The sequence below is a fragment of the Musa acuminata genome, chromosome BXJ3-3 (genome assembly GCF_036884655.1).
Source record: "Musa acuminata AAA Group cultivar baxijiao chromosome BXJ3-3, Cavendish_Baxijiao_AAA, whole genome shotgun sequence".
In the NCBI taxonomy this organism is placed as follows: domain Eukaryota; kingdom Viridiplantae; phylum Streptophyta; class Magnoliopsida; order Zingiberales; family Musaceae; genus Musa; species Musa acuminata.
Window position 1 is genome coordinate 11,087,746 of NC_088351.1, and position 139,235 is coordinate 11,226,980.

The 139,235-nt window shown below is 42.0% G+C and overlaps 15 protein-coding genes and 2 pseudogenes across 22 annotated transcripts; 9 read left to right on the top strand and 8 right to left on the bottom strand.

Annotated features, from left to right (window-relative positions):
- Positions 1-377: 377 nt before the first annotated feature.
- On the top strand, positions 378-11,537 carry LOC135633773 (signal peptide peptidase-like 1). 2 transcript variants are annotated; one of them, XM_065143667.1, is made up of 4 exons: positions 378-536; positions 921-1,878; positions 10,998-11,198; positions 11,300-11,537. In XM_065143667.1, the coding sequence occupies exons 2-4, from the start codon at positions 1,078-1,080 to the stop codon at positions 11,414-11,416; spliced, it is 1,119 nt and encodes a 372-aa protein (XP_064999739.1). In that variant the 5' UTR covers positions 378-536; positions 921-1,077; the 3' UTR covers positions 11,417-11,537. The 2 variants fall into 2 exon arrangements, with proteins under 2 accessions (XP_064999739.1, XP_064999740.1); XM_065143668.1 differs by having other exon boundaries at positions 388-1,878.
- Positions 11,538-12,750: 1,213 nt separating this feature from the next.
- LOC103978261 (uncharacterized) lies at positions 12,751-17,543 on the top strand. Its single transcript, XM_009393990.3, has 6 exons — positions 12,751-13,425; positions 14,733-14,983; positions 15,076-15,451; positions 15,578-15,709; positions 15,796-15,971; positions 17,186-17,543. The coding sequence occupies exons 1-6, from the start codon at positions 12,844-12,846 to the stop codon at positions 17,307-17,309; spliced, it is 1,641 nt and encodes a 546-aa protein (XP_009392265.2). The 5' UTR covers positions 12,751-12,843; the 3' UTR covers positions 17,310-17,543.
- A 645-nt stretch (positions 17,544-18,188) lies between these two features.
- LOC103978260 (5-amino-6-(5-phospho-D-ribitylamino)uracil phosphatase, chloroplastic) lies at positions 18,189-20,306 on the bottom strand. 2 transcript variants are annotated; one of them, XM_018824150.2, is made up of 3 exons: positions 20,149-20,306; positions 18,698-19,967; positions 18,189-18,559 (listed from the first exon to the last, which is right to left on the bottom strand). In XM_018824150.2, coding segments are annotated over exons 2-3 (1,161 nt in total). In that variant the 5' UTR covers positions 19,858-19,967; positions 20,149-20,306; the 3' UTR covers positions 18,189-18,558. The 2 variants fall into 2 exon arrangements, with proteins under 2 accessions (XP_018679695.2, XP_009392264.2); XM_009393989.3 differs by having other exon boundaries at positions 18,189-19,967.
- A 2,410-nt stretch (positions 20,307-22,716) lies between these two features.
- Positions 22,717-31,566, top strand: LOC103978279 (protein REPRESSOR OF VERNALIZATION 1). The gene is made up of 9 exons (XM_018823228.2): positions 22,717-22,855; positions 24,221-24,906; positions 24,988-25,050; positions 27,505-28,239; positions 28,668-28,802; positions 30,079-30,162; positions 30,311-30,370; positions 30,605-30,694; positions 31,002-31,566. The coding sequence occupies exons 2-9, from the start codon at positions 24,526-24,528 to the stop codon at positions 31,074-31,076; spliced, it is 1,623 nt and encodes a 540-aa protein (XP_018678773.2). The 5' UTR covers positions 22,717-22,855; positions 24,221-24,525; the 3' UTR covers positions 31,077-31,566.
- Positions 31,567-35,380: 3,814 nt separating this feature from the next.
- LOC135632252 (remorin-like) lies at positions 35,381-37,091 on the top strand. Its single transcript, XM_065140668.1, has 5 exons — positions 35,381-35,537; positions 35,647-35,691; positions 35,779-35,866; positions 36,415-36,496; positions 36,674-37,091. Exons 1-5 carry the CDS (start codon positions 35,462-35,464, stop codon positions 36,875-36,877), a joined length of 495 nt encoding a protein of 164 aa, XP_064996740.1. The 5' UTR covers positions 35,381-35,461; the 3' UTR covers positions 36,878-37,091.
- Positions 36,318-55,784, bottom strand: LOC135587057 (acetyl-coenzyme A carboxylase carboxyl transferase subunit alpha, chloroplastic-like). Of its 2 annotated transcripts, XM_065140666.1 has the most exons (11): positions 55,670-55,784; positions 55,482-55,601; positions 55,011-55,411; positions 52,668-52,742; positions 51,133-51,240; positions 50,879-51,039; positions 49,362-49,476; positions 49,114-49,268; positions 48,339-48,390; positions 48,175-48,257; positions 36,318-37,030 (listed from the first exon to the last, which is right to left on the bottom strand). In XM_065140666.1, exons 3-10 carry the CDS (start codon positions 55,017-55,019, stop codon positions 48,198-48,200), a joined length of 735 nt encoding a protein of 244 aa, XP_064996738.1. In that variant the 5' UTR covers positions 55,020-55,411; positions 55,482-55,601; positions 55,670-55,784; the 3' UTR covers positions 36,318-37,030; positions 48,175-48,197. The 2 variants fall into 2 exon arrangements, with proteins under 2 accessions (XP_064996738.1, XP_064996739.1); XM_065140667.1 differs by lacking the exons at positions 55,011-55,411; positions 55,482-55,601; positions 55,670-55,784 and adding an exon at positions 53,641-54,279.
- On the bottom strand, positions 42,522-43,105 carry LOC135585720 (acetyl-coenzyme A carboxylase carboxyl transferase subunit alpha, chloroplastic-like; annotated as a pseudogene).
- A 7,430-nt stretch (positions 55,785-63,214) lies between the features above and the next one.
- On the bottom strand, positions 63,215-69,379 carry LOC103978258 (DEAD-box ATP-dependent RNA helicase 48). 2 transcript variants are annotated; one of them, XM_018822823.2, is made up of 11 exons: positions 68,331-69,379; positions 67,648-67,754; positions 66,978-67,033; positions 66,669-66,893; positions 66,288-66,494; positions 66,104-66,190; positions 65,733-65,828; positions 65,452-65,667; positions 64,779-64,961; positions 63,905-64,131; positions 63,215-63,636 (listed from the first exon to the last, which is right to left on the bottom strand). In XM_018822823.2, exons 1-11 carry the CDS (start codon positions 69,284-69,286, stop codon positions 63,633-63,635), a joined length of 2,364 nt encoding a protein of 787 aa, XP_018678368.2. In that variant the 5' UTR covers positions 69,287-69,379; the 3' UTR covers positions 63,215-63,632. The 2 variants fall into 2 exon arrangements, with proteins under 2 accessions (XP_018678368.2, XP_064999643.1); XM_065143571.1 differs by having other exon boundaries at positions 63,821-64,131.
- Positions 69,380-73,625: 4,246 nt separating this feature from the next.
- On the bottom strand, positions 73,626-76,584 carry LOC135633727 (catalase isozyme A-like). 2 transcript variants are annotated; one of them, XM_065143574.1, is made up of 8 exons: positions 76,403-76,584; positions 75,797-75,893; positions 75,333-75,610; positions 74,487-75,263; positions 74,302-74,391; positions 74,098-74,165; positions 73,933-74,026; positions 73,626-73,839 (listed from the first exon to the last, which is right to left on the bottom strand). In XM_065143574.1, the coding sequence occupies exons 1-8, from the start codon at positions 76,415-76,417 to the stop codon at positions 73,780-73,782; spliced, it is 1,479 nt and encodes a 492-aa protein (XP_064999646.1). In that variant the 5' UTR covers positions 76,418-76,584; the 3' UTR covers positions 73,626-73,779. The 2 variants fall into 2 exon arrangements, with proteins under 2 accessions (XP_064999646.1, XP_064999645.1); XM_065143573.1 differs by having other exon boundaries at positions 73,933-74,165; positions 76,403-76,583.
- A 20,134-nt stretch (positions 76,585-96,718) lies between these two features.
- Positions 96,719-99,357, bottom strand: LOC135633934 (molybdate transporter 1-like; annotated as a pseudogene).
- Positions 99,358-99,946: 589 nt separating this feature from the next.
- On the top strand, positions 99,947-101,875 carry LOC103978255 (glucan endo-1,3-beta-glucosidase). Its single transcript, XM_009393981.3, has 4 exons — positions 99,947-100,079; positions 100,157-101,136; positions 101,208-101,502; positions 101,578-101,875. Exons 1-4 carry the CDS (start codon positions 100,025-100,027, stop codon positions 101,604-101,606), a joined length of 1,359 nt encoding a protein of 452 aa, XP_009392256.2. The 5' UTR covers positions 99,947-100,024; the 3' UTR covers positions 101,607-101,875.
- Positions 101,876-102,330: 455 nt separating this feature from the next.
- LOC103978256 (uncharacterized) lies at positions 102,331-107,923 on the top strand. Of its 2 annotated transcripts, XM_009393982.3 has the most exons (5): positions 102,347-102,508; positions 102,744-102,797; positions 103,955-104,058; positions 105,146-105,184; positions 107,342-107,923. In XM_009393982.3, exons 1-5 carry the CDS (start codon positions 102,433-102,435, stop codon positions 107,477-107,479), a joined length of 411 nt encoding a protein of 136 aa, XP_009392257.1. In that variant the 5' UTR covers positions 102,347-102,432; the 3' UTR covers positions 107,480-107,923. The 2 variants fall into 2 exon arrangements, with proteins under 2 accessions (XP_009392258.1, XP_009392257.1); XM_009393983.3 differs by lacking the exon at positions 105,146-105,184 and having other exon boundaries at positions 102,331-102,508.
- Positions 107,924-108,812: 889 nt separating this feature from the next.
- On the top strand, positions 108,813-110,428 carry LOC103978254 (CBS domain-containing protein CBSX5-like). The gene is made up of 2 exons (XM_009393980.3): positions 108,813-109,243; positions 109,329-110,428. Exons 1-2 carry the CDS (start codon positions 108,909-108,911, stop codon positions 110,188-110,190), a joined length of 1,197 nt encoding a protein of 398 aa, XP_009392255.1. The 5' UTR covers positions 108,813-108,908; the 3' UTR covers positions 110,191-110,428.
- A 4,264-nt stretch (positions 110,429-114,692) lies between these two features.
- LOC135633018 (stem-specific protein TSJT1-like) lies at positions 114,693-116,159 on the top strand. The gene is made up of 4 exons (XM_065142027.1): positions 114,693-115,013; positions 115,235-115,478; positions 115,576-115,696; positions 115,778-116,159. Exons 1-4 carry the CDS (start codon positions 114,775-114,777, stop codon positions 115,969-115,971), a joined length of 798 nt encoding a protein of 265 aa, XP_064998099.1. The 5' UTR covers positions 114,693-114,774; the 3' UTR covers positions 115,972-116,159.
- Positions 116,160-116,977: 818 nt separating this feature from the next.
- LOC135632315 (putative serine/threonine-protein kinase) lies at positions 116,978-125,078 on the top strand. 2 transcript variants are annotated; one of them, XM_065140781.1, is made up of 8 exons: positions 116,978-117,150; positions 118,256-118,392; positions 120,198-120,323; positions 121,928-122,043; positions 122,591-122,801; positions 122,876-123,113; positions 123,982-124,129; positions 124,498-125,078. In XM_065140781.1, exons 3-8 carry the CDS (start codon positions 120,251-120,253, stop codon positions 124,846-124,848), a joined length of 1,137 nt encoding a protein of 378 aa, XP_064996853.1. In that variant the 5' UTR covers positions 116,978-117,150; positions 118,256-118,392; positions 120,198-120,250; the 3' UTR covers positions 124,849-125,078. The 2 variants fall into 2 exon arrangements, with proteins under 2 accessions (XP_064996853.1, XP_064996854.1); XM_065140782.1 differs by lacking the exon at positions 118,256-118,392.
- Positions 125,079-125,262: 184 nt separating this feature from the next.
- Positions 125,263-128,510, bottom strand: LOC103978250 (clathrin light chain 2). Its single transcript, XM_009393976.3, has 3 exons — positions 127,964-128,510; positions 125,978-126,131; positions 125,263-125,879 (listed from the first exon to the last, which is right to left on the bottom strand). Exons 1-3 carry the CDS (start codon positions 128,422-128,424, stop codon positions 125,460-125,462), a joined length of 1,035 nt encoding a protein of 344 aa, XP_009392251.2. The 5' UTR covers positions 128,425-128,510; the 3' UTR covers positions 125,263-125,459.
- Positions 128,511-129,317: 807 nt separating this feature from the next.
- Positions 129,318-131,081, bottom strand: LOC135632433 (protochlorophyllide reductase-like). Its single transcript, XM_065141008.1, has 5 exons — positions 130,931-131,081; positions 130,772-130,858; positions 130,152-130,683; positions 129,708-130,066; positions 129,318-129,624 (listed from the first exon to the last, which is right to left on the bottom strand). The coding sequence occupies exons 1-5, from the start codon at positions 130,979-130,981 to the stop codon at positions 129,469-129,471; spliced, it is 1,185 nt and encodes a 394-aa protein (XP_064997080.1). The 5' UTR covers positions 130,982-131,081; the 3' UTR covers positions 129,318-129,468.
- Positions 131,082-139,235: the final 8,154 nt, after the last annotated feature.

A 139,235-nucleotide genomic window follows, 5' to 3' on the forward strand; every position in this document is an offset into this window, starting at 1 on the left:
ATACTTATAGTTAGGTGAATTGAGGTTGGAATATTTTTATACTTATAGTTAGTTGAAAATTATAATATTATAGATGATATAGTTAGTAAAATTATAATATTATATTTTTTATCATGATAATATTATAATTACTCATTTATAATATTTTAAATAGGTTTTACAGTATTTTGATTATCGTGATCAAAATACTATAATAAATAAAAAATTGAGGAACGAGTATTTTTTAATTAAAAATATTATTTGAAAAAAAATAAAATAGGAGGTACCGATAAGGAAAATATCTAAGATAAGAATATTTTCTAAAAATCATTCAATATTTTTTAATAGATCATTTTAATTTTATATTTTATATAAAAGGAAACGGCGGATTAAAGAGTCTGCGGTGGGTGGTGATAACGGCAGCTCATCGCCTCGGAACCCAAGTCAACCCCATTGCGGTGCTTGGTCGTGGGAACAGTTTCGGGAGTCTCCGCCTCGCGAGTCCCCTTCCGTGGCGGAAAGCCTTCAAAACCTGATCGATCGGAAGTCCGGATCAGGTTCTCTCGAAAACTCACTCGATGCCCTAAAATTCCCTCATATTCACAAACCCTAATCCAAAATCTGATCTCTGGCCCTCTTCTCCGCGACACCTCTTGGTTCGTCTTCTCCTCGTGGCAGAGGCAACGGATTTCTTCTTGCACAGCTAAATATCCGTGGATCCTTCTTCTTGTCCATCTAAAACATGCTCTCTGTGTCTTGTTTCTTCTATTCTTTGGATATGATTTCTCATCTCGGACTTCGTCTTGAACATTAGTTTAATACCGTCTTAATCTTCGTCGCTTCTTCGATTCTCACGTAATTTAAAGGCCGAATATGTAAACTTTTCAATTTGATGTGACGATGTATGTAACTTAGGAGCGATAACCTTTTGATCTATCCAGGACATTCAGCTGTATCCACCAAGAAATTTTGGAGTATTCATATTGAAAAACATGAGACAAAGATCTGTACTTCTGATTACTGATTCATGGAAGTCCCATTGATGTGTCTATAGTGTGACAGCAGATAAAGACGGGATCTTGTGTTACTATTACTAAAATGGAGTCCCTGTGGAAGCTTGCTTACTTACTTGAACCGGCGTCCCTCACTCTCATTGCAACTGCGATCTTTGTGACTTTTGCATCAGCCTCCAGAGCTCTGGATCATGGCAAGGAAATGGCAAGGAACCTGGATTTTTCAGAGTCGTCGATCACATTAGACCGATCTCAAGCACTTATGATCCCCCTTGCTAGCTCTTGTAGCCTCTTATTGATGTTCTATCTCTTTTCATCAGTATCCCAGTTTATAACTGCCTTCACGGCTGTTGCTTCGGCATCTGCTCTCTATTTCTGTCTCTCCCCGTACATGGCCTACCTCAGATCGCAGTTTGGTTTAATGGACCCTCTTGTTTCTAGGTGCTGTCCCAAGCCGCTCACACGCAGCCAAGGAATTTTATTGCTGCTTTGTACAGGAACTGTGGCAGCTTGGCTAGTTACTGGAAATTGGATTCTGAACAATATCCTGGGGATTTGCATATGTATAGCTTTTGTCAGCCATGTGCGACTACCTAATATCAAGATATGTGCACTGCTTCTTGTTTGCTTGTTTTTGTATGATATTTTCTGGGTCTTCTTCTCGGAGAGGTTTTTTGGAGCAAATGTTATGGTCTCAGTTGCAACACGAAAGGCATCTAACCCTGTTCACAAAGTGGCAACTAGCTTGAGCCTTCCAGGATTACATCTAATTACAAAGAAGCTGGAGCTTCCTGTTAAGCTTGTGTTCCCAAGAAATTTGATTGGTGGGCAGGTAATTACTGGGAGCGGTCATGGAGAGTACATGATGCTCGGACTAGGCGATATGGTATGTTACATTTTGCACTTGACATTGTTATGACATTTATAAGTTAGCTTATTTTGTTATGAATGATAAGTGTTTAGAGTGCCCTGTGTAATTCAAATATTTTCAGTAATGGTAGCCAAGTAGTCACTTTATTATCTTTCTATTTTTGAAATGATATTCTAGACGTGGTAAACATTTTTGTGGTCATGATCTTCTCACTTTTCATAATGTATGCCAAATGTGATGATCTTTGGCACTGTTCTTATGAATTTGAAACTAGAAAGAGTTTGATAATGCTGAATGTTGAGGCGATCTGATGTCATATTAGAATAGATTTAATCTTCCATTAGAGTTGTTTGGCTTCAAAATCAGGTATTGGAGAACTGCTGCACTGGACAGCAATGTTTAGCATTTGGGGATTGGTAGATGAAGTAGCAGAATACTCGAGATAATGGACTGGACCATCTTCAGTCTTGTAATAATTGGAAGTTAAAATTATGGCTCAACTTCCTTGGGATGAGAACTATGATACATTGATATCTTCTTTTAAGAAAATGGTACCGATGACTGTGGATTGAGAATCAAATACTTGAACTAAAGGACTTGATATGAAAAGACTTAAGTGCAAAAGGTATCATAAGGCACCTAATTGGTTTAGTTGAAGGTCTAGGACTTGGTGTTAGTCGTGTTCTCATTTTATATTCCATATTTAGTTTTCTTTTAAGTTGGTTTCTATTAGTTGTTACAAATTCAGCTTAAGACATTCTAGAGTCAATCTCATCTTGACTTACGCTTAGTTTTGGTTTGGATTTATATTCAATTTAGAGTCCATTTATAGTTGAACCACCCGTCCTACTTAGGGTGCACAAGATTAGCTAATTACTGCATTGGAATAGGCATTTGGTTGGATTAGAAAAAGTCTTTGTTATAAATTTTAGGGTTGAGGTCCATTTTAGTCCTTCTGATTTTGACCTTGGATCACTAAGTTCTTGTGATTTACTCATGTTTAAAATAATCCCTATATTTTTAAAAAATTAGCATATAAGCTCCCCTCGTCAAGTCTATGTTAATAAACGTTAGAGTATGTTTACGTGGCATGTTGACTCATAATAAACTATTAATATGATGACATGTGTAATTTAAGTTTTTTAAAAAAATCCATTTTAGCCCTTGTGATTTTGGTCATGAATCACTTAAGCTCTTATGGTTTTACTCGTGTCTAAAATAACCTTTATATTTTCAAAAACATAGCATATAAGCCCCTTCTATCAAGTCTGAGTTAATAAACGTTGGAGTCTGCTTACGTGGCATGTTGACTCACAATAAACCATTAATATGATAACACGTGTAATTTAAATTAAAAAAATTGAGACTACCATCAATGGCGGGAGGAGGCATTGTCATGGAAATGACCGCCACCAGCAGCATCAAGCTATTATAACCTAGCAGGGCGTTGTATGCACATGGCCTCTCTCACGCTGATGATAAGCTCAGGAGCTTTCGGTCCTACCTCAGGTGGATGTGCATCGACGGGTCTGATGCTAGGCATACAATAGTCTCTTGGTCCCTCTTACTCCTCTTGGGCGTCTTCGTCTCCATTGCCTCCCACTTCGTCCTCTCCTGCACCTTTAATCGTCACGCCTACGACGTGAGGTCCAGCTCTCCTTCACCTCTACCTTCGGCCTTTGCAACCTCTGCCTCTCCACCTTTGTTCGTCACTACGACCTTTGCCACTTCCTCTTCGTCGTCAAGATAGATCTTTTTTTAAAAACTTAAATTACACATATCATTATATTAATGATTTATTGTGAGTCAGCAAGTTACGTAAGCAGACTCTAATGTCTATTAACTCAGACTTGATGGGAGGAGCTTATATGCTATGTTTTTAAAAATGTATGGGTTATTTAAGACACAAACAAAACCATAAGGAATTAAGTGGCCCATGACCAAAAGCATAGGGGCTAAAATGGATCTTTTTTTTAAATTTAAATTACACATATCATTATATTAATAGTTTATTATGAGTCAACATGCCACATAAGCAGACTCTAAAGTCTGTTAACTCAGACTTAACAGAGGGGGGGTTTAAAATGTATGAGTTATTTTAGATACGAGTAAATCATAAGAGCTTAAGTGGTCCATAGTCAAAACCACATGGGCTAAAATAAACCTTAACCCTAAATTTTATTATAGTCTAGATATAAAAATATTTCACTCAATTCTTTCCTTCAGTTATTGTTGGTTAGGCAATGATATAAAATAACTGAGTCTTTGTTTAGATTTATGTTTAGACTCATGGTCTTGTATGATACTAAGATAGTTCTTGTATGTACCTTTTCGATTAAAGAAGGTATACTAATTGATGTTGAAGCTTCTTTCTTTACCTTCTATATTCTTTTTCCTAATCTATTTTCTCTCTGTTGCAGACATTACTAATCCTCATTGATATTTTCAATTTATTATCATTTGCCTACTCTATACTTGGATTTTGATGACATTGACTTGTTATTTTATTCCTGATGACAAATTTACAGACTTCTCTTTTCTAGATCTGTAATACCATACTAATACGAGTCCTTATAATGCAGCATGCATTTCCTTGTTGATCCTTTTCTATGTTGTCGTGTATAACTTGAGCCATACTTTTCTTCTAATGTGCCTTAGCTAGAGAGTGGTGGTGGATGTTATATGATCACTGTGCAATTCTAGTGGGTTTCTGTTATGTGCATGGTTCTTGTTGCTTTCAGTCCCACATGGTAAATGTATTTATGCATTCTACTCCTTTTTTGCTTTGACTTCCAGTTAAAATTTCTGGGCATGTTTTTGAGTGTTTTTATTTTTTAAAGTTTGGGCACAAAAATTGGCCTTGATCACTAAATTGCTGCTCTATATTCATAGAGATGGAGATTTTCTTCCACCTTTCTTCCACCACACTCTATATGTGGCCTGATCTTGATTCTGTTTTTCGATGGTGTAGCACCCACTTTGGTTCAGATCCCACACAATCCTTTTTTTTTAAGACAAAGACATGTAGCTCTACCAGTATTCTAAATGAGACAAATGGCACAGGGAAGATCACTTTGTTGGTCTTTCTTTACTGTGTACAACTTGCCTTTTGAGAAATTTTACATAGCTCCACCATGTAGGAACACAGGATACACGAAGAGGAACTATTGGGTATTGATAAGAGAGATTTTGTTTTTAAATTTCTTCATTTAACTCCAAGAATGAGCTGATAGCCAATCTTTCTCTTGCTATAAGAAAAGATCATATTTGTTTAAGCTCAAGTTTGTAATGCCTTACTTTCATAGCTTATGAAGAACCAAAATTATGTTAGGACTCTAGCTAGGAGAGTCCTAATTGAGAGGGGCATTCATGTAAAATCTACTTAAGCCGACTCTTATTAAAGAGGTGAAGAGGTCGGCTAGGGTTTGGAGGTTATTTCTTAAAGAAGAATTAGGAGTTGTAAAGGAATAGGAGTCTTGAGTAGGAGTCCAATTAGGAGTCTTGAGTATGAGTCTTAATTGAGTAGGAGTCATATTAGGATTTAGGGTTTAGAAACCCTATAAATACCCATGTATTTATCCTCTTTTGATAAGCAATAGATGAATCTTTTCTATAGCCTTTATGCAGCAACTTAGAGGGAGGAACCCCTATAGAGTTCCAAGGAGGCCGATCGCCTAAAGAGATCAATCCCAAATTTAGAATCTACAAGGGTTCTAACACTTGGTATCAGAGTAGCATTCTTGGCGTCTCGCTGTCCTTCCACAGCCATCCATCAACCCTCCACAGTCGCTCAAAGCAATTCCCACAATTGCTTAAAAAATCGTCGTTAAATTCCGCCGTCATCTCCACCATCGCGGATCATCCTTTGATCTCCCCGTGAATTGCAACAGGTTCTGGTTTCCTACCTTACTACTACTGCAATTTAGTTATCTTTATTCAAAAATCGAAAAAAACATTGTTCCAAAATTGTTGCATAAACTTTTCATCGCAAAGTTTTTATCTCTACGACAAAAGATACATTGCAGAATTCCAACCGCATAGCACAGTCTGTTTGATCTTGCTACTGCGTTTTTTCTATCCAAATCTCTATGAAATTTTTATGACAACTTTGACACTTCCTAACAGCAGATTTTCCTTTGGTTTTGTCAAAAAATTCTCAATATAAACCATTGATCTTTTATGGTTAAACTGTTATACTTGAAAATCTGCACTGTAAAATTTCAACCGCATAGCACAGTTTGTTTAATCTTGCTACTATGTTTTTTTTGTCCAAATCTCTACGAAATTTTTATGATAGCTTTAACACTTCCTAACAGTGGATTTCCCTTTCGTTTCGACGAAAAGTTTTTAATGTAAACCACTGATCTTTTACGTCCAATCTGTTATACTTGAAAATTTACAAAAAATTTCAGCCTCATATTGTTGTCTTAACCGGTATATTTGCAATCATTTTTGAACGAAATTTCTTATACACTTCATAAATCATCTTGGCTTTCATCTAATATTGATCTATTGAGGAATTCATCTTTAAAAACGATTTTGTGTTGCTGCAAATTTTCGTCGCAAACTGTTGAAATTTTTCGACGAGAATTCTGTTATCGCAACTTGCACCAATTTCCTTGTTGCTATATTGCCAAATTTTTTTTGATTAAATTGGACATCCTTGCTGTCATATAAATTGAGATTTTGCTGTTGATTCCCTCCTCAAATCTCTAAGTTTTTTGTGGAAATTTCGTCGAGAAACCGTTGTTTCTTCGACGATAATTATGCTCTTACAAGACAGCACATATTTGCAGCAACTTCCACTGATTTCCATCAAACCTTTGCTGCCATCTACCACAGATCCAAAACTTTTATCCACAGCCCTAAAGCTCCACCAAACCACACCCTCAAACTGCACCCAAAACAGCCACAAAACAAGCCTAAATCGCAGCCTACATCCACCGATCCACCAACCCTTTCGACCATCACTTCTCTCAACCTATACATGCCTTTAACCCGACAACAAAAGAGAGATCTTAACATCATATATTTGGAGGCATATACTATGGCATCTGAGGAGGCAATTAATGCTAAATTCGAAGCCTTCGAGGCGTAAATGGAGGTTAAGATTCAGACGCTCTTTGTCGAACTCAGATTGGGCCGACCACTAAGCCCGAAGAAATCACATCAAAGAGAGAGCTTTGCCCAATCGCACCAAGCCTGAAGAGATGACTTCTAAGGGAGGGGAGGCTCTATGACCGACCCCAACTATCCACGCATGAGGGTGGACTTCCCTAAATAGGAAGAAGGAGACTCGATTGGTTAGATCTCGCGCGCGGAGCCATATTTTCGGTACCACAAAACCACTTATGCATCTATGGTGAAAATTGCAGCTATACATCTTGAAGGAGATGCCATACAATGGTTTGATTGGTTTAAACACACTCATGGAGTCCTCTTATGGCGACAATTCAATGAAGGACTGCTGATCCGCTTTGGACCAACTGATTACGAGAACATTGATGGACAACTAGCAAAGATCCGACAAACCTCCACCATTCAAGAGTACCAAACCAGGTTTAAAAGGTTATATAATCAAACTCGTGATTGGTCTTAAAAACAGCTATTGGGGACCTTCATTGAGGGCTTGAAGCCAGAGATCCGGGGAGAAGTTAAAGCGTGACAATCGTACACGCTTATGACGACCATCTCTTTCGCACGACATCAAGAGGAGCGATTAAACCATGAAGCTCGGAGGACTAGGGTCGCTCCTCGACCAACAATACTGAAGCCCTCAGCCCCCCCTATTGTTGACCGAGTCCCTGCACCAAAGAGGTTGACAAGAGAAGAGCTTCGAGAGTGATATGCGAAGGGGCTATGTTGGTACTGCGACGAGCCATGGAGCCGTGAGCATCGCTGTAGTAAAGGGAGACTTCTTATGATTGAACCAGTAGAAGAAGAGGTCATTGAACATCCAGAAGAGAGCCTTGAACATGAAGAAGAAGATACAGAAGAAGAGCCACAACCGATCGAAGTTACGGTACATGCACTAGCCAGCTACTCAAACCCGCAAATGATGAAAGTTGGAGGTCTTCTCAAACAACAATCGATCACTGTTCTCATCAACACGGGCAGTACTAATAACTTCATAAATAATAAGGTTGCTATCGTGATGGCCTTACCTATCGAGAATTGTAGTAGGTTTGACGTTAAGGTCGCCGACGGATGGATTTTGAAGTATGATCGTAGGTGCCTGCGAGTGAAACTATTGCTGCAGGACCAAGAGATAATTGCATATTTCTTCCTCCTCCCTCTTGATGATCATGAGGCTATACTCAGAATTAAATGGTTGACGATATTAGGTGATGTTTTTTTGAATTATATGCAACTAATTATGAAATTTTACAGTAAGGAGAAACAAGTGATACTGCATGGGAAACGTGGGGGCGACGTAACGACGATTTGCACACAACAAATGGAGAAGATTTTGCTTAAAGCATGCAGTGGCTTTTTGGTACAACTTGAGTAGCAAACTAAGGGAGAGGTAAGAGAATTTAAAGATCCAAACCTACTTCCTTTGCTTGCTGAATTTTCATATATATTTGACGAACCGCACAACCTACCTCTTTACCCGTTGGCATGATCATTATATAACGATTCTTCCAGGCAAACCTCCAGCAAATACTCGGCCATATCAGTATCTACATATCCAGAAGGATGAAATAGAAAGGATTGTAAAAGAGATGCTTGAAACAGGAGTTATTCGGTCAAGTTGCAGCCTCTACTCTTCACCGGTGCTACTTGTACGCAAGGACGAAACAAGGCGAATATGTGTTGATTACCGAGCTCTCAATGGCATAACCATTAAGGATAAATACCCTATTCCAGTAGTAGATGAATTGCTAGATGAAAGGGAGCACAAATCTTCACAAAGCTGGACCTTCGATCCGGGTATCATCAAATACGAGTGTGCGAAAAAGACAAACTGCCTTTCGAACACACAACGACCACTACGAATTTTTGCTTTCTTCAACAAAAGATGGAATATCTTGGGCATATCATATCAGAGGAAGGTGTGATGGTGGACCCCTCCAAAATAGAAGTAATGCAGAACTGGTCGACCCCGAGGAACATAAAATTGCTACATGACTTTCTGGGTTTAACAGGCTACTATCGCAAGTTCTTGAAAAACTATGGAAAGATCAGTGCACCACTTACTTCCTTTTTGAAAAATAATGTCTTCCAATGGTCGGACAAAGCCTCCACTGCCTTCGACAAACTTAAGGCAGCCATGACGACGACGCCGAAGCTAGCACTACTAGATTTCAGCCGACCCTTCATTATTGAGGCCGACGCATCTGGAGTCGGAATTGGAGACATTCTTATGCAAGATGGTCGACCACTCGCATACACTAACAAGGCATTAACTCCCTCCCATCAAGATATGTCAATATATGATAAGGAGATACTCGCCATTGTGCACGCAGCAACGAGGTGGAGACCCTATTGATCGGTCGACAATTTCAAATTAAAACCGACCATAGAAGCCTTAAGTACTTTTTGGAGCAAAAGATATCATCCCTTGAGCTGCAAAAATGGGTAATAGAACTTCTTGAATTGATTATGAAATAACATTACAAAAAGGGAAAAGAGAATGTTATTGCAGATGCGCTTTCGCGGCTACCCGAGCAAGCTGAATTTTCGATCGTTTCACTTCCGACCAGTGACTTCCTTGAGGATATTAAGATGGAATGGTAGGAAGATTCGGAGACCAGTAAGATCATAAAAAAATTGAAGGAAGCACCAAGCCCCGTGGCTCATTACAGTTGGGACTCAAAAGAATTGCGCTATAAGAGACGCATTGTGCTTGTGTCAAATTCTACTTGCATCTTCACGAGCAGATTTTGGACAAAGTTATTCCAGATGCAGGGCACTAAATTGAAAAGGAGTACGGCGTATCACCCACAAACCGACGACCAGACGGAAGTGGTGAACAGGTGCTTGGAGATAGCCCAAAGCCATCCACCAAATATAACTACCCAAGGAGAACTCTCGACCCAATCAAGTGTCATTATTGATCGATGAATCATGACTCGACGACGACGACCCACTATTGAAGTGCTAATACAATGGGCGAACTTACCAGCAGAAGGTGCCACTTGGGAGAACTATGACGACTTGAAGATCAAATTTCCAGAATTCATGGATCGTCAGCCTCGAGGACAAGGCTGATTTGAAGAGGACGGGTCTGTTAGGACTCTAGCTAGGAGAGTCCTAATTGAGAGAGGTATTTATGTAAAATCTACCTAAGTCGACCCCTATTAAAGAGGTGAAGAGGCCGGCTAGGGTTTGGAGATTATTTCTTAAAAAAGAATTAGAAGTTGTAAAGGAATAAGAGTCTTGAGTAAGAGTCATATTAGGAGTCTTGAATAGGAGTCCTATTAGGAGTTAGGTTTTAGAAACCCTATAAATAGCCATGTATTCATCTTCTTTTGATAAGCAATAGATGAATCTTTTCTGCAGCCTTTGAGCAGCAACTTAGAGAGAGGAACCCCTATAGAGTTCCACGGAGGCCGATCCCCTAAAGAGATCAACTCCAAGTTTAGAATCTGCAAGGGTTCTAACAAATTCCGTTTTCTTTTGTCTAAAACAGATAAACATGTTCAATCACTTTGCTGTTCAAATACTGTGCATGTCATAATCATTACCATCTGTGGAACATTTGTATGCTTATAAAATAATTTTTTGTCACATTGCTAACCTTGTATTATTTAGATCTTGCAGTTCTTCATGTTGAATAAGGTAACTCATATTTGGCTTTAATAAGATGACACCTTGTTTTGGGATCATGTTATCCTTAAGAAATTGAAGATTGTTTTTCATTTTATTACCAAAATCTGCATGTATGAGTGTCTTAAATTATAGGGTTTCAGGATTTCATTTTTGCCCATGGCATTACAATATTTAGCTGTAGACCCTCTAATTTTCATTTGCATGAGAAATGACAGTTGAATTGGCATTGCTTAATACTGTTGAAGACAGTGAGCCATTCCACAGCTCCTCGAAAATGTGCTAGTGAACCATATCTGTAAAAACTGATGATTATGATGCCCATTACAAAACCAATCACAGTGTGTTTGCTGATTCTGTAGGCTATCCCTGGTATGCTTCTAGCTTTGGTTCTCTGTTTTGACCATAGGAAGACTAGAGATATGGCTACTCCATTAGAAAAATCTCGGTCAAGCGGGGACAAATACTTATGGTGTTCACTCTCTGGATATGCAATTGGGTTGGTTAGTGCCTTGTCTGCTGGGATATTAACTCAGTCGCCTCAACCTGCTCTACTTTATCTGGTAAGATGAAACATCATACGGCATCTCACTTTAAGCTTTCTAAATTTTGATCAAGTAAAAGAAATTGTAAATTACTTTCTCACAAAGTGATGTTACTGCAGGTACCATCGACTCTGGGGCCTGTTATTTTCCTTTCTTGGAGAAGAAATGAGCTGAGGGAGTTGTGGGATGGAGCTTGCCCAGTCTCCAGTGAAAAGGCTCACTCGATGGAGGTCTAAATGCTGTCAGGCCCCGACTGTATTGCCAATCTTTTGTAATTTGATTTATGGCAACACAAATGTGATGCTTCTACTTGAGAGATATTTATGAAATTCCAGTATATATCTGCCAAATTAATCATTCGAGTTGTTGAATCATTCATTCTATATTCTTGATGGAGTTATCCAGCAACAGAGGCATTAAGGGAATGCTGGGTTCTTGTTGTAACAGCTGCAAGATAGGAGAGAAGATGAAAGCAGAGAAGAAATCATTGTAAATGGATTATTTTGCTACATAAATCATAAATATACTTGCAGTACATGAGGGAGGTGTCCGTGTATTATTTGCTACAATGACTTGCAAGTAGTGCATTCACAACAATCAAACACCACTTTTTAGTTCACAAAAAGTTCGGTTTTATACTAATAAAATAATTTCCTTGATGGTAGAAATAAGAATATCAAATATAGAGGAGAGAGAAATTTAAAACAAAAAGAAATAATACTCTATCATTGCCTAAATAATTCTTCTCAAGTTTTTCATAAATTCTTGGGCAATTTCCCTAGAAAATATTGAAGTATTTGTCAATCGATGCCTTTTTTTTTTTTTTTTTTTCAAATAATATCTCTAATTTTAAAAATAATCAAATCGTCATTCAAAAACTTTTTCATCTGTTACCGTGTTTTAGACTAATGTAGTGTTTTGATTCTTACAATAAAATAACTATAAATTAGTCCAATGAATCAAAATATACTAAATATTATTTGATGCATAATATTATGATTCACATAGGTATTTACAATATTTTATAAACAACATCACCTAAATAAAAATCAAGAATTAGTTTGTTATGACTACCACAATGAAAACATCATAAATGATTTAAATAAATTTATAATTTCAATTAAACAAATTATAAATTTAAAAATATTATATTGTAATAGTCTATGAGCAGATAATAAAACATCACTTATAGTATTTTTTTTAATAGCATCAACAGTATTTTATTACCTCAATAAAAATACTGAAAATGTCAATGAAAAATACTATAGACGAGCTAAATAAAAACAGCATAACCATTAGAAAATACTAAAAATATGAATTTTTTTTAAAAAAAAACAGCCCTAAAATATTGATAATTTTCAACATAATTCATCAATTCACATAACAGAAAACAAAAAAAACAAAAACAAAAACAAAATAGTAAGATAAAAAGGTTAGCCCATGTGGTGCGACGATCCCCGGAGCGTGGTTGGGCGACAGGTGCGCATGAGCCGTCCATCTGATGGTTCCTTATGGTCGATCAGATCAACGGCTCTGATCCGATGTATCATATAATCTACCGTCATGATCAAGGGTGTTCCCGCCAAATGGTCCTGAAAAACCCTAAACCGAGCCCTCCTTTTCTCGCCGCCCACCGGAAACGCTAACCTTCGCTGCCGGAGAGATGGAAACCGCCGTCAACTCGAGGACCGCCAACGGGGTCGCCACCGGCGGCGCAGGCAACCTCGTCCTCATCCTCGACTATGGCTCGCAGTACACGCACCTCATCACCCGTCGAATCCGGCAGCTCTCCGTCCTCTCCCTGTGTATCTCCGGCACCTCCACCCTCGACGCCATCGCCAAGCTGAAGCCCCGCGTCGTCATCCTCTCCGGCGGTCCCCACTCCGTCCACGCCGCGGGCGCGCCGTCGTTCCCGGACGGCTTCATCGAGTACGCCGAGGAGCACGGCGTGTTCGTGCTCGGAATATGCTACGGGATGCAGTTGATCGTCCAGAAGCTCGGGGGCGTGGTCGCTGTCGGGGAGAAACAGGAGTACGGGAAGATGGAAATAGCGGTGCCCGAGGGCGAGTGGGGATTTTATGGTCCGGAGGCCATCGGTGGGCATCAGACCGTGTGGATGAGCCATGGAGACGAGGCAGTGAAGTTGCCGGAGGGATTCACGGTGGTCGCGAGGAGCCTGCAAGGATCGGTGGCGGCAATTGAGAATCGCTCAAGAAGGTTTTACGGTCTTCAGTACCATCCCGAGGTGATTTTGGAATCCCTTCTCTGGTTTCCTTCTGTCTGTACATATATTGTGTAGATCGTCAGAGGCTTTTCATGGTATCAGTGAGTTATTTTTACTTCAGCATAATGAGGAGAAGGAACTGTGTCTTCTTATAGTACACAATTCCACTATACTTGAAATTTAGAAGAACTTGTTACTGAGTAGCATTTGTTGTGAAGAATTTGCTATGATCATTAACAGATACTTGTCTTAAAAATTAATTCATGTTGCGGAACAAGTAGAATAACATTATGATTTTCTTTTGAGTTCGTACCTCAGCAACGCGTAGTGTAAGTCGAGCTATGCATGTTTCGATGTATATCGATTCCTCTCCATTTCAGCATGGTCTGGCATCTAATAAGATCTGACTCCTTATGGCAACTCTAGGCGAGTTATCATAATTTTGATAGATGTTGCTGTCGATAGGCACCACAAGAACTATAATTTGCATATGGTTTTAATTATTTCTCTTTGTGCAATTACATATGAGGAAATCATACTACTGCATGTTTTGTTCTGTTATCTGAGTAGTGTAATGTGTTCTTAGTAGTAAAGGTCTCCTTCCTTAAAGTACTCACTGTTTTGGCCTCTTGGGATAGTATGATGCATCTCCTCTCATCGGTTTGAAGAGTTATTTTGATTGAATTGAAGTACAGAAACAAATAAAATGAGGCAAGAAAAATGAGAATCTGTTCGTGTTGTCAATTCTAATAACTGAAATATTAACCTTTTCGCTTTGTAGTTGCTCCCCTCCTATAGCTGTTTGGTGCAACTTCCTATGTCTTTTCAGATGTAATTTTTAGCAGAGACCATGTGAATCGTCGTTTCTGTATCAAGCTGATATGGCTTTTCATGTTTCACTTAAGAATCTTAGTGTCTTCAGTAAAAATACTAAATTTTGTTAGGAGAAAACTGCATCCTGTTACATGTAAGCAATATCTTTCTTTTCTTATATTACTACGCACGACATCTTTTGCAAGTTATCCTATATCGTAATTTTGAAAGCTAGAGTCTGTACCAGGACTGGTCGACACAAAAATGATTAATTGTGTTGATTCATGAGGCAAACATATCTTTAAAGACACAGATATATGTTGAACATGGTGTTTGCTTATTTATTTCTAGTATTCTTTTGTGTAATTTTTGGTCTTCCTCATGATTTTTTGAATGCTTAGTGTACGTTCTGCAATTGGTCAAGAATCATGTGTACAATCTTGGTACCATACAAAGTTGATTGTAGTGCAGTGTGTAGCTACACCGCTTGATTTTCTCTTCCAATCCATCAATAGGTAACTCATTCAACACAAGGAATGGAGACACTGCAACATTTTCTTTTGGATGTTTGTGGGGTGACTGCTGACTGGAAGATGCAAGATGTACTCGAAGAGGAAATTAAGGTCATCAAAGGCTTGGTAGGGCCTGATGAGCATGTGATTTGTGCACTATCTGGAGGAGTTGATTCCACTGTTGCGGCCACTCTTGTTCACAAAGCAATTGGAGATAGGCTTCACTGCGTATTTGTTGACAATGGCTTATTGAGGTTGCCTGTCTTTCTTAGTATTAAGACATTATAGAAAATATATATTCTATCACAGTCATCTGACTGAATATTATGAACTTTCCATGCTCTAGGTATAAGGAAAGAGAGCGAGTCATGTCAACCTTTCAAAGTGATCTGCATTTACCAGTTACCTGTATAGATGCATCCGAGCAGTTTCTTAGTAAGTTAAAAGGTGTAAAAGATCCTGAGATGAAAAGAAAAATTATTGGACGAGAGTTCATAAGCATTTTTGATGACTTTGCTCAAGAACTAGAGGAAAAGTTGGGAAAAAGGCCAACATTCTTGGTCCAGGGAACTCTCTATCCGGATGTTATTGAATCCTGTCCACCTCCTGGAAGTGGAATGACTCACTCTCATACAATCAAGAGCCATCATAATGTTGGAGGACTTCCAAAGGAAATGAAGCTAAAGCTTATTGAACCACTTAAACTCTTGTTTAAAGATGAGGTATAGCTTCGAGCATCATCATATGTTCATTGTAGACTTTTATGTCATTCTTTTCTAGCGCCTTTTATCATTTATCGTCGATTATGCTACACTGCTTTTAATAATTTGACACTTTTGCTCGAAAAGGTACGAAAAATGGGGAACATTTTGAATGTTCCTGAATCATTTTTGAAGAGGCACCCATTCCCTGGACCCGGACTTGCTGTTCGGGTACTAGGAGATGTAACAGAAGGAAATGCATTGGAGATTCTTCGTCAGGTTTGCTTGTTATTTTATTTTAGTTCTTTATCTAATCATTGTGCTGGCAACATTGCTTTCACTTTGGACATTATTTTTATTATTAGGTGGATGAGATTTTCATTCAGTCCATCAAAGAGGCTGGTCTTTATGATTCCATCTGGCAAGCTTTTGCTGTTTTTCTACCAGTGCAATCGGTTGGTGTCCAGGGTGACCAAAGAACCCATTCTCATGTGGTTGTTCTTAGAGCAATTACCAGTGAAGATGGAATGACGGCAGACTGGTCAGTGACATTCCCCTTGTCAGAGTTTTACAACCTTTTTTAGTTTCGCATTCATTCATCAAACATAAAATGACGCCTTTAATTAAAGTGTGCTTGGCCCAATGGTGACCTCGTCCAAAAAGTGTACTGTTGCTAACTGTATGCTTCCAGTTTTATGCCCTTGAACTTAACTTACCTACTGAAACTTACAACGAGAACTGTACAAATATGTACATCCAACCTCCATATAGTGATTCACACTAACTACCAAAAGCTGCTAACACCATGTACCAACTCACTTCCAACCAATCGCTACCATACGAAACACTCAACACGCCAGCTGCTTAACTACTAACTTTTGGACAACAACTACCAAATGAAACACTACAACACACTAACTTCTTAACTACTGTTGTTTAAACTAGACAGGCAATCCCTGAGATTCCAATAATTTCTAATTATCCATAGTATCCTTAATCTCCTTTCCAATTAAAAATTGAAGTCACACTACTTCTTTGATCTTCTGTACAACTGGTTTTGCAGAAGAATTCTGCTCCTGAATTAAATCTGAAATTTATCTCTAACTAGATGCAGTATGCAGTGCCTGCAAACAACCCTTTCCTCGAATTTTGGACTAAAGAAGAGCCGGAGTACTTCCTATTCTAGATCACAGACGTTCTAACTGACACTTCTTTCAAAACATTAAAACCGTTGTCCAGATCCTACCTGTAATTTGACATCCAAAGAAAATATGTTTTATCTCCATGTTCATGACAGAAAAGATATCTCTAATCTCTAGCTTCCTTTTGCTGGTATCTTTATTTGGATTCGGTAATGGTATGATCATCAGAATTCAAAGTGCAGCAACTGCTGACTGTATGTCCTTAACTATTTCAAACACAAAATCTGCAGGAAAAAAGTGATTAGTTATTATGGTTCTTCACTCAGTATTGGTGTTCAGAAAGCTATATGTGATTGCAGTTCCACAATCAAGATGATAAACTTCTTAGGAGAAATGTGCAATTTAAAGTGCATAATGCTAAGAATCCATAGGCTGAATTTTTCTACCTTATATTCGTCCTCTTTTATTTTCATGCTTACATTCGCATTATTAGATTCTAGACTTGGATGGATGTTTTTTTCGGTTCATGAATTACCTTCGCTGTGCTATGAATTTCGTAACCCCTTCTCCTTGCGTGCAAATCTCCCTTCTCCCTGCATGCAAATCTCTTCAGGTACTATTTTGACCACAAGTTCCTCGTCGATGTGGTCCGCAAGATCTGCAATAATGTCCGTGGCGTGAACCGGGTCTGTCAGGATATTACATCAAAACCACCAGCGACCGTGGAATGGGAATAAATATGTTGATTTGGCAGCTTGCTAGAGCACAAAATACGTTGCTGTTTATGACGACTGGCCGACTGGCCTTAATCAAATTATCTTTATGATTCTCTATGTCCGGCGCTAAGGAGGAAGGTCCAGGGCATATGATTCCATATATTTACTTATCAAGTTATGAAAACAAAACTCGAAAAGGCAAACAAATTGCTGATCGTTTTATAAAATTGCTTGATGTGAAGTGGTGTTTTGTTATCTTCTCTGTGTATGATATTTTCTTGTTTTTGGGTCCGAGTTTGAAAGGCATTGTGCTATTGATACTCCCACCATTCCACCCTACTGAAAACTCATCGCCTCTGCACCAAAATTATCCGAGTTTGGCCGTTTCAACGACGAAACACCTCTCTACTTTGGGAGTATTTTGACCTTTATAAGCAATTTCCATCAATTCAAGAAGCAATCTTCCGAGTTCAATGCACCTGTTTGTTGGCTACGTTTTGTCACAGGAATGACACAATCCACACTTCGTCAAACCTACCGATTCTGCCTTCTGCCGTGTCCACAAAAACAACGTAAAAATATTATATTAATATTAGTATGACATCGACCCGAGTTTGGACGAAGAAGTTCTACCACGCCTTGTGGCGAAAAAAATTCCGATTCTTTTCGCCAATCCGATTCTGCCTTCTGCCGTGTCCACAAAAATAAATATCACACTCTATGAATCATTCAAAAACAACGTAAAAATACCATATTAATATTAGTATGACATCGACCTGAGTTTGGACGAAGAAGTTCTACCGCGCCTTGTGGCGAAAAAAATTCCATTCTTCCAAAGACAGCAACTTGTAACTTAGAAGCAATGAACAGGCAGAAGAAGGGGAAATGACACTAATGGAATGAGAGAGAGAATATATATATATATATATATATAATCTTCCTTGATCAGTTAGTTACAAATTTAAAGGACAAATACTTGTTGCTTGCAGCAACTATGGTTCCTCATCCAACAACTACTTGTTGTGTCAAACATAGACAGAATCGACAACTATGGTATCAACATTAGCTATGCTATCAAAGGGTGCACATCTGTTCTCGATAATGTCATCTAAAGATTTAGCATCCAACATGCTCTCGAAACAAATGGATACATCGTTTCGAAAGAAACTAAGTGTTGCGAGTTATGCTATATATTTCAGCACATGATGAGCCCGATGAAGACCACGCAGCAACTGATTCATCCTCCTTATTTGCTTTAGTTTGTACAATGTCTGAAGGATGCAGAATTCAATGTGATAACTATTTACAAAGCTAAGAGCTAAGAACCCAAATTTCCTGCTTAAATCATGAATTATATATTGACTGCAGGGATGGGAAAACAATAAGCTGTGCGTCGGAATACATCTTACCAGAACAGATCATCAACACCCACTGAGCACGACGGAGATGGGTCATCCTCCTCCTCTTCCATTTCCACCTCTGGTTCTCCTGATTCAAACTCGGGAGAATCAATATCGGCGAGGTTCTTCAAGTCGACCACCGATAGCTCATCCAGCTGCCTCACCACGAGGTCAGCTGCACGGAGTTCATATACCGGGTGTTTGCTTGCCACCGCCACGCACTTCATTCGGGCATCATGTGCTGCCTCCACCGTCGAATTCGAATTCCCGAACACGATGCACCGCTGCGGTATGAAATTGAGGAGCTGTGCAGCATACAGAAACATCTCTGGATCAGGTTTTCCTCTGAACACATCTTCTGCTGCCACTATCACATCCAAGAAGCTCTGGACGCCAACACCCTCGACTGCCTCTTGGAGGACCTTCCGCGGTCGCGTGGATGCCACAGCAAGTGGAATCTTGTGGTTTGCAAGAGTGGTCATAAGCTCCTGAGATCCAGATCGAAGCTGATAGTACCCACCATTTTTTAGGCTCCGATATATTTCCTCCTTCCGAGAGGCCAATCGTCTGAGCTCCGTCGGGTCTCGCGACCAGCAGAGCACCTCGGAGATTGCTTGCTCATTCTTCATTCCCTCGATTCTCTTCAGAACGAAGGCAAACGGTGGCGAACGTCCCTCTTCTCGAGATAACACCAGCCAGGCCTGCCTTTGCAACTCGGAGTCATCTTCAACGATCACCCCTTCCATTTCAAAGATCACGGCAAACCACCCGCAACCCATTCTTTCTTGACGGAGCAGTGGGTTGTGAATCATGGGATCGTCGGCCTTGTTCGCAGGAGGCCACAATCTACCAGGACTCACGCCTGCTGTATCGCTCGTGTAACCGAGATCACGAGCGATCCTCCGCCAGTCCTCTTTCGAGGGGTTCTTTTCCTTTGTCAGCTCCATCGCCATCGACTTGACAGTCGAATCCACGAAACCATTGTATCTCTGCCTGGGGGTCACAACGGAAGTGGAAGGGCCGATCGGCAACCGCTGCCCCATAAACTCCGTGACGAGCAGCCGGCAGGAGCCAGTTCGTCGCTTAAAGTTGTCATCTTTACAACAGGGCCTTTGGTAGAGCAGGTGGTGACCGACGAGGGACGTGCTTGCGCCAATGGTATCGACCATAGTGGCAAATTGGATTCAGCAAATCTGATAAAAAATCTCTGTTTTCCCCCCAAATAATCCACAGAAGCCAACCAATTTGGGGCTAAAGCCAATCCTAATCCAAATCCAACCTGCAAGAACATTGCTTTATGCTTTAAATCCTTCGATCCTCGTTAAATTCCTAATCTTGCTCTCTCTCTCTCTCTCTCTTTTCTCGAGAAACCATCAAAAATCAATTTGGGACAACAAGAACAAGAAACACAAAAATAAACGAGGGATCACCCCCACAAACATCAAACGGCGAGAAAGAACCTCGATTGTTCCGATCGAATAAATTGATTCTGATGGATCGCGAGCGTTGGGAGATCAGCACGGAGAAGAGACGTACAGAAGCAGGGATTGGGGTTTCCCTGGCGTCCACCGCGCCGGTTATTATTCGTCTGCTGCCCGCGTCGCAGAGGCCACCGGCTGCGTCGGTCGTGTCGGCTAAATCAAACCGACACGCGTCCTGAGAGGAGAGGTGAAAGCGGCTTCCCTATCTTATCAACCTGTGGCGCAGCAAGCTTTTGCCAGTCTGTGGTGTTCTTCGCATCGTTCATACAAAATACTCCGAAATAAAACCAAATAATACAATCTAATAAATTAGTATCAAGCAAAACATAAATTTAATTTTCTGTTCATCGATAATGGTTCTAATAAAGTAATTGATGTATTGGTTCAAACCAGTCTCAAATCTCATCAGTCATATTCGCAGGAAGACAACAAGAGTGAGTACTCGTGTCTGAGGAACACACCCTCTTCTTGGCCTGCTTTGGTCGCCAGATTCAACTGATGGTCTCACTTCAGCGTCCGTGCTCGAATCATGGCCACCAGAACACACCCTCTTCCACCAGATTCATTGAGCTCCCGTCATTGCATAGTTCAGCAACCCTTGTCTGCGTTCCAAGACGCACGAGATCCTCTGCATGAGCTCGCGTCATTGCATAGTTCAGCAACCCTTGTCTGCGCCCCAAGAAGCATGAGAACCAGAGGATCTTGGAGGCGGCTCGAGGCGCACCTGCTGCAAGCTGACCATATCGTCCTCCTCCACGGCGACTTGCGTAGCGTGTCAGCTTTGGCTGCTCAATGGAAGCAGAGCTGCGATGACCGCCATTCATCAGCATGCATGTGTTTTCACAATGGCAGATTCCAAGCTTGCAATTCAGATAGAGCTGACAATATAAGTCAAAATCACCAAAAATTGATACCTAAAGCTCACTGCAAATAGAGCATATAATTCAGGTGTTTCGATCGTAATGCCTTTTAGAATGGTGACACACATACTTCAAACTCAGTTTCAAGTGTATCAGCGGGATGATAGATAATAGTAATCCAAGAATGAAAGACATAAGCACTCGTTTTAATTGGCGGCACTTTTACCTCCTCCTCCTCCTCCTCCTCCTCCTTCTTCATGCATACCCCCATCAATTGTCTACGTTTGCATCATATAGACTGACGTGATCAATATTTTGGGTCAACTATACTTGACACACATAAACCGAAGAAAAAAATTTTCAAATATTTTTCTTCACATATTTAATAAAATATTTTTTTCTTAAGTTGGATCTTGCACTTGCTCGAGTGTTGGAATGACCTGTTTTGAGATAATGCTCTTGATGTGAGAGACTCAAAGCAATCGTTTTTTTTTTTATGTTCAACCCAACGAAGATTTGATTCTCAAAACTTGTCGAGGTTTAGTAAATAGATCATATGGAATTGAGTCGATGACATGGATGGATGATCACTTCTAATACTAACATATATTAAGAAAATTTATTACTTTTGACTCAACCACCGATGAACAATATCGATCAGCACCAATGGTGACAATAAGTATTGATGGCAATGATGAATAATATGGGTTGCGAGAATAGAAAAAAAAAGAAGATAAATTCGATAATATTAAGGTTATAAATCATAAAATAAATTTTATTTTTATTTTTAAGTGATTATCAATAGAAAAAAAGGGATTTTAAATAGTAAACTTCCTTTTATTTGGATTTTTTTTCCAAAAAATCTCTTATTTTTTTATTTTTTTCAATTAGTACTCTCTTTTTATTTATTCTTGCAAAGAGACTCTTATTCCCTAAAAGATAAAATTGCCCTTAGCCTTCGTCTTCTTGCTCAGTATCCTATAAATCTCCGTTGCTATAACCTTTGCCACTAACATCTACAAAATCTACCTCTACATCACCTCCTCCTTGTTGGCATCAAGCCTCTTACTCCTATCGTTATTTGTTGTAATGGCAACTGTTCACCTAAGGGTCAATAGATCGTTGATCTCGTCCAAGCAACATGATCTCTCTCTCGAATCTACTTTAGTCAATCGTCTTAAATATTAACACAACTATCGCACCATGACCCTCACAATCTCGTCATCACAAACCCTCACAATCATTGTACTCCAATATCGATGAGGATGACAACGTGAGAGCAAGGATAATGATAAAAGAGAGAACATGCGAACAAGGATGGTGATGAGGGTAAAGGGCATGTGAGTAAAGACGATGACGAGGAAAAGGGCATGCGAGCGATGACGACAATGAAGACATATAAATAAAGACATCGACAATGATGTGTAGGTAAGGATAATAACAAGGACGAGAGTGTGCAGACAAGAATAATGGCATAAAGGTGACCACGATTGATAATTGATAATTCAGAGACCAAATATAAATTTATCTTTTTAGGAAATAATAAATGCTATACGAGAATAAATAAAAAAGGGGTACTAATAGGGAAAAAAAGGTATTTTTAAAAAAATTGTGCCCTTTTAATTTTTGGTTTTAAAGCACACCTTTAAATCAGTTGCATGGGCTATACTAGTAGCTTCCCGAACAAGTTTGAACTCGTTCCTACTCTTCTCACGCCTCCCACAGCGCCAACGACGAGGCCCCCGTGAAATCCGATTTGTGCTCCGAGCCTGGGGAGCCATGGGGCGCGACCCAAGGAATCTCCTCCTTCGAAGCACCAACTGAAGGTTCTCCCGCAAACCCTTATCCCCTCCCTGCTCCCTCCGGTCCCATCTCATCGCTTTTTCTTCACCATCCTTTCTTTCTCTCTCCGTCGATCATCCTGAATTGGTTGAGCTCCGACTTCGCCACTGTCCCGGATGAGATCTCCACCGACTCCCACGATCTAGTCGAGTCCCCACCGGAGTTCGAGTAGCTCCATCGACGATTCACCGGAGGGTCTCTTTGCTTTTTGCGCAAGGAAGGCATCGATCTCACCGTCTATTCTACCCTCATTACCTAAAGCAGTGGAGGTGAGATCTATGGAGATCGCCGTGAAGAAGGGCAGCAGAGCAAGAGGATGAAGTGAAGGCGAAGGCGGTCGATGGTGGATCGACCGCAATTGACTATGCTCTGTTGAAAAGAATAAAAGATAACAGAATTATTGAAAAAAATTTATCGAAGAAACTTGAATGCTTAACGTCTCCTATTTATACCGATTAAGAGAGAGAATTTTCTTCAACAAAATAGATGATTTCTCTCAATAGAATAAAGAAATTTCCTCATATAGTTAAGAAGATATTATCTAGCCTCGCAAGATGGTGTTCCTGTCAAGAATACCAATCTTGAATCGATGCAAAGCAAACAGTTTATGAGCGAGAGATTTCGTGAATAGGGCAAGAGCAGATCGCTGCTACTGTTGCTATTGCTACGACTACGATGGCGACGATGATGACTATAGTAGAGGAAGAAACTACAGCGATGTTGCGATAATGTTATAGTAGAGAAGGAAGCTGCAAAGGTGTAGCAACGAAGGCATCACGTGTCACACAACGGGAGTTCGACGGGGAAGAATATGGTGAATGGTAAGCATCGAAGAATATGGTGAATGGTAAGCGATGCTTCGATGGCTGTGGAGCTTCGTGGAAAGAATAGAAGATAAAAAGAGTTATTGAAGAAGTTGAAGAACTTGAATATACTACTCATTCCTCTCCTATTTATACAGATTAGGAGAGAATATTTTTCTCAACAGAATAGAGGATTTCCTTCAACAGAGTTGAAAGATTTGTTGAAAAAATCTTATCTGCGAACGAGAACCCTCGCTTAGATTAATCGAGTTTAAAACAACCGCGCGCGATCTCGAACACAATACGTTTCCTTCTCCCTTACGCCTCTTTTCTTTGCTTTCGAACAGAAGAAGATATTAGAACTCTAATGATTGCGATTGTTTTATATCCGTGACATTTTTTATATCTTCATTTCTATGATTCTCGAATTTACGATCAAAGCATCAGATAATATTAGTGATGATGATAATAATAACAATATTCGTATGCATTTGTCTTCCTTATATTGACCTTATTCCCTTTCTGGAGTCTTCTTCTTTGATATAGTAGTGGCAGTGGCAGTGGCAATTGCGTGAAACCTCTTCACCGACTCTGCACCGTCGGAGCCCACGTTTACAGGTACACATCGATAAGTAGCCCGCTTTTTCACCCTCATAAGACCGTCTCAGACCCACCATTACCATGTGAGAGTTGCAATCTCTTGTCTAGTAAGAATTCGGGTACGATGGAACAAACTCTTGGCAGTTTTGTTATTTTCGTAACGAGAGGCTCCTTTTCCATAAACGAGTTCCCTCCATACGTCGCACGCTCCCGCCCAGATTTCACGTTGCCGTGCGGTGGTGGTCATCGGGATGGGGAAGCGCCGGGTCGCGTATGTCTCCGACGACGATGACGAGGATCCGAGGCGCCGAAACGATGCGGACAACGACCGCAACGGCGACGGTGACTGGAAGGACAAGTGGAAGAAGAAGCTTCGAGTCGACGAGGAGGACGCGGAGGAGGGGGAGATCGTTAGCGAGTCCAAGAAGGGCGGTGACGGTGGGGGCGGAGGGCGTGGAGGAGGAGAGGAGGAGGCCCGCGTCGAAGAGCTGGAGGAGGAGGAGGAGGAGGTGGCGATGGAGCCACAGGGGGACGCTAAACCCATCGGCGACGTATTTAGGGTTTCCGGGAAGGGGCGGAGCAAGAAGATGCACTATTCATCTTTTGAGTTCGACGGAAACGTCTTCGAGCTCGTAAGATATTCGAAACCAGTATTCCAAGAGTTTAGTTGCTCCTAATTGCAATTTTTGATGTTTTATTTGATATTGATGCAGGAGGATCCTGTTTTGCTAACACCAGAGGATTACAAGACGAAGCCGTATGTCGCCATCATTAAGGTGATTTACACAATTCAAATACCGATTTTCTTTTTTCCTAAATATATGAAGAACTTGAGTGAAGTTACATGCTGAAACGCAAACTCAACACATGAGAAATTGAGAACTTAGTTCATGCACTCTCCTGCATGAAGGGCTCTGATGAAAAATCTGTGTGTGTTGCTTTTGCATGATTTATAATTTTTTTCCTGTAGAAGTTTGGTATCTTCCTTTACTGATAACGCATTCAAAAAGTTATAATTTGCAACTGCTGTAAATGCATGAGGAACTTTTAATATCTTTTTTCTAAGTGCTACATTCTGGAGCTTTGCTTTTCCTTCCTGTTAGCTAGTTTCTTGACCTCCTTTTTTCTTTTTCCTTGTACAAACATCGAAAATGAACTGGTTGGGCACCATCACATTATACAATGCCCCAGACGCTCAAATATGGACTTGAGCTTGAGACCCATTATTTGTTAAAAAAAAAAATGGTTGGGCACCAAGCTGCATAATTTTTTAGAAGGGTACATTATTTTTTTGCTTGTAAATTGCTTGGTATCTGATACAATAGGCTAAGCGTTTTAGTGATACTGTGAAAATTTTGATGATAGAAGCACTCATCCTCAATCGTTAGATCATTTTCAGCATCGCAAAAAGGCTGTTAGTCGCTAGACGGCTGGCCAAGGAGGAGCCATGGTCGGCCAAGTTAGGGATCCAACTACCTCCATAAGGCGCAACCTACAGAATCAGACAGCGAAGGAGGGACTTCGAATACCATGTTAGTGACTACCATGGTTAACGCCTCCATGGAGATCAAGGTGAGAGAAAGAAGAAGTTGGGGAGGGGGCTGGTGTACGGATTGTTATCATGCAACTTCTTGATGACGGGAGGTGCTCATCCTCTGTTGTCTGATTGTCATCGACACGTACAAGGCCTTAAGCTAGTCATAATATGGCCTCTAAGGGAGATCAATGGCTGGTTAAGCCAAGCACATGTTCATCCTTATAGTTTGTATCATGGGAAGCCTATTTTTCTTAGGCAACCAAGTGGAGGGGTCTGAGAAGCTACATGAGCTCCTCTATCACCTGTCAGCTTGTATTCATTTGATGAGTCTTTATCAATGTTTGATTAGTCAACTGATGGGCTTCAGCCTGGGTTAAGATTGGGCTATGAAATTCACCTAAAGTCACCAAGGAGGACTTCTGATCAACTTAGAAGGAGATGGAAGGCGAGGTTAAGGTTTCGAAGAATCCCTTTCCAAAAAGGAGATGGTGAACTTGTGGTGCCCATGGCAAGGGGAGTTCAGTCCTTAGGTGTGCTGCTTGCCCCTTTTGGTCAGCTCCTAGCTCCTGTTGATAAGGGCCAGGTAGATGTAGTGCAGCAGCCCCAGTGGGGACTATGTTGGTATATTTTATTTCCTTAAATTGTAGTTGGATTACATGGAAGTTTAGCTTTAGATGTCTACGAATACGATGATTGCAACTATACGTCTCTTTCGTCTCTTGACTTTGTCTCTTTCATCCCCTACCTCATTCCTCTCTTTCTTTAGAGGATACCCTTTTACTTGAAAAAAAAGAAGGTACTGGATAGTAGGTGATAAACCTATCAGTTGGGAAATGATAATTTGTGTGGTTACAGATTGCCATAACTTGATTATTTTTGTTCTTATAAGCACGACTCTTAGATTATTGTTGTGTAACTTAATTAGACTAATATGCCTATCACATTCCCAATTTGCAGCTTTTGTATCTTATATAATTCTGTAAAGATGGAACAAATGTTAATAAGGATCACATGGTGATACATTATAAAGTATGCCAATATCATCATATTACAGTTCCTTATTGTAATTATGTTGATGCCTGAAAAGGAGTGTCAAATGGATGCTTGAATACCAAAAAATTACTTTTTAATTTGTGAAATATGATTTACGTAATTTTGATTTTAGGGCAGTGTTGTGCTATTTGTTACTTGTTTTGAGGCATGTAATTGCTGTCATATTCTAGCTTGTGGTCAATGTTGTATTGCTGAACTGTTTCTTGAGGTCATTTATAATTAATATTTCTATAATCGTGATGTCTGATTGGTTATGCTACCTATCTGAATATGACTCTTTTCTTTTGTATATAAATCCATATATTATAATTACACATGTATGCATCTGTTTCCCCCTAATAGCATCAGCTTGCATCTGTGTTTCTGTGGCACAGTAAACCCAAGAAATTCGTGGTCAAGGTCATGGAATGTTACATGTGCAATCTTTATTCTTTCTTCTATCTTGCAGTCTTACTAAGAGGACATCACACAGGAAAATTTCTCAGCAGTTAGCTTGCTTACCATGGTGGGGGATATTATCTCCATATGGGAAGCTGAAGCTCCCTTCCCAGTTTTGTGTCACTCACTAATTTTGAACTCCCTCCTCCCGTAATGTGAAGCTAATGAAGTGGGCTTCTTTTCTTTCAAAAACAAAAAACAGGACATTGCACAAGATGTAGATGGCAACGTATGGGTCACCGGCCAGTGGTTTTACCGTCCTGAAGAGGCAGTGAAAAAAGGAGGTGGACATTGGGAAGCACATGATCACAGGGAACTCTTTTACAGTTTCCATCTTGATGAGGTGCCAGCGGAATCTGTGATGCACAAATGTGTCGTTCATTTTGTTCCTTTGAACAAGAAGTGGCCACTTCGTCAACAATTTCCAGGTTTTATAGTGCAAAATGTCTATGACACTGTTGAGAAAAAGCTCTGGAAGTTGACTACCAAAGACTATGAGGGCACTAAACAACATGAGATAGATCTCCTTGTTCAGAAGACACGAGAGTGCCTAGGGGAGCTATCAGATGTTGAGCTTGAAGAAACTTCTGCTTCCGCACCTGTTCCACTTGATCATTCTGATCAGTCAGCAAATAGGCGGATTTTCAGAAGAAAGGGCATGGACCCCATTGATGTCTCAAGATCTGATGATGCAACAAAAACTGAGAATCGGATAAGAGCAGAAACACCAGGTAGTTGTACAAGTCACGGTTCAGAGTGCAAAACCATTTTAGCAAAATGCAAAGCATTGACTGGTAATTCATACCGTGACAAGTGGTTGGATAAACTTCTACAAGGAATTAAAGTGGCATATTTTTCAAAAAATTCTGGGTTGGCTGTCATGAATGGTAATGGTGGATCAGGAACTACTATGGGATCCAACAAAAATAGCTCTGACGTAAGTGTTACTAGATTTTGCCAGTCATACTCTATGGAAACAGTTAGATTAATTTTAAATTTCTAATTAGCAGTTGGATCTGTTATGCTAGTTTTGTATAACAACTCATGAATTTATCGTAGGTACAGAAACTAGGTGTTGGTTGCAAAGATTGGATACAAACATGGTGCTTATTTGTAGTCTGACATGCACTAACATGAGAGACTTCAGTTGTCCGTAATTTGCAGATATTATAATCTTCTATTTATTTTGTTGTAATTAATGCTTGGAGCACAGCATTCTTTTATCATTATAATGTAGCCTGGATCAATGATTTTTTCTTTTTAAACTTAGAGTTGTTTATACACCATAAATTTATCAAACTATGAACCTAACATTTCAAAATTTCTGATTTGGAATTTTCCTCATATCCATTTATTGTTCTATAGACTGGAGAAAGCATTTCTTGGCCAGATTCAGCTGTCCAGGCTATAACTGCACTCGAGAGAGTTACATATGAAGCCCTTTGTTCTGACTTCCAGAAATATAATCAGAAAATGAGACAATTAGATTTTAATCTCAAGGTATAGAAAATTTTCATCTTGTTTTGCTTTAATTTTTACCATAGTCTTGGTGTTACACAAACACTAAAGAACAGTTATGTGGCTGATATGCTATGCATAATAGCATAAACATTGTTTATGCTTTTTATCACGTTTGGCCCGCATTAGAAACATCTCTTCAAATATGTTTTGTGGCACTGTCTAATACCATACTTATGTTGCTACTTTCTTGAAGCTATTCCATTGTCAGATAAGTTTGGACCGGGATCGACTGGCTTGAGCAATCATATATGAGGTTTAAGTTGCAAATGAGATGAAAGAAACAATTTAAAGTAAAATTTAGAAAAAAATTAAAAATAATGAGAATTACTCGCCTCATCTGCATTGTTGGAGAGGCACTCAAGGGCTCATCTCACCAAAAGGAAAAGAATAAAACTTGGATCATCATACCAATTGGCCTGCCAATTAGTCTTGAGGCTATGAAGCGTATCATATCCACCAGATACTGTGGAGTATCTTGGAATGCTTTGGTAAATTCCAATTTGAATTAGCCAATTTTTAAAGCCTTCTTTCTATGTTCCTTGCGATGTAGAGTCTATATATATACATATATGTGTCTACGTGTATTCATATCTTGTACTTGAGCTATTGTGATTCAGCCATAAATGTGTGATTTCGTTACCCTTTTTTCTCAAGAATTTTCTGACTAGCCTTTACAAAGAGCGGTCACTAAATTGATCTTCAGAAAATTCCGGATGTGTTACAGAATCTGTTTTCCTTGGTATCTCTTGCTTAATAATGTTTTTTAAGGTTTGCAGCTAAAAACCAGCCAAGAGGCAGAATTATTTGAGCTTCAGTTTCTGTTAATGGGAGCTTGGAGGAGAAAAGAGAAGACATTCATCTTATAGAGTTACTTGGGTTAAGCATAGTAATAGCTATTTTTTAGATGCATATATCATCTGTCAGATGCGTATTGTCTAGTTGATGTAGTTATTTTGAACATCAAGTGTTTTTGGAAAGGTCTACCAGAGCTTGGACTTACACGTATGGATAGGCAGGGCAAGAGTGGTTTTTTCTCAAACGGGCCACACCCTGCCACTCCAAAAATGAACGACAGATTTGTCCCTATCATTATGCTGGTATTACTTTCATGTTAATGATCCACAAATTTATCCACCCTGCATGGCATTGGCATTTTTCTGCTATGCAATTCCCTATCCTTCTTTTTAGTATGATTTCAGAAACCGTAACTTTTGTGCTTAAAATATAGTTTATACATGCTCTTCTAATTCTGCAGAACAGCACTGTTTTAGCTAGACGTTTGCTGAACAAAGAGTTGGACCCAACGGAAATCTTGTTCATGTCTCCCAATGAGCTAAAGGTTTTTTTTTTTTTTTTTTGTCTTTTCCAAACAGTTGTTTCTAAATAATTTTTGTTGTAAATGTTTCATGTGATGCATACTGCTTTTGGTCGTTAATGTTGTGCATGTATGTAATGTCTGTTTATTGAATGCTGCTTGAGCATTTCAGGATGGTTTGACTGCAGAAAAAAAGGCACCAACGAGACCTGAAGCGTCAAAACACTTGCAGGTAAAACTTTCTTATAATTTTCTTCTTCTTTGGCATACAAAATTATTCGAGAGAGACTCAGGATATGAAATTAATCCACATTAAAAGATTAGACAACTAGTGTGACAAAAGATTTCCAGTTCAAGTGAAGTTTTAGGCACAGTTGGATGTATAAAAATTATCCTCGGGCCATTAGTTCGTAAAGAACTGATCGTCTCACCTTTTAAGCTGTTTTTACTTTGTTCGGCCTCTCAGATGACTGATGCTCGATGTTCGCGGTGCACCGAGAAAAAAGTAGGTGTTGTGGACATTATACACGCTGGTGGCCATGGGGACCGATATCTGGTCAGTGACCGTATACTAGTTATTCGTTGGTTTTTTCCTTCACTTTTGCTCTATGCTTTTTTTGCTTCTGACGGGATGAAACAAAAGTGGATCTGGCAATCTTTTTGATCCAAAATGAAGCTTACATTCTTGAATTATTTGCTTTTTAGATGCAAATTTAGGGTCAATTTTCAGTTGATTTCTGTATTCATTATCGATTTAAGAATGCATATACATATACATATTTATTTTTCGCCGGGGACCTGTAATTAGATCCAAAAGCACCATTCTTTTGTTGCTTTAATCTCCCTATTTTAAAATGAATCAGCTGGAGTGCACTGCCTGCGGTTACACAAGGTATGCATCCCGAGACGTCATCTCATCTCCGACGATCGACGGCTGACGATCTCGATGCCCCAAGCGTTGCTGGAAATGTGGGTGCTGCTCCTTGAGCCCACCCCGCGAGAATCTGAGAAGCTGGCCACCGTTCTCTTTCAGAATTCAACTGCAGCTTACGTGCCCGTTCTTGGAACCCACGGATCAAGGGCCGAAGATGGCTGGTTCCGCCTCTGCAGGTAACCGAACATGACTAGACTCTAGGCACTCCGGTAGGTATCGCCTCTGCAGTTGGCTTTTTTTTTTTTCTTTTTTTTTTTTGTAGGGTAAAAGTCATATCGACAGTTTCTTCCCTTAGAATGGATCACTTTTTTTGTAAATGACCGTATGCGGGTGCCGTGGCACCTATGAAATCTTCTTCATAGTGATTTCTACGGTTGGTCAAAGGTCAACCGAGTTTACTTCCAACGTAATTAAGGGAGTCTATGATAGCTCAGTACATGGGCTTAGTTAACATGGGAAGGGAAGGTCGACTAATTGTGTCGCTTTTTAGCGGGTAATATACTTATATTATATTATTCTTCGACAAGAAAGCAACGTTCTCTACTAAAGCTTGGATCTGATGACGAGTTTTCGGGACGGAATTCTGGCGACAAGGAATTCTGGCGACAAGTCTAGGATTCTCGACGATGGCTTGGAGAGCCCCTTCCTCACCCGCCCAAGTAAGTAAGCTTTCAGGAAGACGATGACAATTTCCTCATGGCGTCCTCGGGAATATCCAAGAGCTAGCGAGAAGGCCGTATGGCCACCTCGGCTGTGCCCTGCCCGAGGCGAGCTGCAGAACGCCACTGCGGAGCAAGGATCGGAGGCCTCTCCGTAACCAGTCGACAACCGTGGCTGCTGTGCTGACGTCTTCCTCTATCGCCGATGGCAAGACGGTGGTGGGTATACATCTAACATATGAAACCATTGTTCTCGTCATCATCATGTGGTGGCTAATTAAGAAAGAAGCACTTGAAGCCGCTGGCGGTAGGCAGAGCTCAGTAGCGAGAAACCATGGACGAGGAGATTAGTTCTCCCGAGTTTCCCTTGTCATTTCACCTCACCTCACCTCGTCAATCAAATCCCTTCAATCCTCGTCAGTCGAAATAATGCACGAAAGGCGCACATCCCCCTGAACATAGTGTTGTGTCAAATCTCTTGGAGTCAACTATATGCCGATGCTAAGATTCGTTGACAGGAATCAACGTTGGATCCAAAAATTTGCTTCCAGTCTCCTCAACACAGCGGGCGATCAATCTATAACACCATCATTTCTTAGGTTATTAACTATAAAACGTGTAGCACAGTTCAATTTTCTTCCAACAATGTAATAAGCATCATAATTAAAATTCTCATTTAATATTGTGGTTGGATCCTAAGCAGCACTTTCACGGATGATCACAAGAAAGAGTACAGGTCTGTGTCCTACGGATTCTAGTATAAAATCTTTTTTTTTTTTTTCAGATTTTCTAAGACTAACAAGGTTATATATTTTTTTGGCTAATTACGTATTATTCTCTATACTTGGATCATATTAGCATCGTAATCTTTGTACTTAAAAATTTTATATTAGAATATCTTAGTTTTAAAAATAAAATAAATAATCATATTTGTCCTAACGTCGTCACCTCAATTAATGAAAGATACAACACATAATACCGTATATGGATTAATATAAAAATGATGGATAAAAAAATTGAAACAATTGGGGGTGTTGAAATTACTTTTTTTACGATAAAATTTCTGAAAACAAAAGAGATATTAAAATTATCTTTTTGTTTATTACTTTTGTATCGACGTATTATGTTTTCAATCGATGCAACTGACAAATAAGATTATTTATTTTATTTTTCAGATTTATAGATATTCAAATATAAATTTTTTAAGTACAAAAATTATAATGTTGATAGGAACAAAGTATATGGGATAATATGTAATTAACTTTAGTTTTATACAAATTGATGAGATAGATGTAAAACATGAAGAGGCTTAGCATAATTGGCTTGCAAAACCATGAAACCAGAATCACCTTATGAGCTGTTCAGAATTTTGATCAATAATAAACGAATCCCAAACCTAATCTTTGCAAACGCCAATATTATGTTGATTATTGTGTGTTGCAAGCAAAACGTGGGAAAAGAAAAGGTATCTTCCAACAAGCGAGAGAGAAAGAATAGAATTCTTTTGCATGGAAAACAGAAAAAGTCAAGAAAGAATCCATTTTTCACTGCAAGGAAAACCAATTTTTTAATGAAATCAAAACAATATAATTAGCAAATCGAATTTTAGACAAAATTAAGAGTCAATAACATTTAAAATATAGGTTTTCAACCATGCAAATTCATAAAATCTAAACCCAAAAGGATCTAAAGAAAAAAACACATCAGATAAATAGATTATGATGGGAAATCTTGAACCCATTTACTTAGGACGACAAATTTGGCTCAACAATGTAAAAACCGATTATACATACTTGGTTTCTACATTCCTAAAAATCATATCCGCCATTCAAATGATCTTTATATAATTGTAAGATCTCAAACTTTTGTTTCTTGATAGATTATTATTGCGAAATGGAAACAAAAAAAAAAAGGAGAAAAATATGGTGCACTCTTTCGATGGCAACGCGGCTTTAAGAGGATATTGGCCCACAATTATCAGTGAGGAGATGCCTCCGTCAATTATTAGCAATAATGTGGACCAGTTTGGAAGGAACAAAGAACAAAGATAATAAGATATATCTGATCCCACTACTAACCTTTAGATATGATTCTATCAATATTACAAAGCAAAAAAAGTTAAAAGTGGTGATGTACTTACTAATCACTAAGCACTATTATGCTAATCATCAAGTTGAATTATTGCATATTTCAAACAAAATAAAAAAAACTATGTTAAGGAAGAAAAAAAAAGGTAATGAACAAAAGATGTTATTGTCATTATTTAAATTATAGGAGAATCCATTATTATATAGTTCAGAAATTAGTTTTATGGAATAAATTGAATCCATGATTAGTTCCATGAAATTATGATTTTGTGCACCATCAAAGAAAATTAATGTACTAAAAGGAGCAGTATATTATCTCAAATCCATTCTGCCGAAGAGTAACTGAGATGCCTTATCCAATAAATTAAATATTAATATGGTGATAAATCAAACCAATTGTTGAGTTAGAAACGAGCTTAAAATGTAATCCGATAATTTTTTATATTTGACGATATGGTATATATATCACCACTCATTTATTTCAGGTTAGAGAGAATAAAATCTCATCTAATAAACGCCAATGCCTTAAATGTTTGTTTAGCGATGATATACTAAGGGTTTGAAATTTCATCCGTAATTTTTTTTTCAAGATTTCATCAATTTTAAATAATAAAAATATTTATTTTTAATGGTAAATAAAATTTTATTCTCTTCAATTACCTTTGAGAGAACAAAAAAAAAAAAAAAAAAAAAAGGTAGGGGGAGAACATTTATGGTAGGCCAAAGTTATCATAAACAGTACTTTTAACTCAACCTTAAAAGGAGCAACAGAGATTTGATTTATGTATTGATTAGAAACCATCCGAGATCATATCATTCCGAAAGCAAATGATTGGTCTTCGCATAAAAATGACAGCAGTGGTTGAGATGTTAGTCAAGCATCATATTCTTGGCAAAGGAGTAGGCAATATGAACCTTTTTCTTTTCTTATTACTATTGTTCTTCTTCTCCTTATTCTTGTAAGCCTGAAAGTGACCTCCACAAGCCCTAATGTAGTATCTGACAGCAAACAATGCAGCATTAAATTAATCATCCTCTCCAGTTCATGGAGAACTGGATTCCTTCGGCTCTTGCATCTCGACCGTTCCTTGATCCTCATCCTGCATCACGATCGTTGAGGTGTGCGACGTTATAGATTCTTTGGACGGGTGAGATATTAGTTTCGCCGGTAGCTGACGCACGGCACGTGCATCACACTGATGTGTTATCCACCACGAAGGAATCGGATTACGCCGACAACCCCCGCGAGGACACCTTACAGCTGTTGAACATATTCCTCGAGCAGCTGTCTTCGTGCCCTTTTGATGGCCGGAACGGCAATACCCGTCTTTTAATTAGAAGCAGAGCGGGACCCACAAATGATACCTTGTTTTTCGCCAATAGCGGGGCAGGTAAGTTTTGACGTAAGAGAACAATTGCAAGGAGCGACGCCGGCATCTGACACCACCAAAAGAACGGACGGATGGGCGTCAACAGAGCACGGACGGCAGGATATGATCCTGCAGACGAGCTTCTGTGGACACTCCTGCGGAAGAATCGCCGCCTCCTTTGATCCCACAGCCACTGCATATATAATACGACCACCTTCCTCTGCAATCTCGGGTGCAGTTTGTGACACGAATCAGAGAGAGAGAGAGTGAGAGATGAAAAACGAGGTACAGTTGACTCTGGCGGCGGCGGAGAAGGTGGAGAGTTCGACGGAGGTGGCCCTCGTGGAGAGTAAGAACTCTGCTTTAGTCGTTGTGGTATTCTTGTCTGTGTAATTGGGTCTTGCAATGGTCCTCTTCTTATGACTTTTCACTGTTCTTCGTGGCTTGGCGGAGTTCAGAGTCTCCTTCACACCAGAAAAGCTCGAGGAAGCCTTCGGATAGAGGTGAGAATCGAATGACACGTTAAAAATGCAGTTCCTTTTGTCTACATATAATGAATGATGAGAAGAAGCTTGTGGTTGCATCTCAAGATCTTGAACTGGCACGGGTTGAGTCTGAAAAGAATCTGTCCTTCATCAAGGCATGGGAGGACAGCGAAAAGACCAAAGCTGATAACAAGTAAGATACCGGTCCTACACAGAATGCCTTCCTCTTCTACTTGTTCGTTGGATATCTTATTTCTTACATCTCTCGGGAGATTTGCTTCCTTCTCGTAGGGTTAAGTTTGGGAAAGTACATTAAATGGGCAGTTGTATACCAGCAACCGAGACATGCATCCATCATATATATATATATGTATTCACCCTAGACGCTTCACTTATGTGAGAAAGATGCTAACTGAAGAAACCCAATTAGCAGTTGCGCTGCAAGTCCACCATAAAACATGGAACCAATCATCTAGCTTTAAACAACAGTTCGGAACATATTCAATTCACACACAAAATCTACATGAATGCTCTGCAGTCCATCTAAGTTTTCTGATGGCTATTCTCATGTTCTATGGCTTGGCTTGCTTGTTTCTGAAATAACACATACATGTAAATATCATCATAGTCAAAAGCTGGGTCACTTAAAAAAAAGGTCACCTGCTGTTATTATAGACTCTTCGAAAGTCTCTCCGTCTTATCTATCTTTGGTTAATCGACATCATTGGAATGTCGAAACAGAGCTCAAAAGAAGAAGTCATCTATCACTTCATGGGAGAACTCGAAGAAGGCATCTCTGCAATCACAGCTGCAAAAGATCGAGGTACATCTCCTTTCCTTGGTGTTTTGAGTATTTGACTCGGTACTCGCCCTGCATCTCCAACTCGGGATCGCTTCAACTCGAGCAAGTGTTGAGCACCAGCTATGCTGTTACTCTTCGTCTTCCCGATACTGACAAGCTTAAGTTGCCTGTGACAATTGATTCAAAATGTGTGAGCAGCAAAATCTTGAGAACAAGAAGGCAGAAACGAAGGAGAAAATAAAGAACAAGATCGCCATGGTCCACAAAGCAGCAGAAGAGAAGCGAGCGATGGTGGAGGCGAAGCGTGGGGAAGAGCTCCTCAAGGTGGAAGAAGCCGCTGCCAAGTATCGTGCCACGGGCAAGCCTCCGAAGAAGAAGGGCTTCGGCTGCTTCGGCGCTTGACGAGTCTGAGAGAAGGATGGAGAAGACTCCCTGAACCAGAAGCATCTGTTCCCTGTTCCTGTGTTCTCTTGCTTGTGTTTGCTTCGCAGAGAAAGCATTCAGGTGTGTTGTGACCCAGCGTGTTTGTGTGACCGAGTTTAATGTTCCCTCCACCTGTATTCTTGAAACATCTGTTAGCTTTGATTGCAATCAAGTAGATGCGTGTTGTCAAGCACTTTTACAACCCATTTCTAACCAAATATGCAACGCGTCTACATGAAGCAGTATCAATCAGACGCAAAGCATGAGAAACTTCATTTAGAGAAGATGGAAGTCCACACATGAACTGTTAACCGACAAGTGTAATCATTCCAGTTCTATACTAACGGGATATTAAAACTCACTCAAAACACATACGACAACAACAATAAAATACATATTTCATCCGAGCTTAGAACTCTCCACTTTTTCATCCGAGCTTAGAACTGACGGTGCTGTCAAAAGGCATGTAATTTGAAAATTAAAAAAAACAAAACAAAATAAATGACAATAAAAGCGCAAAATCAGACCTTTTATTGTTCCTGCAAAATTATTCTATCAATCCCTCAAGCATCAAACATTAAAGAACACTGATGACACCAACAAGAGAAACAGATGCCCACCACTATTTTGATGAACTAATAAGAAAGAAAGAATAAATCTCTTGAATTACCTGAAACATGTGCTAGATGGCATTATACACAAGTCTAGCATGAATAACTGCCTCAACTTCAACTGTTACCGGCACCAACTGTTACTTGTATGGGCAATCCCAAAGTATCTTCGACCTTTTCTTTCAGGTCCATCAAGCGGATGACAACAGCAATTTCATCCTTATCTCCCTTCTCAATTTCTTTACCTTTTCTCCGTCTGAACCATTTGCGATCTCTCCCTTCAGTTCCTCTATCTTCCATGCTAAACTTGCTTTCTCTACTGCCTTCTCTATTTCCTTCCGTACCACTGCATTTGCTTTTGTTAACTCCACCTCTGTTGGGGATGGAGGAGCAAGGAAACGATAAAAATAGAATATTATGATGTAATTAAAAAAAATCTTTTCGATCAAGAAAACTGAACCGACATAGTATTTAAAACAAGAGGATTGACATAAAACACTTACAAGATATTCCCAAGTGTTTTTGATTTTGTCTTGCTTCATAAACTATGGTCTTATTTATTGGACTTAGTTGTAACTATCTTATTCCACCATGTCATTCATGATTGAGTAAGTTATAGGAACTACCCTATAACTTCTAGATCATGGGTCACCTCTTGAAACATGCCTAAAACTACCTAGAACATAGTAACTACCTAGATAGCTACCATGAATCAATTTTCAACACTCCCCCTTGATTCATAGTTACATACACCGATTTTTGACATGAAATAAATATGCTTTTGAACTAGAAGTAACTTGGTGAGGATATCCACAACTTGTTCATCTGTTCCACAATATTTTATTGCTATGACTCCACTTGCTACAAGATCCCGGATGAAATGATAGCGTATCTCTATATGCTTCGTTCTTCCATAAAATATTAGATTCTTTGTCATTGTAATTGTGGCTTTGTTGTCACAAAATATTTCTATTGCTTCTTTTTGTTCTCGATGAATATCTTCAAGAAGTCTTCTAAGTCATATTGCTTGATAAGCTACTGATGTTGCGACTACATATTCTGCTTCTGATGTCGATAACGTAGTTGTTTACTTTTTTTGAACCCCAAGATATAACTCCTGATCCGAGGCTAAAAATATTACATGAAGTAATCTTTCTATTATCTAAAACTCCTGCCCAATCACTATCCGTGAAACCAAATAATTTATATTTAAAATTATGAGAATACCAAATATCATAATATGTAGTTCCAACAATATAACGTAGAATTCTTTTAATAGCTCGAGATGATGTTTGCTTGGGCTATGCACAAACCTGGATACTACACCAATAGAGAAGGTAATATCTAGTCGAGTATGAGTTAGATAAATCAAACCTCCAACTAAACTTCTGTAATGCCTTGCATTTGTCAAACATCTATCATCTTCAAGTTTCAATTTCTCATTTACATTTATGGGTGTTGCTGTAGCTTTGCAATTAATCTTATTAGATTTTTTGAATAGATCGATTGTATACTTTCTTTGTGAAATAAAAGTTACATCTGATCCTTGCTTCACTTCCAACCTAAGAAAATAATATAGTAAATCTAGATATGATATTTCAAATTTATTCATCATACACTTTTTAAATTCTGCCACAAAAGAGTTAGATGAACCCATATAATATCATCAATATAAAGGCAAACCATTAGAATATTTTGTTCACCTTCTTTCTTTATACAAAGAGTATGATCATTATTGATTCTCTTAAATCTATTTTGAAGAAAATAATAATTAATTTTATTATACCATGCCTTTGGAGCTTGTTTAAGCTCATAAAGAGCTTTCCTTAGCTTATACACATTTTCTTCATGTCCTTTAACCAAAAAACCTTCGGGTTGAGTAATAAAAACCTCTTCGTGTAAATCTCTATTTAAAAACATAGATTTCACATAAAATTAATAAACAAACCAACTCAAGTGAGCAGCTAAAGCCAAGAAAATTCTTACGGTTTCGAATCTAGCAATTGGAGAAAAAATATCATCAAAATCAATACCTTATTGCTGTGAATATCCTTTTGCTACAAGTCGAGCCTTATGCTTTTGGATACTTCCATCTGCATTAAACTTTATTTTGAACACCCATTTTAATCTAATAGCTTTCTTTTCTTTCGGAAGATCCATTAGATCCAAAGTTTCATTCTTTATAATTGACTTAATTTCCTCCTTCATTGCTTTTCGTCATTCCTCTTTTTCAACTGCTTCATAAAAAATTATAGGATCTAAAATAAACAAAGCAAATGTTGAGTCATAAATTTCTGTTAGTGATCTGAAATTTCTTAGAGGGGTTTCATCTGAGGAATCAAAATTTGAACTGTTACTAGGTGAGATTGACGATGAACTTGTTAAAGCAAGATCTGTCATTTGATTCTGTGGAGTGTCTAGTTTTGCTGGAATTTAAATTTGTGTTCCACCTTTATTGATCTCCCAATTCTAACTTGCCCTTTCATCAAACACAATATTTCTATTAATAATAACTTTGCCACTAACAGGATTATATAATCAATATGCTTTGAATTGTAAGAAATAACCAATTAAGATGCATTTTTCAGATTTTTCATCAAGCTTGTGATGATTTTATGAATTCACCAAAGCATACGCAATACAACTAAAAATTCTTAGATGGCTTACACTTGGTTTCATACCATATCAAGCCTCAAAAAGAGTTTGATTCATAACAGCATTTGTTGGTGAAATATTCAACAAATAAACTGCTGTTGCAACTGCTTCTACCCAAAACTGATTTAGAAGATGTTTTCCTTCAAACAATTTTTTTGTTATTTCAACGACAGTACGATTTTTACGTTCAGCTATACCATTTTGCTACGGTGTATATGGTGTTGTCAATTCTCTATGAATATCATTTTCTTCACAAAAAAAACTAAACTCATTAGATAAAAATTCACCATATCTATCTGTCCGAAGTGTCTTTATGTATCTACTACTTTACCTTTCTATAAGTGCCTCGAATTTTTGAAAATTATCAAATGTTTCAGATTTCAATTTCATAAAATATACCCAACTCATACGACTATAAACATCAGTAAACAATAGAAAATATTGACTTCCACCAAATGATTTTGTATTCATAGGTTCACATAAGTCAGCATTATCAATTCAAAACAATTAGATGCTCTCCATGCTTTTCCAACAGAAAATAATTTTTTACTTTGTTTGACATAAATGCATCCTTCACATACATCAAGTGTATTAATTTTAGACAATCTTAAAAACATTCTTTTTTTATTTAACAACCTTAAACCCTTAATGTTAAGGTGTCCATATCTTAAATGCCATAAATTAGACTCATTCTTTTAAGTTGTAATAAGAGCATACTTTTCAATATTTGAAACATCAACTGAAAACATCTTATTTTACGTCATACAAACATTTACCGTAATTAAACCAAATTTTTTATCTTTAATAGTGCATGAACCATCATCAAATATAACTGAATATCCATCATCTATCAATTGTCCAACATTCAATAAGTTATGCGATAAAGTAGGAACAAAGAAAACATTATCAAGGTATTTTACCTTCTCTTGATTTATCTTCACCTCAATTGTTCATTTTCCTTCCACTTGGATTTGCTTTTTATCTCCAAGTCAAACTTTTAACTTATGAGTTTCATCAATATTTCTAAACATTGATCTTATGCCTAACATATGATTAGAACATCCACTATCTAGAAACCAAATATCATTTGAGATATCATTAACTTGTGAATAAGTCATAAACAACTTACTATTTCCTTCATTTTCCTCTACATAGCTTGCTTGTTTTTTTCTTTTCTAGCGATCTGCCTTCATGTGATCAAACTTTTTACAATAATGACATTGAATCCACTCTTGTAAATTTTTTATCATAATTTTATTGTCTTTGTTCATCATGTCTATCAAAGTGTCATCTTCCTTTTCCTACTGATTTTTTTTCTTATTTTGAAATAGAAGGCTCCCCCTTAACCTGAAATGTTTTTTCTTCACATTTCTCAAATGACCTGTTCAATCTTGCTTCATGTGCTTGCAAGGAACCCATTAGTTCATCAAATAAAAATATAGATAAATCTTTTGACTCCTCAATTGCGGCAACAATATGATCAAATTTCGGAGTTAAACTTCTCAAAACTTTTGCAACAATTATATGATCAGGAAGATATTCACTATAAGATTTCATTTGACTAACAATTTCAATCACTCGAGAAAGAAAATCTTGCATTGATTCATTGCTTTTCATGAACAAAATTTCAAACTCACGACGAAGGGTTTGAAGTGTTACCGTAATCACCCTTGATGAGCCTTGAAATTTATTTTGAAATATCAACCAAGATTGCTTTGAGGTTGTCGTTGCTGCAATTCTTGAGAAGATTGTCTCATATACAGTTTATTGAATAAAGAACAATGTCTTTGATTCCTTCTTTCTATTCCCCCTCAGTCTGATTTCTTTATCTGGATCTGCGTATCCATTTTCTATTAAGTCCCAAAGATCTTAAGACTTGAACAGAGTCTTCATCTTAATACTCCAAAATTTATAGCATTTGCCCGAGAAGATGAGAATAAGGGGTTACGATATGGAATTGCCATTGAAAGCCATAATACCCAGTTCAGATTGAAACTAAGCTTTGATACCATAAATGTTGATGATGGAGGAGCAAGAAAACGATAAAAACATAATACTACGATGCAATTAAAAAGAATCTTTTCGATCAAGAAAATCGATGTAGTAATTAAAACAAGAGGATTGACATAGAACACTTCCAAGATATTCCCAAGTGTTTTCTGATTCTGTCTTGCTTTATGAACTATGGTCCTATTTATAGGACCTAGTGCTAACTACCTCACTCCACCATGTCACTCATGATTGAGTAAGTTATAGGAACTATCCTATAACTTCTAGATCATGAGTCACTTATTGAAACATGCCTAAAACTACCTAGAACATAGTAACTACCTAGATAACTATCATGAATCAATTCTCAACAACCTCTAACCCTGGTAGAGCTGTTGGCACTGTTTTGTTACTATCACCACCACCTCTAGATTCACATATTTTAACATCTCCTTCAGCTCATTCTTGGCCTTCTGCGCTTCCTCAATCTGATCTTCATCCAACCGCTCTCCCTTTATCGCCTCACGTGCTTTTCTCAACACCTCCATCTTCACCTTCAGCTGCTCTTGGAGTTTTCTCATCCATCGCTTTCTTCAGTCTCTCGCCCTTCCCACTTTTCTCTTGCAACCTATTAATCTCTTATAATATATCAAGCTTCTGCTTTAGTCCCATGAAAGATCTTGCGCGGTATAAATTATGTTTAAATTCCTGAACTAGTCTCTCTATTTTATCCTTTAAAGCCGGACTAACTATTTCATTAGGTGTATCAGGAGATTTGGATACTTCCAATTTAAGAGTTTTCAGCTTCTCTTGTAGACCTATAGAAATAAAAGCATTTGACATTTCCTTCCACTTCTTGCCTTAGTTTCTCTATTATCTCAATAGAGATGGTTGAGACTGGGGACCTGCCTTTTGCTTCTTGTGTAGTTTTCTTCAGGTTTTCAATTTTCATCTCTATGTTATTGATAAAAAGCAAATATAAGTGGAAGGAAAAGAAGCAATTGAGATGAAGACAAATCAAGGGAAGGTAAAATGCCTTGATAATATTTCTTTGTTCCTACTTTATCGCATAACTTGGTGAGTGTTGGACAATTGATAGATGATGGATATTCAGTTATATTTGATGATGATTCATGCACTATTAAAGATAAAAAATTTGATTTAATTATGATAAATATTTACATGATGCAAAATAAGATGTTTCCACTTGATGTTTCAAATATTGAAGAAGAATGCTTGCAACTCAAAAGAATGAGTCTAATTTATGACATTTAAGATATAGACACCTTAACATTAAAGGTTTAAAGTTGTTAAATAAAAAAGGAATGGTTTTCAGATTGTCTAAAATTAATATACTTGATGTATATGAAGGATGCATTTATGACAAACAAAGTAAAAAACTATTTCCTGTTGGAGAAGCATAGAGAGCATCTAATTGTTTTGAATTAATAATGCTGACTTATGTGAACCTATAAATACAAAATTATTTGGTGGAAGTCAACATTTTCTATTGTTTACTGATGATTATAGTCACATGAGTTGGGTATATTTTCTAAAACTGAAATCTGAAACATTTGATAATTTTTGAAAATTCAAGGCACTTGTAGAAAGACAAAGTGGTAGATACATAAAGACACTTCGGACAGATAAAGATGGTGAATTTTTATCTAATGAATTTAGTTTTTTTTGTGAAGAAAATGGTATTCATAGAGAATTGACAACATCATATACACTAGAGCAAAATGATGTAGCTAAGCGTAAAAATCGGACTATCGTTGAAATAGTAAGAAATTTGCTTAAGGGAAAATACCTTCCAAATCAGTTTTAGGTAGAAGTAGTTATAACAGTAGTTTATTTGTTGAATATTTCACCAACAAATGCTGTTATGAATCAAACTCCTTTTAAGGCTTGGTATGGTATGAAACCAAGTATAAGCCATCTAAGAATTTTTAATTGTATTGCGTATTCTTTGGTGAATTCACAAAATCATCATAAGCTTGATGAAAAATCTGAAAAATACATCTTAATTAGTTATTCCTTACAATAAAAAACATATCGATTATATAATCCTGTTAGTGGCAAAGTTATTATTAACAGAAATATTATGTTTGATGAAAGGGCAAGTTGGAATTGGAAGACCAATAAATGTGGAACATAAATTCAGATTCCAACAGAACTAGACACTCAACATAATCAAATGACAGATTCTGCTCCAACAAGTTCATCGTCAACCTCACCCAGTAACAGTCCTAATTTTGATTCCTCAGATAAAACCCCTCCAAGAAATTTCATATCACTAACAGAAATTTATGACTCAATATTTTCTTTGTTTATTTCAGATTCTATAACATTTGAGGAAGCAGTTGAAAAAGAGAAATGACGAAAAGCAATGAAGAAGAAAATCAAGTCAATTGTGAAGAATGAAACTTAGGAGCTAATGGATCTACCGAAAGAAAAGAAAGCTATTAGATTAAAATGAGTGTTCAAAACAAAGTTTAATGCACATAGAAATATCTAAAAGCATAAGGCTTGTAGCAAAAGGATATTCCCAACAACAAGATATTGATTTTGATGATACTTTTCTCTGGTTGCTAGATTTGAAACCGTGAGAAATTTTTTGGCTTTAGCTAAGTGAGTTGGTATGTTTATCAATTTGATGTGAAATCTATGTTGTTAAATAGAGATTTACACGAAGAGGTTTTTGTTATTCAACCCGAAGGTTTTTTTTGTTAAAAGACATGAAAAAATGATGTATAAGCAAAGGAAAGCTCTTTATGGGCTTAAACAAGCTCCAAGGGCATGGTCCAGTAAAATTGATTATTATTTTCTTCAAAATAGATTTAAGATGAGTAATAATAAACCTACTCTTTATATAAAGAAGGAAGGTGAATAAAATATTCTAATGATTTGCCTCTATGTTAATGATATTATATATATTGATTCATCAAACTCTTTTATGGTAGAATTTAAAAAGTATATGATGAATAAGTTTGAAATGTCAGATCTAGGTATACTACATTATTTTCTTAGGTTGGAAGTTAAGCAAGGATCAGATGTAATTTTTATTTCACAAAGAAAGTATACAATAGATCTACTCAAAAAATCTAATATGATTAATTGTAAAGCTGCAGCAACAACCATAAATGTAAAATAGAAATTGAAACTTGAAGATGGTACATGTATGACAAATGCAAGATATTACAGAAGTTTGGTTGGAGGTTTGATTTATCTAACTCATACTCGACCAGATATTACCTTCTCTGTTGGTGTAGTATCCATGTTTATGTATAACCCAAGCAAACATCATCTCAGAGCTGTTAAAAGAATTCTATATTATATTGCTAGAACTATATATTATGGTATTTGGTATTCTCCTAATTTTAAATGTAAATTATTTGGTTTTACTGATAGTGATTGAGCAGGAGCTTTAGATGATAGAAAGAGTATTTTATGCAACATTTTTAGCCTCGAATCAGGAGCTATATCTTGGGGTTCAAAAAAGCAAGCAACAACTACGCTATCGACATTAGAAGCAGAATATGTAGCCGCAATATCAATAGCTTATCAAGCAATATGGCTTAGAAGACTTCTTGAAGATCTTCATCAAGAACAAAAAGAAGCAACAGAAATATTTTGTGACAACAAAGCCACAATTGCAATGATGAAGAATTCAACATTTTATGAAAGAACGAAGTATATAGGGATACACTATCATTTCATCCGGGATCTTGTAGCAAGTGGAGTCATAGCAATAAAGTATTGTAGAACAGATGAACAAGTTATGAATATCCTCACCAAGTCGCTTCCAGTTCAAAAACATATTTATTTTATGTCTCAAATCGATGTATATAACTATGAATTAAGGGGGAGTGTTGAGAATTGATTCATGGTAATTATCTAGGTAGTTACTATGTTTTAGGTAGTTTTAGACATGTTTCAAGAAGTGGCCCATGATCTAGAAGTTATAGGGTAGTTTCTATTATAACTTACTCAATCATGGATGACATGGTGGAGTGAGGTAGTTATCACTAGATTTCATAAATAGGACCATAGTTCATGAAGCAAGATAGAGTCAGAAAACACTTGAGAATATTTTGTATGTGTTCTATGTTAATCCTCTTGTTTTAAATACTAAATCGATTTTTTTGATCGAAAAGATTTTTTTTAATTACATCGTAGTATTATGTTTTTATCGTTTCCTTCCTCCTCCATCCCCGATATACGTCAACTGTAACTTGAGAAACATCATCTCTGGTTCCACATGTTCACCTTCCACAAATCCCCCAAGTACCCAGAACTTCATATGTCGCATGTTAAGTAAACTATCCTTGTCCATTCTACCAAGCTCCTGAATTACACAATAAACTCACAATCTTTACAGTATAAATGAAACATCAAAGTTAAATTTTAAATTATAAAATATTTTAAAACAGACCAAAATGCAGCACTAAGGTTCTTCTGTTCTCAAAAGATGCTAACATAATTATTAACTACACTTTCTTCCAAGAAACTGAATGTTATAAAACATATTGAGGAAAAAGAGTTTTACACTATCTACAACAATCGGATGTCTTCTGATCAGGAGATGGTAACCCCTACTTCTCAAATTAAAGATTTCAAGGTAAGGGGATTTCACTACAAATTTGTTACATTTAATTCCATATTACATTTGATTGAACAAGGTAAACTATTTCATAAAGCTTATATTGGTGGATTCTGTATATGATGTAAGGTCATACATAATAATTAATAATATATCAAGTGCTACAAAAAGAATGCAATTGATTTTTTTTTTTTTAAACAAGAGCTTCTTTTAATGATAACTACGTTCTATCCTCCAACTAAGAATAGCTTCTAGATGAGATTTCAGCATATCTTAAAGTTTTTGAATTTACAGGATATCACATTAAATGAGATTAATAATTGCAGCCATGCAAGAGAAATTGGTACAAGAAAAAGTATGGGAATAATGAATAACTGCAGCCATAGAGTAGAATTTTGCACAAACACGGTAAGGGAATAAAGAATATTTAATCATCAAGAAAAAGATGAACAAAATGAAGATAGTGTTTCCAATTATTTCATCAAGTAGGCCGTTTATTGACACCACATTACACATGCAAAAAATTGTAAACTACATATACCTCCATGGCTTTCATGACTGTAAATTTTCTGTTAGGAAGTCCAAGTTGGATCAATATGTGCACCACTTAGTAGTTCCTTGATAGAACCATAGTGGATTCTAAGCTTGGGGTTGATCTCTTTAAGGGATCGATCTCCTTAGAATTCTATAGGGGTTTCTTCCTCCAAGTTGTTGTTCAAAGGCTAGGCTGCTAAAAGGATTCATCTATTTCTTATCAAAAGATGATGAATACATGACTATTTATAGATAGGGCTTCTAAACTCTAACTCTTAATAGGACTCCTACTCAAGACTCCTATTTCTAACCAACTCCTAATAAGACTCCTACTCTAAGAAGAAACCTCCCAACTAACCCTAACCCTAGCCGGTCTCGTCACCTCTTTAATAAGGGTCGGCTAGATAGATTTTATATGAATGTTCCTTTCAATAAAATTCAATTAGGACTCTCCTAACTAGAGTCCTAACATTCCTGAGATAAATGATGACATCACATAAATCGAGATGTATGAACAAGTGCTAGCACAAGGTACATGGATTAACTGAATAAGGATAGCTTATCAAGTAAAGAACAATAGCAAAAACCAAAAAAGAAAAACAAGACCAAATTTACCAGAAGAGAAGTTAATTCACATAACTAATGGATACATGTAGAATAGAACATTTTGTATAACACATAAGCACATAATTCCAGAAACAAAGAGTTATAACCTTTAAATGGTCAGTATGCATGTGGTTCTGGAAAAAAAAACGGAGGAACTATAAGAAAATGCATATCATAAAGATCCTCTGTTACATAGTCTTCGTGTGTCCGAGATGATTATGGTTATTTATGCTAAAAAAAGAAGCACACTCATTCACATAAGAAAAAGGCTGCCTTACTGGAATGATCCCATCAGCTATCTTTAAATTACACAGTTTGGTGGCTGTGTAATGGTGGCTGTGTTTTTTAGTTTCTCTGCTGCCTGACAAGTGATACAAATTATTAAACCATAAGAAAATATCTGCCGTTTAAAAAGGTTATGTAGCTCTCACAGAGCGTGTACCTTTGGAGCTTCTTGAGAGGTCTTCCACAAAATTGCAGCACATGCTTCTGGGCTGCACAAAACAGACCATATATAATAGGCATTACATGATACAGAAAACAAATCTTGTTAATAGCATACATAGTGACAGTCACATCATGCTTACTTAATATTGTGTTTGATAGCAAAAGAATAGAAACAAAACAGAAACTCTAAAGTGCCACTATCAGTTGGGCAAACAGCTGAAAGGCCAATAACTTTGTAAGAAATATCTATTAAGGAGATATTATCACATTTAACAATTAAATTATATATCAATTCCATACAACTGCGAACATTTTATGTGTCACGACCCAGGCCTAACGAGCTAATTGACTCGTCCCTTAAGAGCTTGATGTCCTTGTCAAGGACCAGCATAGCCCAATTTAAACCCTCATATGATGCATATAAGACGTAGTCATAACTCCATTCATGGGTAGTCTTTTTCTACTCGATCCTGTCAACTTCGTTGATCTAAACCAGTGACCAAAATACTTAAACTGAAGTTAATAATAATATACCCATCAAAACCTTATAAGTCAGTCTTAGTTTTAGTCCACTTCCGATGTGAGATTAATCATGATCTAGTGCATTTCTTAGATTATATACTCTTTTTTGCTTTGCATACCATGTGGAATCATCAAATAGCCAGACCTAGTTAATTTTTACAGTATCTTCTTTGGTTGTGCTGGAGACAAGAAGTGTAACTGCTAGTATATAAATCTCCTCATGCAATTAAAAAGAAACTTAAGATCACCTGGCAACATAAAAGACAGAATTCTCCAACATGTATAACTTATTTGCACAGCCAATAGCAAGAGCTCCACCAGATCCACCTTCACCAATCACAACGGTAACATTTGGAATCTTTACGCCAAACATGGCCCTTAAATTGAAGGCAATTGCTTTTCCCTAAATTATTAAACAAGTTATGAAAATATATATTAACTACAAACATGAACAGGATACCTGACAATCTAGTTTAGAAGAAACATAGAGTGATACCTGACCAAGTTCTTCAGATCTAAGATCAGAAAATGCCCCAGGTGTGTCAATAAATGTGATGATGGGAAATCCATGGTGGTCCGCATACTTCATCATGTGCAAGGTTTTCCAGTAGCTACACAGTGGCATATAAGCTTGTGAGCTAATCAATTTCATCACAATAATGGATCCATTGAAGCCAAATATATTTTTATCAATTGAATATTTAATATTAGTAAACTATATACTCTAGACATAATTCTTTTTATAATTTATCTCAAATCATAAGATGATATCATGCAATTTGTGGTATTGGCTGATTCCGATACGACGTCCCTAAATATCTATATCATCCAAGAGGAACCCTATTTTGACCAAATTTTTGGCCTTATCCTTCAAAATAATGTGAAAACTGTCTTAAACTCCAGTGAAGTTATTCAATTTCGATGATACCAAGAAAAAGGAAAAAAAAAAAAATGAAGGAAGGAGAAGGGGTGGGAAAGGAGAAGAAGAAATTTGAAATGGAGGAAAAACAAAAAAAATGTGACAATGACCGGAAAAGAGGCATTGTTACCATTGTGTTTGCTATCTATTGCAATTATTAAATTTGTCCAAATACCACTATTGTTGTTACAGTATTTAATGTATATTGTATAAGATAGAGAGAAAAGAATGTTAAGGAAAGGGAAACATAGTAAATAAATTCATAAATTGGAGAAGGATGTATCATGCTCTTTTTAAATGAAGTTTTTTATATATTTGCCTTTACACAACTCCATGGTAATTTGTTAAGCACTGTAACAACAGCGAGACTAATTGCTTTTCTTAAAGCTACAAGTATATAAATTTTAGAGCTTTTCTGACATATATAATAGTTATGCACTACTTTCAAATTGTCTTCAAATAAATATGTATTTTTTAAATGAATTACCCTTTTCTTTTTATTGCTATCTTTTATATTATATTTTAATCTTTCATAATTTAGTTTTATATGTTTGTTTAAGTTCAATATTTTATGAAATATGAAAGTAAAGAAATGTTTGACCATGTAATGTTTGTCTTTACAATTTTATTTTAAATATTTCCTATTTTAGCTAGTTTGTGAATTCTTATTTTTTATTTATAGAGTTATTTTCTCAGGCAATCCCAATCACATTGATCTGGTGATTCTGATCCATACAATTTTGTACTGATTTTTAAAACCATGCATTGTGAAACTAATCAGTACATAGTATGATAGTAAATAGGCGTACACTGTGTTAAGTTGTTGGCCTACATATAATAATTCATAATTCACCACATTTTCAAAGAAAACAAATAAACACACATTAGCATACTGCAAGCCTGTCAAAAAAACATATCAACCACAGTTATATTTACTTATTACATATGTAGAGTCAGTATTCTTGTGTTAAATTCCTGATCTATAAACATTATGAAATCACTGCATTGTCCAAGATATCAAAAATCATGCATAACCAGATATTCAAGACTCTCAGTAAGAAAAAATATCAAGAACATTCATATTTATTCATTACCCATGTGGAGTCAGCATTCCAAAGTTACGCTGAATATGTTCCTTAGTGTTCCTGCCTTTCTGGTGACCAATTAACATATAGCTTTTTCCATCTATACTTTCTATACCTAGAACAATAGCAGGATCATCATAAACTGCACAGCCTCCATGGAGCTCAACCCACTGCAAGATATGAACAGTAACCATGAGGCAAAGTTGATGTGCAAACAACGGCAGAAAAAGGTAATGATTAGAGAATATATTGCAACAGAATACCTTGTCGGTGATGTTCAAAACATGGTCGAGGAATGTTGGTCTGTTGGGATGACAAGCAATATGCAATAGTTGAATTGGAGTTAATTGTGTGTACAGATCTTTCACTGCCTGAAAGTTTCCAATATAAGAAATAGAAACTAATTGAATAAAAATCTTTGTTTTATTCTATACAAGAGAGTATACATATTCCAATAAAATGTCAATAGAATGAATAGCACTTTTGACATGTGAAAATGGAATACTTTCACTAATATCAACATCACAACCATAAATTACCAAGGACAGCATGCTAAATATCATTGGGTAAAAAAAGATTATTGAGCTTCACATATGTTTTGCTAGTTTAAACTTGAAATCAGGACCTGGTGCTTGACCCAAACAAACTAACTTAATTAACTTCACAAGAGAAATAAAGACTTCAAGATATCTACTGAAACAACTTAATTTGCCAGATCTAGCATATTTTTCTCTTCTCTGATTTCACATTTGAGCCGACCAGTACTCTACTTAGCACCAGGCATCTGCTTGTAATTACAAATTGCAAATGGATGTTAATGTGACAAGCAAACTCTTTCAAGACTGAAATCCTTGAGGCTTCCAGGTTGTAGCATCAAATCACAGTATTTGGTGATAAAGGTCTGAGTAGATTGATGCAAGAAATTTGTTTTCTTTATTTATCATTTCTCAAAGAACACAGATGCATATAACTTGTCAAATTACTGCAATTTGTCAGATAAGGATGCATCACATTCCCTTAACAAATATTAAAGAGTGAAACACATCAAACACAGAATATAGTCTGACACCAATCTGTGTGAAAAAGTTAAAATAAAATAAATGATTTTATCTGTAAAGTATGTTATATATATTGGCCAAAGGGACACAGGTGAACAAATACATGGCCCAAGATCAAGATGAAGTAGTGATTCATGAGAAATACAAAATTTCAGAAGATTGAAGAATCACAATCAACCAATGCAGGAAGCATGTATAAATGTTGATAATCTCATGAATATACAACAGACTGAAATGGCTCCAACTTGTTTCAAGGATGCCTTTCGATTCAAACTGTACTAGTTAAAAACTCACGTGTTAAAATCAAACAGATGCAAGTAAACTGGATAGAGAAATTAGCATGTTCTACACATCACAGGAAATTTTATTTGTGAAATTCATCAATAAAGTAATCCTCTAGAAAGGTTTATACTTAAGATTAACAGTCTTCAGACGTGTTTGTTAAGAATCCAGATGAAGTAGCAGAAGACCTTATACATGGGCTGAATATGTAAACAATATTAATCATGACATATCTCCCATGATATGGTAAATTATCGAGCTCTTATGGTTTCACATCTTTCGATTATCCAATTATTATTTATAAAACTCATGTTAATCTACCACCAGATCATGTACTCTGTACTAAATGTAGCACATAAAGATTTCAAACCCTAATTAATCTTGTTTTTTTCCTGTATGCAAACAGGTTGTTATTTCATACTGAGGATGTGGTATTAAAAAGGTATTCAAAATTTAACCTTCTGGTACTTGCTTTCCAATAGATTAATTTGATCAGTGAAGTCCATAATAATCTCATCAGCCACTTTATGCACCTGTATAGCAACGAAAGAATAATAATTAGGCACGATGTGATAACACAGCACCTAAAATCATTGCAAGATAGCTAAAAAAGTAGCTAGCATGAATAATAAAAGTAAGTAAATGTCCAGAAAGAAAACATGATCATGAATACTGCCAAAAAACCAAATATAACTCAAGCGTTCATAAGAGAATGCTTGCAGTATTATTTAGGAAGGACGGCCCTTTTAAGTAAAGGATAATAGGATGGATATTATACACTGTGAATTTAAACAACTGTAACTATCATTTTCAGATAAATGAGTAGCAGGACAAAGTTCATCATGCAAAGAAGGAATAAAATATTATACTTGAACAAGAATTGATAATAGAATTTAGTGATTCACAGAGTAAGGCTACCCAAGTATAACATAGAGCTAATTTAAAAGCATCGATAAGAAGGGTCACTAAATGAGAGTAATGACTTTTCTTGCAGCTGTCACCTCATAATTTAACTCAAATTTATAACCAGAATTAATTAACATTAGAACAGCAAAAACAGACCATTAATGCAAGCTATCACTCTTCTGCCTAACATCAATTCTTAAAGAAAGGATAATATCCACTTCGAGGAAATCAGGAAGTTTGAAGATGCAAGATTCGTTCTTGAAGAAGGATAAAATTGCAGTAAAAAAACACCAAATTGGTGACAAAATGTAAGCTATCAGGCGTCCCAGTCGAGCAGACAAAATGATATAATCACCAGAGACTGAGATCTCCGGCCCAGAAATCAACAAAATCTATCATACCTCACGAATTCACTACGCTAATCAAAGCCAAAGCGAGAAACCATAGGCGACATTGCAAAATCTTGGAACGACTCTCATGCACAAAGAGATCTTCCTCAAAAAATCCGTAAACTACAACACTTACCTGGTATTTTCGATCCACCAGCTTGTCACTGCTGATCCAAAGAGCAAGAGGACTAAAGGCTCAGAGATATACGGTTAGGTTCCGGGAGCTGATATCTCGGACTTGTTCGAGGGAGGAAACAATGGCATCCATTAAACAAAGCTCAGGTGAGTAGTCAGGGCGATGGGTAGGAAGGGGAAGCGGGCGTGATGCGAGTTCGGGCGAAAGCCACGAAGCGAAGAGAGGATCCCAGGCGGGACGCTTCCCGGGACCCACAGGTTCGGCCTTTCCCCCACTTGCTTCATGATTCGTGCCACTGGTACGCCTTCGAAACTGGGCCCGCAACGTGGACGGTCGAGATGTGAGAATTGACGTAGCTGGGTGGTCAGGATTGGTTAGAACCGTGCTTCATGGTGCTTTCCAAATGTTCGCAAATGATGTTTTGCCTGTGCACACTCGGATTGCAACAGTACCACCGTATGTGAAGATTTACGCACCAGTGTCGTTGCGTAACGCATTTGATGAAATATGTGTTCAGGGGAAATATGACTGCTCGATGTAACGGGCCACGCCCAGTCCGTTGACATCGCAGCATATCACTGCCGATTCGGAAGGCAGTGTTACGGTATCTCGTTATAATCGTTTTGAAGCCTTCCTCAGTTTCGAATGCGAAGGAAACGGGTTTGCGATTCAAAGTATTAGAATAAAATATATAATCCTACTATGCGAAAAAAAATTTATGTAAATCAAATAAAATTAAATCTAACAATATATTACGATCCATACCTTTCTTCCAGATATCAATATGCAAGAAGAACTAGATCATTCTCCTCTCTTCCTAGATCGTCTAGATTGATAGATTAAGAAATTAAAAAATATATAATCCTACTATACGAAAAAATTTTATGTCAGAATTGAAATCAAATAAAATTAAATCTAATAATATATTACGATACGTACCTTTCTTATTATTCAGAAGAATATAAATCTTATGTGATCTACAAACGATTCGTTTCATCGTCGGATCTGAAATATCAATCTGCAAGAAGAACTATATCATTCTCCTCTCTTCCTAGACCACCTAGATTGATAAATTAAGAAATTAAAGAAGCAAGAGATTGAGAGATCACCCATTTTTAACCCCTAGGGGATTATAGAGATTGGATTAGAGAGATTGAGAGAAAAACTTTAATCTCTCAATGCTCCCCATTAGTCAGGGTCTCAATGCTCCCATCAATGGTATCATCACCTAAGGAATCCTATTTTAAGTGTATTTTTTTCTATTAATCATTAACTGTTATCATAATCCAATCATATCTATAATATATCTTACTTAATTAGATAAATTAAATAAATACACGACGTACAACAGAGATTACGTACGCAGTTACCTTCAACATCAAGGAGGCAGGCCGGAGAGATCCCGTCCTCCGCCGCCGATCAACACCGTAGAGATAGCCAAGAGGTTCATCAGCGCCGCCAGCAGAATTAGGAAACAGACTATCCCGACCCGTACCTTCGCGCAGACTGCCGAATCCCTTTGTCCATTCTCCTGACGCGGATCATCGCCCACATCTGTTATGGCCATCTCCTCCAGACTGCCCAGAAGCCTCTTCGATCCGCCGCTCACGTCCGCCGATTTCCTCACCTCCAGTAGAGCCCCTCGCAGCCGATCCAGCATCTCCTCCTGCTCCTCCGCTGCCTTATTCACGGCAATCCCGACGGATTCTTGTGATCCGTGCTCCTCTGGTTTAGGTGATGAAAGCAGAAGAGGAAGCGAGATCGGACTCTTCTGCGCAGAGGAAGCAGAAAAATCAAGGGGGTATGAGATGTTCGAACAAAACTTAGGGTTCCAGTCTCACCTCCGGTGGATCTACGACGGTGATACTCTCCTCCGGCGAGGACTCGAGCAGATCGTGGAATTCGGAGAGGATATCCTCCGGAACCGCGGAGAAATCGCAGCTCAAGCGCTTCGCGACGATCTACGGATAGAGGGTTAAGAAACGCGATGGATGGAGCAAAGGGAAGGATGGGGGTTTTACGGGAGAACCTTAGGGCGGTACTTCGAAGGAGGAGGGGTTTCCTTGGGTCGCCCCCCATGACTCGCCGGGCTCGGAGCACGTCTCGGGGTTTGGAGCACGGAGTGCTTCATTGCTGGCGTCGGCGGGCGCGAAATGTGACATGGGGGAGCGGTATTTATAGCCCCTTACTACAAGGCTCCAGTAGCGTGAGTTGTGCTACGTCGGCCCAACTCAAGCCCACTTCACCCAACCCCACTGGTAGCTATTGGGTTTCTAATAATAAATTAATTTTATTATTTTATAATTTATATAATAAAATAATAATAATAGCTTAGATTACAAATATTTATGTTGAGATATCCGAATTGGTCATTGTATTATCACATAAGTAATATATTTCAAGTTCGAATCTACGGTATGTAAATATTTTCAGCTGGAAAGCTTCTTAGTGGAAAAGTCCATTTGATCAAATCAGGGTATACAACATCCAATCGAATCCATGTACTGGAATCTGTCCCATAGCATCATGTTGTTCTTCCATCTTCCCATGCATGCATGCATGCTTTACTATACACACATTGATGTTGCCTTTATTGATCCATTCAATAACTACATCAATCATGATCTAACAGTTATAGAGTAGTTTCAATAACTATCTCAATCACGATCTAGTAGTTATAGGGTAGTTTTAATAACTACCTCAATCACGAGTGACATGGGGAGTGAGATAGTTAAGTGTATACACTTAGAAATATTTTGTAAGTATCGAAATGATTCCTTTTAATTACATTGTAGTATTCTGTTTTATCGTTTTCTTACTCCTCCATCCCCAACATTTGTGGTATCAGAGCTTAGTCTAACTGGGCATTATGACTTTCAATAGCAATTCCATGTCTCAATCCCTTATTCTCATCTTCTCAAGTAAATGCTATGAATTTTAAAGTATCAAGATGAAGACTCTATTCAAGTCTCAAGATCCTTGGGACTTAATACAGAATAGATATGTGAATCCGGATGATGAAATCAGAGTGAGGAAAAATAGAAAGGACTCAAAAGGTATTATTCTTCATTCAATAAGTTGTACATGAGATAATCTTATCGAGAATTGCATCAACGACAACCTCAAAGCAAGCTTGGTTGATACTTTAAAATAAATTTCAAGGCTCATCAAGGATGATTACGGTAAAACTTCAAACATTTCGTCGTGAGTTTGAAATTTTGTTAATGAAAAGCAATGAATCGGTACAAGATTTTATTTCTCGAGTGACTGGAATTGTTAGTCAAATGAAATATTATGGTGAACATCTTCATGATCATATAATTGTTGTAAAAATTTTGAGAAGTTTAACTCCGAAATTTGATCATATTATTACGACAATTGATTAGACAAAAAATTTATCTACATATTTATTTAATGAACTAATGGGTTCCTTGCAAGCACATGAAGCAAAGTTGAACAAGTCACTTGAAAAAGGTGAAAAAATAAAGCATTTCAAATTAAGGGGGAGTCTTTTACTTCAAAAGAAGATAAAAAATTAACAGGAAGAGGACGTGGCAAAGGAGGATTTCATGGTAGAGGAAATGAAAGAAGAAGAGGAAGAGGATACTTTGATGGGAATGATGAACAAAGGCAATCAAATTATGATAAAAAAAATTACAAGAGTAGAATTCAATGTCACTATTATAAAAAGTTCGGTCACATGAAGACAGATTGCTGGAAAAGAGAAAAGCAAACAAGCTATGTGGAGGAAAATGAAGAAAATAGTAAGTTGTTTGACTTATTCACAAGTTCATGATATCTCAGATGATATTTGGTTTCTTGATAGTGGATGTTCTGTTAGAATCAAGAGTCGGCACTAAGAGGGAGAGGGGGGGGGGGTCTGAATTAGTGCAGCAGTAAGATAATGACGGTTTAAAAACTTTTGTACGATAAAATCGTTTCCGACATAAAATCGTTTTCGAAAACTTAACTTGAAAGCGAGTTCGTAAAGGAGTACATCAAAAGTAATGAGGAAGTAAAGCACATATGGGGGTTTGCAGTAAGGTAAATAGTAATAAGTAAATGTAAACAAGAGTTTTAGAGTGGTTCGGTCTACGTGACCTGCATCCACTTTCGGTTTCCTCCGACGAGGTCACCGACATCTACTATAGGCCTTCCTTCAATAGGCGAAAGCCAATCACCTTTTACAACTCAATTCTCCTTTTACCGGGTTTAGGAGATAACCCTTACACCCCCACTCACTCCTCTCTCAATCTATTCTAACACTTAGAACTTTGAGAGGAGCTCATACAAGATTGCAGCAGCGTTTCTATACTTTTTTACTCTAAATACTTGTGTACTTTAACTAGGGATGGGAGGGGTATTTATATGCTTCAAGTTGATTCAAACTTGGAGCCTAAAACTTTCCTATCCCGGGTTCCTCGGGCACGGGCGGTACCATCGCCTACGTTAGGCGATACCACCGCCTAGTGTCAGTCTGACTAACACTGCCTTAGGCGGTACCACCACCCAAGTCTGGCAGTACCACCGCCTAGGGTGCAGTGCTGGACGGTACCACTACCCAGACTGGCGGTACCACCGTCTGGCACCCTGTCAAGGGCAGTACAACTACCCAGACTAGTGGTACCACCACCTGACACAGTCTCGAAGATTGTGCCATGATGGTATGATTTCTTGGGACACTGTTTGGGTTTCTTATTGGGCCCAACATAATTCTTACATGGGCCTAGCTGGCCCCTAATTGGGTTAGCCCAAATCCAAGCTCAATTACGTGCTAACTACAAAATCCTAGGACATTTGCTAAGCTAAACAAGTCCCTATGTCTATTCTTTCGGTGATCTTCCGATGAACTTCTGATGGACTCCCGGCAAGCTCCTGAACTTCACGATGATCTTCTTGGCAAGTTCCGATGAGATTTTCTGGCAAGCTCCAGGACTTCTCGGATGGTTCCCGCAGAACTTCCAACAAAACGTCCGGAATTCCGATGAACTCTCGAACTCCCAATGTGATCGCGTCCTTGACTCCAAGACTTCATTTTGCTCCAGGCCTTACCATCGTAGTTAATCCTGCACATGTAAAACATACTTTAATCTAGACAATTAATACTAAGCATTAATCAAGTTACCCGACATGTTATTGGTCCCTTGACGCTTCGTCCGATTCTTCGACACATCGTCCTCTCTTGTGGCCTATTGCCCAATTGGCCAGTTGACTTTGTAACTCCAATATCCTTAGTGCAATACCCTCTCTTCTTGGCCTGATACCTGAATCCACGACCCAAAGCCTTCTGTCGATACGTCGGCCGATTCAATGGCCTAACGTCCAATCTTCTAACATGTTCCTCCAGCCTAACATGATTTTTCCTGCTTTAATTGTCTCATCCTGATCGAAGCATCCTACATCACTCAAAACACAGATTAAAATATAAACATATATCAACTGGTTTCATCATTAAAATATGAGATTCAATATGTTCTAATCATATGTGAGGCATAAAATCAATATTTAGAGATATTGATTAAACTCACAAGTTGAAAGTTAGACTTGGAGATAGCAAGCAAATCCAAGTGGAAGGAAAAAGGAACAATTGAGGTGAAGATAAATCAAGGAAAGGTAAAATACCTTGATAATATTTTCTTTGTTCCTACTTTATCAAATAACTTATTGAGTGTTGAACAATTGATAGATGATGGATATTCAGTAATATTTGATGATGGTTCATGCATTATTAAAGATAAAAAATCGGGTTTGATTACGGTAAATATTTGCATGACGCAAAACAAGATGTTTCCACTTGATGTTACAAATATTGAAAGGCATGCGCTTATCGCAACTCAAAAAAATGAGTCTAATTTATGACATTTAAGATATAAACACTTTAACATTAAGGGTTTAAGGTTGTTAAGTAAAAAATGAATGATTTTTGGATTGCCCAAGATTAATACACTTGATGTATGTGAAGGATGCATTTATGACAAACAAAATAAAAAACCATTTCCTATTGGAAAAGCATGGAGAGTATATAATTGTCTTGAATTAATTCATGCTGACTTATATGGACCTATGAATATAAAATTATTTGATGGAAGTCAATATTTTTTATTGTTTACTAATGATTATAGCTGCATGAGTCTGGTATATTTTCTGAAACTAAAATCTGAAATATTTGATGATTTTCAAAAGTTCAAGACACTTGTAGAAAGACAAAGTGGTAGACACATAAAGACGCTTCGGACAGATAGAAGTGGTGAATTTTTATCTAATAAATTTAATTCTTTTTGTGAAGAAAATGGTATTCGCAGAGAATTGACGGCACCAAACACACCGGAGCAAAATGGTATAGCTGAACGTAAGAATCGAACTGTCGTTGAAATGGTAAGAAGTTTGCTTAAAAGAAAATAAATTCCAAATCAGTTTTGGGTAGAAGCAATTACAACACCAGTTTATTTGTTGAATATTTCACCAACAACGGTTGCTATGAATCAAACTACTTTTGAGGCTTGGTATGGTATAAAACTAAGTGTAAGCCATCTAAGAATTTTTGGTTGTATTGTTTATGCTTTGGTGAATTCATAAAATCATCACAAGCTTATTGAAAAATTTAAAAAAATTATTATTAACAGAAATGTTATGTTTGATGAAAGGGCAAGTTAGAATTGAGAGACCAATAAATATGGAATGTAAATACAGATTCCACCAGAACTACACTCCGTAGAATCAAATGACAGATCCAACTCCAACAAGTTCATCATCAACCTCACCTAATAGTAGTTCAAATTCTGATTCCTCAGATGAAACTCCTCCAAAAAATTTCAGATCATTAAAAGAAATTTATGACTAAACATTTGGTTTGTTTATTTCAGATCTAACAACTTTTAAGAAAGCAATTGAAAAAGAGGAATGGAGAAAAACAATGATGGAGAAAACCAAGTCAATTGAGAAGAATGAAACTTGGGAGCTAATGGATCTACCGAAAGAAAAGAAAGCTATTGGATTAAAATGAGTGTTCAAAACAAAGTTTAATGCAGATGGAAGTATCCAAAAACATAAGGTACCGCTTATAGCAAAAGGATATTTATAGAAACAAGGTATTGATTTTGTTGATACTTTTTCGCTAGTTGCTAAATTCGAAATCGTGATAACTTTCTTAGCTTTAACTGCTCATTTGAGTTGGCTTGTTTATTAATTTGATGAGAAATCTATATTTTTAAATAGAGATTTACACGAAGAGTTTTTTATTGCTCACCTAAAGGTTTTTTTGGTTAAAGGATATGAAGAAAAGGTGTATAAGCTAAGAAATGTTCTTTACGGGCTTAAACAAGCTCCAAGGGTATGATTCAGTAAAATTGATTATTACTTTCTTCAAAATAGATTTAAAATGAGCAATAATAAATTTACTCTTTATCTGTGAACATAATATTATAATGGTTTGCCTCTATGTTGATGATATTATATATATGGGTTTATTTAACTCTTCTATAGTAGAATTAAAAAAATGCATGATGAATAGTTTTGAAATGTCAGATCTAGGTCTACTGCTCTATTTTCTTGGGTTGGAAGTGAAGTAAGGATTAGATGAAATTTTTATTTTACAAAGAAAGTATGCAATGGATCTACTCAAAAATCTAACATGATTAATTGTAAAGCTACAGCAACACCCATGAATGTAAATAAAAAATTAAAACTTGAAGATGGTACAAGTCTGACAAACGCAAGATACTATAGAAGTTTGGTTGGATGTTTGATTTATCTAACTCATACTCGATCAGATATTGCATTCTCTGTTGGTGTAGTATCTAGGTTTATGTATAGCCCAAGCAAACATCATCTTAGAGCTACTAAAAGAATTCTACGTTATATTGCTGGAACTACAGGTATTTTGTATTCTCATAATTTTAATTATAAATTATTTAGTTTCACTGATAGTGATTAAGCAAGAGCTTTAGATGATCGAAAGAGTACTTCAAGTAATATTTTTAGTCTCAGATCGGGAGTTATATCTTGGAGTTCTAAAGAGCAAGCAGCAATTGCATTATCGACATCGAAAGCAGAATATATAACCGTAACATCTTGTCAAGCAATATGGTTTAGAAGACTTCTTGAAAATCTTCATCAAGAACAAAAAGAAGCAACGAAAATATTTTGTGACAATAAAACCATAATTACAATGATGAAGAATCCAACATTTAATGGAAGAACGAAGCATATAGAGATACGTTATCATTTCATCCGAGATCTTGTAGCAAGCGAAGCCATAACAATGAAGTATTGTGGAATAAATAAACAAGTTGCGGATATCCTCACTAAGTCGCTTCTAGTTCAAAAGTATATTTATTTCATGTCGTAAATCGATATATGCAACTATGAATCAAGGGAGAGTGTTGAGATTTGATTTATTATCTAGGTAGTTATTATGATCTAGTAGTTATAGAGTGATTTTAATAACTATAGGGTGGTTTCAATAACTACCTCAATCATGATCTAATAGTTATAGGGTAGTTTCAATAACTACCTGTGACTCATGGGTGACATGGAGAGTGAGGTAGTTACCACTAGGTCCTATAAATAGGACCATAGTTCATAAGATATATAGGGAGTATGTAATTAGGAATATCTTGTAAGTATTTTTGTCAATACTGTATCATCCTATTTTAAATACTGTATCATCAAAAGAATTCCTTTTAATTACTATTATGTTTTATCTCCTTCATCCCCAACAGTTTCCTCCTCTTCGGAGAACAATTCCCACGCTTCAAGCCTGACCTCAGGTAAATGATCCACCTCAGTCTTCAGCCTTTCCCGTTTCGTGGCAGACCTATCAAATCCAAGCGATGATCGCAGAGGAGTAAGCAAGCAAAAGGAAAGCAACTAAATCTCCAACTCCACATGATAAATGAGTTTACCAGCTTTGGCAGGAACTGCACTCCAGCAGCTGAGCCCATGCTTGAGCACGAAGTCTCGGAGCCTTTGGTCCTCATCAAGCGACCGCAGCCCTTTCTTGCAGTTCATCCTTGTCTCGAATGGGCTGGGAGCACACCATTGATCTGTTTATGGTCTGTACCCACATGCATGCAGCGAAACAAATTTGGGGAAGGTGATGCAACCCACCGTTTTCTTGCCTCCTTCCAGGTTGGTATGTTTTGTATCTCCATGCTGGTGAAGGTGACCATCATTTGCACCCTTCATGTCAATGATATCACCATTTAAATCCTAGTTACACAATTATTATATACCAAAGAGTATATTGAGAAGCTTGATTATACTTGCTGTCACCAGATACATATAGATATTGAATGGGAATGTGTGTTCCAATCAACGTCTGCCTGTTTTTTACCAACACAGCTAACAATGTCCCAGAAGTGTGAAGAATGAGCTGTTTGTGTAGAAGAAAGAATGATTAGCTCAGTGAGGGAGCCTTTTTCTCTTTGGAATTCTTCATTCATCATCGTAATTGTTCATGGATGAAGAGTTCGAGGCTTTGTCTTCTCACTCTTGCTGAAAGAGTGACGGAAGAATCCATGTAGGAAGAAGCTCGGGTGTGCTCATCCACAGAAGGCACAAAAGAGGACCAACATTAATGATGTCAACTTCATACCTTCATTCAATGATCGCTCGTACGGACACTCCTAATAGCGTTCATGGAGAGTCTCACAGATTCATGAATACAGTACATGATGGATGAAGAATCTTGTTCGTACCATACATTAGTATAGTCGAAAGGTTATGAGTTATCAAGTAACGGAGTCCATGAGATCGCTAAAAAGACATTTCTCGCTCCTATTAAGAAGATGGGAATGATTTGAAGATTGAAGCCATGTGTAATTTAGAAAGGAAATGGCTTCAGAATGTTCCACCCACTCCATGCTATAGGACAAGTCAATGCCTCTCAGAACAAGCCATGCTATTTTGAATCTAATACGAGCCATCATCCATCACTAGCTTATGTTGTCATTTTTTCTCTCTTTCTGATACCAATCTAAACCACTCTGTAATCACCTGCAAAGACACCACGAGATGAGGAAATTTCATGTTAAACACCAGAAATCACAAGAATATTAGAGCAAACATTCAAGCAATTAAGTTGGACATGGAGAAGATTTAGAAACACCAACACATGAGGCGTTAAAAAAGCATGGACCACTGTGAGATTAGGAAGTGAGGAAAGGACAAGAAAAGATACCCAACACAGTTAGCAAGTCGGATCAGCATTGACACTTGACGGATTTGCAGTATGGAAATGGATCAGAACAATTGTTGGATTTACTTATGAACTCGAATGCCAGGAATGCCCTTCAATCCCATCTTCAAAGCTGTTCTCCTGAAGAGCGCTGGAGGCTTCTCTAAACCAATGGAATGACAAAACTGGTTTGCCAGGTCAGCCAACGTGGTTTTATCTCTTCCTACTTCCCTAATAGAGTTATAATATCCAAGCCAGGCATGATATGCTGCTTCCTTGATGCTTGGGTCAACTCTTCCAATGGAATCCTCAACCTGTATATACAAATAATGATGTGTTAGGTCACCTAGTCACAGAAAAATGGAAAGCCAATCTTCTATACCTCCAGCAAGAAGTAGGAGGTTGTGCGTGGCCAGATCATTTACATGATGAGAAACAAGAATTGGATGAACCAAATATATTGTACGCTAAAGGAACTTGGATGCTATATCATATCTTACATATGAAACCTTAAACCAATTGCCCAAAACCCAAAACTTAAAACAGGGTACTTATCCTCCAACGGTAAATCTCTTTTCACTCAGAATATTGCAGTTCGGGTGGACTGACGCAATCCAAAACTTCTTTTAGGGTGATGTGGCCTCTCACATATCTGATGTGGTGCTAATAAGGTATGCGTGTGGTTCCCACACATCACACCTGTGTGAGACCAAACTGGCCCTGGAGTGATTAGTTCCACCTAATAGCCATTTACTTTCACCGACACTCACCTGTATTGGATATCAACTCAAACATAAATTAGGTCACCATGCAATGACATCAGCACTAAATGGATCATCACTGAGATATAGCAGATTGTGAGTATCAATACATCGACACTAAGCCAAGGAAAACAAAATACTAGGAACTGTCATCAGGATTATTTTAGTTAACCATGAAAGGCCTTACGACTTATAGGTACCTTCTGTTTTGTGTCTGAATCAAGATCCAGAAGTTGATACTTCTTGATGGGAAGATCTTTTATCTGATCCATGAAATATTCTTCCCATGGTGCAAGCAATAGAATGCCCTTTCCATCTTTGCCTTGACGTCCTGTCCTTCCAAGTCGATGTATGTATTGTTCACGATCAGGAGGAATGCCAACCTAAACATCATTGCTGATGTATTATCTTTCTTAAATGCATATACATATTATTATGAAGTGCAAAATTGCAACATGAATCCAGAAGTCTTCGTCTATTTAAGCTCATTTTAAGTAGATAAATTTCTGCATTTCTGCAAATCTTTTCTCTAAACTTCATCATGGAAGGATTGCAGTTCTTCTCATACAAAATATCACTTAGTTATTCATGAAAAACTGCATAGAAGTAACAAGAAAACATAAAATCACATAAGAACACATAAAAACATGGCAGATAGACATGCCTACTGTTATTTATGAAACATATAAACCTCAGGATTCTGAATGAACAAATTTACTCCAGAGGCAGTTCATGTAACAGAATAACAGATAAAGATGCAATCTAGCAACCTTTGCAGAATCAGATGAATAACAGCAGCAATAACCAGTGTTTTGAAAGAAAAAAAAAAAGACTATTTCCAGCAGTTCAAGCAGACAATGATGGCAGAATTACCTGAATGACTAGAGTGACATCAGGATAATTCATCCCACGAGAAGAAACATCAGAGGTTACAAGAATTATGCACTTTGATTCACGGAACTCATCAGATATACGAGTTCGATAAAGTTGTGGCTTCCTAGAATGCATTTCCCTGACATTCATTTTCAAGTCTCGGAGAAGCACGTACATAAAAGCCGCTCCCATAGCAGTTGTACAAAATACAATTACCTGATGCAAGAAAAGATATTAGATACTATAATTTATGAGATGCTTGAGTGTGAAACAAAAATGACCTTATAGTCTAACTCTTGTTGCATGTGTTCCTTCAGAAGATTATACACCAAGTGATAATGCAGTTGATGAGGTGCAATAAGATATGCCTGCAGAACCTGCATTTAAAAATTATCAGCATGGGAAAGATGATATTTATTGCTGGGTCAACAATGACATATACAAAACATACCCACTCTTCGACAATTACAATATCCAAGCCACTTGTGAAAGAGTTTAACATATAATATGCAACCACTTTGTCAAATTGAGACTCCACAACCAAAAAAACCAAAACATAAAACTAAACTATGCCCCCCAAATCCAACCGTATCAACAAAGGCATGGTGCCTTTTATATAGTTGCTAATGATGTACAGGTCATTGCATTATACCTTTGCATGAGTTTCCACACATCCCAAGCCAACTGTATCGACAAAGATATGATCTCGTTTCAAGACAAGCTGTGATATTCGGCATACCTATTACATAATGATCCTTATGTCAGAAAAACAGATGTTGCAGAAGTAAATGAGAACCAAGATATTTGAGAATGGTAGCAAAAAAATATAGTAGTACCTCTCTAGGAAATGTAGCAGAAAACAATAAGGACTGCCTCTGGCGTGGCACAGAATCAACAATCTTCTCTATGTCCTTTCTATATCCTAAGTCTAACAAGTGGTCCGCTTCATCAAGTATAAGCATCTTCAAACCCATCAAACGTACAGAAAACCCAGACTTGTTTTCTATGTGATCCAATAATCTGCCAGGTGTTGCCACTATAATCTGTAAACAGCTATGAACTCTAAGACTGGAATTAAAAAACCCAAAGACATTACCACGGCCAGCAGGATTATTAACAAAAAAAGAAAAAACACTCTCAAGTGCCTGCTTTGAAGTGTTCAAGAGAAAATTTAGTTCATCAAAGTAAACAGATGCAAGAAAGGATTAAGATAAAACCTGGCAAGGATTTGATTCGAGACGTTTCTGATCCATCTTGAACCTTGTCCCTCCAGTAAATGTTTGAACACCAATTCCAACATGGTGTTTTAACAGAACATTTGCCTCAGCTGCAACTTGAATGGCAAGCTCCCTTGTGGGACAAATAATAAGAACATGAATTTGAGGTAGCCGCCGGTTTATGCTGCTTTGTGTTGCCTTGATGACTGTTTCAATTGCAGGAAGCTGTTTGCCTTTAATAAAATATTCAAGGAGTGAAAATAATAATTTAAAATTGGTAATAACTACCACATAATAGAGATGGTATACCAGAAAAGCAGCACTTTTGCCTGTGCCTGTTTTTGCTTTCACTAGAGCATCCTTACCTGTTTAAATCACCAATGTACAAGCAAAAGGATAATTGGCATATTTTTATCATGGAACAGAAAGAAACAAACAAAAAACTAAAAGGCCATGCCAAAATCAATGTTATTGAAATCTTATCATATCATGGAGTACATGGTTACTCAGATTTCCTGATTCATTAAGGACAGAATTGCATGCATTGTAGTAGACTAAATTCAATTTCTAAACATTGCAGTATATCACATATTCACTGAGCTTTTTGCATTGCAGCATCATGAACTATATTTATGTTCTTCAGAAGAACAGGAACTAGATCCAAAAGCTGAATTCATGTGGTTACTTATGACCACAAAGCTAGGCTTAAAAAAATATTATGTTAATTTCATCATCTAAAAGAACTAAGGACAGCAGCACATAATGAATTGAGAAAGCCTAGTAACTCAACTTATATTCAGGATGATCTGCAAAAGTTTACAGCTTTATGTAGCAAGCAATGAAAAATAAGGGAAAAAAATGAGATTAAAAAAAGGGAACCAGCAAGTTCATTGGGCTTGGAGAAAGATATATTTGATAAACATTTATGAAGCATGCTATCAAGACAGACAATAAAACTGATAACATTTATACAGCATACCATCAAGACAGACAGGAAGTGTCGCCTCTTGCACAACGGTCATTCGTATGTATCCAGCATCAGTGAGTGCCTTAATTGTCAGAGGAGAGACGCCACACTCATCAAATCTAAGAGCATAGACACATTAGCAGCAATAAATCCTCTGTTTGAGACAGAAAATAAATACTGGATGAATGAACAATCTTTCTCTAACATGTATTAACCTCTCTCTACAACACAAGGCCTGGTTCTTCTGGTCATCTAGAAATTCAATAATTGTTGTGACAAGTCCCATGCCAATGTTACCATGCTGCATACTTTTGATTCTTTAACTTTTACAATAAGAGCATTCCAGAATTTAACACAACAATTTTTCATGTTGATAGAAAGATAACCAAACCCAAAAGGGTTAGGTAAAAGTTAAGCATTTGTAACCAAATAATGATTGATTTATGTGTAAGATGAGCAAATTTCTGCCAATCCACAACCATCCAACTTGAACCCCACCAAAGCTGCCACAACTGCCACTAATAATAATTGCCTAAGATTTCCGAATCAAAACTTAACATGCATTATGTTGAAATATACATGATATCAAAGGAATTAATTCATTCATGTCCAGATAATATAATATTTCATGATTAATACTTATCGATTCATAGATAATATTTTTTTTGACATAAATCATTTGATTCAAGAGATACCGCTTTTTTGTCAGAAGTGATTCTTCCTCTGCATCACGTCGTGTTGTATCATATGCATAAGCCTGCTTCTTCCACAACTCATCACGAATTTCCTGCATCTCATTAGAGGGATCACTGCACTCCTCAATGCTCCTAGGCACCCTCCTCTGGTTTTTCATATCATAGTTCCTCAGAGCAGCTTTGCTAAATATCTTCTTTCCTGCACTCGCCCTGCTCATCAAACCTGAGTCTTCCTCTGACTCCCCGTCACTTTTGATGCTAAACTTAGGAAACAGTCGCGAATTCTTTGGAGTACCCCTGTCTGCATTGCGATGCTCCGTCATCGAATTTCCATTTGAAACAACCCTTGTATCTGACTCGGAATCTTCATCGCTCGATGAATTCCTCCATCTCATCTTCGACCTCATCCCATTTCGTCTCCCTGGCATCGTCGAGTACTCCCTCTTACTAAAAGAACCCACGCTCGAACTTGTCCGGCCGGCCCTACTTTCAACCACGTTCCGTCGCTCCGCCACAAGCTTCCTCAAATCAAGCGGCGGCACGGAGCCCGAAGCATGGGACCGACGAGGTGCAGAGAGGATGGGGCCGTCATCCTCGTTCCAGAGGTCCACTGCCCCGGCCTTCATAAACCGATCAGCAAGGGCCTTGATGTGCTCTTTGGAGGTCATGGCGCCACCGGAGTTGGAGGCGGGATCGGCGGAGTCGCCGGAGGATCTCCCAGCGCTCTTGGCGCGGATCTCGGTTCGGAGGCGAGCATGGTAGAGCTGCTTCTCCTGCTGGAGGAGGCGGCGCTCCTTCTCCCTCGCCATCTTCTCGTGCATCCGCTTGTACTGCCACTTGTTGAGGCCGCCGGGAAACGTACGCGGGCCGCCTCCCATGAATCGGAGGAGGGCGAGGTGGGAGAGGAGCTTCGGGAGCGTTCTTGAACGTTCTCGAAGGACGGCAGGGGACGCCATGGCAGTGGGGCTGCAGTGGAGGGGGTGGGGAAAGTGGGATTTGGGTTTAGGGTTTTAGGAGGAAGAGAGTGAGGGTGGAGCCGAAGGGAAACGGGTACCAGCAACGGACCAAAAGCATTTTGTTGTCTCGGAAACGAGTGAGCTGAAAGGACACAAAAGTAATTTGATCGTCTCATGACTCGAGTCGGGATCGAATCCAAACGTAAAGATCCAATAACCGATTCGTGGACACGACATGCAAATTGACTCGATTATAAAGGGCAATTTAGTAACTATGGTTGACAACAAAATGATGATGGATCAGTCTGATTGAGTTCGAGCGCTGCATGCATAATAAACACTCTAAAGGACGGCTCGAATACTTACTCGATGGTTGATCTACATTAAAAAATACTTGATCGAACATCGACTTAGATAATCGATATAATCCCACCAACACTTTAATTAATCATCAAATATTATAAAAAATTTTAATAAACAATCACTTGACTTCGATTATTATAGTCTAGCGAGCGATAAGTTATTTTGAAAAATTTATATAGTAACAGAACGAGCATATAGAGCTCAATAAACGGCTACTGACATATCCATGACGAAAGAGGATAATTTTCAAACAAATAAGGTATCAAATATAAGGTTGGGATACAAAAGTTCATATATAACCACTCAACGAATATAGAATTACAATATCATTTCATTCGAAGCATGTTTTGTTCGTAACAAGGGAGTAAAGACTAATTGGAGCAAATCATTGACGTAAGGAGCATTTCGGGGTATATAAATGACGTATGAAATGTTTCAGAACATATGAATGACATAAGAAATATTTCGAATCATATCAATGGCGGATGAAATTATTCGAAGTATATCAATTGTGTATGAAATGTTTCGGAATATATCAATGGCATATGAAACATTTCAAAGCATATCAATGGCAGATGAAATATTTCGAAATATATCAATGGTATATAAAATGTTTCAGAACATATCAATGGCATATGAAGCATTTTGGAGTATATCAATGGCGGATGAAATATTTCGGAACATATCAATAGCATATGAAGCATTTCAGAGTATATCAATTATATAGGAAGCATTTCGGAGTATATCAATGACATATTAAATGTTAAGGAGCATATCAATGGCATATGAAGCATTTCAAAGCATATTAAGGGCATATGAAATGTTTCGGAGTATATTAATAATAAATAAAATATTTCAGAATATATCAATGATGTATGAAACGTTACAAAACATATTAATGGCATATGAAGCATATCAGAGCATATCAATGACGGATGAAATATTTCGGAACATATGGTATATGAAGTATTTCGAAGTATATCAATGGCATATGAAGCATTTCGGAGCATATCAAGGACATATGAAATGTTTCAGAGTATATTAATAATAAATAAAATATTTCGGAACATATCAATAATGTATGAAATATTACGGAGCATATCGACGAAATATTTCAGAGTATATCAACAACATATGAAGCATTTCGGTGCATATCAAGAGCATATGAAATGTTTTGAAGCATATCAATAACAAATAAAACATTTCAGAACATATCAAAAAATAAATATGAAACATAAGCTCAAATATCGCATATGACGTTGTATACGTTTCATTCTTATCCAAAGCATATATATAGAAGCATATGAATAAAACTTTAGATATTATATCAAATACATATATTATGAAGTATGATCATAATATAATATGGTCCATCCATTTTTGAATGACCACCAAATATAACTCATACGTTTGGGAGCTTCATCCACTTATGTCTGAGTGAAGTTATAGGGGGCCGCCGGTAGAGCATCACGAGCTCTAAGTATAACTCCATTTATCATTTCTAGCAAAGGTTCACATTTATCCCACAAACACCATAGTAAAAAATGACATTGTGAACAATAAAATTGGGACATATTGGAAACATATGTGGAACAACAAAATACATGTGCATATACGAAACATTACGATACAAATATGAACTTTACATAATATATTCATATATGCAAATGCTTGTATGACAAGAGTATATAATAATTTAAAATAAAAATATAAAGCTCAATTGAAGTAAAGATTTTAGTTGAAATCAGTTTTCAAAGAGATGAAACAAGAATAAGCAAAATTGATCAAAGCTCGATTCTAATAAAATTTGAGAGGCATACTGCATGAATTATTTAGATAACTATTTATATTCTAATTTATACAAAATAAGGGTCATTCGAAAGATGTATCAATCTAGTTTTAAAAAAATTATGTTTTGTATGAATAGGAGTTTCTAACAAGGAGTCATAAATAATTTAGTAACCAAAGGTTAGAGAACATTATCTCTATTTTACAGAATTTATAGAGTTTATTTGAATAGATAATTCAATAGACATTTATACTCCAAATCTTTTAAATTAGATATACATAAAAAGGTTTATGAGTCTAGTTTCTAATAAATTATATTTTATATAAATCAGAGTTATCAACAATGAGGTATAAGCAAGAGAGTACTAAAAAGATCAAAACTAATAGTCTACATTTTACATATTTTATTAGGACAATTAAAATAATAGTTTCGATAGGTAAATAGGCTCCATATTTATCAATCTTAGTATAAAAAAAAAGAGTCATGAATATATTTTCGGATGAATTTAGTTTTTCCAAAATAAAGAGTCTTCGTAGAAAGTTATAACTAAAATAATATAGAAAGGTCAAATCTTGAAAATTTTTAAATTTATTGTTTTATTCTCAAACGATAGAAATATCAAGTATGAAGTCAAAATCTTCTAAAGTTTTAGAATTAAGATGAAATCAGATATCAAGATTTCTATAAAAAATGGTTAGAACATTTGTCATAGAAAAATTTGAGTATCAAATAGGTAGAATTGATGCAAAACCTCAAGCAAAACAAAGCTTCTTCTCCTTCTTCTACTTCAATTCCTCTTCCCTTCTCCTCTCATATCCACGTTGGTTATAGCAAGTATCCCTCATTTGTTAAGTTTTTCTTCAATCTCTCATATAATCACATAAGTTTGGTCAATACAAGGATTGCAAGGTGGTAAGCATGCATAAAAGAAGCCTATGTGTCATCCTTAGAATAAAATAGGTGACACTAACCTTAGGTTAGCTAATGACATATGTCCATCATTTTTTTAATATAATATAAATATTTCATAAATCATATCATATTTTTAATATTTATATTTAGGTCTCTGTATTACAAACAAATCCTTACAAAATTAAAAAAAAAAAAAAAGAGAGGTGTTAGAGGGATGCATTAATGTCTTTCGATGTTAGTTTAAAAATGATGTCTTTCGATGCTTAGTTTAAAAATTGATGCATTGAGCAATCTTCAATACTTAAACCAGGATGGGCGCATTGGGCAATGGATTACACAACACTAATTGAAACTGTTATAATTTTTGTTGAGGAGCGTTGAGGGATGGAGTATCTTAATCGATCCATCTGCTTCAAATAACGAACAAGTGTGAACATGAGAAACTTGTTAAAATGGCATTGAGGCACCCACATTAGGCGATAAAAGGAAACAATAATCAATTCACATTAAGCGTTGAGCATCTACACTTGTCCTCATTCTTATGCAAAAATAATGTGAATAGAGATTATAATGGTGGATCAATCCGACATGATTCCAGCCCATATATACAAAAAAAAATCTTTTTGTGTAGCCAAAAAGGGTTCGGAGGCTCGTTTGATGGTTAAGAAAGGCTAGAATATTTGCTGAGTGATCAACTTGCACAATGATAAGATTTCTAACACTCGATTTGATATAAACCTACACAAAAGATTAATCAGATGAGATTTTCGATATGGTCACTTTAATACTCTAATCAATCATGAAACATATTAAAAATTTATAGTAAATTGTCAGACCTCAATTATTATAATTTAGTAGACTTTTATAGTCATTTTATTTGAAGTTAATATTCAAAATATCCTCTTAACATTTACCCTGTGTTTTCTCCTTGTTGATTGGGGTACCACGTGTCAAGCATTGATCGGGACAAAAAAAATTCTATAAAACTTTATTTACTATTTTTTAATATAATCCTCTTTGACATTTTATATACACTTTATTGAATTTCGAATTACTCAAAATTGGTAAACTTGTATGCTCGTAAATAAAACTGCGTGCATTGATATTACGTAATTGTAGGAGATTCATCAAACCTTTATAAAAGATCATCTTACTTTCAATCTGTGACTAAATTAAAGGTATTCTTTTTTTTCTTCGACAACATCGACCGAAGAATTCCTTATCGTTCTCGTCCATATCCAATGCCAATTCAATTAAAACAAAAACTGCGCCACGGAGAAGAAGATGAACATTGTTGTCATCTGTTCCAGTTCAGATAATGCATGAATAAACAACTGCGACTGTAACATGCAGCAGACTTGACATGGCTTTATTTAGGGTGGCATAAGCAACCAAAGTCCGACAAAGACCACAGTGCTCCTCGTCCCCATCACATGTTTGGTCTCATGTTGAGGTGATTCGCCACCCTCTGTCCCAGCGTTGCGTCGCACTGCAACCATTCACCGCAGAGACAATGGTGTTCTTACTCTCTGCTCCAAAGGGAAAAGCTACCGATCTACGTTGAAGAAAAGAGGAGCTTTACCTGTGACAGGTACGATATCCAGATGCTGCGGAGCTCATAGCTGACCTTCGGGTGGCCCAATGCCTCAGCCCAACGGCGGATGAACCGCTCTTGCCTGAGATAAACAGATGAACGAAAAAGGCAAACGACATGTAAAGATCGAAGGTAGAATAACAATGGCAGTACCTGTCAGATTCCCAGGAACGGTAACGCTCTCCAGGTTGCTTGAAATCATTTTGCTTAGGAATCACAGTCTGCATCGGTGTAACGAAGAAGGAGCTCATCAGCAATCGTATGCCTCGTGCATGAACAACAGAGGATTTCACTCTCGCACAGTTTTGAGACAGTGTACTACAAGAGAAAAATAAAGGATTTCCACAAGAACCTCACCTTCTCACGCCTGCCAGTGACGACGCGATTTGGAATAGGAAATTTCTCTGCATGACGAAGAGTAGAATGTCTTGAAGGGAAGTAATCGACCTTCAGAACAGATCAAATCAGCTTTTAAAGTAAAGTAGCAGATCAGAGCAGGATTCAGAAAAAGGAGTCATGGCTAACTTGCAGAGAATACATACTTCTTCGTCCCTTTGCACCAAGTTCATCGGTCCGTCGTAGTGATTGTTGTGGAGAGCACACTTGGGGGCGTTCACCGGCAGCATCAGGTAGTTGGGGCCGAGGCGGTACCGCTGCGTGTCGGCGTAGGCGAAGATCCGGCACTGAAGCATTTTGTCGTCGGAGTAGTAGATGCCGGGCACGACCAGGCCCGGGCCGAACGCCAGCTGCTCGTTCTCCGCGAAGAAGTTGTCGATGTTCCGGTTCAAGACCAGCCTTCCGACCGGCTGCAGCGGCAAGAGGTCCTCCGGCCACGTCTTGGTGTCGTCGAGCGGATCGAAGTCGTACCGGTCCTCCTGATCCGGATCCATGACTTGGACGAAGAGCTTCCACTCCGGGCAGTTTCCGGCGGCGATGGAATCGTAGAGATCCTGGGTGGCATGGCTGTGGTTCTTGCCCCCGACGACGATCGCCTCGTCCTCCAGCAGGCACTTGACGCCGCATGTGGGCTTCCAGTGGAACTTCACGTAGTTCACCTTCCCTTCCTTGTTGATGAAGGTGTAGGTGTTGACGCCGAAGCCCTCCATATGGCGGTAGTCGGACGGAACGCCGACATCGTCGAACAGGAAGAAGAAGGTGTGCAGGCTCTCGGGGTGGTGCGACAGGAAGTCGAACACCCTCCAGTACTCTTGGATGTGGGATTTGGGGTTGGGCTTGAAGGCGTGGATCACGTCCGGGAACTTGATGCCGTCGCGAATGAAGAAGACGGGAAAGTTGTTCCCCAGGAGATCCCAGTTGCCCTGAGGTCATTAGAGCAGCGATGAGGACGAAGAGTCAGAAGACGAGAGTACAGAGGAGCCGGAAGGTACCTCTCTGGTGTAGAACTTGACGGCGAAACCTCGGGGGTCTCTGATGGTTTCGGGGCTACCGCGCTCGTGGATGACGGTGGAGAAGCGGACGATAACGGGAGTCTGGACGCCGGGCGCCCGGAGGAAGTCGGCGCAGCTGAGGTGAGTGACGTCGTGAGTGCACTCGAAGAAGCCCTTTGCACTGGCGCCGCGTGCATGGACGACGCGCTCCGGAATTCGCTCCCGAGCGAAGTGCGCTACCTTCTCGATCAAATGGTAGTCCTCCAGCAGGATTGGCCCTGCCAAATTCCAAGCGAACAAGTAGGGTTACAGCACACAGAGGCTATCTATCATCTTCTTCTTCCCAACAGAACAATATTTTCCATTACAAGAAAAGAGAAGAAATAACAATGTTTTATTGGGAATTATAATGACTAAAATTCACTTCAAAAAGGGAAAAAAAAAAAAAGAATTGGGGAATGCACCTCTGGATCCCACGGTGAGAGCTTGGTCATCATTCCATACAGGTGCACCGGCATTGGTAGTGGTAAAGTTGGTGTCGAAAGAGCTCGAAGGCCGGAACTATATAAGCAATAAAAAGAAATATATATTTTTTTAAAAAAAAATATTAAAAAAAGAATTATATTTTAGACATCTGGATTTTTTTTTCCGTTCGAAAAATCCAAAAATACTTGATATTACCATTTTTTTTTCCTCTAAAATTACTACGGATTTAATTATTACTATACAAGATTGACATATCAACAAACACATCCCGTGCAACGCGCGTCTCGACCAATCACAGTAAAATTGCAGCCATTGGGCCAAACAAGAGGGACCCACAATCCGCGTCGGCAGAAGTCTTCCATCTGATTGAGGGGCCCCTGTTTGGACCAATGAGCTAAGATCCTGTTCCAGCGAACACATCCGAGCTTAGGTACCGTAATTTCACACATTCCAAATCTCCATTTCTGCTGCTTAGATACCAAGTCATATTTCCCCATGCAGTAGCAGAAGAAAGAAGGGCTTCTACAAGCCTTCAGATTGCCTCACGAGCGAAGAAAGAAACAGCGGGAAGAAGAACTGCATACCTTGTAAGGATCCATTGGGGGTTGAAGGGAAGGGAAGGGGAAGAGAAGCGAGGGGGGCTTGTTGCTTCCCTCTGCCTCTCCGACGCCTTAAATAATGGAAGAGTTGTTTCCCCTCACCGCCCGGTCAGACCAATGCTGGCTGAAGAAGGGTACAGGAAAGTAGTTCAGAGGTGATGTGGAACCAAACCTTCTTGTGAGATGTGTAGAGGACCATCATCTCTGTGGATAACATAAAGAAGAAGGTAGATCTCATGGTGACATTTTACCTTATGAAATCAATAGTGACAACCAAAATTACTGAGCAAAAGGACGCTTTGGGAGTTGGTATCACATCGTTGTCTCCAGCACATGCATTAAGGTCGAAGAATCCAACACACTTTTGGGACAAAGCGAAGTGAAATTGCAACTATGTAGGATTGAGATTGATCTGCTCTTAACAGTAACAAAAGATACGAGTTGCTCGCTACTGCATTCTACATCATCATCTTCTTCCTTGTGTCGTCGATGGAGGTTGATAATATACATTTTGGCTCAAGTCACGTCACAATTAAGGTCACGCCCACGCTATAGCCAAGTCAGAAGGGGAGCACCCTCACGTGCCGAGCTAGAGATCGTACTGTTGTGGGGAACAACCTTGAGCCGTGGCCTCGGGGCCGACGCGGTTGGATTCGGGTCCGAATGATCGGAGATCTTCCTGAGCGACCCTTGAGACTGCCGAGGTGGCCGATTGCGGTGGTCCGATCGCGACGAGACGACCGTTTCCTCTAGAAGGGAACTCCTCGCCTGGGCACGCGGTGGGAGGCGCTCCGCCTTCATCCCTGCACACAGGTCGGGTCGGGAAGCTCGACCCGACCCCTCCGATGATCAAGTCAGTTGATAGTGGTTAGTGATTTGTTTCCCTCCCTCCCCCCCCTCATTTCTTCTGAACGCGAGGGTATTTATAGGGAAGGTTATCGTTGCCTAATGTGCCCACTTGCAGGGAGCAGGATCGTACTCCTGGTAGCGTCTAACACCAGTGTTGGCATGGCGTGGAGGATCGGGCTCACGCAGGTCGTGGCGTGCCCCAGTCGTCGTCCTGGTCTGCCTCGGTCAGGCGATGTCAGGTCAGTCGAGGCACGAGGCGTCATCCAGGCGCAGCTGACGTTAGCCCGCGTCCCATCACCATTATAGCCCTCATCACGTACCAAGATGTTGCTCGGTATGTCCCGACCCGGTAAGCCCGGGACGACATCGTATGGTGTCGTTCCGCGCGTCCCGGGATGACAGCTGCACAAAGGTTGACAGGTATGACTCACGGCCAGCTCGATATTGGGCCTAGAGGGTCACACACATGGTAGGCATTGCGATGAGTAGAGGTTCGGATATGAGATATCCGACGGAGCCCTTGTCTTATTGGATGCATATCCAATACCCACTAGGGAAAGGACCCATTAGGGTTTTGACACGGGATCTCTATAAATAGGAGGGATTCACAGCCTCATAGGCTAGAGTCTTTGCTTGCCCTTCCTATTCTCCTCTCCCTCTCCCCCTCAGAGTAGGCCTGGAGTTTTGAGGAGTGTCGTCGCAACCCTGCTGTGTGGATCACCGCTAGAGAGGAGGACGCTTGACCTCCTTCACCTGCAAGGAAACAGGGATATACGATCTCCCTAAGTAACACAATCTCTATACGCAGTTTTGTGTTTTGCGGATTTTTGCGCACAAATCTTCGCACGACGACGAACATCTTTTTGGGAATCGGGGATTTTTGTTTTCTTGTTCTTCCGCTGCGCATATGATGTCGCCCCCCTATGATTTCCCAACAGTGGTATCAGAGCCAGGTTGTTCGTGCGAATGATTGGTTTTGAACTGCGTGTGTTGTGTTTAGGAAGAATATTGACGTCAAAATCGTTGACGCAAAAGCGAGGAAGGGCAGCAACAGTTGCTGCCCTCGATCTGCATGCCTGCAGCCAGCCGCAGCCGCAGCCAGGCAGCACAGCGCCGGCGCATGCGCAAGCGCTGTGCCTGCAAACAGCCGGCCGGCGGTCTGCTTGCAGCAGGCTTGCGGCCGGCGGGGCTGGCAGCCCGCTCGGTAGAAGCGCCTACGGCCACTGAGCCCGCGGGCAGAGGGCCGCGGGGCAGCAGCGCGGGCTGAGGCACCGCAGGGCAGCGGCGCCTGTGGCCGCTGCTCCCACGGGCAAAAACCCCGCAGGGGCGGCCGCCAGCGAGACAGCACCACCTGCGGGCGCTGACTCGCGGGCAGAACCGCCCGCGGAGGCGGGGGCGCCCGCGGGGGCGCCCACCTGCAGCGGCAGCGACCCCAGCGGGCGTGCCACCTGCAGGCGAGGGCAGTGCCCTCGCCCTCGCCGCACAGGCCGCCGCCGGCAGGGTGGCGGCGGCGGCAGCAGCAAAAATGGCAAAGGGTATTAGGGTTTTCTGGGCAAAAGACAGTTTTGCCCCTCGGAATTTGAGAAATTCCAGTTTCTATCTTTTGTCCAAATTACGAAAATACCCTTAGGAATTGAGAAATTCCCTATATATCCTTGATTTCAGAAAATATTAATTAATTAAAAGGTTTAGTTGATTATTATTTTTATTATTATCTAGTAGTCCTACATGATGATGATTATTTATACATGTGATGTATGATGAGTGGACGGATGATCATGGACCGTGTGATGTGTGTACTTGTGATTATTATTATTGAGGTCTGCGAACCTCCATTATATTTCTCGTTTATTGTCGGGCCTGCGTGCCTATGATTAAGTTGTAATCACATGAGGAGGCGCAGCGGGAGCGTGGATGCCATAGCGGGACCCACGAGACGGACGATCGTGATGCATGGAGATGCATCAATATGTCGACGGAACCGACGAGGACGAGATGGACGATCACAAGGCATGGAGATGCACCGTTGCACACATAGATCTTGATGTGAGTGATTAGGCCTACTGGCTCGGGCCTAATCATATTAGGTTGTGGTCCATGATCATCTGGTGTGATTGCTTATACACATACTAGATATGTATATATATTTGCATGCGATGTAGATATATATTAAATATGCATATGTGTGACATGTCATATTAGGAGACCAAATCATAGAAACATCTCTCGATAATATTAAGTCGGTAAACGTGAGGCAATTAGATTGACCCACGTGGCCTTCCATCGTTATGAGTAGGAACCGAATCCCGGTGTAGGTTGAGTTGGTCGAGTCCCTCGAGACTCACCTATATCGCGATTCGCTATCTTGCTTACGACATAGAGATGTCACCGGTGACCTGAGGGCATGATATGCTTGGTCGAGTCCCTCGAGGGTATATCATCAAATCAGACTCATCTTGTAACGAAGGTGTTGACTTAACCGAGCATCATGGTTGGTCGAGTCCCTCGAGGCCATGGTGATTCGGAGGCCGAACAGGACGGGAATCACAAGGAGTTGTGATCGGCAAGAGTTGCCTACCTTTTAGGCTTAGTGTGATTGGTCGAGTCCCTCGAGGTTACACTAAGACGCTGATTGGATCCTGATCCCCACTAGAAGTCTACCGGAGACTTCCGTTTCATGTGTTGAGGGTGTCGCGTGACTCGTTAGTAAAATAGTGGGAGCATATTAAGATAGAAGTCCATATCTTGATAGTTTATTTCTTGCAAAATCTGCATGTTATTCATTTTTGCTACATCTTTATTTTCAGAAAATGTCGCTTTCAAATCCCTTACATGGCATACTTGATGTCAACCGCCTCACTGGTCCAAATTATACGGATTGGCTCCGTAACTTGAGAATTGTTCTCACAGCGGAGAAAATCGTGTACGTCCTTGATACAGTGATGCCTACGCCCGAAGAAGGGGCAAGCGAGGATGAGATCGCTCGCTACGTGAAGTACATTGATGACTCCACTCTTGCTCAGTGCTATATGTTGGGCTCTATGACTCCAGAGTTACAGAGACAACATGAAAAGATGGATGCCAGATCCATTCTCCTACATGTCCGTAAATTGTTTGAGGAACAGGGAAGGACTCAACGATATTAGATATCCAAGAGCCTTTTCCGTGCTAGGATGACTGAGGGGACACCGGTTCAGAACCATGTCCTAAAGATGATTGAGTGGATAGAGAAACTCACAGGTCTAGGAATGGTCCTAGAGGATAACTTGTGTGTGGACATTGTGCTTCAGTCCCTACCAGATTCCTTTTCACAGTTCATAATGAACTTTAATATGAACAAGCTTGAGGTGACTCTCCCAGAGCTCCTCAATATGTTGAGGGAGGCAGAGAGTACTATTAAGAAAGAGAAGCCAGTTCTCTACACTGGTGAGACCAGAAAGAAAAGGAAAGCAGAAAGGTCCCTTAAGAAGGGAAAGGGCAAGGGCAAACAAGGTAAAGCAAAGGTTGCTAAGAAAGACCCAACAAAGGACAAAGGCCAGTGCTTCCACTATGGTAAAGATGGGCACTGGAAGAGAAACTGCAAAGAGTACCTTGCAGAAAGGGCGAAACAAAAGCTTGATGAAGCTTTAGGTACATTCATGATCAGTCTCCATTTGTCAGACTCTTATGATAACACATGGGTATTGGATACCGGTAGTGCTTATCATATATGTAATTCGTTGCAGGTTCTGGCAAGGCCTAGGAGACTAGAGAGAGGCGAGATGGACCTCAAGATGGGTAATGGAGCAAAAGTTGCTGTATTAGCTGTTGGCGAGGTCGCCCTACATCTGCCTAGTGGAGCTTTTATTGCATTAGATGCATGTTATTTTGTTCCTTCTATTATCAAAAACATTATCTCCATTTCATGTTTAACAGTTAGTGGATATAAATTTGTTTTTGAGAACAATGGTTGTTCGATATTATTAGATGATAAGATCATCACGAAAGGAACATTGCATAATGGTTTATTTATGTTAGACACCACTCCACATATCATGAATATAAATGTGTCCAAAAGGAAACGAGATGAGTTGAACAGTGCATACCTGTGGCATTGTAGGCTAGGTCACATCCATGAAAGAAGGATTCAAAAGTTGCTAAATGATGGATATCTAGATCCATTCGACTATGTGTCATATGCAACTTGTGAGCCTTGCATTCGTGGAAAACTGACCAACTCTCCATTTAGTGGAACTGGAGAGAGAGCCACTGAGTTGTTGGAACTCATACATAGTGATGTATGTTGACCCATGTCAACTCATGCCATTGGAGGTTACTCCTACTTCATTACATTTACTGATGATTTCTCAAGGTATGGATATGTGTACTTAATGAAGTACAAGTCCGAGGCCTTTGAGAAATTCAGAGAGTATAAGAATGAGGTGGAGAACCAGACTGGAAAGAGTATCAAAACTCTTCGATCAGATCGAGGAGGTGAGTACTTAAGTACAGAGTTTACTCACTTCCTCAAGGACCATGGGATATTATCCCAATGGACACCTCCTTATACACCTCAGCTCAATGGTGTCTCTGAAAGGAGAAATCGTACATTATTAGATATGGTACGGTCCATGATGAGTTTCGCTGACCTACCCATCTCATTCTGGGGATATGCCCTAGAAACCGCAGCTTACCTTCTGAACAGAGTTCCAACTAAGTTGGTGGTGTCTACACCATATGAGATATGGAAAGGGAAGAAGCCTGATCTTAAAGTAGTTAAGATTTGGGGCTGCTCTGCCCATGTTAAAAGACACAACCCCGATAAGTTAGAATCAAGGACAGGGCGATGTAAATTTGTGGGATACCCCAAGGAAACTTGTGGGTATTACTTCTATCATCTCGAGGACCAAAAGGTCTTTGTAGCTAAGAGAGCAGTGTTCCTTGAGAAGGAACACATTCTTGACGGAGACAGTGGGAGAATGATAGAATTGAGCGAGGTTGGAGAACCAAGCTCAAGCACCACTCTACAGCCCGAGTCTGTTCAGGTATCTAATACACAAGTTTCAACTTTACGCAGGTCTGATAGAGTATCCCATCCTCCTGAGAGATATGTGGGACATATTAGAGCAGAGGATGTAGAGGATATTGATCCTCAGACCTACGAGGAGGCTATTATGAGTATAGACTCCGGGAAGTGGAAAGAAGCCATGAATTTTGAGATGGATTCTATGTACTCCAATAAGGTTTGGAACCTAGTTGATGCACCCGAAGGTATTGTACCCATCGGTTGCAAGTGGATCTTTAAGAAAAAGATAGGAGTAGATGGAAAGGTAGAGACCTATAAAGTAAGGCTAGTGGTTAAGGGGTATCGTCAAAGGCAAGGTGTTGACTACGACGAAACTTTCTCACCCGTAGCAATGCTAAAATCCATCAGAATTCTATTGGCTATTGCAGCACACTATGATTATGAGATCTGGCAGATGGATGTGAAAACTGCATTCCTCAACGGGAACCTGGAGGAGGAGGTGTATATGATGCAACCTGAGGGATTCGTGTCCAAGAACTGCCCAGATAAGGTGTGTAGGTTGCTTAGATCCATTTATAGACTAAAGCAAGCTTCCCGAAGTTGGAACATAAGATTTGATGAGGCAATCAGATCTTATGACTTCGTTAAGAACGAAGATGAGCCTTGTGTATACAGAAAGGTAAGTGGGAGCGCTATTAGCTTTTTGGTGTTATATGTGGATGACATCCTCATCATTGGGAATGACATAGGAATGCTATCCACAGTAAAGGCTTGGTTATCTAGACACTTCTCCATAAAGGACTTAGGGGAAGCATCCTATATCTTGGGGATTAGAATCTATAGAGATAGATCCAAGAGGATGCTTGGCTTGTCCCAGTCCAGGTACATAGAAACCATTGTCAAAAGGTTTGGCATGGAAAATTCCAAAAGAGGTCTCATACCGATGAGACATGGGATATCGCTTTCTACGAGTATGTCCCCAAAGACTCCAGAAGAAAGGACGAACATGGATATGATACCTTATGCCTCAGCAATAGGGTCTATCATGTATGCCATGCTATGTACTAGGCCTGATATAGCGCATGCTCTGAGTGTCACGAGCAGGTATCAGGCGGATCCAGGCTTGGAGCACTGGAAAGCAGTAAAGTGTATCCTTAAGTACTTGAGAAGGACTAAGGATCTTTTACTAGTATATGGAGGTAATAGCCTTAAGGTTGAAGGCTACACTGACTCAAGTTTTTCAGTCTGATGTCGATGATAGCAAGTCGAATTCAGGGTATGTGTACACCTTGAATGGAGGAGCAGTGTGCTGGAAGAGTTCCAAGCAAGATACCACTGCTGACTCGACCACAGAGGCGGAGTACATTGCTGCATCAGATGCAGCAAAGGAGGGAGTCTGGTTGAAGAAGTTCATCACAGATTTGGGAGTCGATACAGATAACGACAAGTCGACTTCCTTATATTGCGACAACTATGGGGTGATTACTCAAATAAGGGAACCCGGGTCTTATCAGAAGTGTTCTGAGGAGGTTCCAGCTTATAAGAGAGATCGTAACCCGAGGAGATGTAGCAGTGGAAAGAGTTCCATCCGACGATAACATTGTAGATCCACTGACAAAGCCGTTGTCTCAGATTGTCTTTGAGCGTCACAGGGGTCTGATGGGGATCAGACACATAGGTGATTGGCTTTAGGTCAAGTGGGAGATTGCTAGTCATAGGTGCCCAGCAAGCCAATCACGTGAGTGATGGCACGTGTGACTTGATATATAATCTTTTTGCTTATTATATTTTGGCGTATATCACTTTATAACTATTGCATAAATGCATATATATTGTGATGTCCTTGGATTTGTGCAATGGGAATCGGATCGTGATGAGATCACGATAATGAGATCGATTCACCTTTAAACACATATCCTAAATAATCCCGGTCATAGGTTACTCGAGAGGGACATCGTGATAACCGGATAGACTGGTGTGCTGTATACCCGTCCATATGATGGATGCAGCTGGTCTCATAGCTGCTCGTGTAGGGACACTAGGGATACAGTACAGGTGCTCATTGGAGAATGAGTTCACTGATTGATCCGCTTACGGAATGCTGGATGGTTGATGATGCCTTATTGTCAGACAACGATTCCGTAGTCCTAGTGGTGTATCTGGTTCTTAGACTTGAGACACCAAGGATGTCCTGTATGAGTGCTCCACTCTTTGATACCAGACTTATAGGTTTGGCTGTTCCCAGATCTAGTACAGCTGGTCATTGGGAGTGGTAGTCGACCTTACGAGGGCTATTGAGTGTCGATAGAGGATCATCCACTCTCGGTATCATGAGAGGAATATCCCATGTGTTCTTGCTCAGACAAATCCCTGGCCAGGGTCATTCGGGTTGAGAGAGAAAGAGTTCTCCGGGAGAATCCGATTAGAGCGAGACTCGAGTAGAAACCGTATGGGTCTGACAGCACCATGCTCGATATACGGTCTCTGGGATATTAGATGGATGAGGGACTATAGGTACATGGTAACTGAGGACAGACAGGTCCAATGGATTGGATTCCCCTATATCGTCTGGGGACTACGGCGTAGTGGCCTAGTACTTTCGTAGTCGATGAGTCGAGTGAATTATTACAGAGATAATAATTCACTGAGTTAGAAGGAGTTCTGACAGGTATGACTCACGGCCAGCTCGATATTGGGCCTAGAGGGTCACACACATATGGTAGGCATTACGATGAGTAGAGGTTCGGATATGAGATATCCGACGGAGCCCTTGTCTTATTGGATGCATATCCAATACCCACTAGGGAAAGGACCCATTAGGGTTTTGACACGAGATCTCTATAAATAGGAGGGATTCACAGCCTCATAGGCTAGAGTCTTTGCTTGCCCTTCCTATTCTCCTCTCCCTCTCCCCCTCAGAGTAGGCCTGGAGTTTTGAGGAGCATCGTCGCAACCCTGCTGTGTGGATCACCGCTACAGAGGAGGACGCTTGACCTCCTTCACCCTCTCCTAAGGATCTGCAAGGAAACAGGGATATACGATCTCCCTAGGTAACACAATCTCTATACGCAGTTTTGTGTTTTGCGGATTTTTGCGCACCAATCTTCGCACGACGACGAACATCTTTTTGGGAATCGGGGATTTTTGTTTTCTTGTTCTTCCGCTGCGCATATGATGTCGCCCCCCTATGATTTCCCAACAAAGGTACCATCTCACCTCTCGAGGATCGATCGTCATGCCAAACCCGCGTACGGCCGACCCTCATATAATAGTATAAAAGCCCATGGCCGGCATCTGGCCCAGGAGAAAAAAAAAAAAAGGAGAAGAGAGAACCCCACACTAACTGATTTGTTGAGGGGCCACAATCGGTAATCACCCGACGGGGCCTTCTATGCAGGAGAGCGGTCATCCCCAAAGCAAGATCATTTCGATCAAGAGAGATTGCCTCCCCCCTATGCGTCAACCAGCATCCCGACGGAGAGCCATCAACCAATGCCTCGAGTAAGAGCCACCTACCAGCTTCCCGACCTCGACAACCAGCTCAGACGACCGAAGACTCCCGACATCGACCCGTGAACCAAGCCATGCTGACTCATCAACCACGGTGCATCTGTTCACCAACATCTTTGGCGCTAGAAGGAGGGCCATGTCGTAGGAGCATCTCACAGGAGCTCTCCCCGAGGGAGAACCACCAGTCGACCACCCCTCTGTCGGGTTCGGAGATCAGCCCCTCCCCATCCTCGAAGACGAGGGGATCCCGACCTCGATGCCATATCACTACTAGTGCCTGTTTAACGATCTGGGGCTGTCGCCCCTCAGACTTACCATGGGACCCTTGGTCGTATCGCCCGAGGCGTTCCTCGGCCTGACCAAACAAGTACAGGCAATGGCAGGGATGATGCAGAAGATCGTCCCACTCATTCCGTATCGTGCGGCTAGCAGCTCCCCCGACCGACCCAACACGGTAAAGGCCGAACAGGGAGCAAGTCAGGATGAGAGAAGCCCGAGAACAAACAATTGACCCGAGAGGTCCACCAAGCATAGCATGCCCGCACCCTGCCGAATCACTCCACCCCACTTCGAGCCTGACACCATATCATCCGACTCGGCGTATGACTCGTTCAGGATCCAGTTATCTTGGGTCAACCAACGCTTGGACGAGTTCTAGCGTGAGTTCCAGAAGTTGCGAGGTGAGTCGAGCAAAGGTAGCTCGGGCAAATCCTCTTTTACTCAGAAAATACAAGACAAGCCTATACCTCTCAACTTCAAGCTGCCAGCATTGGAGAAATACGACAGCGGCCCCGATCCCGCAGAGCACGTCGTCGCATTTTGGGCTCAGATGGCCCTCTATGGCACCTCCGGATGCACTAATGTGTCGGGCATTCTGACCACCTTCAAGGGACTGGAACGAGCATGGTTCAGCCGGCTACGCCCATCCTCGGTCTTATCTTTCGACCAGCTTGCTAGGGAGTTCGAGCAGAATTTCCTCGCCAACGTGCGATCCAAACCTTCCATGGCCATCTTGCTCGCGTTATCCCAACGCGAAGATGAGTCGCTCTCTCAGTTCGTGGCACGTTTCGCCATTGAAATCCAAGGATTCCTGGACGCTCATCCTTCTTTAATCATGCACGCATTTTTGATGGGTTTGAAGCCTTCAAGGTTCTTCTGGTCGTTGATCGAGAAGCCACCATCAACCATCCCCGAGATTCTCTAGCACGCCAACCAGTACATCGTCGCTGAAGCTCTGGTGGCAGGAAAGCTCATGGACGGGAAGAGGCCAAGGGCGGAACAATCCCGAGGAACGACCTCAGCAGCCCTAGTGCATCCCCGCCGGAGGCCCGACCGACAAGAGCTGCTGCTCCCGAGGCCCCCGCCTCTCCCTTTGAACGCATCTCGTACCGAGATCTTCCTCCAAATCAGGGAGAATGACCTCTTGCAATAGCCCAACCCCATGAAAGCTACTCACAAAGACCAGTCCAAATATTGCCGGCTCCATCGAGACTACGACCATGACACAGAAGACTGTCACGACCTCCAAAATCAAATCGAGGACCTGATCCGAAGAGGTCACCTCAGGCGCTACCTCAAGGAACCCCAAGAAGCAACTCCACGCCCCAGGGGACCCATCGAAAGGCAAATCGTCGTCATCTCTGGAGGAGCAGCAGCTCTATGGCAAGGAAGGCCTACGCCCGGAGCGTGATCGAGAAACATCCCTGACCCGAGCTCGAGCCCGAAATCACTTTCGGAGCTGAAGAGGTTGAGCGCTCCCATCACGACGATGCTCTGGTGATCTCCATTCGAATCTCCAACACTCGGGTCAAAAGAGTAATGGTCGACACCGGGAGTTCTGCCGACGTACTATACCTCGATGCCTTCAAGAAGCTCGGCTTGACCACGGAGGACCTCACCCTCATGGCGTTTGCACTCACTAGGTTCACGGGGGATTCTATCTCTCTGCTTGGGACCACCATCCTCCCTGTCACCATCGAGGAAGAGCCGAAAGCAAAGACGATAATGACTACCTTCATAGTGGTCGATCTACCCTCGGCCTACAACATCATCCTCGGCCGACCGATGCTCAATAAGTTGAAAGCGGTGGTGTCCACCTACCACCGGGCCATCAAGTTTCCAATTACGACAGGGATCGGGGAATCCCGTAGCGATCTGGGAGAGTCAAGGCAATGCTATCTTACAATGGTTACTCTCCTGGAGAAGTCACGCCCCCGTCAAGTTACGGATCCTCGCGAAGGACCCATGGTACCGATGCAGCTGGAGCTCCCCGAGCAACTCACCGAGGTACCCCTGAAAAGGAACCGGCCCGACCTGACCATGAAAGTTGGGATGACACTCCCCAAAGCAGATTAGCTCCAGCTCATCGATTTCCTAAGGGAAAATACCAATGTATTTGCATGGTACCCCAAGGAGATGCCCGGGATTGACCTAGGGGTGACCCAGCACGATCTCAACATCGACCCCGAGGCTAGGCCGGTGAAGCAAAGACCAAGGAAGTTCGCTCCCGACCGGCAGAAGGCGATCAACGATGAGGTCGACCGCCTCAAAGAGGTAGGTTTTATTACCGAGATGAAATACCCTCGGTGGTTGTCGAATGTAGTCCTCATTAAGAAACCTAATGGTAGTTGGAGGATGTGAGTTGACTACACTAATCTTAACCAAGCATGCCCTACAGACTGCTATCCACTTCCTAGGATATATCAACTAGTCAACGCTACCGTAGGCTATGAACTCCTTACATTTATGGATGCATTCTCGGGCTACAACCAAATCCAAATGGCATCTCAAGACCAAGAAAACACTGCCTTCATCACCAGTAGAGGAGTGTATTACTATAAAGTAATGCCTTTCAGCCTAAAGAACACTGGGGCAACTTATCAAAGAATGGTCGACAAGATGTTCAAGCACCAGCTTGAGAGGAATATGGAAGTATATATGGATGACATGATCGTAAAGAGTAAGACTGCAAGCACACACCTGGCCGACCTGGCGGAGACATTCCAAACGCTCAGGGTTTAACATGTGCTTGAATCCCGCGAAGTGCATCTTTGGGGTCAGCTCGGGGTCGGTTTCGTCATCCACCAGAGAGGGATAGATGCCAACCCGAGAAAGGTTCGGGCCGAAACCGAGATGCACCCCCCTCGCTTGATCAAGGACATGCAGTGCCTCGCTGGGAAGTTAACGACGCTCAGCAAGTTCGTGTCACGATCAGGCGACAAGTGCCTCCCCTTCTTCCGGGCTCTACGGCAAGCTGACAACTTCACGTGGACACCGGAATGCGAAGAAGCCTTTAAAAAGTTGAAGGCGTGCATTGCGCGCTTGCCCTGACTTGCCTTGCCTGAACCAGGCGAAACTCTTGGTCTCATCCTGGCGGCCTCGACGTAGCCAGTCAGCTCGGTGTTAGTTCGGGAAATGCCACCAACACAATAGCCTGTCGATTATGTCAGTCACGTCCTCGTTGGGCCCGAGGTGCGGTATTCCCCGATCGAGAAGCTAACCCTCGCACTGATGAAGATGGCCCAAAAGCTACGACCATATTTCCAAACTCACACAATCAAAGTGATTACCGATCAGCCATTGCGGCAAATCCTTTCCAAATTCGACGCGTCGGGTCGAATGCTGCGGTGGTCGGTCTAGCTCGGTGAATTCGACATTCAGTACTCCCCTAGAACCGCCATCAATGCTTAGGTACTGGTTGATTTCATCTCCAAGCTAACCCCCGAAGACCATGTTATTGGACAGGAGAACAACGAGGACACATGGACCCTGCATGTGGACGGCTCGTCCACTGCCAAAGCAGCTGGAGTTGGACTTATCCTCAAAGGCCTATCCGGAGAAACCTACAAGAGATCGCTCCAATTACAATTCCAAGCCACCAACAATGAGCCCAAGTATGAGGCGCTACTTCACAGCCTACACCTTACCCTGGAGATGCATGTCAATAACCTCGAAGTCTTCAGCGACTCCTAGTCGGTGACGCGACACGTCAACGGGAGCTACGAAGCCCAGGACCCAACAATAGCGACATACCTAACATAAGCAAAGCATCTCGCCCATTGCTTCAACCGCCTCTCGGTCACTAGAGTACCTCGGGTGCAGAACATGCGGGCCGATGAATTGCCCAGATCGGTCTCCGCTTGTGGCCTAGTAGCAACCCTGACAATTGAATCCATAACGGCATCGATGATACCGATTCATGAGGTCGTCGAAACAGAGGCCTCGCCAAACTGGATGGAAGAGATCCTCCTCTTCAAGAAGGATAGGACGAAGCCCGACGACCCGACGGTTGCAAGACGACCGAGGCGAACCCAAGTCTGGTATTGTGTGGTTGGTGGAAAGCTATATCGTAGGGCTTTCTCTCAACCTCTCTTGCGCTATCTCACGCTATCAGAACTAGAGACGGTCCTGGCCGAACTCCATGAGGGGATTTGTGGGGAGCACATCGAGGGACGAACCTTAGCCTTCAAGACTCTCAGATAGGGGTACTAATGGCCGACCATGCGCTAGGATGCCATGTCATACATGCAGCAGTGCCAATAGTGTCAAAGGCACGCCCGACTACAACACTAGCCAATGGTTCCTCTTACCCTGATGGAGGTGGCCTGGCCCTTTACCCAATGGGGACTTGACCTTCTTGAGCCTTTTCCTCTAGCTTTAGGACAACGACCCTTTCTTATAGTGGGATCGACTACTTCACGAAGTGGGCTGAAGTCGAACCCTTGGCCTTCATCACCAAGAAACAAGTTCAAAGCTTCACGTGGAAGAACATTATCACCCAGTTCGAGATTCCGAGGGCTATCATCACCGACAATGGAGCTCAATTCAACAACACTAAATTCAAGGCCTATTGCCAGTTATATGGGATACAGTTGAAGTTCAACTCAGTTGCACACCCCCAAACTAACGGCTAGACCGAAGTAATGAATCGGGCGATTCTGGAGGGCCTTGAGAAAAGGGTCTCGGGTGTGCACGGAGCCTGGGTGGATGAGCTCCCTAGCATCTTGTGGGCGATGTGGACAACTCCCAAAACTGCCTCCGGGGAGTCTCCATTTAGCCTAGCGTTTGGGACCGAAGCAGTCCTCCCTCTTGAGATGGTGTTCCTGACCTTGCGCACCTCCAACTACAAACAAGAAGACTCCGAGGAAGGCCTGTGAGCAAACCTAGATCTCCTCGAAGAAAGAAGAGCCAAGGCACACCTATGTATCTTGGCATACAAGAAGGTTACAGCTCGGATATACAACCGTAAGGTTCATCCATGACCAATCAAGGTCAGGAACCTCGTCCTTCGAAAGGCAGAGGTGAGCGACCAGACTCGAGCGAGAGAAAAACTCACGCCTAACTAGAAAGGCACCTATCAGTCTATGATGTGGTCCAAGATGTGACCTACCGACTCGAGACTATGGAGGGAAACCCTCTGCCAAGGACATGGAATGCAGCGAATTTAAAGAAGTTCTACCCATAAAGAAAGTATGTCGAGGTGCTGGAAAGACATGTTATTAAGAAGTATGCACATCCACAACCAGAAAAGACAAGTCAAAATTCCAAAACAAGAGTTTCTTTATTGATGAAAAAGAAGTACATGTAGTGGTCGGGCGATACAGTTCCAAAATTCAACCCGACCAAAGCAAAAGAAAAGGTGAATACAAGTCCTCGGTTTGGATGAGGAGTCTCAGGCCCATCATCAAAAGGGATGCTCACCAACATGTCAATGTCCTGATCCTCTGGCTGGTCGGCAAATGGGTCCGACTCCAATTCCAGGTCCGAGTACCTCACTCGAAAACAAGCATAGGCCACTCGATACCCGAACTCGTACGTCACCCGCCCCGACCTCACCAGGCCATGCTCGAACCCGGCGGACGCCTTGTACTCAGCGATCGGCCCTTTGATCTTCTCGAGCAGCGCCAGCCGCTCCTCCTTCGGGACCTCTTCAACGATCCAAGCCGAAGACCTGGCAGTCTCGACGTTGTGGGAGAAGGTCGGCAACTCGTCATCCAGCGTCTAGATATGGGATCGACTTTCCTCCAACTCGGCCTTCAGACGGTTCACCTCCTCGTCCAAAGCCGAGGCATGCTACTCAGCTGCAACCATGACCTCTAGACCAAATGCACTCCTCAACTCCAAGTCCTCCATGCAAAGAGCGTCATAAACGTCCGACTGGCACTCGATCATCCGCCCGATGATCATCTGCCCAATGTCAAGGACCCGGTCGATCGGTGCCATGGTATACTGTTGGCCTTGCACCAAAATTAACGTCAAGACCCACCCCAAAGAAGGAAGAATCAAAAAGAGGAGCGCCACCACTTACCCAGACCAATGACTTGGCCGCCTGGTCCGCCAATGCCTCCAAGGAGGAGCAATAAAGCTCCCTGGACATGGTCGGGTGAAGCACCCCCCGGATGAACTCCTGGGCAGTCGGCCCATCAACCCAAATATGACTATCGGCCTTAAGGGTCACCCACCGAGGGGTGCAGGGGGGTCCCGGCTCCCTAGTAGGAAGGTCGGCCATGCTTAGGGCCTGGAACTGCTCGCCTTCGGCCTAAGGGCGGACGCGACACAAATCCTGCATCAACTTCGGGCGTGTCGGTGCCCTCTTCCTGGGGTCATCGTCGGACGATCTGGCCACCCTTTTTTCCTTTCACACTCCCCGAGCCTTCGCCTTGGGGGGCAGCCCTGGACGACCTCGGGATGACACTCTCACGAGCAGCCGAGCTCGCAGACGTCTTCTGGACCACGGTCTTCGTCGTCTTCTGAGGGCGACTAGCCTTTGGGGATCCCGACGCCCTCCTCGGTGTGCCCTTCTGCGGGGCATCCCTAACTCCAGAACCCTCGCCACCCCAAGACGGTGGCACAGCGGCCTTGGCATGAGGTATCCTCTTCACAGACTGAAGATCCACCATCCCTATAAGGAAAAGCCCGATTGGTCAAATAGCTCGGGACGAGCGGATGATCTATAATATACGAATAACCATACCCCCAGTGGCTAGGCTCAGTTCCGCCTCGACCAGCCACTCCTTGATTGCCCGAGAAGATGTCTCTCAACCGATTCATGTCCGCTATTTCTTCGACGGAGAGGGGGGGGGGGGGGGGGGGGGGGGGGGCGCGGGTGCGCGGTATTGTCGATAGTTTGGGAAGTCCATCCAGTGCTAAAACCCCACCCCCGACTACAATTGACGAAGAAGAAGTGGCTCTTCCAACCTTTGTTGTTGGAAGGAGCACCGCTGATCTTAAAACCGCTGCGGGTGATCAGGTAATACCTGCCCCGCCCCCTACACAGACGAAAGTAAGCCAAGAAGAGGGTCCTGGTCGGCTCAATCCTGGCCCCTCGACACTCCCCAATAAAGGCCACCAGATAGCACTAAGAGTTTGGCGCCATTTGGGACGACGATATGCCCCATTTACGGAGGCACTCCTCGATAACAAGATGTAGCAAGAACCGTAATCCTGACTCAAGGGCCCCCATGGTCAGCCCAAACCCGTCAAGAAATTGATCATACGACTATTGACCATGCCAAGGGGTGTGAACGCCATAGCACTCTAGGATGCGATAACGATCCCGAAGTACCCTAAAAAAATCCTCGATCACCATCAAGTCTACATTATGCCACGACTTGAGAGTTTCAAGCACAACAGAGCTCCCTGTGGCCTCCGAGGGAGTGCCACCGGAGGACACACTGATGACTTCAGCTCGCAAGCCCCTAGAAGGAGAAGATGAAGAAGAGGAAGATGAGGAAGAAGAAGAAGAAGAAAAAGATGAAGATGGAGACATCCCGACCTCAAGGTTGGAAGGAAGAAGCCAGGGCGCAGGACGAAGGACTGAGCAAAAGTGATGGCAATTGCTTTGGAAGAAGCTTATAAAGGGCAGGCTACTCCACTGCGAGATGATGGTTAGGCATCCCGAGGAGAGAGATGGTCGCAGCATTTTAAACCCATCATAACTCCTCGGATTCGCCAGATTCGTCGGTCTCGGAGCCCCCGCCAAAGGCACCTCGTCACCAGAAATATCCCACCAGAAGCCATTCGAAACAAGAAGTTCCTGCCAGGACCCACATCGCTCCACTCGGCTCGCCACGTGGTGTGGTGGCACCCGGGAAAAATCCAACGCATCGCCCAATGATGTCCCCCTAGTCTTCATTCGAGTCGCTCCAGATCGATTCCTGACTTGTGACTCGTCGGCACCAAACCTAAGCTTGAGATCAATCACTCAGCCCGTAGGTCTAGTCCTCGCCCGAGTCGCTCTAGATCAGTTCCCGACTTGCGACTCGTCAGCACCAAACCTGAGCCCGAGATCAGTCACTCGGCCCATAAGTCTCGTCCTTGCCCGAGTCGCTCCAAATAGGTTCCCGACTTGCGACTCGTCGGCACCAAACCTGAGCTCGAGATTAGTCACTCGGCCCATAGGTCCCATCCTTGCCTGAGTCGCTCCAGATCGGTTCTTGACTTGTGATTTGTTGGCACCAAACTTGAGCCCGAGATTAGTCACTTGGCCCATAGGTTTTGTCCTTACCCGAGTCGCTCCAGATCGGTCCTCGACTTGCGACTCATTGGCATCAAACCTGAGCCCGAGATCAGTCACTCGGCCTACAAGTCCAGTCCTCGCCCGGGTCGTTCTAGATCGGTTCCCGACCAACGACTCACCAACATCATCCTGCATGGGCCCAGCCACTCGACCGAGCATGCAAAATCATTCCCAAAGCGCAGGGCGCCACCCTCGAACTGCCTCACGATAAGCTAATCCAGCTCCCCCCGAAAGCAAACAATGCAACCGTGGCATTCCAACACAAGCATGCCTCTCACCCTCTCAAGGACCCCACGACACGCTTCGATCAGGGAGGGAGAAGTGATAAGGTACATTTTGGCTCCAGGCCATGTCACGCTATAGCAAAGTCAGCAAGGGGAGCACCCCCATGTGCCGAGCCAGAGATCGTACCAAGATGCTACTCGATGTGTCCCAATCCGGTAAGCCTGGGACGATGTCGTATGGCAGTGTTCCGCACGTCCCAAGACGGCGGCCGCACAAAGATACCATCTCACCTCTCGAGGATCGATCGCCATGCCAAACCCACGTACGGTCGACCCTCGTACAATAGTATAAAAGCCACTAGTCAGCATCCAGCCCAAGGAAAAAAAAAAAAGAGAAGAGAGAACCCCACACTGACTAATTGGTTGAGGGATCATAGTCGGTAATCACCCGACGGGGCCTTCTGTGTAGGAGAGCGATCATTCCCAAAGCAATATCATTTCGATCAAGAGATATCGCCTCCCCCCTACGTGTCGACCAGCATCCCGACGGAGAGCCATCAACCAACGTCTCGAGTAAGAGCCACCAACCAGCTTTCCGACCTCGGCAACTTGCTCAGACGATCGAAGACTCCCGGCATCAACCTGTGAACCAAGCTACGGTGACCGTTCAATCACGGTGCATTTGTTCACCAAGTCCTGACTGATCAACCATGGTAAATTTGTTCACCTACACATGTTTCCAGCTTCTTATCTTCCACTTGTGGCCACAAAAATGGGTGGGAGATAATATCCGAACTCGATTATTGTTCTGCAGCAGTGCTGTGCTGCACAACAATTCAATTATTGGGGCCTTCATTCTATTACCCTCTTTATGGAGAGTGGTGGCATTAGGTTGAGAATAAATATCATGAGTGTGTATAAGAGCATCACAGTATCCATGACTCAGATTTCAAAGAATTTGATGAATACGAAAGGGAATTTATTGAATGGCAGGATGAACGCAAACATAACAAAATCTGACCACCACTCTGATTCCTTTCGGTGTCGACAAGGATATGATGCAACACTCGTCATACGTCTATACTCAAATGCTTCGGTACTTTCACATCGGCACCATATCAGAATGATCACTCAGAGATGAACGTGACAGAGCATCTCAATACGGCATACCTCACAACCCATGTGGTCTCATCCGCACGAAAGATAGGCATGCTTCCGACCACTAACGTCAGAAGAGATTAATTGTTTCGTTAATGCTGGCATGTTTTCTGTACCACTACTTTGCAATCAGACCAGACAACACATCTATCAGCACAGCACAAGATACGAAGGAGAGATAAGATAAAGAGGCAAAGGATCTCCGAGAGATTTGATATTCTAAGAATTATATAAGTTACAATGATGAAATCTCTCTATACCATCTCTTCCCTTTTTCACTCCACCATGCCCTTCTTTTGCCTCGATATTTTCTCTTGCGTTATAAGCTCTTCCGATCAATCCCCGACGCCTTTCTTTTCCGAGAATAACTCTTGGCCGAATCGATTGATGAAATAGGGTCGATGAGTTCCACCGACGCTGACCACAACCATCGCCGTTCATCACTACGTGTTACCAGGAAGGAAACAACCACGGCCACGGGAGAGAGAGCGACGAATGGGTAACGCGGCCACCCCCACCACACACGCCTTTTCCTCGTGATTTGCCGGATTCCATCCGTCCCTATGTCGTCCTCCGCGGAGTAGGACGGCCGCCCCTCGCCAGCCGACGTATCCCTTGTGGAATCGATCGCTTTCTTTGCTTGAAGCCACCTGTGGTGACGTGTTTCTGATGCGATGTGAAGCGAGTCTGTATCAAAGCAGTGTCGCCTGTTTATCGATAGAATCATATTAGTACAGGCTTAGAGAATGAAACTACCTCGTCCTGCCGCCAGAGGAAGCTTACAGTCGATGCATGCATGATCTACAGGACCACGGCAACAGCAACTCTTGCCGGCAGAGTGGGCGAGCTGAACATGAACAGAATGGAGAAAAGCAAGGGATGATGCAGTTTGATTAGAGATGTTTACTTGAAGAAGAAGAAGAAGAAGAAGAGTTGAAGACAAATGCATCAACTGTACATACAATTTATGATTTAAGAAATATAAAATTACATTAATATATAAACAAACATATCAAACAACAAGACAACATTTAGCTTTATGGATTTTAGGCTGATTAGAGCGACTTTGCATCACATGTTACGATCAGTCGTCAGCAGCCTTCTCACCACGACCAACACGTGCACCACTGTGCCGCACACGAACCCGAGCGCGGCGCTGGAGCCGACCAGCGACACCGCGGCGCAGATGAGCATCACAAACGACTCCGCCTTGCTCGACATGTCCCTCGCCGCCATGGCCAATTCCACTCCGGCGAACAGCAGCAGCACGCCCAGCAGCCCCACCGGGAACTCCACCAGCAGCCTCAGCAGCGAACCCCCCAGCACCAGCCCCACCGCCAGCTTCGCCGCCCCCAGCAGAGCCACGCACGCGCCGGACAGCCCGCCGAACTTGTACTGCCCCGCCAGTCCCCCCGCGCCGTGGCAGCACGGCATCGCCCCGAACCAGCAGCCCACCAGGTTCATCAGCCCTACCGTGATCGACACCGACGTCGCCCATGCGACCTCGTCGGGGAACTAGTCGGTCGTCAGCTTGCACACCGCGATCACGGAGTTGAGCACCGACAGCGGCAGCTGCGGCACTGCGCCCTTGATGAATCCTTCCTTCCATGCGTGCTCGGAGATCTTCACTACGTGGATGCGCGATGGACCTGCTTTCAACTCTTTCACCACGCCGGGCTCCCTTATTATAGCTAAGATTATGCCGAGCACGAAGACAACAACAGCTGAAGGAACAGAGAATATCACTTTCCTCCAAGACTTGGCTCTTCTTCGTCCCCCGCCTTGTTCATGGATGACTTGCTCCTCCCGACCCTGTTCTGCTGCCTCACCAGCACCGTTGACGATCACGACGAACACGGTGGCCGCTATGGCCAAGACCAAGCCGTCGAGGCCCATCCAACGCCTGTCGCCAGAAGCCTTGCCTTTGGCGAGATCCTGGTCGTACCTGACGTACTTGACGGCGGTCATCGCGAAGGACAGGCCTTGAGCCAGCTGAATGCCGCGAACAGCGAACAACGGGGAGAGGGATGTGATAGAAATAATAGAAGATAAGAACAATCGAATATAAGAAGCTTTATTGAAGTAGAGAAACTTTAGCTTGAATCTATTAACATGTTCCCTCTCCTATTTATACAAATTAGGAGGAAGGATTTTCCTAACAGAATAGAGGATTTTAGGAAAATCTTATCTTCTATCATGCCCCCGCAAGATGCCCCCGCAAGATGGTGCTCCTGACAAGGATACCAATCTTGGATCGATGCAAAGAATTGTTTACAAGCGAGAGGCTTCATGAGTAAGATAAGTATAGATCGCTGCTGCTGCTGTGATTGCTGTTACTGTGATGGCACAGGCGTTCCCTTCATTCTCCTTAAGTCTGCCGAATGTTGACAGATCAGCAAAGACTACCGCGATGAGGAAGATGAGATTGACCACGTTGGTCGCTGGCCAAAGGGTGAACTTCACTTTTCTCAGCGACGTTGGTCGCTGGCCGAAGGTAAGAGCGAAGCTTCGCTTTTCTCAACGACGTTGGTCGTGGTTGTGATTACGACGGCTGCGACGGTAGAGAAGAAATCTACAGTAATGTTGCAGTGATGCTACTACAGCAAAGGAGGAAACTGCAACAGAGGAGGAAGCTGTAGCAGAAGAGGAAGGAAAATAGCTACAACGAGGAAGAAAGGTGGGGCAGTGCTGATGAGCAGCACTAGAGATGCCGTAGTGGAAGGAACGGACGTTGGCGCAAAGTGGCAACACCAATGATGAATTGGCAACAAGAAGAGAGCTTGCTCTAGACAAGTGGCTCTGATACCATGATAGAAATAATAGAAGATAAGAACAATAGAATATAAGAAGCTTTATTGAAGTAGAGAAACTTTAGCTTGAATCTATTAACATGTTCCCTCTCCTATTTATACAAATTAGGAGGAAGGATTTCCCTAACAGAATAGAGGATTTTCCTCAACAGAATGAGAAATTTCCTCGTATAGTTAGGAAAATCTTATCTTCTATCAGGATGAACTTGTACGCAAGCTCCATGAGACGAGTTGCACCCAGCAAAAACACCACCGCAGAGGTGCATATTCCGGCGGCCATGATCTCCGGCACGCCGAAGCTCGCAGTGGAGATGGCCACTGCCGCGACGGACTTCATGGGCTGGACAGGCATGGGCACGCCGTAGATGAAGCCGGTGATGATGTTGTAGACGTCGGTGAAGACGAGGGTGGTGCCGAGGTCGAGGTCCTTGGCGAGCGCCAGGGCCATGATGATGGGGACGTAGGTGCCCAGGTCACCCAAGGCGCCGTTGACCTCCGCCCACCTCGACCGGAAGAGAAGGTTGGCGCGGGCCGCAGCGACGATCGTCGCGGGGATACCGCGATCCGGCTTGTCCTCGACGGTATCGCCATCTCAGGGGTTGACCGCGTTGGTGGCCATGATGCTTGTGTTCGTTCGACCTTGGTTTCGGCGTCGACCGCTATATATATAGAAGCGAGAGCGCCTTGGTTTGGTGCTTTCGGCCGAGTGCCGATGGTGGTGGTCCTTCGGAATCATGAAGGGCCAACTACGAGAGGAGCCTAAGAGAGAAGTCGGCGTCAACTGTGGCACATTTTGGGTATGATGGATGATCACGTTGGGAGATGGAGGATTGATGACAGCAAGCGAAGGCAGCAGTGCTTGCCATCTCTTTATGTTGACATCCACAAAATAATGCTTCTTTCTCTGTTCACTGTATATTAAATCTTGTATATTAATTGTGTATAACTGCAAAATTGAATGTTCTTATCTGCGGAAGGCTCGAAGTGAGTGCCATGCAATGAATTTTCTATCTTCGAGTGAGATCATTATATACCATTGCTGTGGGAAGATACATTTATATATGCTTATGAGAAGAGAAAGACTCCACTAGAAAAGATCTGCTTGCTAAAACCAATTTTTTGCAGATTGGTCGCAATTAGATGACGATTATATTATTTATCAAGATAACATTGCATTTATTTTGATATCATTAGATACTTACTAACCATTTGATTAAGCCAGAATTAATTATTTCATAGTTATTTTTTTTGCCTTAATCTAGCAATGTTTGGTGAAGTTAGTACCTGATTGGTAATATGCTTTAGATGTCACCAGCTTCTCTTTGAAAGAAATGAAACGCTAAAGCAAAGCGAAAGCAAAAGCTAAAAGCTAAAAGCTCCAAAGTTGGGACCTCGATGCACAAGATTTGATCGTCAAGAATCCCCCTTGGCCAAAGCAAAGAATCCAGCGGCAATGTCTTCGGCTACTTGTCCCTTCGCCGCGATCTCCTTGTCTGTTCTTGTCTTTTCGTGCATCTGGTTGCGGAAGAAACCATGGCCGCAGCCATTTCCACTCTCTCCATCCTCCTCATGGTTTGGACGATCAAAGGTACCTCACCATCCTTTTGTATCTGTCGGTGACACGTGTCGGCTCCTTTGTGATCTCTGCTCTGTTCGTTGATTCAGCTGTTGATGGAGCCGGCATTGGCATCAGCTACGGCAGAGCCGCAAGCAATCTCCCCCCACCCGTCGAAGTCGCGCAGTTCCTCGCCCACAGCACCACCTTCGACTGCGTCAAACTCTTCGACGCCGACCCCGCCACCGTGCAGGCCTTCGCCAACACCGACCTCGCCGTCGACGTCACCGTGCCGAACGACCTCGTCGCCAACCTCACCGACCTCAGATTCGCCCACAAATGGGTGCGAACCAACATCGTCCCTCGTGTCGACGACACCAACATCGCCCGCATACTCGTCGGCAACGAGGTGATCTCGACGGCCAACAGGTCACTGGTCTCCAGCCTCGTGCCGGCCATGCAGAACCTGCACACCGTCCTCACCAGCTTGTCGCTGCAGCACCGCATCAAGGTCGCTTCCCCGCAGTCCCTCGGCGTCCTCTCCACCTCCAACCCCCCGTCCACCGGAAAGTTCAGGGAAGGGCGTGTCACCGAGGTGATGAGGTCGTTGCTGAGCTTCTTGAGAGCCACCGGCTCCCCTTTCATGGTGAACGCGTACCCGTTCTTCGGATTCGCCGTCGACACGATCGACTACGCCCTGTTCCGGCCGAACCCCGGCGTGGAGGACCAGAACACGGGGCTGGTCTACTCCAACATGTTGGACGGGCAACTGGACGCCGTCTTCTCCGCCATGAAGCGCTTGGGCTTCGACGACGTCGACATCGTGATATCCGAGACGGGATGGCCGTCGGTCGGCGACCCACGGGAGCTCGGCGTCAACGTCGATAACGCCCGGGACTACAACAAGAACCTGGTGCAGCACGTCTCTTCCGGCACCGGCACGCCGCTCATGCCCAACCGCACCTTCGAGGCGTACATCTTCTCGCTCTTCGAAGAGAACCTGAAGCCCGGGCCTCTCTCCCAGCGGAACTTCGGCCTGTTTCATCCTGATCTGCTGCCCGTCTACGATATCGGAGTCCTAACAACAGAGGTAGAGAGCCTCGTTCCCAATAACTTCAGACCAACGCAGGTGGATCTTCTTCTCTTGTCTTCTTCTTGCAGGTGGGAGGTCAGGCCACTGCTCCAGTGCAAACACTGAACCCAACACCCTCCGATTCAAAGCGATGGTGCATTCCGAAGCCGAACACCGACGTCCTGTTGTTGCAGCAGAACGTCGAGTATATCTGTGGGCAAGGCATCGACTGCACTCCGATTCAATCAGGTGGTGTCTGCTACTTTCCGGACACGGTGCCAGCCCACGCTGCTTTCCTCATGAACGAGTACTACCAAACCTTCGGAAGAAACGCATTCGACTGCGACTTCGGACGGACCGGCATGACCACCGCCATCGATCCAAGTATGCATCCAACGCTCGATTCCGGTTTGCTTCCATTGCGAACGAGAACTCTTATCCGCTGATGTTCCTGTGCAGGCTACGGGAGTTGCGTGTATAGCTCATGAACTGGAGACGGTGCACTCCGCTCATTACATCATAGATTTCTTTCTACATATGTGATGCTTTTAGAATTCTCCAGTGTGCTTCCCTCTTCTTCCTTAATCGTTCCTCATCTACTAATCTAATTCTTTACTCAGGAATTTAAAATGATACCAAAAATATAAATTGAGATCATATTTTATTTGCTGATTTAAGCTTTAAATACAATGTGGCCGATCAGAGGTATCGGCCATAAAAGATGTGCCAATAATATGTCATTGCAATAAAAGATGCATCACAGAGCATTTTAATTACATGGCGAAGCCAATCATATTTTTGTGGCATGCCAAATCAGGGTGACGTGTCCGACCTGTATCATTCTAAACACAAGAAAGCTACGTACGATTTTGACCGCTCCACGGTATATAGCATCCTCGCATCAATCACCGAACCCGCAGCGAGGAGACCCGCCGTCTAATGTGGGACCAAAATCTTAAGCCAATAGGAGATTTGTATTTCTTAGGCCCTGGCCGGATCAAAAGACAGGAGAAATCGAACCTAGAGGATGTGATGCCCTGTCTGGGTCCGAACCCGATATGTGGCTGCACCTCGAATATCTGATATCTGTCGGCTGCGTGGGCCACATGCTTTGACCAATTGGGGATTCTTCTTTCTTAAACCCTGAATGGAGAGACACAGGGGAACCGCACGACTAGGAGGGGACGGGATATCTGGATCCGTACCCGATAAAAGGCTGCCCTTCCTCCTCTCCGAGATTATTTCTGGTTCGCTCTTCTATTCCACAGGCGGAGAGAAGAGGCCACGGTTTGAGGCCCGGCCATCGGCGGCGACATGTTCCCCAAAGAATGGGCTCCGCCCTGCGGCAGCTGCTGCACCAAGAAGTACGCCAATCTCGTCCAGATCCCATGTTCGTATCCCCCGCTCTTCTATTCATTTTTCCTTCTCTGCTTGGATGATTTTCCGGTACGATGCGCCAAGAAAGGCTTGATATCCGTATAATTTATCATATTTCGAGGAGGATAAGTGTTCTTGCATTCTAATTCGTCGTTTTGATGAAAAGAGACACGATCTTGGCGTCGATGTCTTGTCTTTTTTATTTGGGAGAACGCGGTGGACATCTGAAGTATTATGACTCAATGCAGGGAGAATCTTCTGCAAGAAGGGATGCGATGCCGATGGGGAAACCTGGGAAGAATGTAAGCACGCCCATGTCCTCAGTCCTTGTTCTTAAACGTCTCAATTTTATTAATGGAATTTAGTTCCGTGTGAAATGATTTCGATCTAATTTGTCGTTCATAAGCATTCACAATATGGTCGAAGTTGAATTCCATTCAATTCATTGGACATAATCTTTTATGGAATGAGAATTCTGTATTTTTAGACAATAACCAGCTGAATCACCTGATAGGTAGGATGTTTAATGAGCAAGGCTGTTAATTAGAGTTGTAGTTCATGAAATGTTAGCTAAACGAATAGCTTCTACTTTTCTTTATCTAGTTTGCTCATGCTTTTTCTTCAAGCATAAAGTGTAGCATCGAATTTACTGTAGCTTTTAATTTCTTAGTAATTTCATACAATGATCATATTCGTAGACTATGGGATTTACAGAAAACCCTTGTGAAAAGTCACAGGTACAAGGAAATATAAGTTTTGATCTCAATAGGAATCGGGCCTTTCTGTAAGTATTGCTGGGCCAATGAGTCTTTAGGTCATGAACTTTTGCCAAAGAAGTGGGCAGGTTTGTTTAGTTTTATCATGATTGATTCACTCCAACTAAGTTTAGATGCAATACCAGGATATGAATCCTTGTCTCACCTGTCATTAGAAAGCGTTTTTTTCGTCATCCTAATTTGAACTGATTTCAGTCATCCATCATGACGTTCCTAGTTAGAGATCTTTGCCGTTTGACATATGGTTGTTTTTTTTCTTAAACATTGAACACCATGGAAGCTCAAGTATACCAGCTTAGAACAAATTATGGGGCATGTTGTCCTCACAAGATTTGATGTGAAAGTTTGGTTTAAAGTTGTAACTTTGATAACTAATAACATCAGCTTCCTTCAACTGTTTCTATAGCTCTTCTATATTGATGTGTTACAAATTGCCATTTCTTGCTTGAAATTAATGTCTAAACAACAAGGTTTGTGCAAGCACGTATACTGCTAATTTTGGCCATGTTAAGAAAAATGAAACTGCTGTACTGTGATTTGAGTCTTTTTAGATATTCAATTTCAATAGATAAGTCACATTTATTAACTTAATGTTTGGAATTGATAATTCATTTTTATATCCAAGAGGTATTCATTCCATTTCTCTTGGCTCGTGATTAAGGCGGTTGTCTTTGGATCTTCAGGTCAGGAAGAGTGCAATGAGATATGTTTTAAGGACCCAGTTTTGAAGGATCATGAGTGGAGTTATTACATTGACAGATCTCCAGGACATGACAATTACTCTTTGGTGTGTCTTCGATCTCCAACTTCTGCAGATACGGTTGTAGTTAATTCATGATGAAACTCTCATTGTGATCATATGATTGGCTGAAAATTTTGGTAAAAACAATTTCTTTATATGCTTAATATGACCGTTGCATTTGCATAATTTATCTAATTAAATATTTGACTCTTCTTCTATAGTTTGATACATGGAGAAAACTTTGCTTCTTGTTGGACTAATCACAATTTGGCCTACATTTTGAATCATAGCAAACTGGCTAACTAATTCACATAGAAAACTACACGACAGTTCTAAAGCTTTCTGCTACAAGCATGCTATTAATGAAGAGTTCAGTTTTACCTTCATCTTTTAGCAAAAGCTCACATACCTTGCATGCCACATGGACTAATAGAATTTGCTGACATGAAGGGATAATTGTATGGTGAGTGTAGACAAGATAATATTGTATTTTGCTGCTGGTTTGTCTCTCAGAGAGGATAAACAGCAGTAGGAAAGAAAAATATCAAGGTTAGAAAACTGGAGGGATATTACACATTCTTCTGCTAGCTTGTTTCTTATTCTATGAAAGCTTATTAGAAAAACGGTGAAAGAAGAGGAGTGCAAAGGACTTTGGTGATCAAGGAACTATCAATTCATGATCCAATTTTCATACAGATTCTCCTGTGACTGGTGCTCTGTTTAAGAGTTACAATAAGACCAACTGATGACCCATTTGCCAATGTAGACTGTCTTTGTCTTCTTTAGAAAATGTTTGAAATAATTCTTGAACAGAAACAATATTAGTTAATTTTAAATAATTTAGAATGTTGTACTCATATTCGTTATTCTTTGCCTTAATGACATTGATTTGAGCTCTTGTAAAAAGAATATCCAATCTCCAATTATTGATGTGATGTGAGAATTCAGCAAAATTCAAGCTATGGAATTAATAGTTCCCTTTTTGTCTCTATGTATCATATTTGCTTTCCCTTTCTTGAAGATGAGTGTCTATAGGAGATTGTTTATGCTTTTCAAGGAGCAACATCCTGTAGCACAAATTCTTCCATATCTTATTTTGATCAAGTTCTTATAGGTTTTAAAATTGATGCAGGAATGCTTCCGTGCCTGTATTTCTGGCTGTGGTTTCAGAGTAAGAACCTGAAGAACTTATATACTCTTAATAATTTTCTGGAAAAAAATTCCTTATAATTGTCAAATGAGTTATCTCAACTAAAATAACCTATGCTTTAAGCAACAACTGAAATTGAAAATCATAGTCTGTATCCAAATAAATAATTAAAAAGGTCAAAAAAGTTTGTTCTCTGAGGTAAGGGCAAAATGATGTAAAGAACTTAAACTGAATTGATGACCAAAATATGTCTCCTTTCTTGTTGATAACAAACAATTACAAGTATGTTTAGATATTCACAGGAGATTACTACACTATGAACTATTCTGTGAGGGTTAAAAGACCAAATATAGAAGCATGACACATGATATGTTTTCATGGTCCGATGTGATCGAATGAGAGGTAAATGTTTCATCAACTAAACCCCATTTGCTTTCAATTAAATAAAGGAAAATGGGATTTCAGGAGCTCACCCCCCCAGTGTGCCTCTATGCTCTGACATTGTGGTGGGGAAGTGCATTAGTTGTTTTCAGGTAAGTTCAGTCGGATATAGGTGGATTAGCCATTTATTAGCTTCCAATCTAGACAACTATTTTCATCCAAATCCTGCTTTAGCAGGAACCTCATGCATTGGACTCGTCTGTTTCTTATTAGCCATCTCTTACCACTATCCTATGATTTCTTTTTAGCCTAATGAATTCATGGAGTAATGAAATCATCTTCTGACCATCAAAAAACGGAAAGATATTGTCATACTACAAGAAATGATTTTTGGACTATTACGATATCAATGATTTTCTTCTTTATATCTTTGATGTTCTTATTGAGACAATTGGATTCTTATGTTCTTAGCAGGTACCATTTCTTTTAGTTTTTGATATGTTTATCAAGTCATATTGGCCCGTTGGACGCCCATGAGCTAGACTCGGTAATAGAATGATTTGAGTGAGATCAGGTTCAGGCTATGGCAAGCTTATATGAGTGACGTAGACTCAACCTGACTTATAAGTAGGTTAAGAGTTCTTGACTTCGAGTTGGCACATCTAACTAATGTGTTGGATTGGAGGGTTTAGAAAACTTGTACCTTTTTTTGGAATAACATCCAGTTTAAAGTGACCAAACTTTACCACCAGAAAAAGTAGAAGCTTGAGACCCAAGGGATTATGAACTTAACATAAACCTTCCATTAACCCAAGGGGTGATTTTATTTTGTCTGATTTGAGTTCAGACAAGAGTTGATGGCTACTGGTTTGGATTTCTTTCATTACTAGAAATCTAGAGATGATGATTGATGACCACTTCTTGGGTATTACAACACAACTAGTCCACCATATTCTTTCCATACCTTGTGTTGATTCTCTCACTCTATAATCATAATCTCCAACAGAATAATCACTGACTGCCCTGGTGCCAGTGGTAGTTTGTACCAGAGCTAGGTGAACAATAATGAACCACAACTATAAGACGTTGGAACACAACAATGAAGGATATATATATATATAATACACTCAAAGACGACGATGCTTTTCTTTAGAAAAACGCTGACCGATTCAAAGACACTGATCTCAAAAATGATTTGCTGTATCATGCTCCTTACAATCATCAGTATATGACTGATAAGTAGCTTTCTTGGAAGACATTTACGTGCTTGTACTGTGTTCTTAAAAAAATTTCATATATTTGAAGCTATTTTGAGATTGACCTAAAAAAACCATCTTAAAGAGAGAATATTGCTTTGAGTAACTTGTAAAACAATTTTCAACTACTCTTTACATGTGGCATCAAGGATGGGCAGGTTGGGCCTTTACGGTTCTTTTCCATCACCAAGTTTTTCCAAAACTAGCAAGCACAGTGTGAGATCAGCTAATGAACTATATGATATATCTGTAGCTTCATACATGCAGTGCTCTTGAAAAACAGTGTTTTAACAAATATATCCTGATGGCATGTGGAGAATTTTCAAGTTTAATTTTGGCTTAGCTCATAGTACCTGAAAGTGTTGTCTTTTACTTGTTAAAGGATCATGTGTTTGTCTGAAATATATGTTACAGCTGTTGAGGTGCTAAATCTGATAAGTTCATTGGAGTAATAGGGGATGATGGACATTGATTTGCTAACTTGGTCTCGCTTTCTTTTTCTTGCTTAAACTATAGCTGACTTTGTAATTGTTTGACACAGTTTGATATTCCGAAAGAGAGAGTAGAAGAAGTTCGACCAAAGAGGCCACCTAAGCCAACTGCGGTCGAACCTAAACCTGTGTTACCACATGTCGAGCCTAATGCAGCTCCTGACGATTTACCTTCCACATCAGCATAAAATTCACAGTATACAAATATCATACACCAACCAATGGAGGCTTCAAATATCGGTGCAATACAGTCTGTGACCAGTTTCTATCTTACATCCTCATAATGGATTTTTTTCTATTTGTCACTTTCACGCTAATCAGAGCTCCTACAACATGAAAAAAGATGGATGATGGGATTCTAGACATCAGCTGACAAGGGTTGAGCTCTGTGAACTATATTATTGAGGGCATACAGGGACATTTGTTTTCTTGACTGCCTTTCAGTCTACTTGTATCATGGAGTTAAAAAGGTGGACTTGTACGAGCTAGTTGCTAACCGAACCTGTGCATCTCTCTCTGGTTGTTCTCACCCATCATTTTGGTGTGTGGATGTTCTTAATCTTTGATACCACCGTGGGTATCTGAATGGGTTTATCATTTACGATATATCATTCATTCAACGCTTGTCTTGACCATTAGTGTATCGCAGATCATAGATTTGATAGTTCTATCACCTTTCTCTTTTCCATGGTGAAATAAGTTTTTTGCAGGTTTCATCCGAACGCAGGCCGAATGAGCCCAAAGTTCCGGCAAAGGAACAGAAAAAGATGATGGGAGAGGATAGAGTTTACTATCTTCTTCTTTTGCTGTTATCTGCCGAGTAAACGCCTTACAGCAGAAAGAAAGGCCACTACCGGAAGTGGGGAAGCCTCGTGCGGGAGAAACCATTCGACGGCGCCAAATCCATATCCTTCGTGTTGATCCTATCAGCTCACGCCCAGTTTTAGGATTAAGATGGATCCTTTTAAACCACACCTCAATACCATTGGCGCTTCTTCGCGTCCAAGACACAGAATTCTACAAAGAGTCCACGCATCCTCCCAGCATCTCTTTCTTCCCACGTGTGAAAGACGGACGCACGCACGCACGCACGGTGAGGAAGCCTTGGGACCGCAAACGTCATCCGTTCCAGAAGGGGAGGGTCGCTCCCGTCACGTGCGGCCACACGCTGAACCCCACCTTCTCATCCATCGACTCGTCGTCGCAAAACAGCGAGCTGACTCTTCTCATTGCCATGTAACTGAAACCTGTGTGCTTACCCTCGCGGTTTATTCTGCCCTTTCTTTTTATGTTTGTTGTATTCTCATCGCATGTGCGTGTTTCTACGTGAAGCCAAAATGTAGTAGAGAAATGAGAAGTAAAAAACATCCCAAATGCAGGCAAAAATGTCATGCATCATTTCATATTATATGCATCATTTCACGACGATCGTCATCTCCACTCCTTTCCAACCGGTTGTCACACCTCCTCCCTCCTCCCTCCTCCCTCCTCCCTCCTCCAGGCTACTCCCGGTCGCCCCGTCTATAAAATGTACCCGACGCCGCCCGTTTCGAACGCCCGTGGCTCGTGACTCTTTTCGCTTCCTTTTTGACCACCGCTTGTTCCTGCCACCGTTGCATGACAGTGAACTCCCTGCAGACCCGCGAGGTGTCGGACCTCTGCATCGGTAAGCCGGCGACCAGGCCGCTCTCGCTCTCCGCCACCGTAGGCGACGCCCTCCTCGCCCTCAGGAGCGGCGGCAGCGACGACCGCCTCGTTATCTGGACCGCCGACGGTCCCGCTCCAGAGAGGAAGGCCTGCGCCGGGAACGTGTGCTTGGTCGACGTCCTCTGCTACCTGTGCGCCGAGCAGAACCTCGACGCTCCCATGGCCGCCCTCGGCGCGCCCGCCTCCGCCCTCCTTCCTCCATTGACCGCCGCCTCCCTCGTCCGCCGCGTCGAGCCCAGCTGCAGGTACGCTTCGACCTTAATTACACCATCTCGATCATTGTGTCGTAGAGATTTCTCAGATTTTGTTGCTTCTTTTGGCGACCCGCAGCATTCTGGAAGCACTCGACGCGATTCTTGACGGGGCGCAGAGCCTGGTGGTGCCCATCCGCGCCGCCGCATCGCCGAGGAAGTTCACCTCCGGCTCCGCCGCCGAATTATGCTGGCTGACGCGGGAGGATTTCGTCCGTTTCTTCCTCAACTCCATCGCTCTCTTCTCGCCGGTCCCCGCCCTCTCCGTCACCGACCTCGGCCTCGTCCGCCCCGCTGCCCTGGCCGTCCGGCCCCAGGACCCTGCACTCTCCGCCCTCCCCCTCATCCGCGCCGCCCTCGCAGAGCAGACATCCGTCGCCGTCGTCTCCGACGACGGCCGCCTCATCGGCGAAATCTCCCCCTTTACCCTGGCCCACTGCGACGAGCGCGTCGCCCCCGCCCTAGCTGCGCTCTCCGCCGGCGACCTGATGACCTTTGTAGATTGCGTCGGCGCCCCGCGGAAGTCCGCCATGAGGTCCATCAGGGCCCAACTAAGGGCGAAGGGGCTGCTGGGCATGCTCGAGCTCCTCGACGCCGACGTCTCCCCGCCATTCTCGCCGTCGACGTCCTCGTCCGAGTCCGACGATGAATCCTCGCCATCCTCCCCGCCCTTGTCGAACGGGAGGGGAAGGCCGAGGGTGACGAGGTCGGCGTGGAGGTCGGGGAGCTACTCAGCGAGGATGGGGAGGCGGTCGGAGGAAGCGATCGTGTGCCACCCTTGGAGCTCGCTGGTGGCCGTGATGATACAGGCATTGGCGCATCGAGTAAGCTACGTGTGGGTGGTCGATGACGACGACTACTATCTCGACGGGATCGTCACGTTCTCCGACATCCTTGAGGTCTTCCGGGAACAGCTAGAGCAGACAGGGACTTGCATTTGATGGCCAGAGAGTAACGCATCTCTTGTGGAATTAACGTATGTGAAAAAGGCTGTCCTTAACCTTTTGATCTCATCTAATGCCGCTGGGCTGTGTACTAATTAATCTTCAAAATGATGCAATGCCGGAGGAGACAGGTGAGGTATCTACGTCGTCGGCGTCGCACTGCTCTATCTCGCCTGCCTCCTCCTCCTCACTCATTATCATTTGATTCTTTTTTTTATCCATTAACATTGATTGATGTAAATGTTTCATCATCATTTACTCTTTCTTTTTCTCGTTTATATTCAAATTTACATAGGTTAGATAGATAGATCACTACTACTAATAAGGGTAAAAATGACGATGTAACACACCATGACGTCAGCTGACGTCTCATGTCTCGATTGACGTAACTATACTCGGTTAACCGAGCCGGAACACTGGTCGAGGCACATTAACACCTAACTCAGGCTTGGTTCTTCACGCCATGCCAACTCCATGTCAGACGTTATCAGCCTGCCTCCTGCAAGCAGCCACATCATGTAACATCAAACTCATCTATAAATACCCCAGAGTTCTAAACGAACAGAAAAGAGGAGGACGAATTCACACACAACACTTGTATGGAGGCATCTCTTCCTCCAAAACCCTCTCCACATCGCTAACTTGATCATCGGAGGGGTCGGGCCGAGCTCCCAGCTCGACCTGTGTGAAGGTGCGAGACGGTGCCGCCTCTTCCTGGCGCTGTGGCGAAGCTTCCTCCCAACCTGACCTACCGACTCAACCTCCCGACCCGAACCACTGTGCTCGGCCGCCGGGAGACCCCAAGGGACGCCGCCCGAGATCCCCAACATCCGGACCCCCGAACCGAGCCGCGTCGGCCTCGAGGCCACGGCTTAAAAAGTTATTTCCCACAAGAGATTGGCGCTAGAAGGAGGGCCCCGAATGTCGAGGGATCCTCAAACTGATCCCGACGAACTCCCTGTCGAGGGATCGTTCTTAGCAGGGGCGCAGACCGTGCGTGACGGGCCGCGGGCTGACGACCTCCCCGCGACCTCGGAACGCTACTGGCGTTTATTCGACAACCTGGATCCGCTTCCGCCCAAGGGCATTCCGAGCGTCCCCTCGCCGGTGTCATCCGAGGCCTTTCACGACCTCGCTCGTCAAGTCCGAGCTCTGACGGATATGGTGCAAACCATCATCTCGCACGTCTCCCAACTGACACCCCCGCTTATGACTCAGTCGCTACGGCAACAAGAGCCGCCCACCTGGGCCCACATGACGCTTCCGAAGCCTCCCGCTTCGCCTCGGGTCCGACCGACCCCACTCGGGGATCCAGTGATGGCAGACCCGAGCGGCCCCCTGGAGCCCGAAGTATTATCTCCGGAGTCAACGGACTCTCTGCAAGCCCAGCTATGCTTTCTTAGTCAGCGGCTCGACGAACTAGAGGAGTTTCGCAACTCAAAGGGAGAGCTCGGGATGGACACATACCGAGAATCTCTGTTCGCACTAGAGATACGAGATCACACGGTTCCCCCGAACTTCCAGCTCCCTTCTTTGGACGCATACGACGGCTCCATTGACCCAGCGGACCATGTCGCCAATTTCCGTGCCCAATTGGCACTGTACGGAACGTCTGACGCTTTAATATGCAGGGCGTTTCCCATGACCTTGAGGGGTCCAACCTGCACATGGTACAGCGGCCTGAAGATCGGCACGATCACCTCGGCCAACTCACTAAGGACTTCGAGCTCCACTTCGCAGCCCATGCCCAGCCAAAGCCCTCCACGACACTGCTCCTCAGATTCAAACAAAGAGAGGACGAGCCCCTCTCACATTTCGTGGATCGCTTTGCCACGCAAATCCGGAGCTTACCGGACACTCACCCCTCTCTGTTAGTGCAGGTGTTCATGGTAGGCTTGCGACCATCCAGATTCTGCTGGTCCCTTGTAGAGCGACCCCCCACCACAGTACCAGATATGCACTAACAAGCTAACCAGTACATCGTAGCGGAAGCTTGGGTGACCACAAGGAAGAGGAGTGACTCTGGGCAACGGGCCCCGTAGCAGCGGTCAAGCATCCGCGGTTGCTATCCGGTGTAATCCTCGTGCAAAGAATCTAGCCCCTGCCTCAGTCTCTTCCAAGCGAAGGCTCCATGTTTACCTGACCGCCTCTTGGCTCACGGTTAGCTTCGGCCTAACCCCCCTCTTTTTTGCATTCGCACGACTCGGTCTTAGACGGCCCGAGTCCACCTCAGCGCGGCCTGCGCGCCTGAGCAGTGCCCCTCGGTCGTAGCCTGCCTGTGCCGAGCACCTCGGCTACACACTACCGAGATCCACCTCGGCGCGGCCTGTCCGCTTATGTCGTGCTACTCGGCCGCATGGTGCCCGAGACCACGTCCGCGCGTCCTGCCCGCCTGCGTCATGCTACTCGGCCGCATGGCCCTCGCGACCACGCCTGCGCGGCCTGCCTGCCTGCGTAGTGCTCCTCGCTCCCATCATCCCCGAGACACACCTACGTGACCAGCCCGCTTGCGTCGTGCTCCTTGGCTCCGTGTTCCCGAGACACACCAACGCGGCCAGCACGCCTGCTATGTGCCCCTCGGCTCCATACTCCCCGAGACACGCCTGCGCGGCTAGCCTGCCTGCGCCGAGCTCCTCGGCCATATTCACTGCCGAGTCCATCTCAGGGCGGCTTGCCCACCTGGGTCACGTCCCTCAGCCGTAGCCAGCCTGCGCCGAGCTTCTCGGCCATACGCTGCCGAGTTCACCTCAGCGCGGTTTGCCTGCCTGAGCGATGTCCCTTGGCCACACCGCCGAGATGCACCTCAGCGCGGTCTGCCCGCTTGAATCGAGCCCCCCGGCTTTTTGCCATATCCCTCGGCCATAGACGGTCGAGCCCACTTGCACGGTCTGCCCGCCTGCGTCGTGCTCCTCGGCTCTTCGGCTCCGTGCCACCCGAGACCACGCTTGCGCGGCCTGCCCGCTTGCGTCGTGCTCCTCGGCTCTTCGGCTCCGTGCCGCCCGAGACCACGCCTGCGCGGCCTGCCCGCCTGCGTCGTGCTCCTCGGCTCTTTGGCTCCGTGCCGCCTGAGACCACGCCTGCGCGGCCAGCCCACCTACATCGTGCTCCTTGGCTCCATGCCCCCTGGGACACACCTGCGCGGCCAGCCCGCCTGCGTCGTGCTCCTCGGCTCCATGCTCCCTGAGACACACCTACGCGGTCAGCCCGCCTGCGTCGTGCCCCTCGGCTCCATGCTCCCCAAGACCACGGCCTCCGCTCGGCCTGCTCTACTGGGTGTGCTCCTCGGCCGCACACTACCCCGGGTTCATCGCTGCACATCCGACCCTTCAAAGGCGAAGCCATGCCTCGGACCCCCTCATTTACGGCATGACTTCCGTCGAGGGGGGGGGGGGGGGGGGGGAATATGATGAGGATAATAAATGGCGACAAGACTCGCGCATACGTCAGCTGTCCCGGAGGACACCTCACACCTCAAACGACCCGACGGAACCTGGTCAAACGAACCAAAACGCGCACCGAGACCCATTAACGACCTGTTCAGACTCTATTCTTTACGCCACGCCAACACCAGTGTCAGACGCAACTCACTCCCTGCAAGCTGTCGCATCGGATATGGTAAATTGCCCTATAAGAACCCCACCCCAGGGGGAGAAGAATCACTGGACTCCACATCACTAACTTGATCGTCGGAGGGGTCAGACCGAGCTTCCGACCCGACCTGTGTGCAGGTAAGGAGATGAAGCTATTTCCCCGGGACGCAAGGAGAGGACGCCTTCCTCCCGGGACATCCCGACGAACCCAGACGTGATCTGGTCCACGCGGTCGGTCACTTCGACAATCCCGAGAGACCTCGAGCAAAGATCCCCACCATTCAGCCTCGAACCAAGTCGCGTTGACCTTAAGACACGGCACAAAGTTGTTTACACTGACAGGTGGGTTAGATCCGCTCGGAGCGGGACGTTTGGTGGGGCGTGGGCCAAACCAGCGGAACTGCTCCGGCAGGCAACGCGGACGCCCGACGGCGGGCGCGCTCGAGCCGTCCGAGACCACGCGAAAATACTGCGTCGGCAGCGGACGGGTAACCCCTCTGGGTCCGGGCAGGCGTTCGTCACCCGTGACGTGACGCCCGCTTCGTCCCGTCCCCGGATTCTGCCAACCTCCACGCAGGATTCGTACACAGAGTTCCTCGGATTCCCTGTGGGCCGTGACGTGGATTTCCCTCGCCAGATAAGGTCCGGTGTGGAACACCTCGCCAGACGCGATCGCCTCCGCCGCCGGTGCCATCACCACTTCCCTCCTTTTCCCATCTAGGCCCTACTTTTCGAGCTAAAACTCTCAACTCAGCGGAAGGTAATTTCACCGTACAGTTGCTCGGATCGCATCGCTTTTATCGATGCCGACAAGGAAAACCTTATCCGACTGACCTGACACGTGGCAATCAAAGAAAATTCACTCTCTCGTTCCCTCGTATAAATAACACATCGCCCCTCCCTTTCACACTTCATTCCGAGCCGTTCCCCGTCGTTCACTGTAGCAGAAGAGTTCTTCCTCGTCCGAACCAGAAAGAGTAACAGCGCAAAGATGTTGGGGATATTCCACAAAGCCGTGGCCCAGGCGCCGCAGGAGCTCCACAGCCCGGAGTCCGCCGCCGGCATCTCGCCTAAGTCCGGCTCTGTTCGCCGCCAGCCCAAGAACCCGGACGAGATCCTCAGGGACTTCCACGCTGCTTATTCCGGCCAGTCCTTCTCCGCCTCCTTCAGCGGCGGCGCCGCCCTCGCCTGCGTCGGCCCCCGCGCTCCCCGTCCCTCTTTCCACCAGAGGTACGGCGTCGTAGTGCTCTTGTAGCACGCAAACGTTTAAATCATGATCAAAGATCATTGTCTTTTGGCTACGGAAATTTCACGGATCCTAATATTAACCATGCTACATATCTAATTTGCGTGGTTGATTAGCCCTTCTTCCTTCAATCGAAGAGATGAAGCAGAATCTGAGATCTTTTCCCTTTTCTTTTGCGTGGTGTTTCGTCTGCGTGTATTTTCAGGTTGTTCTGTAGCTATGATGAGGTTTACTGCATGTTCGTGGGGAGCCTCGGCAACCTGAGCGCCCTCATCAGGCAGTACGGTCTCTGCAGCAAGTCCACCAACGAGGCGCTGCTGGTGATCGAGGCGTATCGGACGCTCCGCGACCGCGGGCCGTACCCGGCCGACCAGGTCGTGAAGGACTTCAGCGGCTCCTTCGCCTTCATCGTCTACGACAACAAAACCAGCACCGTCTTCGCTGCGCTGGTAACATCATACACTCACATATAGAACTTGCTATGTTCATCCCATCGGTTGCCTCGAGGAACGCTGTGGATCTGATATGGTGTTCGCTTTGAAACAGAGCTCCGATGGAGGAATACCTCTGTACTGGGGCGTTGCAGCGGATAGCTCGATCGTAATTTGCGATGACAGGGAAATCACAAAGGAGAGCTGCGGCAAATCCTACGCTCCGTTCCCTACTGGTAAACAGGCAAATTTTACATGCTCTTCTCCATAATCGACTTGTAAAGAGGCTTAAAAGATGCTTGTGGTGTTGGGTTCAGGATGCATGTTTCACAGCGACGGAGGGTTGAGGAGCTTCGAGCACCCGTTGAACAGGCTGAAGGCGATGCCGAGGGTGGACAGCGAGGGGGTGATGTGCGGCGCCAGCTTCAAGGTGGACACGTTCGCCAAGATCAACTCCATGCCCAGAGTCGGGAGTGCCGCCGACTGGACTTCATGGGATAACTCACACTGAACACCATCGTTGCTGATCTCTCTGTAACAGGGGAAGGAAAGAGTGGGTAGACGTTCCATGTTTCTCCGAGTGCCCCTTCCTTGTGTACTTTTGTGACTGGAGGCGTCTTCCAGTTCTGCATCAATAAAGGTGTAATAGTTAGTTGTCTATGGCAAGAAATAAAGCTAGTAGCTCAACGCCTTGGGTGATGTAGTCATGCTTAACTCCAAACTCGTGCGAGCAGTGAAGAAGCAAATAAAAGAATCGACCACGGAACTAAGACCAGAGGAGGAAGACGACCAGGGGGTTGACCGATTCAGAAGACTCGACCAAGTCTTTTGATTACTCGACTCATCACCGAAAAACACACCCGAAGGGTGTAGAAACAATGAAGGCATCAGTATATCTGTACATGTGCACATACGGCATTATATATCTTACTAAAATTGCCGGCCTACACTTGCGAATGTCAAAGTATCAGCACGCCTGAGAGGACCGGACTTTGGTGGCATATACGTATCAATAAAAAGTCTACAAACTCATCCCATCTAACGTTTAGTCTTTTATTCTTTAGCCAACAAATTAGCCAATGTAAGAAAACCTCAAATAAATAAAAATAAAGAAATTTGACGAAGTCCACATAAATAAATTGCTATTGCCAATATTTTGAACCGGAAAAGGGGATCTCAGTGATCTGGTCGCGGACCCCACGATCGGACGGCTATACCCCAGTTGGTACCCTTTTCTGTTCCTTTGACCTCGACGTGTCACCCAGCTCTAGTCTCTCGCAAGTCCTGCGATCGGAGGATATAGATGGGTGTCCATCGCACCGTTTGGATCCCCAATTCATGATGCATGCGACCGGATTTGCCTGCGACACGGATCAAGAGGCGGGTGGCGTTGGACTTGGTAGAAAACGACCACGCGACGGCGGAAGGGCTACCGTGCGAACGCCGCTCGTCTTTCTTTAAATCTGAGCTAACCAACAACAATGGAGTCGAACAGATTAGAGAGAGAGAGCGAGAGAGAACAGAAGTGAGAGAGGTCATGGGCTCCGGAAGAATCCAGATTTTACTTTGAATCGTTCCTCTTTGACGGCTTCAGTGCGTTAGGGTTGGAAGAATTGGTGGCGCGGTAGTTTAAAGCAATCGTCGGTTGCCTGATCCTTTCTGTCATCGCAGAAGTTTCGGTCTGAGCTCTGTAAGTACTCTATTTCTTGCTTGCTTTCTCTGATTTCTGCTCTGTAAGTAGAGATTATTCATGTTGTTTTGAGTGATCTTCCAAGTTAACCCTTCGGTGGTTAGTGGTCTCATCGAAAACATCTTTTGAGTAGCTTAGATGATCTCGATCTGTGTCCAATTTTTCTGGTTTTCACTTAGATCGAACAAGTGTAGATGATTCTTCGATGATGTATACGTGTCTGAGTTGATGTAAGGGAAGCTGTTTGATAGGCACGCCAGCATGTTGTATAATCCGGAGCAATAATCTTTCTTTGATTCCGCCAAGTTGCTGCTTTTAATCTGATTGGTTTAAGCATGGGGAAGTGCAATTGTGGAACCCATCTGCTATGCCTGTATCGGTCTCTTCCAGAATGTAGGCAGAGTAGTCCAACTGACATGATATATCAACAGTAAAAACAACAAAAAAAGCCATAAAGTCCCGCCAAATGACTCTGTAAATTACTGGATATGCTTTGATCGCCGTGGAGAAAGCTATGTTCTTTATTGGAATGTACTGGTTGCTTTTTATCCTTGTACAGATTGTTCTATTGTGTTGTTCATCCATCTTAACCGACCAGAATATATTCATTTCTTTAATGACCAGAACCCTTTTTATCCTTATCAAAAGAGAAGAATTTAAGTTTACTTATGTTCACAAGAATTAAATGAACCATTCTGGTACAGTTTACAGAAATTCTATCCAGTCTTAGCCTTATGTACATGGTAGCAGCAAATGTTACGTGGCCTCATGCAATATGATTGTCCTTGACATCATTAATGAGTATTATGTACTTAATTCAGAAATTCTATACACTAGGGCTTTTAAAGTTGTTTAATATTGATAGTATGTATCTATATTTTCTTGTAAATTACTAATGATGTGAATGATCTCCTTGAAGTTTTTTGAAATGCCTGAAACATTTGTATGAATAGTGTCTTGCTCTACTTTTCTAAGATTTATTATGTCACCATCTATGTTATATATTTTCTATCTGTGAATCCTAGGCCCAATTTATGTATATTCATAATTTGGAAAATAAAGTATTTTTGCGGTTACAATCTTGATCATTCAATATAACTCTCAGATGACTAGTCCGATTCGCCAAGAAATTGAGGGTCAACAATCACCATACTGTTGCTGATTGAAAAAAGAAATCATATCCTATATTTCGTGCAGAAGGATTTATGGAGGATTAAGTGGGTCCCTTGGGCTGAAGCCAAGGTATTTCACATGGTCTTAGGCTACACACCTTACTAATCTGTTATATTTTGCTGTGGAGTTTGCCTTTTGCATGAATTTACATCATTATATAATCCTATAACAATTCTGGGAAGGTTAATCTTCTCCAGAGTCACTGAAAAGCATTATTAAATTTTGTCTATCACTCAATCTAACCCCATTCATACTCTGAATTTCATGTGATTTATTAAGCTGAAAATAGTTTTCAAAGTGATTTTTAGGTGTAATATTGCTAATTAATTGCCTGTATTTTGCTTCTGTGATGAATTCAAATTTTCTTCCAACTTCTGCTTCATGCAATTTCACATGAATTTAGAGCTTCTAATGGTTCAAGTGTGCCTTGTGTATTGCTTGTTTGAGTATTTTTGTTTTTACAATTCTAGCATATAAAGTATTTGTTGCCATGCTCTTAATTCAGATTTAAGGATTTCATGGGAGTCTTGCTAGAGAATTATGTGTTTTCACGTTGTCAATAGTGACCATTGGTTGTGTTAATATGTACTGTTTGGTTCAGAGTAAGTGTGCTCATGTCCTTTGTATGGGTCAATTATAACATCTCAAACAACCTCCCTGCATGACAGGTAGAATAAAGTCATCTTTACATCTCATGGATGTCATACCTCTCTTTTCAAATGGTGTTTGTTACAGTTGTGTTTTTTTTCAAACCTTGTATAAGCTTATAAGCTTTCGCGAGACTTAAAGTTTCATTATTCTGCTTTCCCTTTGTGTTGAGGACATTTTGACAGAGTACGGAGTCCTTAGCTCTAGAAGGCTCATGATGTAGATTACATTACCAACTAATAGAAACATATATATGGTGTTAGAAATAATGCCTTCTTTTTCTAACTAATGGTATCTGTTTGAGTTTAATTTCAATAAATTTGACATGTAATATTTTAGGTAGTATAGCTTTCTGATTTGCAGGATAAAGTTCTATTCAGTATGTCACTTTACATATTCTTTTCTTATTGTAGACAGTATAAATAATTTTTTGTTTTGGAGCTTACAGATTTTCTTGATTCATAATATCCTCATGGCCATTTCCCTGAAAGTTTAGTGCCACTTAAAGAGCCACAACATTTACTGGAGAAATGGGTGTTTACATGTAGGCTTGAGTTAGCTTGAGTTAATATGTGGAATAATTGATCAGACATTTCCAAGCCACCAGACTGTGATTTCAATTTATGCACATGAACCATGCATGCTGCATTTTGCATCTTATATGACAAATTTGTCAAGATTGTTATAGCCTCCTGAGCCAACTCTTTGCCTATTTTCATGTCTTCAATTCCGAAAATACCCATCTTAAACTAAATTCAGTGGAGAATCTTTACAATTTTAAATTATTAATTGAAGCTGACTGAGGTTACTGCAATTTGCTAAAGGGATCCACTGACTTCGAAACATTATTTGATTCTCCATAAAAATCTGGCTTTATGTCTTTGTTCTTTTTGTCTATCCTTGACTTTATTATTTAGATTTGAAAAAGGAGGACATTTTGAATAGCTTTCTAAATGAGTTTGCTGAAGACCAGATGCGAGTATTTCCATTTCTTGATACCTTATGAATGGCTCTATATCTCGAGGGTCACCTGGGTTTAACAAGGATGGCTGTGAATATGCACTAAATTTTGACAGCACTTGTTGGAATATGCTTGACTCTTTCTCTTTCTAAAGTTGATGATTTTCTTTATGCATAACTTGTCTTCAACCAAAGTTTTAATATGATTTGATGAAAAAGAAATTAATAATCCATATTATTCACTGATTGCTCATTTTTTGTTTCAGGTTGGGCAGCATATGCAGTTTTTCGACAGTTGTGGTTCATAAAATAGGTGAAAATGAACTGCTCCTGTTTTGGTGCTATATTCTCTCGGAAAAAACAACTTACCTATTCTGAACAGAATCTAGAGGGTAAGAAATTTTGACAAGCACAAAATACTAGCTTTCTAGAAGGCTCATAGTGTAGATTACATTACCTACTAATAAAAGCATATGCTGTCAGAAAGAATGTCTTTCTTGTAAATAATGGTATCTGTTTGACTTTAATTTCAATTAATTAGACGTGATGTTTTCGGTAGCATAGATTCTGATTTGCAAGATAAAGTTATATTCGGTATATCACTTCACATATTCTTTTCTTATCATAGACAGTATAAATATATTTTTTGTTTTGAAGCCTAAATATTTTCTTGATGCATAATTTCCTCATGACCATTTCCTGGAAAACAGTGCCATTTGAAGAGCCAGGACATTTACCGGAGAAATGGGTGCTTAAATGTAGTAGGTTTGAGTTAATATGTGGAACGATTGATCAGATAATTCCAAGCCACCAAACTGTGGTATCAATTTATGCACATGAGCCACACACTGCATTTTGCATCTTATATGACAAATTTGTCAAGATTAGCCTCCTGAGAAAACTCTTTGCCTATTTTCATGTCTTTGATTCTGAAAATACCCACCTTAAACTAAATTCAGTGGAGAATCTTTACAATTCTAAATTATTAATTGAAGCTGACTGATATTACTGCAATTTGCAAAAGGGAACCACTGGCTTCCAAACATCATATGATTCTACATAAAAATCTGACTTCTATGTCTTTATTCTTTTTGTCTATCCTTATCTTTATTATTTAGATTTGAAAAAGGAGTACAATTTGAATATCCTTCTAAATGAGTTTGCCTGAAGACCAGATGTGAGTATTTCCATTTCTTGATACCTTATCAACAGTCTGGAACATGGTCCCAACTATGACTGCATATTGGGGATCCTTGGCTACTTTTATGACAATTGCAGCAGAAAAATCACCTTCACACGATAAAAATGAAAGCATTGACATTGGGCAAAATATCAAGTGATATCTTAAGGTCCCTCTTGGTTCAGAGACAATGAAATTTCTACACAAGTTTCAATTGAGGTTCCAAGTTCCAATGAGCATTTTCTCTAAATTCCAACAATATCTGATCAAGGGATTTTATGAATGGGATATATGTGAGCATTTTGATGTTTGAAGGCTGTAAATCTTGGAATTTAATTTTCATAGGTGTCCTTGGAACTGAAGTTCTGGGATTTTGACGTGGGATTTAGATGGTGGGACTTTGAGGATGTTTGCTTAAATCACCATTGAATAGCAGTAGTATCAAACAGGGCTTTGGGACTTGAATCCTGAGATTTTGAGGGTGGAGTTTCTTGGATGTGATTTGGGATGTTTGGCTAAAATCCTAGGATTTCATGGGAAATCCCTAATAATCTAGTATCAAACAAAGCCTCATAGTGGAGCGAAATAAATCAATTAAGTTACCACTATTATTAGATAATTATGCAGGCATATTGTGATGTGAAAAAGCAAACCACAGTTGTATTATCATGTACTTGGTACTGCTTAGTTGTTTTGTTTCTGTAATTTGCAGGTATTGTTTTACTGCATGTTTTACCAGTAGGATCATTTTTGTTGTGGGTCAGGATAGATAATGTGTATTGAGAGTCTTACATTGCATACCTTTTCTCTATCCAGGGTTTTCATCGGAAAAGAATATAAAGCTTTTTTCTTACATCGAGCTTAAGTCAGCAACAGACAACTTTCATCCAAGCAACAAGATAGGTCGGGGTGGTTTTGGAACAGTATACAAGGTAGGCACAAGAATTTTGTTGATCTAGCTTATGATATATGTTACTAGAGAAATCTGCAGTTGCTAATCCAGAATTTTGCATTTATGGTTTTGTATGATAAATTGGTTGTCCCTAAGTTGTTGACAGCACCCTCCCCCTTGATTGTTGACAGCTCTCAATGGGGGGACTGTTTGCTTGTATTCACAGTGTGAGTTTGTTTATGGTACTGAAGTTTGTAGTTTGTACAAATGTATTTTGTTGTAAATGCAAAATTTATGTAGCTCTATGAGGTCATAAACATGATTGCTACTGATAAAAACATTTTAAGTAGACTCAAACAAGACTTCTAACTGTACGTCCACTCCTTTGATACAGTAAAAGCAGGTAATTTTCAGCGAGTTATATAAGGTTCCTTCACGAACTATCTATGATGAAAGCTTATGGACTTCATGAATAGAAAATTTCTTACCTTGATGAACGTTTAGAATTTATGTTCAAGAATTAAAACATTTCTCATATTTGCAAAACTTATTGTTTCTTGAATCCTGATGGTTGTCATGTGTATCAGGGAACTCTTAGGAATGGAGCACTTGTTGCAATAAAGGTACTTTCTGCAGAATCACGACAAGGAATTAAGGAATTTTTGACTGAGATTGATGTCATAACAAATGTTAAGCATCCCAACCTTGTTGAGCTAATTGGTAGCTGTGTTGAAGGCGGCAATCGCATTTTGGTTTATGAATACTTGGAAAGCAGTAGTATTGATCGTGCATTACTAGGTAACTATCATACCTTTGCAAGATTGATGATAAAATCTGTGTAACTACTATTGATAATTTCTTTCACCTTCTAGGTAGGAACAGCGATGCAACTAAGCTAAATTGGTACATCAGATCTTCAATTTGCCTGGGCATCGCCAGGGGTCTCAAATATCTACATGAGGAGCTTGAACCACCAATTGTACACAGAGACATCAAAACTAGCAATATTCTCCTTGACAGGAATTTTGTCCCTAAAATTGGAGATTTTGGTGTGGCTAAGCTTTTTCCTGACAACATTACTCATATCAGCACACGCGTAGCCGGAACAACGTATGGTGTTGGTGATCTTGTTTAACTTACCCAGAATATTACGTATTTGAGTACATATGGACACACAAATTCCTTTGCAAGCAAAGGACATACAATTTGATTACTTGTTTAGTAAGGTAGGCTGATCAAATATGAAGACAGAATTAAAGTGAAAAAGAATTAACAACAAACTTTTTTAGTCTCCTGACACTGGCAGGATATTACCAAGGTAATGTTTGGTAACATTAATCTATAGCGAATTAGATGAGCAGGTACAAAAAGTTGGAATAAACTAGCATCAGATGTGTGCAACTGCATGGTATATAGATTGGCACAGTGCAACTAAATTATTTTGTTCTTGGTAGAGTTTACAGGGAAAATTTGTAAGGTGTGAATATTATTAGGAGAGTATCTTGTAAGTAGAAATTTGCCATAGAATGTTCTCTGCATCCACAAACGGCTAAGTCCAAAACACACAAGAAAGAAAATATAATTGTTTAAGTCTTGTTCTCAAACTAGGAATCTGTTTCTCTTTTGTTTTTCATTAATAAATTAGGGATTATGGAAGGAATTCTAAAGTTAAAACCAAAGTAGGAAAGTATAAGCATGTGAGACAAACAATTATCTTATTGCAGCACATTGTAGCAACATTTTTCAGCAATCTTTTACAGATTGAATTAGTAAACATCAGGCAAGAAATGAATGTGAGCCTGAACTTGAAACAACTTTGCTTATTGAAACACCACTTGTGAATGTATAAACTAATCAGCCTTGTTATTTTCTTGACATGTGGAAGTCTGTTTGTGCATATGTAAAATCTGTATACATGCTTTTCAGAAGGAACTTGAAACTTTCTTCTGGTACTTACCGTTGGCAATATTTGATGCAGTGGTTATTTGGCTCCTGAGTATGCTATGAAAGGCAAGTTAACTAAGAAGGCTGACATATATAGCTTTGGGATCCTCGTTCTTGAAATAATTAGTGGCAGAAGTAATTCGAAGTCATGGTCAGAAATTGGAAAACCTCTCTTGGAATGGGTAAGGATTCGTTTCTACTTGCTACATATCTCATTATGATTATATTGTTAATTGACATTTCCAATTCTTGCGCTGCACGATCTAATCTATGTAGTATAGTTATGTCTTTTTTTTTTTTTTTTTTCTTTTTGCAAGAAAAATAACTATTTAGTATAGTTATCTCACCTTTGCTGCAAGAAAATATTTTCGTTTTCAATACAATTTTCCAGCTCCATGGTGATGTGAGTACACAGATTGAATTGCCACATCATTGTTAGTACCTACGTAAATAGACAGTAACTTCATGCATTAGGCAGTTGTTTTGCATGTTTATTCTTAACAACTATGATGATTTTAGATTAAAAAAAAAAATACATATGGACATGCAGACATGGAACCTTTTCGAGGAAGGGAGACTTGCAGAGGTTGTAGATCCAGCTCTGAAGGAGTATCCACAAGATCAGGTGATACGGTACATCAAAGTAGCCCTCTTCTGCACACAAGCTGTGGCCGGACGGAGGCCCTCCATGCTCCAAGTTGTAGACATGTTATCGAAGCCTGTACAACTCAACGATGAGGAAATTAGTTCGCCTGGTTACATGGAAGACCGTGGAAAAATTAGCAGGGGTCTGAGAGTAACAAACACCACGTACCCTCGGTCGAAGGATTCAACAAGCAGTGATACGACCACCCCATTCACCTCCGGCCATGTCACATTCACCGAAATGCACCCAAGGTGAGCTTTGCTGAAGCAACGAGTGAGCCAGATTCTTTTTGCACATACCAATAGGTTGAGTCCCTGAATGTGATTCTTCTAATGGACTTTGCGCCCCCTTATATTCACATTGCATATATATATATATATATATATAGTTGAGTTTGCATGGGTGTGAGATGTGTACGTAAAATCTTTAATGTATTATTATTCACACAGCAAAAGCCCACCGCCCCTTCAAAAGGCATTTCTGCAGAGCGCCATAGTGAAAACACATCTGTTGGCACAACTTTTGCAGCTAGAAACAGTTTCTCGGCACATGCATGCAAGTGCTTGAACCTGCCAAGTAAAAAATAGATCGCATGTCAACACTGAATCCCACCCACCCCCAAAAGGGTGTGTGTAAATGGCAACACAAACAGACCACCGTCGCCGCATGGAAATAAAAACTGAGATGGGCTTTGTCATGGTTGTGATAGATAGTATTGTGGATGACTTCCCCCCACATGTTTATTCAGAATAAGTCAATTGTCTATCTACCAACCTACTAACACACATCACATCACGCATTCATATTCCCTAATTCCCTCTTTGCCTTCCTGCCCATTTGTTTAGATGCAGCACTGTCTCTGTTTCTTAAGTTGAAGAGGTGCTGCTGTTAGCGCTGGTTTCCTGTTTGGCTCCAGCAGCAGCAACAGCTCCATCTTTAGCCGGGGCATAAGTTGAAGAGGTGCTGTTGGTGCTGGTTTCCGGTTTGGCTCCACCACCACCACCACCACCAGCTCCATCTTTAGCTGGGGCAGGAGGAGGGAGGGGTTTCAGATGCGGTGGCGTGTTATGCTTAAGCTTTACCAATATCTGCCGCATTCTTGAAAGGTCGGTGGGTTTGCCGGGCTTTGGTCCCTGAATGACCACAATCGATGGCTTCCTCTCCTGTTCTTTCTTTCCCCTCCTCTTCTCAATGCTTGGTATCTCACGAGGTATCAGCTCCGCGATTGCTTTCCAATAGTCCTTGTATGCGTTGGCATGGAAATTCTCCTGGTTGGCCAGGAATAGCTGGGTGACAAACAAGAAACAAGTTGTTGTTGGTCCCCGTAGAACTGCTATTTGGTGTTACTAACAAAATTACATACTGAAACAACAGTCAACATTACCTTCTCCCTTTCCCTAATTTGGATCTTGTTCATCTCACAATTCAATTTCCTTTTCTCATAGAAGGCTATCTTGTATTCCTCAGCTTCAGCGAGGATTTGGTTCCGCACCTCCTTCTCCTTCCTTTCTTTCTCCTCAAGAAGAATGGCATTTTGGCTACATTCATTGTTACGTCAAAACCAGTAAATATCTTCAAACAAACCACAAAAGATTACAGAATTATAAAGATCCCAAATTCACACCACTGACTTGTTCATATATTTGCTCCAACATAAAATTACACAGGTCATACTTCAAACCTAGACCAAATCACAGATGCAGCAGCATACATATTGGATGCAATCTCTTCTAACCCTTTTTAGCTGTGGTCTTAAAAGGCACAGCACCAAGCTAGCTCAAGTTTCTGTGATGAAATAGAGCATCCACCTATGGTAGGCAGCGGAGTTGCAATAAAAGGCTGGAAGAAGAGGTAGCCAGGTTTGCGTGACAAATAGGATATATAACAACGCTTAAATTAAAAGATCAGCAAGGTTGTGACAGGGAGAAGCGAAAAATTGTCTTCTTTGCTCCTTTGTGTTAGTTACTACTACTCGTTAAGTTAAAATAGGGAATCAAAGAAGAGATACTACATACAGTAAAACATGTGCCAATAGTCCAACGAATTTGCTACAATTTTCTTGTGCCATGTCCTACACCATGCTATGGCACGATGGTGTGAAACTGACCATCCTGATGAGACAAGAAACAATTGTATTCCTGTATCCAGATATGAACACTAGAATCCTCTACTCATCAAATTTTCGACAATACAGAGGCTGCAAAATTTGGGGTCCAGTTGTTCATTAAAAAAAAAAAAGAAGAGAAAATTTTGGCAAACAAAACTTGGATACATCTTCAAAAGTAAAGCCAGCAACTTAAATAGATAGAGATACTCACTGGGCTTTCCTTTAATACTTCCTTCTACTTAGAAGGATTAAAACTTAGCCAGGAGAGTTAGAATAGGAAAATAACTTTTTTGGAACTGTTGGACTGTCATTGTAGATGAATAGGTTCACAAAACAGCATCATCAACAGTACATCCTAAAGCAACAATAAATTCCAACCAATTGACTCTTCAAATGGATTCAAAGCATCACAATTAAAGGCTCACGAAAATTGAAACTAGACCTAACCCAAAGTTTATAATTTGGACTCCACCCAAGGACGGTCGATCCTGCTATGGTTCATGTCTTACCACTGATCCGATGGTTCCTTAGGTTTGATCTATAAGATCTAGAAGTTCGATCTTGCTTGTCTTCAGCATCCTTGGATCACCACATCAAACCCATAAGCCCAAGTCACCATGACATCCACAATCGCAACCACCATGATTTCTTTTTTATGTAAAGGTCAAAAACCAAATGACTGCGTCAATAAAGAATTATATGCCTCGATTGAGATAAAAAATAATAATAATAATAAACCGGGGTTATGTGGGGTTCCGATGTAAATTAGACCTCCCTATCACAGTTCAAGCTGGTTTTGAATCAGATTACAGCCGCAGCACTATTTACACTGCGAGCTCCGAGAACCTGAACCTGTTTCACTAAACACTACAATCCACACGGCGGCACAAACAGATCCATGTAAACCTCTACGATCTATTTGAGTATTGCTAATTTCAACTTGCACAAGTTACCACCTTGCAACACTGCACGAGTACCGTGGTGATCAACCTTCGATTCAGTCAAAACCCTAATCTGTGACATGCAAAAAAAAATAGAAGCAAAATAGACACTAAATAAAAAGCTCCGAGTTCCCTGAACAGACCGATCATAAACATCAGGGTGATGAACATCTAGATGCTAACTAACCTAAGGCCAGATTACCGAGATCATCAACATAAGCATCACGAAAGGCACGAGCTTTATAATACGAGAAACAAACCAATAAAAGATGCACAAGAAATAAAAGCATCGAGCAAGAAGATCAAGCGAAGGAGAACTCACCGGCGCCACTCCCGCAGGACAAACCCTTCCTCCGGCTGCATCTCGCCCGGCGACTGTAGGATCGGCCCATCCGAACCGAAAATCCCCTCATCACCCGACTCTCCGTAGGTCTTCCCGTTGGATTCCGGCACGAAGAACGGCGACGGTGCCGACGAGAAGACGGAAGGGTGCGGGCCCGCTCTGATCCCGTAGCCCTCGGGCGACGGAGGGAAGCTGCCGTCATCGCCGGAGACGTGGCGGACGGGCACGTGGTGGAATCCTCCAACGCCACCAGAGGGATCATCGGCGTCGGGGTCCTGCGAGTCGACGTCGTCGACCAAGGAGGAGAAGGCGTCGAAGCGCTGGGAGGGTAGCCGGGGGTCGTAACCGATGTAGCCGTCGTCGTCGAACGGCCGGACGGAGGCCCCCACCGCCACCTCGTCGTCGTCCACGTCGAAGGCACCGTCGAATGAGGACGACATCGCTTCTCTCTCTGTCTCACTCGGAAGCCTCGCCTCTTTCGCAAGCGGAGAAGGCAACAAAGCGAAGCGATCAAAAGCAGCACCGAAGCTATGATAAAAAGGCGGTTTGAATCTGCCAATTTATTTATTTATTTATAATGTTTTGACATTTCTACCCTCGCGCGGTTTCCAAACGTGTTTGCCCCCTCTAAATATTAAACCCCTCAGCACATTTCTTCTAATAATATTCATTAAAGACATTAAATTATCCCATTTTAAATATGATTAATATTAGCTGGTTTAAGAGTATACATATCTATGGTTAGTATCTTTCATCCATTTATTTATTCTATTTTTTAATGGTATAATGTTAATTATACTGTCAATCAATAATTAATTTGTTACTCAATATTAAATCTTCTGAGTGATAGTAGATAAGATTTTTTCAACTATACTAGGAAATCTCTTTACTTTGTTGAGGAAAATCTTCTATTTTGTTGAAAACAATCCTCTATTCGATTGAAAAAAATTTTCCTCCTAATTTGTATAAACAGGAGAGGGATATATTAATGTATTCAAATTAAAGTTACTTGCTTTCTCCTCTCTAACCGTCGTCGAGAAAATCTTTCTACTAGGAAAGAAAGACATGTTAATGTATTCAAACTAAAATCACTAGTTAATCATAAAGTAACAAATTCTTGTGGATCTATAAATTTTGGAAAGTATTGATGAATATCTTTCGTTTACTGTGTATTAGGGAAAGAATATATATATATATATATATATATATATATATATATATATATATATATATATATATATAAAGATATTATAATGTTTTATTTTTATTTTATGTGTTCATATTATTTTTATAATTTGAAAAAAAAGCAATTCCTCCAAAGCATCAATTCGAATTTCTCACCCAAGGGATGCTTGCTGTTTTATTTGACTGAAACAAAATTGTAGAATGGCATGCATGCAGCTAACAGAGACGCTAACGAGGAGATGAGATGCCATATCCTCTGATACAGGCAAGCCATGGCACCTCCCAATACCAGAATCACATTAAGCCAAGCCCACCAGCTTCTCACTGACCTCCCAAAGCTTCCGGGCTTTCGCGGTATCACTGGCTTCCTGAGATAGCTGGTTCTCGAAGCTGGCTGAATCCTTGTTCCAGCTCCAGTAGACACCAGACTTTACCAAGCTTGGATCGCTCACGACCTGCAGAATTCCCACACCGATGCTATGAGCTTGTCGTTTCACCGACCGCTACTTGAAGAAGAGGTGATCTTTGCAGAGCATACCTGTGCAAGCCTTCTGCCTGATTCATCCTCGGAGACGAAGCCCTTGGTGATGAACCTCTGGAAGGGAGGGAAGAGAAGCCTGAAGAGGGGAATGTGCTCTCTGAAGAGGCCAGTGGTGGCAATGCAGCCCGGGTAGAGTGACGCGAATGTGATGCCGGTCTCCTCGTGGAATCTTCTGTGGAATTCTTGCATCGTGAGCATGTTGCAGATCTTGCTGTCCTTGTACGCCTTGGCCCCGTCGAAGTCACCTCCGTCGATCATGGCCGAGCTGTTCCTGCCGTTGAGTCCGCCGGCGAGGCCCCGCAGGTCTCCCAGTCCCGCCTTCGGTGGCACATTCCCTGCCAATGTGTTGGTGTTCCCTGCACGAGTGTCTCGGTTGTCATCATCACCTTCTCCAAATTGCAGCTGCTGGTCGAGAATGGCGACGCAGAGCCATCCAAGTACCTGTTATGGAGCCGAGGATGATGAGGCGCCGAGAAGGGTAATCGGACTTCTTCAAGTCCTCGAGGAGCAAGTTGGCGAGCAGGAAATGGCCCAGGTGGTTGACTCCGACGCTCATCTCGTACCCATCGGCCGTGTACGTCGGGGTGCGTGCGGTCGGCCGGTAGATCGCCGCGTTGCACACGAGCACGTCGAGAGGCCGCTCCGACTGGCGGAAGTTGTGGACAAACTGCCGCACGCTGTCGAGCGACGCGAGGTCCAAGTGCATGACGGTGTAGCTCTCCTTGGCCATGCCGGCGGACTGTGCCGCTTTCTCGGCCTTGAGGAAGTCCCTGCAGGCCATGATGACGTGCCACTTGCCAGTCTCAGCCAGAGCTTTGGCAGTAGCGAGGCCGAGGCCGGAGGAGGCCCCGGTGACCACCACGACTCCCTTTCGCAGCACCTTCTTCCCTTGCAGGGAAGCTTGGTTGAGTCCTGGAGCTGCAACAGCCGTTGTTTGGGCCTTCACCACTCCCACCGAAGCATTCACCCCCCGCTGCAAAGTTCAAGCTGATCGATGAATCATAACTGCGATGCGTAGGCAGTGCTACCACTTATAACAGAGTAGAAATCGAAGTAATTGCCTTGCTCCTAAGAAGTGGAACGTGAAGCCCGGACTTGTGATGCTCGAAAACCGAAGCCCCGAGGAATGCCGTTTCCTTGACCTTTCCCTGCACCAAACTCACTGAGCTGAGCATACAATGAAAAAGGCAGAAAACGAACATGAATCATAGGATATCGACCTCTTTGCGAGCAAGCAGAGGAGATGGAAGGTAGCAAGCCTGAAGAGCCATTCCAGCTTATGAGTCCGGTATATGGTAGATCCTCTGTTTTGGCGGTGGAGGAGGAGAGGAGCGGTGGGATTTATACGACGCTTTAGGCGAACGGAATGGAGCACTGTGAAGATAAGGCGAGAGACAGGACGGGCCCACATGATCCGGCGTCACAACCGAACCTCCAATGAGATGGCGAGTATTGGATTTCTCTCAGTGGATGTTTTCGTTCTCGTCCTACGGCGGATTTGTCCAGCGTCCGGCAGGTCGACTAACTAAATCATAGAGCGCGGCGGTTCAGCTGTTGGGCCTCGGACAACATTAGCGGCAGCGTCAAGCGTTTATTGGAAAGAATCACCGAGTCCCGATGCTTCTCTGACTGGGAATACCGAGCAGTTGATGCGGGAGCTGTTCGGGAGTCGCAGCTGATGAGGCGCTTACGAGTGACGGAGTCTGGGCGTGGGCGCTGGAGTTGGCGGTGGGCCCCAACCTGGCGCTCGTACTCGTTTCGTTGCGACTCGTGACGGCCAACTCATCACCGAGCTGCCCACGTGAAGACACGTGACGCGAGCCCCAAGTAAGAAGCGACGTGGCATTTAAGGGTATTTGGTGACATTTGCGTCCAATTGTGATGGGCTGTCTAACGGAGGCCCAAACAGTGACTGAGTCACCCTTGACAAATTCCGAGGGCGGTGGGACTCCGATTAAGACCCTTGACAAATTTTATGTAATTATTTTTATTATTTTATTTATCTGAAAAAAATAGAGAATAATTATAGGATGAGATAGTTACACATAATCATCGTCTATCATTCGATGTGAATGAGATGATAGAGTGTTGGTTGATGTGTCGAGATGATTGATCATGTGAATGATGTGGTAGCACGGGATCAACGTCGGTTTGAATGTAGTGTTCAGTCGACGTGTCAAGTCGACATGGAAGATAATATTTGATGGAAATGACACGGCATCAAACCGTCCACCACCTTATCAGAAAACCAAATAAAACGCAATGGTCTTCCCATCAAGTCAACATATTAATTAACAACCCACAGAAACAAGCTTACTGATGATTCCAAGTATCAATCACCTATGGGGCCCACGTGCCAGCTTAACATCCCCTCGAGTGGGTGGGTTAATAATGAATTTTTATTATTTGCATTCGATGCTATATTTTGAAAGGATAAATGATAAAAATAAAAAAAATTACTTAATTTCAAGATTTTGCCACTCGTATCAGTAATTTGAGCAGGCATCAGTATTTAATAATTTAAATAAAAATTATATATTTTTTAAATATATTAATATTTTGACTATTTTCCAAAAATACCCTTTCTTTATTCTTCTCAAACAAAAACCTCTAGTTTTAAAAATATCTATAGTATCTGTCAAAAAATTTTATTCATCAAATTTGTTTGAGCTTTTTTCAAAATCGATTTTCAGCTGTTATAATGTTTTCTTTTACCTCGTTTATAGCGTTTGTTCATAGTATTTTATTACTATATTATAAATATTATTGAAATATATTATAAATAACATCACATCGTGTTGCTTTGATTGTCATTATTGAAATACATTACTATTTTATTACTATATTTGTTCACGATGAATAGATACACCGTGCCTGTTAGTACGGCTTGGTTCACAGGTCGATGTCGGGAATCTTCGATGGTCTGAGCTGGTTGCCGAGGTCAGAAAGCTGGTTGCCAAGGTTAGGAAGCTGGTTGGTAGCTCTTATTCGAGATGTTGGTTGATGGCTCTCCGTCGGGATGCTGGTCGGTACGTTGGGTGGAGGCGATCTCTCTTGATCGAGATGATCTTGCTTCGGGGATGACCGTTCTTCTGAACAGAAGGCCCCGTCGGGTGGTTACCGACTGTGGCCCCTTGACGAGTAAGTCAGTGTGGGGTTCTATTTTCTGTGTTTTTTTTTCTCCCCCTGGGCTGGATGCCAGTCATGGGCTTTTATATTACTGTACGAGAGTCGGTCGTATGCGGATTTGGCGTGGCGGCTGATCCTCGAGGGGTGAGATAGTATCTTTGTGCGGCCATCATCCCGGGACTTGCGGAACGATGCCATGCGGCGTTGTCCCGGGCTTATCGGGACGGGACATACCGAGCGACGTCTTGGTATGGTTGCTGGCTCAGCACATGGGGGTGCTTCTCTTGTTAACTTGGCTGTAGCGTGGCGTGGCATCGATTGTGACGTGGCCTAGGCCCGAAATATACCTTATCACTTCTCTCAAACCCCAATCCCCGCTCCCACACCCCACAACCTCCCCTCCGAGGCGTGCCGTGGGGTCCTTGAGGGGGTGAGAGGCGCGCCCGGGTTGGAATGCCACGGTTGCGTTGATTGCTCATGGGGGGAAGCTGGATTGGCTTATCGTGAGGCAGTTTGAGGGCGATGCCCTGTGCTTTGGGAATGATTTTGCGTTGTCGGTCGGGTGGTTGGGCCCATGCAGGATGATGTTGGCGAGTCACTAGACATGAGACCGAGCTGTGTGAGCTAGGAGGAGATGGCATATTGGCCGAGTAACTGATCTCCGATTTAGGATTATGGCTGGTGAGTCGCAAGTCGGGAACCGATTTGGAGCGACTCGGGCAAGGATTGGACCTGTGGGCCGAGTGACTGATCTCGGATTTAGGATTGTGGCGGGTGAGTTGCAAGTCGGGAATCGATCTGGAGTGACTCAAGCAAGGATTGGACCTATGGGCTGAGTGACTGATCTCGGATTTAGGATTGTGGCGGGCGAGTCGCAAGTCGAGAACCGATCTAGAGCGACTTGGCAAGTATTGGACTTGTGGGCCAAGTGACTGATCTCGGATTTAGGATTGTGGCGGGCGAGTCGCAAGTCGGGAATTGATCTGGAGCGACTCAGGCAAGGATTGGACCTGTGTGTCATGAACGGTCATCGTGCACCCACAACAACTCCGTTCAACAAACCATTCGTCACTCTCATCTATATGTACAGCAACTTGGCAGCATGTTTTGCCTTGGTTTTGAGTCATTTTGCTTGTAAAAATATAAGTTCGAACAAGTTGCAGCGGTACAAAGCGATTGCTCACCGAACCGAGCAAAACAACCCCAAAACAGCTCTGTTTTCGTGTGCCACAGGCTGTTTTCTACAGTTTGCTTTTGCTCACCAAAACGTCAGCCATCTCAGCCCCTTAGAACCCCCCGGGTGGCACAAGGTTGGATGAGGCTTCGGTATAGTGTCGGGTATTAGAACAACCTTTCGCAAGTTCGCACGTTACTTTGATGGGAACTTGTTGTCGCGCTTGGCACCCGGTGAGCAGCTGTTTGTGGACTTGTAGCTGTTCGTTCAACCCTCTAAAGTCCTTGTTTTCACCCTCTCCCTCTTTTCTCTTGTGCACGTAAGGTGCTCACTGAATTGTTTGTAAAGCTTTCCCCTTTCGTGAGACATCGGGACTTGTCCGTCGCTCATTCTTTCGAACTAATCAACTTTCTCTTTTACAGGTCCTTCGGGACCTGTGAGAGGTTGCAAGTGGGCTGATCTTTGTGGAGCAATATTGCAAGGGTGAAGCGCAACTTAGGTAAGGCAAGCTAAGTTCACGTCTTTGCCGCAAGGGTGCCTCACGACTTAGGCAACGCAAGCTAAGTTCGCGTCTTGGCCGCAAGGGTGCCTCATGCCTTAGGCAATTCCAGCTAAGGCTGTGACATTGTGGTATTAGAGTGGGCAAGCACTTCGAGTGAGCAGTGAAGGAACTTTGCAATGGCAAAGCATCGTGGTAAATCAAGCAAGACGGGGCAAGTTGGACCCTTGCCCTAAGTAATCGCATGTGGGTTGCACGTGCACACTCGCTCTTATGCTATTGGAGTTGCTCAAGAGGAGCGCGACAACGAACATGATGAGCGAGAAGTTGGCTACTCTCCGCAAGCGGAGGAGGCACAATATAGAGCGTCAACCGGGAAAAAGAGTCACAAGGAGAGACTCACAACGGCGGAAACCCACTTGGATATTCTTGAAACGAACGTGGAGGAACTCTACCATGGTCAACAAAGGCTTGTTGGGGTAGAGAGCTCGCAAGAGGAAGTGAAGTCCAAGATCGACAAGGTCGAGGCCCTAGTCGATCGACAGTTAGATGACACCAAAGACTCCGTGCAACACTTGCAGGAAGTTATGGCGGAACTCACTTCAAGGGTGGCCATGCTCACAAGAGCACTAAATGCAGGAGGAAGCAACACCCGCGTTGCACCACCACAAAACTTAAGGACACCCGAGCCTCATAGTTATGGAGGGGCCAGAGATGCCAAAGAGCTCGAGAATTTTCTATTCGACATGAAACAATACTTTCGAGCTACGAGGCCCGATTCTGAAGATACCAAAGTTTCTCTAGCAACAATGTATCTGAATACAGATGCAAAACTTTGGTGACGAACTCGTTGGGAGGAGATCCAACAAGGTCGGTGTCAGGTTGACACATGGGAGGACTTGAAGTGGGAGTTGAAAACTCAGTTCCTACTAGAGAACACCGAGTTCGTCGCAAGAAGGAAGTTGAGACAACTCCACCAAAATACTTCCATCCGAGACTACCTAAAGCAATTTTCTGCGCTAATGCAGGACATGGGTTGATCTTGGAGAAGAGCCCAAGTCGAATGAAGGCGGTGAACTCGGAGGCCATGCGAATCTCCGGGTTGGCGAAGGGAGTTCCCATCAAGATCGGAACATAGAATGGGAACACCAACATGATGGCAGTGCCACTGGACGACTTCCAAGTGATTCTTGGAATGGAGTTCATGCACGCGACGAAGTTGGTGCCCATACCATTCCTAAACTCCTTGTGTATGATGGGAGGCGATGACCCCTGCATGGTTCTCGTCTCTCGGAGAGGAACTAAGGAACCCCAACATATATCGGCATTGCAACTGAAGAAAGGGGTGCAAAAAGGTGAATTAACATTTGTGGTTGCTATAAAGCTAGAGCCACTCGATGAGAAGACCATTCACGAACCTGTTGTGGTGGTGAATGTCCTAAAAGAGTTCAATGATGTTATGCCACCCGAGTTGCCGAAGACTCTTTCACCACGTAGAGGCGTGGATCACAACATCGAGCTAGAGCCACGAGTGAAGCCTCCACCGAGACCACCCTACCGCATGCCCCCACCAGAGTTGATAGAACTCAGAAAGCAGTTAGGTGAACTGCTAAGCGGTGGTCTCATTCGCAGCTCTAAAGCACCATTCGGAGCTCCAGTTCTCTTTCAGAAAAAACAAGATGGGAGCCTCTGACTATGCGTCGATTACCGAGCCCTCAACAAAGTTACGGTGAAGAACAAGTATCCCATCCCACTCATCACGGACTTGTTCGACCAGTTGGGCAAAGCCAAGTATTTCTCAAAACTTGACCTTCGGTCAGGGTATTGGCAGGTGCGCATTGCTGAAGGCAACGAAACAATGATTACTTATGTGACCAGGTATGGAGCGTTTGAGTTCTTGGTGATGCCTTTTGGCTTAACCAATGCTCCAGGCACATTCTGCACTCTCATGAACCAGCTATTCAAGGAGTATTTGGATAAGTTTGTAGTCGTCTATTTAGACGATATCGTCTTCTACAATCAAACGCTCGAGGAGCATGTCCAGCGCCATTGGACAAATTTCAAGGTTCTCAGGGAGAACACTTTGTTTATGAAAAGGGAGAAATGCTACTTTTCCCAAACGGAGATCTTATTCTTGGGGCATCGAATCCGTGATGGCTCCATTCGGATGAACAAATCAAAAGTGTAAGCGGTTACAGAATGACGAACTCTAAAGAAGGTGCCAGAGTTGAGATCCTTCCTTGGTTTCGTCAACTACTATCGATGCTTCATAGTGGGGTACTTGAAGCGTGCAACTCCACTGACGGAGTTGCTGAAGAAGGAGCATCCTTGGAAGTGGTCTAACAAATATAAAATAGTATTCCAAGATCTGAAGTTTGCTGTTCTAGAAGAACCGGTGCTCAAATTGTCGGACTATGAAGAGCTTTTTGAAGTCCATACAGATGCTTCAAACTTTGCTATCGAGGGAGTACTCATGCAGGAGGGTCATCCGGTAGCCTACGAGAGCTGCAAGCTCAACGAGACCGAGCAGCGGTATCCAGTGCACAAGAAGGAGATGACAGCGGTGATCCACTATATATGAGTTTGGCGACACTACCTTCTCGGATCGCGATTTGTGATGAGGACAAATAACATCGCTTTGAGCTATTTCCAAACACAGAAGAAACTTTCCCCAAAGCAAGCAAGATGGTAGGACTTCTTGGTTGAATTTGATATGGCAATGGAGTACAAGCCTGGAAAGGCAAATGTCATGGCCGATGCATTGAGTTAGAACATGGAGCACGTGAATGCCATACAATTGGAGGGCGGAGGCCAAGCAAGTTAGTTGCACTCCAACTTCCTCTCCAGGATAAGGGATGGACTGTATAGTGACCCCCAGGCAGTTATCCTGATGTAGCTCATCAAACAAGGCAAGGCACGATGATTTTGGGTCCAGGAGGGACTCGTGTACACAAAAGAGAATAGGAATTATGTCCCTCGAGTGGACAATTTGAGGAATGAACTTTTAAGAGAGTGTCATAATTCTCTTTGGGCTGGACACCCAGGTATTCACCGAATGTTGGCTCTCGTGGAGAGGGCCTTCTACTAGCCGAAGATGGGGACTGATGATGAGGAATATGTTCAAACGTGTCTCACTTGCCAACAAGACAAGATGGAGCAGCGAAAGCCGGTGGGATTTTTGGAGCCGTTGCACATACCAAAAAGGCCGTGAGAGAGCATTTCCTTAGACTTCATATCAAGCTTGCCACTAGTAGGGAGACTCAGATCGATACTCGTGGTAGTCGATTGATTTTCAAAGTATGCAACTTTCATTGCTGCTCCCCTACACTGTTCAGCAGAGGAGGCAACCAAGCTGATGATGAAGGATGTGGTGAAGTATTAGGGAGTCCCGCACAATATCATCAATGATGGAGATGCTTGGTTCTTGGGACGATTCTGGACCGAGCTATTCAAACTGTTGGGATCCAAGTTATACTTCTCCATGAGTCTCTATCCCCAAACGGATGGCCAAATTGAAAGGATAAACTCGCTCCTGGAGTAATATCTTCGGCACTACGTGAGTGCCAACCAACGAGATTGGGTGAAGCTATTGGACATTGCCCAAGTCTTCTACAACTTGTAGTGGAGCTCTACATCCAATAAGAGCCCCTTCGAGATCATTACAGGACAACAACCGTTAACTCCTCACACCATAGCAATTGGGTATATTGGGAGTAGTCCGTCAGCCTACCACTTCACAAAGGAGCGGCACCGAAATATAGATATTGTGCATACTTACTTAGAGAAGGCGGCAAAAAGGATGAAGAAGTGGGCAGACTTGGGAAGGCGACCGCAAGAGTTCAAGGTTGACGATTTAGTGTTGATAAAGCTCCAACCAGCATCACTCCAATTCTTTAGGAACAAAGTCCACAAAGGATTAATGTGCAAGTATGAAGGGCCCTTCCCAATTATCAGCAGGGTAGGCAACGTTTCCTACAAGTTGCAACTGCCGGCGTGGTTCAAAATTCACAACGTTCTTCATGCCAGCAACCTAAAAGCCTACCACTCGGATCTGCAAGATGCTTCCCGAAGTGTTCCAACTTGGCTACCCCCCATCACAGCCTCCTACGAGAAGCGAGTTGAAACCATTCTGGTGGACCGCAAGATAAAGCTACCCAATGGAGCTGAGCAGACAGAGTACTTAGTGAAGTGGCGAAAGCTTCCCTGAACTGAAGCCAGTTAGGAGCCTAAAGATGCCCTACGACATGAAGAAGCAATCATCAACAACTACCAACAAGCGTCGACGAGGGCGTCGACAGTTTAAGTAGGGGAGAATGTCACAAATGGTCGTCGTGCACTCGCAACAACTTCGTTCAACGAGTCATTCATCGCTCTCATCTACATGTACAGTAGCTTGGTAGCATGTTTTGCCTTGATTTTAAGTCATTTTTCTTGTAAAAATGTAAGTTCGAATAAGTTACAGTGCTATAAAGCGGTCGCTCACTGAACCGAGCAAAACAGCCCCAAAATAGCTCCGTTTTCGTGTGCCATGAGCTGTTTTCTGCAGTTCACTTTCGCTCACCAAAACATCAACCATCTCAGGCCCTTGGAACCCCCCAAGTGGCACAAGGCTGGATGGGCCTTCGGTATAGTGTCGGGCATTGAACAACCTTTCGCAAGTTCGCATGTTACCTTGACGGAAACTTGTTGTCATGCCTAGCACCCGGTGAGCAGCTGTTTGTGG

Excerpts from the sequence above, each read along its gene's own strand:
- LOC135632252 (XM_065140668.1), top strand. The coding sequence starts at position 35,462 with ATGAAAAACGAGGTACAGTTGACTCTGGCGGCGGCGGAGAAGGTGGAG. Across the intron at positions 35,538-35,646 it reads GGAGGTGGCCCTCGTGGAGA|AGTCTCCTTCACACCAGAAA; the intron begins GTAAGAACTCTG and ends GGCGGAGTTCAG. Across the intron at positions 35,692-35,778 it reads GAGGAAGCCTTCGGATAGAG|ATCTTGAACTGGCACGGGTT; the intron begins GTGAGAATCGAA and ends TTGCATCTCAAG.
- LOC135632315 (XM_065140781.1), top strand. The coding sequence starts at position 120,251 with ATGAACTGCTCCTGTTTTGGTGCTATATTCTCTCGGAAAAAACAACTT. Across the intron at positions 122,044-122,590 it reads GTTTTGGAACAGTATACAAG|GGAACTCTTAGGAATGGAGC; the intron begins GTAGGCACAAGA and ends CATGTGTATCAG. Across the intron at positions 124,130-124,497 it reads GAAAACCTCTCTTGGAATGG|ACATGGAACCTTTTCGAGGA; the intron begins GTAAGGATTCGT and ends ATGGACATGCAG.
- LOC135587057 (XM_065140666.1), bottom strand. Across the intron at positions 51,040-51,132 it reads TTTTGAACATCACCGACAAG|TGGGTTGAGCTCCATGGAGG; the intron begins GTATTCTGTTGC and ends CATATCTTGCAG. Across the intron at positions 49,269-49,361 it reads GATCTGAAGAACTTGGTCAG|GGAAAAGCAATTGCCTTCAA; the intron begins GTATCACTCTAT and ends TTAATAATTTAG.
- LOC103978256 (XM_009393982.3), top strand. The coding sequence starts at position 102,433 with ATGTTCCCCAAAGAATGGGCTCCGCCCTGCGGCAGCTGCTGCACCAAG. Across the intron at positions 104,059-105,145 it reads GACATGACAATTACTCTTTG|GAATGCTTCCGTGCCTGTAT; the intron begins GTGTGTCTTCGA and ends AAATTGATGCAG. Across the intron at positions 105,185-107,341 it reads TTTCTGGCTGTGGTTTCAGA|TTTGATATTCCGAAAGAGAG; the intron begins GTAAGAACCTGA and ends TGTTTGACACAG.
- LOC103978258 (XM_018822823.2), bottom strand. The coding sequence starts at position 69,286 with ATGGCGTCCCCTGCCGTCCTTCGAGAACGTTCAAGAACGCTCCCGAAG. Across the intron at positions 67,034-67,647 it reads ACTTCCTGTCTGTCTTGATG|GTAAGGATGCTCTAGTGAAA; the intron begins GTATGCTGTATA and ends TGATTTAAACAG. Across the intron at positions 66,894-66,977 it reads GCAAAAGTGCTGCTTTTCTG|CTTCCTGCAATTGAAACAGT; the intron begins GTATACCATCTC and ends AAAGGCAAACAG.
- LOC103978254 (XM_009393980.3), top strand. The coding sequence starts at position 108,909 with ATGACAGTGAACTCCCTGCAGACCCGCGAGGTGTCGGACCTCTGCATC. Across the intron at positions 109,244-109,328 it reads CGCGTCGAGCCCAGCTGCAG|CATTCTGGAAGCACTCGACG; the intron begins GTACGCTTCGAC and ends GGCGACCCGCAG.
- LOC103978260 (XM_009393989.3), bottom strand. The coding sequence starts at position 19,857 with ATGGTCGATACCATTGGCGCAAGCACGTCCCTCGTCGGTCACCACCTG.
- LOC103978255 (XM_009393981.3), top strand. The coding sequence starts at position 100,025 with ATGGCCGCAGCCATTTCCACTCTCTCCATCCTCCTCATGGTTTGGACG. Across the intron at positions 101,137-101,207 it reads TCGGAGTCCTAACAACAGAG|GTGGGAGGTCAGGCCACTGC; the intron begins GTAGAGAGCCTC and ends TTCTTCTTGCAG. Across the intron at positions 101,503-101,577 it reads GACCACCGCCATCGATCCAA|GCTACGGGAGTTGCGTGTAT; the intron begins GTATGCATCCAA and ends GTTCCTGTGCAG.
- LOC103978250 (XM_009393976.3), bottom strand. The coding sequence starts at position 128,424 with ATGTCGTCCTCATTCGACGGTGCCTTCGACGTGGACGACGACGAGGTG. Across the intron at positions 126,132-127,963 it reads GTCCTGCGGGAGTGGCGCCG|CCAAAATGCCATTCTTCTTG; the intron begins GTGAGTTCTCCT and ends CAATGAATGTAG. Across the intron at positions 125,880-125,977 it reads AAATTAGGGAAAGGGAGAAG|CTATTCCTGGCCAACCAGGA; the intron begins GTAATGTTGACT and ends TTTGTCACCCAG.
- LOC135633727 (XM_065143573.1), bottom strand. Across the intron at positions 75,264-75,332 it reads TCAAGTTCTACACCAGAGAG|GGCAACTGGGATCTCCTGGG; the intron begins GTACCTTCCGGC and ends TAATGACCTCAG. Across the intron at positions 73,840-73,932 it reads GGATATCGTACCTGTCACAG|TGCGACGCAACGCTGGGACA; the intron begins GTAAAGCTCCTC and ends GAATGGTTGCAG.
- LOC103978279 (XM_018823228.2), top strand. The coding sequence starts at position 24,526 with ATGGGGAAGCGCCGGGTCGCGTATGTCTCCGACGACGATGACGAGGAT. Across the intron at positions 28,803-30,078 it reads AATTAGATTTTAATCTCAAG|AACAGCACTGTTTTAGCTAG; the intron begins GTATAGAAAATT and ends CTAATTCTGCAG. Across the intron at positions 30,371-30,604 it reads AAGCGTCAAAACACTTGCAG|ATGACTGATGCTCGATGTTC; the intron begins GTAAAACTTTCT and ends TCGGCCTCTCAG.
- LOC135633773 (XM_065143667.1), top strand. The coding sequence starts at position 1,078 with ATGGAGTCCCTGTGGAAGCTTGCTTACTTACTTGAACCGGCGTCCCTC. Across the intron at positions 1,879-10,997 it reads TGCTCGGACTAGGCGATATG|GCTATCCCTGGTATGCTTCT; the intron begins GTATGTTACATT and ends CTGATTCTGTAG. Across the intron at positions 11,199-11,299 it reads AACCTGCTCTACTTTATCTG|GTACCATCGACTCTGGGGCC; the intron begins GTAAGATGAAAC and ends ATGTTACTGCAG.
- LOC135632433 (XM_065141008.1), bottom strand. The coding sequence starts at position 130,981 with ATGGCTCTTCAGGCTTGCTACCTTCCATCTCCTCTGCTTGCTCGCAAA. Across the intron at positions 130,067-130,151 it reads CATCCTCGGCTCCATAACAG|GGAACACCAACACATTGGCA; the intron begins GTACTTGGATGG and ends ACACTCGTGCAG. Across the intron at positions 129,625-129,707 it reads CAGGCAGAAGGCTTGCACAG|GTCGTGAGCGATCCAAGCTT; the intron begins GTATGCTCTGCA and ends GGAATTCTGCAG.
- LOC135633018 (XM_065142027.1), top strand. The coding sequence starts at position 114,775 with ATGTTGGGGATATTCCACAAAGCCGTGGCCCAGGCGCCGCAGGAGCTC. Across the intron at positions 115,014-115,234 it reads CGTCCCTCTTTCCACCAGAG|GTTGTTCTGTAGCTATGATG; the intron begins GTACGGCGTCGT and ends GTGTATTTTCAG. Across the intron at positions 115,697-115,777 it reads CTACGCTCCGTTCCCTACTG|GATGCATGTTTCACAGCGAC; the intron begins GTAAACAGGCAA and ends TGTTGGGTTCAG.
- LOC103978261 (XM_009393990.3), top strand. The coding sequence starts at position 12,844 with ATGGAAACCGCCGTCAACTCGAGGACCGCCAACGGGGTCGCCACCGGC. Across the intron at positions 14,984-15,075 it reads GTTGACAATGGCTTATTGAG|GTATAAGGAAAGAGAGCGAG; the intron begins GTTGCCTGTCTT and ends TCCATGCTCTAG. Across the intron at positions 15,972-17,185 it reads GATGGAATGACGGCAGACTG|GTACTATTTTGACCACAAGT; the intron begins GTCAGTGACATT and ends AAATCTCTTCAG.